This window comes from Cottoperca gobio, chromosome 16 (assembly GCF_900634415.1).
Source record: "Cottoperca gobio chromosome 16, fCotGob3.1, whole genome shotgun sequence".
NCBI lineage: Eukaryota > Metazoa > Chordata > Actinopteri > Perciformes > Bovichtidae > Cottoperca > Cottoperca gobio.
The window spans coordinates 26,403,556-26,547,734 of NC_041370.1; the positions used below are offsets into that span (position 1 = coordinate 26,403,556).

Sequence of the window (144,179 nt, forward strand, 5' to 3'; positions counted from 1 at the left end):
CAACCTTCATGAGCCAATGAGTGTCCACTTAATAAGAAAGTGCCCACCCTCTTCTTTTGTTACAGGAGCAGCTCAGCCTCCCGGTGGCATCGTATAGACAATGAACGCCTCGTTTGATTGGGTATTGATGGCTGTAGATAAGGCATGGAAGCTCTGATTGGCTCAAACGAGGTGTCAATCGAACGCTGAGAGCCCGCTCTACATTTGGGAAGCAGGCGCTCGGCGCTGCATGCAGTTTTTACCGAGTATAAACAAAATATCTCACACATCGATCAGCTGATTTCAAAGATTGCAACAGCTGTTTATGGACTTTTATGGACGTGACGATGTTGGCGATCAATATATTTTTAATGGGAAACAATCATTTGGACCTTTGGAAATGACACAGGAGTGTATTTTTTGGATTATTACTGATTACAGGATTATTATAGGTTTCATAGGTGAGTTGGCTCAAAGTTATGATTTTGATTTTTGAGTTTAATTGATATTTTGGAGGCGCTGATTGTACCTGCTGTTGTGATTGTGATCTCAAAATCTAAATAGACGAGACTCTAAACTTTCTAATGAGGTATGGCATGGGTACCACATCCAGCATGGTGGACCGTACACAATACACGGCAAAGTAAAACTCCCCAGCTAGACACACAGTATATAATATAGACCAGGGGTGCCCACACATTTTTGGCTTATGAGCTACTGTTATGGACACGGCCTTGTTCATCTGATGACAGCTGACAGGTGATCGTCAGTGAGAGATGATCTGTATCTGTATCTGTTAAACTTCATCACTGAGAATGTTTGTTCACATATGTAGGTAGATCCTAAAAGAACCAACATCTTCTGGCCATGCCTCCTCATGTGTGGAAAGTTATCCTCTTTCCAAAGTATCCAGCAGTGATACTGACTTAAAGTGCTCTGCCAGTAAGGTATCAGACTGTAGGACAATGAGTTCAAGCTGAACATCACTGGGGGCATTATCCACACTGCAAGTGAAGGGAGAAGAAATCATGTACATTTTACTCTCAACTGTTTTGAAGTCTTCAAAGCGCCTTAAAAACTCACCATGTAGTTGCGTAACATGGATGAGTACTTGCAGAGGTGACCAGCTGATGGTGTGGCTTCTCTTAGTGTTGGCACATGGGTGAGAATGTTGCCCTCCAATTGGCTTGAAAGGAACTTGCAACTTACAACTTCCTCATGAAAGCCTTCACCACTGCACATTTCATGTGCAAAGAGGCCCTTGCCTTGCAATTTGGTATTTAGTCCATTCATCAGTGCAGTCACATCAACAACAAATGCACGATTGGTCATCCAGTCTGCATCTGAGAGCTCTGGGATGTCCTTGCATTTCACAGCTGTGTGGTAGCCTATGTCACCATGTTCAGTCTCATGTTCCTCCAAAAGTGCAACAAACTGCCTGTGATTCGATGCTCTTGCTCTGATGAAGTTAACTGTTTTAGATACAACATCAGTAACTTGGTAAATCTTTAGCACATTCTTACATAACACCTCATGATGTATAGTACAATACAAAAATACTAATTTCTATTTCAGTCACTTTATCTTGTATCCGCTTCAAAAGTCCAATATTCTTTCCTGTCAGATTTGGACAACCTGCCAATTTGTGCCAATTTGTCCCATTACAGTCCCAGCTTGTCCATGCATGCTTTTACCTCCATGAACAAATCACTCCCCGTCGTCGTCCCTTTCATTGACCGCATTGTTGCCAGCTCCTCCGTAGTCTTTCGTTATGCCACGCACAAAGACAAGTAACTAGGCTGTATCATGGACATCACAGCTCTCGTCTAGATCTAAGGAGAAAAAGTCAATATTGTCTGCTTTGTTTTGCAGCTGAAGCTCCAGATTTTCCACGATGTCTTCGATCCTTCTCGTTATGGTTTGCCTGCAGAGCGGCACATTCTCAAATGCTTCTTTTTTCTCTGGGCATATTAGTGCCCACCAAATCCACCAAACTCTCTTTGATTTTGACTGCTCCATCCCTGGAAGCTTGGTTAAAAAGTCCTTGTTGAGTTTGCAGTTTAGCTAGCAAAGCTCTGCATCAGTCAAGTTCTTGTATTTCTCTGCGTGTTTAGTCTTTTAATGGCGACTCAAATTATAATCCTTAAAGGGCCTACGAAATTATAATTTGTCAGTGTTATTGTGCTTGGTATATGGTAGAGGTTGCATATCTATTGTGAAATGTGCCATATATATATTTTTGATATTGATGTATTCGTAATAAATCACGATCATAACAGCATAAAAATGACTTCCGCTAACAACAATTGATCGCTGCGCCGAGAACATCCACTTCGGCAATGTTCGGGCGATGACGTGACAAGTATAACACAGCCGCCAGTGTTTGTCTGCGTTGAAGCGTCCAGCAAAGACTGCTGTCAATTATTACGAGAAAGAATGGACAACAATCGATCGTCAAGGATAATTGGCAAGCGATGTGTTGTATGGGGATGTGGGGCCATCTCCAAATCTAGCTTTCTGTGGCCAAAAGATGATAAAATGTCGCGTTTATGGACAAGACAAGTGCGTCGATGAAACGGATTATTTGTAGACAGCACAGACAGATCGTGTTTCGAACAAACTATGCTCGCCAAGGAAATTAGATTCAAAAAGAATTTAAAACTGAACGCAGATGCTGTGCTTACAATACTGCCGAGACCCCAGCCAGCACAAGCCAGCACGCCGATTCAAACACCTCCGCCGATGCAGAGTCCTCCACCAAAGAGACGACGAAATGCATTCGCCAAAAGGGAGAGAGCGACGGTAAGCCGTGCTACTGTTGAATTTATTTATTGTTACAAGCATAAAGCCATAATCGGTCTAGGCCTACTGTATGTAACGAGTTTACACCAGGCCCTAGCCAATATCTGTGTGTTATTGTTTGTAGTATTAATAGCTTTAGCTAATTACACTTCATTAGCTTAATTAAGTATAGATTCAATGTTTATAACAGGCTTCCCCATATTATTTTGTAGTTTGAGCGTGAGTCTATTTAACTTTTAACGATCACCCTATTTAACTTTTAACTATCACCCTATTATTACATAGGTATTGAAACATTGTTGAATGAAGCCACTGACAGAACTGAGGATACCTGTATGATCAGTCACAATCTATTGGACATCCAGACTGGGGAGGAAGCTGTGTGTACACCAGTAAGTATAAAGACTGTACGTCATCTGTACATGACGTGTTAAAAATACAATCACCACATGCATGTACATAATTCATATATTTGTTTAATTTGATATCATTGCTCTCTCCATCAATTCAACCACATCTTTTATTATGAATGTTATTAGATATTTTCTTTGCGCAGACATGTATAAACATGCAATACAATTTCAAGCTGGTTTGAAAGATTTATTAGTAAAGTTGTGTTTTGTACATTTCAGACATGTCAGAAAGAAATTGCTGTGCAGACGGATCCCCTCCATGGATACACCACTAGTCCATGCAGGCGCGACCACGTGTCAGGTCAGCTGGACTGCAAGTTCCAATCCAGGTTGGTTGTTCCAAAAGTCAGCATCATAATATATATATATATATATATATATATATACACATACATACAATATATTATATATAATGCTTGATTATAAAACATCTTTTTTGCAGAGTATGTTACTGAACTCTTGACCGAGACTCAATGATCTGTGCCAAGACAATGTTGATGAGGAACATTTCGAAGTCCCAGATCCACTCAGCAGTCGGTGGAAGAACCAAACAAGAGGGATGCTGTTGTGCTGTATAGAAGCAGATTCAATCACTGAACTGACATTGTGTTTTGTTATTGACTCTAATAAAGTGCTGGATATTTGAACGACGTATAGTTGTCAGATGGAAACGTAGCACAGATCTTTTGAATGGCACATGATGGCATTCTGTGGTTCTTACCAAGTATTCCCCTACAAAATCTCACCAGCTGGCGGTATGCCACATAGCGATACATTCTGTAAAATACAAGATAATACATGTCAATGGTAATCACTTCAACCTTATTTGCTTATTTATCTATTTATTCTGTGACTGTGCCAGAGTGACCATTCAACTTCCCAAAAATACATCAAAGTTTCTGAGCTCTACACATTTGTGCACACAAGTAACTTACTCATTACGTGGCTGATCACCTGCTTGTTGTCTGTCCCTCTTCGAATACCTTTGGTAGGCTGTCTGCAACACCCAAACATCCAGACACTTTGATTTGAATCCTGGGTGATCTGTTATGCAGGTTATGTTTGCACCATGTCCCTCATATTCATTGAATTCCTCCATGACATCCTTTTCTTGGCAGCAGCTCTTCAATTTCTTCCATAATTGTACAGTTTTCAGACGTGCACCTAATTGTACAAAAGAAGAGTGGTAAGGACATGTACACAATATGCAATATCCAGAAAAAAGGCCAATATTAACGTCATCTTAATTACATACTATGTATATGCCTGTGTTTCACTACAGGCTTGTAAGCAGCTCATAAGCCTGTTATGGTCGTACGGAGGTCGGATCTATCTAGTAGCAACTTTTTACCCGTTTCACGTAATTCTCGTAAAGTTACGACATCGTAACTTCCATGAAAATATGGTAAGTTTTCCGCTACTATAGACAGCCGTAACACTGCCTACTGGCAGACTATAGTTTATAAAACAGCGCTGTCCTCCGTTCTGTTTGTTACCTAATAGCAAATGCTTTATATACAGCTCGTAATATATGACGTTTGACATCAGACACAATGATAGAACCTCAACCGCAGAAACTTCGAGAAATAATCAAGTTATCAAGTTAACAAGCTTTACAGACGTCGATGTGTCTAGATAATAAATAATTGAATATTTAGTGATCGAGCAATTTGCGGACAACTAGTCGGGTTCATAACAATTCAAGGAAACCAAGCTATTGACTCGATATAGGATAGCTTGTGATCTATTTACGATAGTAAATAGAGGATAATGTTATGATTTATTATGATGTGTTTACTATTTATTGGGAAGTTCTATGAATTATAGTCAAATGTGTATACCAGTCTGTGTTCTGTTGCCGCACAGGATCTCCGCCAAATCCAGGATCACCGTCACCAACATCCACATGTTCGCTCCCGTCTGTGTCTCCATCTTGAATACTGTGTCTCGAGCTGCTCTATTTTGACCACGTTAAACTCGCCCGCATGATCTAAATCCACGACACCAGCATCCTCTTCAATAAACTCCTCTTCTTGAAGGTGCAACGAGTGACGACTCACTGTCACTCGATTCTGTCGAAATATCCGAGCCAGAGTCCGATATCGCCACGTCTGCCGTGCTGTGTGTATTCAATTGGTGAACTGTGTTCTACTTGTGACGTCAGAACACGGCGTCAAGTGTTTCCGGTAGCGGCAATGTAAACATCGGTGGTCGACATACTAAATCGTGATTTATTAAATACTGCGATCATTGTGTCATTAATAACACATCATTTTACACCACAAATAGCATTTACTATCATCAGTAGAAATTCATGTTTATCACTTCGTAGGGCCTTTAAACACGGCGACCTGTACTCAACAAACGAAACACGCGGCTTTACCTTTGACTTCAGTAAATAGATACTTAGAAGTCCATGTTTTGTTAAAAACTCTACAATCCTTCTGTCTGTCTTGACATTTTTTAGGGCTAACGGCTAACTCACGTCTCTCGTTAGCGTCTGTTCGACAAAACATTAGTGAAGGCGCAAACGCTGTAGGCATGCCCACACGCACGTACGTACGTAATTTTAAAAATAGCAGTTGCCTTCAAAATAAATACAACGGGTAGTTGTATTGCATGCAAGATGTACACTTATTTACATTTGATGCCTAATTTACCAGCGGCCTCACGTAGGCCAGTCAGGGACAGCCAAAGGGCCAAAAGTGGCACGGGGGCCGTACAATTAGAATAATTGTTATGGAAGCTGCGGCCAACATATAGGAAGAGTTTGGATGAATAATGTTTGTAGTGGAAACTAATGTCCGCCTTTTGAACCCTTTCATTGTTTACACAAGTAATTTTGTTTTACAAACTTCTGTGGTGGAGCTGCTTTGTCTCAAATTCTCACTTTACTTATTCTTGCCAATGGTGCCGTTTCATTTTGCGATGGCAAGATGGCAGCAGTGTCCTTTTCTCTGTTCACAAGAACGTCGACCATTGTGCAATAATGAGCTGAAGATGTTCAGCTGTACTGACAAACATGTACTGTGTTCACAAGGGTTTTTCTTTGTGGGAAAGAAGGACAAGACCCTGCGTCCGTGCATCGACTACAGAGGACTCAATAACATCACCATCAAGAACCGGTACCCTCTCCCGTTAGTTTCCTCTGCTTTCGAACTGTTACAAGGTGCTACTATGTTCTCCAAGCTCGACCTTCGCAACGCTTACCATTTGGTGAGAATTAGGGAGGGGGACGAGTGGAAGACGGCCTTCAATACTCCTAGTGGACATTATGAATATCTAGTCATGCAATTTGGTCTCACCAATGCTCCTGCAGTCTTCCAGGGATTAGTTAATGATGTTCTTCGGGATCTGCTCAACATATGTGTCTTTGTGTACCTGGATGACATTCTGATTTTCTCCAAATCTAAGCAGGAGCATGTGACTCATAGTGTATGCCTAGTTCTCCAGAGGCTTTTGGAGAACCGTCTGTTTGTGAAGGCTGAGAAGTGTGAATTCCACACCTCAGAAGTATCATTCCTGGGATTCATGGTCAACGCAGGTAACATCCAGATGGACCCGACCAAGACCAAGGCTGTCACTTGTCTCCTTCCACACGAAAGGAGCTTCAACGTTTCCTGGGTTTTGCCAACTTCTACCGGAGGTTCCTCCGTAATTACAGCTCGGTGTCAGCTCCCCTCACCGCCCTCACCTCCCAGAAAGTGCTCTTCCGATGGTCCCCTGTGGCAGAAGAGGCCTTCTGTAAATTGAAGTTACGTTTCACTTCAGCTCCCATTCTCATATTCCCAGATCCCACTTGCCAGTTTATCGTGGAGGTGGATGCTTCGGACACCGGTGTGGGGGCAGTTCTTTCTCAGCAATCGGCTTAGGATCAGAAGGTTCATCCTTGTGCCTTCTTCTCCCGGAAGCTGTCTCCGGCAGAGAGGAATTATGATATTGGGAATAAGGAGTTGTTGGCAGTAAAACTGGCACGGGAGGAGTGGAGACACTGGTTGGAGGGAACAGAGCAGCCATTTGTGGTCTGGACAGACCACAAAAACCTGGTGGGTCTCGTCAAGCAAGGTGGGCTCTCTTATTTAAACGTTTTGACTTTTCACTTTCCTACAGACCGGGTTCAAAGAATGTGAAACCCGACGCCCTTTCCCGTCAATTCCAGTCGGAGAGTTTTCGGTGCAGTAACTTGGGACGTGGAGGACAAGGTAAAGCGCTCCCATGCTGAACATCCTGCTCCCAGTGCTTGTCTAGATGACAATTTGTTTGTTCCTGCCAGTCTCCGTGCTCAGGTCCTCCAGTGGGGTCTTTCGTCTCGCCTGGCTTGTCACCCTGGGGTGAGACGCACCCTAGCGCTGCTTCGTCAACGCTTCTGGTGGTCTTCCATGGAGGTGGACACCAGAGGATTTGTTGCGGCCTGTCCGGTCTGCTCTCAAAACAAGACCTCTCACCAGGCCCCCTCCGATTTTCTTCATCCCTTGCCAGTTCCAGCTAGTCCATGATCCCACATCTCGTTGGATTTCGTCACTGGCCTACTACTCTCTGACGGTAACACAGTCCTACTCACTATCGTTGATCAATTTTCCAAGTCTGCTCAATTCATTCCACTTACCAAATTGCCTACTGCCAAAGAAACAGCAGAGATTATGCTCCAACAGGTGTTCCGACTTCATGGTCTGCCCTGTGATGTGGTCTCTGACCGTGGTCCACATTTCACCTCTCGCTTTTGGTCTGAGTTTTGCAGGATGCTGGGGACCACTGTCAGTCTGTCATCTGGTTTTCACTCCCAATCCAATGGTCAGGCAGAAAGAATGAACCAAGAGATGGAGACAGCTCTACGCTGCCTCGTTTCCCGCAACCCCTCCTCCTGGTCTAAGCAACTCTTGTGGATCGAGTATGCCCATAACACCCTTCTCAGCTATGCCACTGGTCTCTCACCCTTCCAGTGCTCTCGGGGTTACCACCACTCTTCCCAGAGCAGGAACGTGAGGCCAGCGTTTTTTGGGTTAATTTCTGTCGGTTCCAGCGAACCTTACAATAAGTATGAGTTGCATTGGGGTCATTCTGCATTATTACTTTCTCTACATCAAACTGTCTGCCTCCCTCTCATGTGGTAAGCCAAGATAAATAAAAAGCACCAAACAATACAGGAGACAACATATTTGATAAGAGATCTTTATTTTAAACAAATACAGAGCCCCCCCTCCCCACCTGAGACTGAGTTTACAGTCAAGTGTTGCATAGGTTTGGTGACTATACGGTCAGATGGAGGACAAGCTGTTTGGCTGTCGAAGCTTCATGTAGTACTTCCCACTAGAGACATCTCCAATGAACATAAACTAAAACAAATGATGTTTGGATGGACGTGTCTTGCTCCAGTGTGATCTTGATTTAATGGATATTTTTAAATCACTTTAGAAATACGACTTTTTCTACGACTGAGTGAGAATAAAGAAAACTATTTTAGGGCTGAGATGCTGATGATCAAAATACAAGCTACTTCACAAACTTAGATCTACAAAAGATTGACTTTAAAGTACACTAATAATCCATTTTGATCTGGTACTCCCATAAGAGCCATACTAATATAATCTAGTGGACAACTATTTCACACCACGCTGGAGCAGTAAGCCTGATGACCTCACTACAAACAAATGCACAAAGTGCACTGCAGTGCTTATCAGTTACAAATGGCAGACACTCAGCAGGCATTCCCATACATATCAGCCATTACTTGTGCCCTATTTGGTCAGATGCAGCTGTTTCAGGAACAGAGTATGGAAAAGTTGGAAGTTAAAGAAAGCTGATATATTATGAGGTGATGGAGTATTGGTTTGACCCACCTTGTCAGAGGTAGAGCAGCTCATTGGTAGGAGGAGCCAGATAATTGCAGGGGGTCAACCCAAACTAACAAACCATCAAACTTGAAAAGTAAAGATGGAGCTCTAGTCAAAATATACATTTAAATATAAAGTGAAATAAATTCCTTTAATCACACAGAATTCAAAGTCAACAAGCTATTTAAATAGGCAAACTAAACAGCTAAAGTTACAGCAAAAGCTAACATTGTTTCATTTAGCACTAAAACGGCAAGGCTCATTACACGAGCTAGCGTGTCTTATATCTTGAAATTGTTTGAGTCAGCTTTCACAAATCCAATGAATAAAATAAAATAAAAAAACAAATGTCATGTGAAATGTTTTTTTGTGCTGTTATCAGCACAAACTAAATTCAGGTCAGCTCTGTTGTATTTAGGTAGAGGGCAAAGATCTGAAAACCTGGACAAATAAAACCCATTCTACCTGAATGGAGAGTTACCACTCAAGGGAAGAGAGAGATGTTTTTTGTACAGTACTATGGGTGAACTGACTCATTTAAAGCAAAATCATTTTTCCAATTTTAGGATCAAACTGCAGTATAATAAAAATTCCATTGAGATATTCATCTGGAATCAGCGGGCACAGATTAATTTCCTTTCCAGCCATTGTCTACAGTCACATAATGGTTGATTGGAAGGATTTATTAGATGTTATGATGATAAAAGTGTATCTCAATATGACCTAAGTATGTACAATACTTTGAGGATGCTTTACCCAATGAATATGACATCAGATAAAACAACATTTCTCCCCTAAAATGTTCCCTGTCATATTAAGTTTGAATGAGTTTCATTACAGAGAGGATCAGTGCTCTGCAGCTTCAACATCAAATGAAACTAGCCTGACTACATTTGACCCTGTTCCCTCTGGATTCTATGAAATAGGGTTGTTTTTCAAAGTGGCTAAATAAGTTATTTATCCCTTCTTACAAGCATACACTTAAACATAAAAAAACACACACACATTGCACACACTTTTACACTGTTTACACTATATTGTACAGTGAATTGTGCAAAACAGTTGTCACCAACACGATTGTTAAGGACAATGTGCAAACAAAAAGTGAGCAGGGCAGGAGCTGTTTACAGGGATTTGTTTAGATCTATTGTCTTAAAAAATGTCCCATTGTGTCCATATTGCCTGAACACTGTAATCTCAAGATTGGCTGACCTCACTGCCAAACCAACTTGTTTCTGATTGGACAGGACTGGAAGTTTATCCATGTTCCTCAGGTTGTTTTTGGTACCACTTGTTCCGTTCGCTATTTCTCTGTCTGTCTGTCTGTCTTCCTCTCTGTTTGTTCGTCTCTCCTTACGTCTCTGTCGGTCAGATCACCCTGCTCAGTGAGCTTTCCACAGAGGGTTCTGGTACACCCAGCCTTCACCCTAGACACACACACACACACACACACACACACACACACACACACACACACCATACAAATACAGAGGACATGAGTACATACAGATAGAGGGGGAGAGGAGGAGAGAGGTGTAAGTCCCGCGGCAGTCTAAGCCTATAGCACCATAACTAGGGGCTGGTCCAAGGCAAGCCTGAGCCAGCCCTAACTATAAGCTTTATTAAAGAGGAAACTCTTAAGCCTACTCTTAAATGTGGAGAGGGAGTCTGCCTCCCGTACACAAACTCAGAGCGCATTCTTGTAGGGTAATAGGGTATTATGAGTTTTTTATAAATAAATTCATGATACATATTTATTATTATTATTAATAATAATATAATATTAGTATTCTCCTTAGGACAGAACCTAATTATTATTATTATTAATAATAATATAATAGTATTCTTCTTTGGACAGAACTCTAAAGAAACAAGAACGTTAGAATCATTAATTAACCACTAACTAATAGTTAACTAACCAGTAACTAACCATTAACTAACAGTTAACTAATCATTAACTAATAGTTAACTAATAGTTAATTAATAATCAACTTATAGTTAACTAACCATTAATGAATATTTAACTAACCGTTAACTAACCATTAACTAACTGTTAACTAACTGTTAACTAACCATTAACTAACTAACTAACTAACTAACTAACTAACTAACTAACTAACTAACTAACTAACTAACTAACTAACTAACCACTAACTAACTGTTAACAAATCATTAACTAACCATTAACTAACCATTAACTAACCATTAACTAACCATTAACTAACCGTTAACTAATCATGTACTAATCGTTAACTAATAGTTAATTAATAATGAACTAATAGTTAATTAATAATGAAGTAATAGTTAATTAATAATGAACTAATAGTTAACTAACCATTAACTAATAATTAACTAACCGTTAACTAATCATTAACTAACCGTTAACTAATCATTAACTAACCGTTAACTAATCATCAACGTATCATTAACTATTCATTAACTAATTGTTAATTAATTATTAATTAATCAATAACTAATCGTTAATTAACCATTAACTAACCATTAACCAACTGTTAACCAGCCGTTAACTAACCACTAACTAACTAACTAACTAACTAACCGTTAACTAATAATGAACTAACCGTTAATTAATCATTAACCAATCGTTAACTAACTTTTAACTAACCGTTAACTAATCATTAACTTGTTTAAATTCTTCCTTCATCAAAGCACAGAGAAGCTAGAATTACATTACACAACATTACACAACTTTATTCTTTACTCAGCTAGAGATTACTCCACTATAAATTTACATAGCAAATTGAGAACCTTTAAGTTAATAGAGATGGCTGTACTCAATACTGAGTTGTCAGAGTTCCTAAAAAGGAAAAATATGACATAAACGTGCAAACTTGTGATGACAAAGAAGCTGTTACTGGTCACTTAAAGTGACTGTGGATGGCACCGTTGTCTGCTCCTCCTCACCTCTTTAATAAAATATTTGGCTTTCCAGGGGGTTTGGGTTGCGGCTCTCTGTTTGGCCTCGCGACGCTGCCTCTCTTCCAGGCAGCGTTTGTGTTCTGTGGCTGCGTCCATATTTCCTGCCTTCAGCGACACTGTAACATGTTGCCAAAGACGCCTAGGAACAGGAATCAAAGAGCAAGAACAATAATCATTATTATGCCTGGGAAATAGGGAAAATATAGCTTGCTACACAATGACATCATGTCATCATTTCATGTAAACAATGTTTTATACATTCCCTATATTATATGTGTTCAGGATAGTGCTGTGATAATTATGCCAATGAATTAGATACAGTGAGGTATACAGATTTGAAACCTTATACTACAAATAAAAACAATCAGCATGTCAGAAGAGTAATTTACCGTTTGTTCATGTAATTATTGGATTAAATAATATTTTAAATCTTTTTTGAAAGTGGCTCTGGTATTTGTTTTAATAGTGTGATGTGGTAAAGAGTTTCATCCTGTAATAGCTCTGTAAATTAAAGTAGATTTGGAGAGATCTGTTCTCGGCTGAGGTGGTAAGAGATATCTTGCTAATCTTGCAGTAAAATACTGTTGTTTATTGTCATTTAAGACATTCCTGAAGAAAACCAGAAGACTAGATTGTAACTGTTCTCTACAGGAAACCAGATTACACATTACAGATTATTTATGGTCCCCAAAAGCATACAATTTGTTTAAGAAATATTCCGCACTAAACTCAGCCACAGTTCTGAGCTCAATGCTTAGTACATCAGTTAGCTCTAGATACCGTATGTCAATGCTGTACTATAGATAGTTGAATTCTCTGCATACATAACCACTCTTGCATTATCTAATACTGATGGTAGATCATTTTTGAATATAAAATATAGGAAAGGTCGCAAGCAACTATCCTGTGGAACCCAACATTGTAACTCTTTGGTATCAGAAAAACTAGGATGGACGATAATTATCGTTAGCTCATTGTTGTAGGTAGGCAATGTCCCCTCGTCTCACAGCTTTCATAGTTGGCTAAAACTCTTTCATTCTTTGGCAGAAATCCCCTTAATATATATTCTCGTCCCCATCAGTTTAATGGCTTTTTGGAGAACCATGAGCTTGTCTTTGTACCTCAGGAACATGGCTACAATCAGCCTGGGTCTGTCGCCGCTGCTTCCATTGCCAACTACTTTCTCAGTTCTGTGCGCACGTTCCAATTCAATCTCCTCTTGGTTTAGCTGAGAGCAGCTTCAGAATTTTGCTGTCAGTTTTAGCCCATGTTTTGATGTGACTTTCCTGGATTCCGTCAACGATAAGATTGGTTCTCCTGGTTTCCCTGCAGGTATTCTGTTTTGCCTTCTTTCGTTTGCATGCTCTGGTGGATAAATCCTTTTCTCCTTAAAGGAAAAAATCCTTCCTCATTAAAAGAAAGATAATGCATTTGGAACAGACATCCAAAGAGTTCCTACTACATCGTTACATGAATCCCTCAAAGCTCAAAGATTTAACTGAGATTACCCTGATGACATCACTATGACTCCATCAGAGTTATTTCTTTCAGACTTGACAGAGCTCCTACAGGGTTACACAATGTTGTAGGCTACACATGTTTTAATAGGTTGGAAATGTAAAAACTTCTACATAGTTAACTTTTCTTAATCAATGCAATTAGAAAATATAGTTGATCATATGGAGTCACAAATAGATAATATAATATATCCAAATGTCCAAATTCTATGCATTCATTTAGCATGGGCCACTGGTACCATTTTGGGGGAATAATTGTTGTAGAGGATTTGGACAAGGTGTACATCACTAGAGTTAGAAAATATGTAACAGCATTGCACCAGTGGTAGCTTTCTGTGTGTTATCATTTATGATTATAACCCCATTCCAATGCACACTTTTCAAAAACCAAATAAAGCTTTCTACTTTACACTAGTTGTTCTCTCTTATTATTGAACCTTTCTCTTTGAAAACTGGTGGGAATATAGCTCAGAATATATGTTTTTCAGAAAGCTGTTAAAATGAGCCTCTCTCCAAATGCCATCTATTAGTGGCAGTAACAACACAGTGACTATACATAACATTAGATGTATTTCTGTTCTGTTTCATCTGTACATAATCTAAAGAGCGAATACTATGTTTATAAACATAGATTTTAAATGTATTATGAAATTGAATTAACTAAATGTGTATGTATGAGGCATGGGATAACTTTTATGTCACCATTCATACATACATTAATATCACCTTTGCAGCCGGTGCTTTCTTCACCAGCAATGTTAATGTTTTTTTTCTGTTTCAGGTACTGTGGTGGTGGGATAGTTCTGCACAATAGAGTAGAGAGAAGAGTAGATTTAAATCTGGAGCTCCGAATCACTTCTCGTCAGAATGGAGAGTCATAAGCACAAATAATCTATTAAGAAACAGTGTATCATAGACCAAACATTAAAAGAAGATGACCATTTAGTTAGTCCTCAAGACTATGAATCCTGTAAAACATTAATTGAAGCAGCCAAAGTGAGAAACTATGCCCCTATTGTAGATGTTGCTATAGAACTTGGAGAAAGACAAGTCCCAAAATCTACTAACACCAAAAAAGCCGAAGCCTTTATCCATGGAGAGAGACTTAGAGACTCTGAAAAGAAAAGCCAAGGAAAGCATGCTGATGAAGACGGTGAGAATACCTGTACATCAAAAAGGCCAGGTAGGAGGACTTCATCAGAAGCAAGGGTGTATGATCACATCTGTATATTTTGTAAGAATGTGAAGTTTCTAAAGGGCTCAAAAACATGTGATAAGATTACACAAGCTGCACAACTGAGACCTCACCACACTACGAGAATTTGCAACCCAAAATTAATAGAGATGAAAGGATACTAGGAGTGACAAGCAGAGACATAGTTGCTGCAGAAGCTCACTATCATGGGTATTGGTGTCAGGGCTATACGAGAATCAAGCAAAAACGATCCTGAGTACAAAGACAATGATGAAGAAACAGATGGTAATGAACTGTATAAAAGATTAAAAGGGAAGCAGACAAAGACTTTTTGCCCAGCATATCAGAACTGTTACCCAACAAAATGATTGTACAAGTAATTTATTGGTACCAAAATTTGTTCATGCTATCTGGTGGAGGAAGCACAGCCGTAGTGTATCATCAAGAGATGTTGTCTTGTAAAATCCAACTTTACAGAGGGAACTTACATTGTGGAGGGCCAACTCAACTAATTTCAACAAAATCATAGATCAAATTTCATCACATATCAGATAAATAATTAGAAAGATGTTGACTGTGACTCCCGAGGCATTCCATCCATCTGATGTAAAAGATAAATCCATTCCAGATCAACTAAAATAGCTTCTCGTTGGACTGCTCACTGGAAATCCTGACACCAATCCCATGATAGTGTAGCAACACCATGCCAAGTGTGTTTTGTCATGGTGTTAGAAATCGAGTGATAACACACAGAAAGCTACGACTGGTGCAATGCTATTACATGTTTCCTAACTCTAGGCATTAGACCAAGATGGTACCGAGCAACCCTACTGGCTCACAGACTATGTTGGGCTGGGCGAGGGCGGAGTCGCTCTGGAGCACGACCAGGCGGACGACCAGGAGGACGACCAGGAGGACGACCAGGAGGCCGAGGTCACTGTTTTCATTCAAGTCAAATAATTATGATATGGCTATATTACAAAAGATCTCAGCAAGATTATGTTGTACATTTTCATTGTTAATTTGATTATGTAACTTGATAAGTGCTTTTTGTATGCTAACCTGAAATAATCACCATTCATGTTTTGTGTTGTTTTGTATTATTATAATCATTCTATATTAACTTTCAGATATTCTATATTGCTTGTTGTGTGTGCTGAGGTTGTCAGACCTCCTGGCTCCACAGACCTCAACATCTGGTACTGGTCAGTTGTCCAAATAAGACTCTGCGTTGCTCAACCGCTGTACAAACACACTGATATTTTATCTGGCACATAGCCTTGGGGGGGTTTCAAATCACAAGCCATTTTATGAAGGTTCATGCATGTATGCATACACATATAGACAAACACACATCTGTTGGGCATCCTTTGTTCTTCGCAGATTCTTGTACTTTGTACATTGTGACTCTGTCCACACATGCATGAATAAATCAGACTAAATCAAGAATCTCTCTGACTTGATTGATTTCAACTTCCTCAGAACCGTGACTCAAGAAATCTTCCTTTCATCATGCAATTTATCTAAATGTAATTTAGAAAAATTGTAGATATTCAGAAAACCTTAAATCTGTAAACCTTTTGATTACAACTGTATTGACATCATTTGCACTTACCATAAAACATTTGGGCTAATGAAACAATTCTATATATACATATTATAAAACTGTCTAATCATAATCTGGATTATTGAATAATATATTTACAAATGGAATATAAAGAAATGCAGAGACCAATAATTATTTTCGAGCCCATTTAACTTAACCAAGAAATGTTTTTTTTTGTATTTATTGTTCCTTCCCCTGGATGTTTGAGCTTCACTGTGCAGGATGATGTACGTGTAGAGTCTGACACATTCCGTGCCCTGTGCTCACATTAAATCTCAGTTTAAAACGTGTACTGGTGTCTGACTCTCAAGTTTTTGGCATTACCCTTAGCGTGTGCTTTTTGATACTTTTTTTGATTATTTTGTTAGAAATGGGTGTTAATTTAACTTAGTTTATTGGTGATAGTTTAATTTAATTAGATTTTTGATAGGTTTAGGTGTGGTAGTTGCGGTGTTTGTTTTGCCGGTGTTTCACCAGTTGGCATCTGACGTCATGGTGAATGGCGATTTCACCAAGCTGGTGAGGAAGCATGGCATTAAAATATCCGCCGGCTTCCCGTGCAGTGTGGAGGATATTGGACTAGCTGTGGGGGAAAAGGTCAGACATGGCAGCGTGAGGTCACTCACACGGATGAACACCGCTGTTGTCATTTTCCTGGACCAGGTGAAGAAGGTGAACCACGTTGTGGAGACAGATATTACAGTGAACGAGATGTTTGTGCAGGTACTGCTACTCACTCAACCCGCAACCAAAGTTGTGGGTTGAGTGAGTAGCAGGTGGCCAACATCACATACTCCACCCTGACCCTCAACACAATCGGAGGCCCTCAGGGTTGTGTGCTCATCCCTCTCCTCTACTCCCTGTTTATGCAGGACTGAGTGGCCACACACAGCTCCAACACCCTCATCAAGTTTGCTGACAACCAACAACAACAAGATAGCTTAGAGAGGAGGTCAGAGCCCTGACATCTTGGTGCCAGGACAACAACCTCCATCTCAACGTCAGCAAAACAAAAGGAGCAGATTGTGTATTACAGGAAGCAATAGAGAGGGCAACACACCCCCATCACGGGACTACGGTGGAGAGAGTCAGCAGCTTCAGGTTCCTCAGGGTTCACCTCAGGACCCGACGTGGACTCATCACACCAGTAACATCACCAAGACAGCGAGACAGCAGCTCTTCTTCCTCTGCAGCTTACATAGACTCCAGGATACCGCATCGTGGCCTGATATGGCAGTTGCACCCCCTTTAACCTTAAGACTCTACAGAGGGTGTTAATAACTGTTCAGCACATCCCTAGGGCAGAGCTACCATCCATGGAGGACCTCTACACCCAGCGGTGTAGGAAGAAGGCACACAGGATTAATAAAGTATTAAGTATTAAGTACCCCAGCAACGTCCCGCAGACGGTACCGCTGTTGAACCCCTGAGCTCTGTGAAGTGTCACTACTTACATATGTTTAATGTACATACATCTGTTTATTACACATATCCACATATGTATATACTTAAGCAATAGCTCATGACAGGCCGTGATATATGCTCATTATATCACAGTTAAGGGCCGTGTTTCGGCCCGACGCGAATGCGGAGGGTCGACAAACATCCACACACAAAATCACATGTACTCATACTGAGATCTATGTCAAGTTGCTTATAATGGTCTGAAGTGGATCAGCTGATCTACTGGGAATGGTGCATTAATAAGATGCTTTTCGGTCAGTAAATTTCACTTGAATCCATTCCATAAAACTTCTTCTCTACCTCTCTCCTCCCATCCCTCTCTATCTGTATGCATTTATATAAATGTATGTTACTAACTCATCATCCGGGGTATCATCCCCGGAGTTTCTGTGTCTCATGTGGCAGGTTGCCACTGATAAAGTTTACGTCAGGATCAGGAATCGTGGCTGCGCCTGCTGCTATACATTGGGCTATACAAATAAATTTGATTTGATTTGATATCTGGTCTTTTACTTTTACTAATTTAAAACAGTTTCACTGTGGATTCACATGTTTCACATGTTGAGTCTTTTGCACTGCAATGTATTAGAGGAAATAATGTGGAAGCCCTAAAAACAGTGAAGTCCTAAATAACAGTCCAAAAATCCAAAAATTATGTTTTTAATTAAAGCGAGTGCGCTAATAACACTGACAACATCTTTTTTCAAATAGGGGATTTCTCATTTTATGTGAGCCTGTTAAGCTACTCGACTACAACGTTGACGCTGTAATAAACAGAAACACAAAGACTCACCGTGACTCATACTGGCCCTGCCTCTCTAGAGGCTGGATCTTCTTCTTGATGATTGGCTGCTTGGAGGTATCGATCACCTTGTTGTCCCCGTTGCTGTAGGTGAACTCTAGCATCCCGTTCCACTCCCCCTGGGCCTTACACACAATGTTTCCTGTTTGGTTGTGCTTTACCTCTGCTGTTACTCTGTAAGAAATTAACATGAGTTGATGATTGACAAACAAAGCCGAAGAAACGTGAAGGAACAGAGAAGGAAAGTACAGGGACTGCTAGCATCTTTTGAACGGAGTCAAGTGGCTTTTGGTCGCTTTTGCCCGGAACAAGAGAGAGCCTCGATAGCATCCCTGCTTTTAGTTATCTCCTTTCCTTTCCTCCGCTCTGTGTCTGACTGACTGTAGGTGTGTGCGCACGTGTGTGTGTGTGTGTGTGTGTGTGTGTGTGTGTGTGTGTGTGTGTGTGTGTGTGTGTGTGTGGCGAAGCAGAGTAGAGGAGAGAATGTGAATGGGCAAAGCAGCAACGCAGTAAACACGGAAACGTGCACATAAACTAGATAAATATAATTTATTAAAAGAGCACCTGTTCAATGTGAAAAGTAAGTTGTGAATATCAACAACAAAAATTCGATATATATAATAAGTGTCTCAGGATTGCCCTTACCACCTATGAGCCAGACTATGCTGAAATAGCTAAATCAAGGCAGTGTTATTTCTCTCACTGACTCAAACAGGCTCAACATGACAGAAGTCTGATATGTTTGTAGTTCTATAGTAGTACATCACCTGACTTAGGCATGTAATGTATTCTTAGTGTAAATGCAAAGACAGAACTGCTTTATGATGATTCAAACAAGCCTACTTACTGTTAAATTAAAGCGGCTTTGAGGTCTTGAAAAGCGCTATATAAATTAAATTTATTATTATTATTATTATTATTATTAGTAAATTGTAAAAATTATTAAGATATGTATGTTATTGTGAGTATGATAGCTACTGTTTTACTATGTACTATTTACATTTAGTATTTCATTCTATGGATATGGACTTGTTTTAAAAGCACCTTATGTATGTTTGGAAGTGCTGAGGATATTATAAACAGAGCTACTTACTGCTAATGTGATGAATACTGTTTTATTATATTCCTATTTTTTTCTACATTAGTGGACATGGACCTGTTGGGAAACAAACTCATGTCTCCTTAGTTTTAAAGTGTCAAGCCTTGTAACCATAGCTTTCCTACTTTTGTGTTTGGACTGGTTGCTTTCTGCAATGAATTATGGTGACACAATTAAAGTGAAAAAAAGGGATGCACGTGACTAGTTCATTTCATGTATTAGTAAGTATTAACACTACTGTAAGTAAGAGTTATTTGTAGTGATTCATTGACAAAGTATTTTGTGGCCCACAAACCCCCAGTGAGTTTCCTATTTGGCCCACTTGCTAATGAAGTTGAATAGCCCTGATGTACAACATCCTATTATTAATTAATTATCAATTGTTTGTTGAACTGGAATTTGTATAGGTTTTCCTATACTTCCCAAAATATGTCCCCCTACTTGTGTCTATGTATTAGGGCCGCCACTGCTAACCAGTTTAGGGAGCAGAGGAGCAGTGTAGTGAGGGAGATCTGGGGTAGGTTAACGACCAGTCGGGCTGCTGCATTCTGGATGAGCTGTAGAGGTCGGATGGCACATGTAGGTAGTGTCGCCTTCTGAGTCAGTAGGGGACTTATCCTCCTGGTAAAGTGTGTATCTGCAGGAGCAGGCTGTTGCAGCGATGCTGGCACTGAAGGACAGTTGGTCGTCCAGTGTCACACCCAGATTCCTTGCAATCCGAGTCCGAGGAAACAACTTAGGTGCCAATGTTGATAGTAAGGTCTTGGATGGGAGAGCCCTTACCCGGAAGGAAAAGCAGTTTGGGCTTGTCGAGATTGAGTTTCAAGTGGTGTGCGGACATTCGCTGTTAGATGTCAGCCAGACAAGCAGAGATTTGTCCTTCCACTTGGCTTTCAGACCAGGGAAAAGACAGAATCAGTTGGGTGTCATCTGTATAGCTGTTGTAGGAAAAGCCATGAGCGTGAATGATAGAGCCAAGTGATTTGGTGTACAGAGAGAAGAGGAAGGGACCCAGGACGGAGCCCTGAGGTACCCTGGTGGTGAGTTGACATGATAAGGGAAAATGTCCAAGGGTCACAGACTGGGGTACCGCAAGGATCGGTGCTTGGTTCCCTTCTCAATATAAACCGATTATCACATCCCATTGCTTTCTTTTAACATTGCTATACTGATGATACCCAACTCAGTTACAGTACAGCCACCCCACCCTAAACTCCTACATGTCAAGTATCAGGTTTTACTTACAAGATTCATATTTAAGTGTGTTTGATCATCTGTCAACTCAATAAAAACTGTGTCCTGGTAATAGATCAGTAAACAAATCCTAGCGTCTCTCCTAATTGGCTACTGACAGCGCTGTCAGCTAATGTTTTCATCACACTGGACGTAAGTAAAATAAAAGGTGCCAGTGGTGTACCAATTTGAGAACACGTGTGCAAAATGAAGACACTCAATGCAAATACAATAACATTGCAATACAAAAACAATAATATTGCATGACTAATTACATCTGACGTTATGCAGATATAATCAGACACATACAGTATTTGCATAGACACACAGTGTTTCCTACCGACACTTTGGTGCAAGTCTTTTTTTTTTGCCTGCACCTGTAATGTTTTGGCTCCAAACTAATGTGTTTGTGGTAAGGGAGAGGAGAGAGTTTGATTTCCGTGCTCATTTTGGCACAAAATTGCGTTTTTCAGTCCTGTTTCAGGAAAATAGAGCCAACAGACACGGAGATATTGGCTCTATCTGCCTACCTGTGTACTTTTCCTCCATAGAAGGGTTTGGTGTGGAAAGTGACAGTGGCAGAGTACCCACTCTTGGTACAGTTAATAGTGACCTTTCCCCCAAGTTCCACCCATGGCACAGTCAGGATGGAGCGGGCGTATGCACAGGGCAGAGTAAACACATACTCCTCATCATGCTCCAACAAATACAGCACACCTGGGAGAAAACAGGACAGATTTAACAGCATGAAGAACCACCTGTGGATGTTTACTGTAAAACTAATGTGCTGATTAATAGATTTTTTTTAAATATTGAGTGGGTAGCTAGACAGACAAAGCTGTAGAGAACAATGTGCATTGAAAAGCATATGGACATGCAGACACCATGTGAATCTGCAAAGTATAGCTGTTAAATAATTTTATTTAAGTACAATATTCCTCTGAAATGTAGTGAAGTAGAAGTATAAAGTTAAAATACTGAAATTAAGTACATAGACTCAGATCTAAGCTTTAAATCCCACATAAACAAGGTGACAAAAACAAAATTCTTCCACCTTAGAATATAGCTAAAATCCGACAATTTATAAATCAAAAGGATGCTGAAAAACTAATCCATGCTTTTATCTCAAGCCGACTCGATTACTGTAATGCACTCTTTACCGGCCTCCCAAAAAAAACAACGGAGAGACTTCAGCTCATCCAAAACACTGCAGCGAGGCTGCTGACTAGAACAAAGAGGAGAGAGCACATCAGTCCAGTGTTAGCCGCTCTACACTGGCTTCCAGTAACTTTTAGAATTGACTTTAAGGTCCTCCTTCTTGTATACAAAGCCCTAAACGGAACCGCACCAAGTTACACTGCCAACTATCTAGTACACTATGTGCCCCCAAGAACATTACGATCATCCACTACTGGTTTATTAAATGTTCCCAGAAACATCCAAAAGAAAATTGATGATGCAGCCTTTTGCAATTATGCACCAAAGCTATGGAACACTTCACCTGCAGACATTAGGGAGGCAAGCTCGCTCAATATCTTCAAAAGTAAGCTAAAAACGTATATTTTTACTTTAGCCTTTTAATAGTGTTACTTTAGCCTTTTAATGGTGATATTTTATATATTTTTATCTTAGCCTTTTAATGGTGAATTATTACTGGTTTAACATTGAATGTGTAAAGGTAACTAGGATACATTTTCAGACTATGCATTTTTGAAAAACTTGAGATCAAATAGACTGTTTTACCATGGGAAAAAGAGGAAGTTTCTCTGATAAAAGTGTTTACATGTTCTTTACACAATTAGTGGAAAAGTGAAAGATTAAAGAATATATTGGAGAAAAACTGGCTTTAACCGATAGGTTTCATAAAACTTAACAAACAGGGGTTTATTTATGAAGCGGGCTTTAACCAAGATTTTGCCAAAAGAATCTGGACTCACGGAGACGTCTGTTTTTTATACGTTGAACGGTCAATAAAGAGATTGACGCTGTAAACATAAACACAAGGGTCAATACAGAGTTTGAACCGATAGGTTTCATAAAACTTAACAAATAGGGGTTTGTTTATGAAGCGGGCTTTAACCAAGATTTTGCCAAAAGAATCTGGACTCACGGAGACGTCTGTGTTTTATACATTAAAAGGTCAATAAAGAGGTTGACGCTGTAAACGTAAATACAAGGGTCAATAAAGAGTTTGACAAAGACTACCAGGGATGGGTAGCAAAGGGACTACACCAGTTGAAGGGCCACAGGAGCCCATTGTTGATCTCATGCTTTCAAAATATGGCCCTGATAGTTTAAAACATTTACAAGAATGGTGTGCCAATGTTATTTTATTCTATTTTAATACTGCTATTTTCTGCTATTTTATACTTCAGACTCATTTACATCAACACTGTGATTATTGTACTGTAAATGCTCTTATTCTGTCTAATCTTGTACTAATTGTTATGTTTTTGCTGTGAAGCACTTTCGGCTGCAATTCTTGTAAGAAAGGTGCTATACAAATAAAGCTTATTATTATTATTATTATTATTATTATTATTATTATTATTATTATTATTATTATTATTATTATTATTTTTATTATTATTATTACAAGTAACTCAAAACTGTGCTGAAGAACAGAAAGTAGTTTAAGTAAGTAACATAACATGTTGAGTAAGTCTATTTAGTTACTTTCAACCATGAAGTACAGACCATTTTTGTGACCTTGAAATTCCCCATCGGTGTGGTATTTTGGTGCTCAGCTCATTGTACATTTGGAGAGTCACGCTACCAGATATGGCTCTGGGGATGGCAAAGTCCACCACTTTGGTCCAAATGAAAAAAACTCAACAACCACTAAATGAATGGGCATGCAATTTCATACAGACATTCATTGTCCTCAGAGGAAATCCTGCTGACTATGGTAAACCCCGTTGTAAATTGGATTCATCCTCCTGTCTCTACTTTCGACCATGTATTGGGAGACGGTCTGAAACTATGTTGTCAATCTGCCTCCTGAACTCCCTTCCAGCCCTCCCTCCCTGCTGCTTATATAACAGACAGCTGTCCTGTGCCCAGTCTGCTGCCATGGGCCCAGGTCGAACAAAACACATCTGTTTGCCCAAAACACACACATATGGACATACACTGACATGTACACACACTGCTCTGTTCCTCATCTAAAAGACCTACAAGAACAAAACCCACACTCTATTGTTTGAATTGTCAACAATTTCATTATACAGCTCACCTCTACTCACGCACGCACTCACAAACACACAGGCACAGGTTTCATTCAGTTTAGTTAAATGTACTGTTGTCATAAGGTATTTGTTGAAATAATTCACATCATTGCATAAGCTAAAACTTTTCCATAATATATTATGTTGTATCACATTCTATTATCATTTAAATTGTTATTCTAAAACTGAATGATGCAGAGACAGTATTGGTGGGAACCACTGGTTCTGAGGGAATTAATAATGTAAGGTCACTCTGAACTTTGGGTGTCAAATACATCTTCAGTATGTCCTTTTCTATACCTTGATGATGTCCTACTCACAATGCTGCCTGGTGTTGGTTGTGTGAAATTGAATCAAGGTAACGACAAAATATAAAATTTACACATGCATAATGGCACTCTGTTTTGGTATAACATTTTGCTAATCAGAGGCTGCAGATGTAACACACACCAGTGCTGCTGTTTTAGAGGGCTGTATGGATTTATTTAGCTGACGGAAAAGGCTGTCAGTCTACAAACAGCTGTGAATGTCGGATTGTGGCAACAATCACCCATTTAATCTACAGTCTGCTCTGACATGTTGTTATTGTTTCTAAAACCACATGAACTTATTTTAATAATGATCCAAATATCATGATATTGCTGAGGATTTCTGTGAAACATTCCAATGGTCTGAAAATGTCATCAGACTTCAAAAGCTAAAGACCCACATTTTACCAAAACATCATTATCTCACCTTGTGAGGTGTGATTTTTATTAGACTCCATGGTTGGCCTCACACTACACTTTTGTGCCATGTGCACACAAATGGAAACTGTTCAAGGTCAGGAACATATCAACATATTCCTTGTGCAGCTATTTGCAATGAAATTCAAGCAGATACACATTTTTAGCACATGCTACATGTTCTCTTACCTTCCCCGACCATGGAGACTCCAACAGACATGCCCATGAACTTGCTCTTGGTCCAGACATGAGTGTTGACACACATCCTCTTCTCCTTGCACTCGCAGTAGAAGCCTGATATGGGTGGGTGGTGGGACACCTGCTCTGCCACAAAACGAACACGATAGCAGTCTGAGTTTCTTCTGCTGCTACCATCCGTCCCCCTCTGTGGGGACTCGAGTATGGTAGAAGTTGTTGTGGGTGGTGAGTTGGGACCAGTACAGTTGTTAGTCCTGAGAGGTCGAATGCGGTCCCGAGGCACATACCAGGAACAGTGGAAGTTCTCACCCAGGATAGGGTTGTAGGGCTTCTTGGCCACAGCACCCTTCCGGCCCTCATGGAAGGCAGTCAGGTAATACTCCACAAAGCGAACCATGCGCTCCTCTGGCGTGCAGCCGGAGGTGATGGAGAGGAACATGTCGGGATGAGCCATGAAATTGGCGTACATTTCTAGCAGAGAGCGCTTCTCCAGGATGAATGTTGGGAGCACCACCTGACAGCGATGACAACAAAAGGAGATATGGCTGTGTAATCTACTTTTTTTTATTATTGTGCAGAATGAACAATTCTTCCACTTTTTAGCTTGATTCCTAACCAATCACATACCCCACAAAAAACATTCATATGAAACTGTTTTGCCTTAGCTAAACATTATGAAAAAAATAACGAAAACTTACGAAATACCCATCAATCCATAATTTTTCTATACCTGAGGCCTGTACTACGAAGAGAGTTCAACACAGCCAGGATACCCCTGGTTGTGTGAAACAGACTTGGGAGTAAATAAAATAAGTACATTTGAAATAATGAAATGAAATAAAAACATTGTTCAAAGCGGTAAGCAGACATGCTTTCTTATATTGAAAATCACCCACAGCAAAGGCCAACACTGCATACACTGCATACACTACATGCACTGCATACAGTACATACACTGTATACACTACATACACTACATACACTATATACACTACATACAGTACATACACTGTATACAGTACATACACTGTATACACTACATACACTGTATACACTACATACAGTACATACACTGTATACACAACATACACTATATACACTACATACACAGCATACAGTACATACACTGTATACACTACATACACTGTATATACTACATCAGGGGTAGCCAACGTGGTGCCCGCAGGCACTTGGTCACCCGCGATTCACTTGGCTGCCCGCAGGGACTACGTGAGTCGCCCACAGGGCATGTTCTAAAAATAGCACTAGTCACCATGAAGCTCCATCTAAAATTTGTATTTAATTGTTTTGCTGTTTAAAAAAAATCAATAACACTTCAATTATTCTGTATTTTAAAATGCCAATATTGAATATAGAATTTAAAAAACAATTTTTTTTTATGTATATATGAACTCTGACCCTGTAAGCTCAATCTCCATTTCCCTTTTCGCTGAGACAACCTACAAGTTACGATGGGGCGCTAGGTACGTTTTTTTACGCTAAACATGGCAGAAAAGCAAATGAAAACTAACTATTAACTATTAACTAACTAACACAATGATTGGGAGGAAGAATAATTTTTTACAACAGTGAAAGAAAAGTCTATATGTCTCATTTGCGGGTCCATGGCAAAGCGGTACATTGTGGAGAGACACTTTGGTACGTGTCACAAAAGCTACCATGGTAACTACCCACCTGGCAGCACTGCGGGCAGAACAAGCCGTGAGTTAAAGGCAGCTTTGGGCAGCAGCAGTCTCTTTTCACGATGCCGGTGAACAAGTCACAGAATGCAACGGAAGCTTCATTTAGAGCTTCACAATTTAAATGAAGTACAAGAAAGCCTTTTCGGACGGAGAGGTCTTGAAAGGTGCAATGATGGTTATTGAAAACACTGTTCTAAGACTAGAAGAAAGGTTCCGATGTGATCTCCACTCTCTCCGATGTTACAAAGTTAGTGGTTTGTACAAACAGGATATGATTTGAAGATGTGACAGTTAATGATTTCCTTAATTCTTTTACAGAAGTGATACTTTGTACTAAAATATAACTGGTGTGATTTTGAGCAAAATGCTACAAATGTGCTCATTCATACAAAACTGTCAATAAAGATATTTACAAAAATATCAGAGATGTGATAACTCTAACTTTCAAATGTTGAAATAGATTGAGAACATAAATAAATAATGTTGCATGTTAAAATATATCTGTGATTCCTACCATGGTAAATCATTGTTAATAATCATTGTGATGAATAATTAACATTAACAAGTGATCTCTTCACATATATGAATATTTATTATTATTACTATTAATGATAATATTATCATTAAAGGTGAACTGTGCAACTATGTTATTCAGGAAGTTTGTATCAAACAAGTAACCCTTTGTATTATTCAGCACCCTTGAAGTAGCTCTCAGTATCAAAAAGGTTGGTGACCCCTGCACTACATGCACTGCATACACTTTGACGTGTGGCACGGAAACACACAAGAAGCTAACATATAACATACAAAGTGAATATATATGATGTATATTATAACTACACAGATAAGTGAATATATATGATATATATGATATATATTATAACTACACAGATAAGTGAATATGAATATGATGGGACTGTGCTTTACGGTAAGCGAGTCAATTCCGGTTGTTAATGTTTCTGTGTTGCTGGTAGCATACTTTGGTAGCTCTAGCTTGACTCAGTTAATGTTGTTATATTCTTGATCACATCGGCTAATTACCTGTCATCTATCTAAACCTATACTTCCTAAGCACTTACAACTCTCTCCTTATCCTCTTTCTCTTAGTGACTCTTGCTAAATCCTCAATTCTTTACGCTCCTTTCGGCTCTGCTAACGTTAGCTGCTGTAGCTCGGCAGCTAGCGATGGCATCTTCCGCTTCCTGTTATGCTCTCTCCTGCTCAGTGTGTTTCATGTTTAGCTATTGCTCTGCCTCCTTTAGTGATAATGGTACGTGTATTAAATGTAGTTTATACGCAGGGTTGGAAGCGAGTTTTAGAGGGATAGATGAGCGGTTCCGCACCATGGTTAGTCAGTGGTTAGCAACTGTAGCTGTTAGCAAGCCCCCTATAGCCGGTGCGGGCCGACCAGTGGTATCTCCTGTTAGCTGTCCCCCGGCGGGGCCCGAGCAGCCGGGAGAGTGGGTGACTGTCCGAAAGAAGTGTTATCAGAAGCCCACGGTTCACCACCAACCGCTTGCTGTTTCTTACAGGTTCTCCACACTCAGTGACACACCAGCTGAGAAGCCAACTCTGGTTATCGGTAACTCAATTTTTGAGATACGTTCATTTCGAGACACCAGCGATGACAGTCACGTGCATTCCGGGGGCCAAAGCAGGCGACATAGAAGCACATTTGAAACTGCTGGCTAAGGCTAAACGTAAATACAGTAAGATTGTTATTTACGTCAGCGGTAATGACACGCGATTGCGTCAATCGGAGTGTACTAAAGTTAATGTGGAGTCGGCGGACTTTCTGGGTAAGACCTGGCCTGATTAGGAGTGACGGCATCCATCCTACTTTGAATGGAGCGGATCTCATATCCAATAATATTACAAAGTTTATTAGTGGACCTAATCCATGACAACCCGGAGTTGAGACCAGGAAACAGAGTTGCAGTCTTACACACTTCTCTGTGCTGTGTTTCTGGTCAGTCACCCACTCCAATCCCCATAGTCACTGTGTCTGCCCCACGACCACTGAAATTAATCAAATCTATGGTTAACAGAAGAGGAGTTGTACATGAAAACCTAATTAAAATAAACACCACTCCTGTAAAAGTGCAACTAAATCAAAAAATTTAATGTGGGCTCTTAAACATCAGATCTTTATCAACGAAAGCTGGTTTGGTAAATTATTTAATATCAGATAATAAGATTGATTTATTTTGTCTCACTGAAACCTGGCTGAGACGTGAAGAATATGTCAGTCTAAATGAATCCACTTCACCTGGTCATATTGATACTCACATTCCTCGAGGCACTGGCCGAGGAGGTGGAGTTGCGGCCATATTTGACTCAAACCTCTTGATCAATCCTAAACCTAAACTAAACTATAACTCTTTTGAAAGCCTTGTTCTTACACTCTCAAACCCAACATGGAAAACAATAAAGCCAGTTTTATTTGTTACTGTGTACCGCCCTCCTGGTCCGTATTCTGAAGTTCTATCTAAATTCTCAGAATTTGTATCAAGTTTAGTCCTTAAAACAGATAAAGTAATTATTGTAGGTGACTTTAATATTCATGTGGATGTTGATAGTGACAGCCTTAATAATGCATTTATCTCAATATTAGATTCAATTGGGTTCAGTCAGAATGTACATGAACCAACTCACTGTTTAAAGGTTAAGAAGTAACACCAAGCCGGTGGTTAAATATATCAGAACCTGACCTGAGGGGGCTCTCTCACAACTGCACAAGACTGCTTTGAACACACAGCGTGGGACTAATTTGAACAGACAGACAGACTTGGAGGAACTCACAGAGGCTGTCTTATCGTACATCAAGTTCTACACAGACACAGTAACTGTGGAAAAACGCATTCGGGTCCACCCAAACCAAAAACCATGGATGACAAGAGCAGTGCGGTCTCTCCTGAGTTCCCGTGACACAGCCTTCAGGTCGAGGGATGCAGCCCAGTACAGCATGGCAAGGGCGAACCTGAGGAGAGGCATCAAGGCTGCAAAGGAGGGCTACAAGGGGAAAGTGGAGGAGAATCTCGCTCATAACAACATACGGTACGTTTGGCAGGGCCTTCACCAGCTAACCAACAATAAGGGCAAAACATCTGTCACTACTAGAGCTGACGCCCTTCTTGCAGAGGAACTAAACCACTTCTTTGCCCGCTTTGAGGCTAGCAGACCCTCCCACTTTTCTACTCTGCCCCTGTCCCTGCATACCACCAGCTCCATACTACCTCTCACCTTTTAAGAACATCAGGTGAAGCAGACACTGAGGTCTGTGAATCTTGGTAAAGCCGCAGGACCCGATGGAGTACTCGGCAAAGTACTCAAAGCTTGTGCTGACCAGCTTTCAGGGGCCCTGACCAGGATATTCAACCTGTCCATGTCACAAGCTAGCATTCCATCCTGTCTGAAGACGGCTACCATCATTCCTGTCCCCAAAAAGACACCAGTCAGTGAGCTCAACGACTACAGGCCCATAGCCCTAACATCGGCGGTGATGAAATGTTTCGAAAGACAGATAGCCGACTACATCAAAGCCAGTCTCCCATCCTCCCTCGACCCTCATCAGTTTGCTTACAGAGCTAACAGATCCACGGATGATGCCATCGCTACGGTCCTTCACACAGCTGTGAGCCACATAGAAGTCCCAGGGAACTACATCGGGATGCTGTTTGTCGATTTTAGCTCAGCTTTTAACACCATCATACCTTACTTACTAGTGGAAAAATTGTCAAGCCTAGGTTTCCCCCCCATCACCTCAATGGAGAGAGAGTGGAGAGGGTCCGCACCTTTAAGTTCCTGGGGGTTCAAATTTCGGAGAGCCTCAGCTGAACAGCACACACCACTGCAGCAGTTAAGAAGGCCCAGCAGCGACTACACTTCCTGAGGGTGCTACGGAGGAACAGACTGAACAAGAAGCTGCTAGTGTCCTTCTGCCGGGCGACCATCGAGAGCGTGCTGTCATACTCCATCTCTGTGTGGTATGCTGGATGTTTAGCTGCGGACAAGAAAGCCCTGCAGAGAGTGATTAGGATGGCAGAGAAAACCGTTGGCTGCCCCCTGCCCTCTCTGGAACATATCTCCACCTCCCGCTGCCTCAGCAGAGCAAACAAAATACTAAAGGACAGCTCTCACCCAGCTCACAGACTGCTCTCTCTCCTGCCTTCTGGGAGAAGATATAGGAGCTTCAAATCACGGACAAACTGACTAAAAAACAGTTTCTATCCCTGGGCCGTCAGGCTGCTTAACCACCACACCTAATGCAATAACCATAACCATCTTCACACATATACTCACTCTGATTGCACTTTTAAAAAGTATAAACTATTTTTATATCAATATTTGTAATCAACATTTTTAACTATTTATTCCCCCGTATGATTGCTTATGTTGTCTGTCCTACTGCCGTGTTTTTAATGTTATGTATGTCTTTGTATTTTTTGCACACTGAGACAGAGTGGACTGAGACTGAGAATCTCGTTGTACTTTTTGTATAATGACAATAAAAGGCTTTAACTTTAACTTTAAACCACACTCTGGACGTTGTTCTGGGATATGGTGTTGAAATTGAAAGTTTATCAGTGTGTCCACATAATCCTCTTTTATCAGACCATTTTTTAATAACTTTTGAAGTCCTGTTACTGGACAGTAGGCAAAATATCCTACGCTCGATGTCTACCTGAAAGTGCTGTGACTACATTTAAGGAAGTGATTCCATCAGCACTTAATTCAATACCAGGACTCAATATCAATATAACGGAGGACTCCAATGCTAACTTTAGTCCCTCCCAAATTAATCATCTTGTTGATAGCGCTGCAGCCTCACTGCGAATAACACTCGACTCTGTCGCTCCTCTAAAGAAGAAGATCATAAAACAGAAAAAGAAAGCTCCATTGCTTCATTTACAAATCCGCAAAATAAAACAAAAGTCGAGAAATCTTGAAAGTAAATGGCGTTCAACTAAATTGGAAGAATCTTGTTTAGTCTGGTTAGATCATCTTAAAATGTATAAGAAGGCTCTCCGTAATGCCAGAGCAGCTTATTAATCTTACTTAATAGAAGAAAATAAGAACAACCCCAGGTTTCTTTTCAGCACTGTAGCCAGGCTGACAGAGAGCCACAGCTCTACAGAGCCTTCTATTCCTATATCTCTCAGTAGTGACGACTTCATGAGCTTCTTTAACGATAAAATTATAATTATTAGAGACAAAATTAATCTCCTCCTGCCCTCAATTGGTAATGACTTAACTTCAACCTCCGGAATTTCAAAAGCATTAGTAACTCCTGAAATATATCTAGACTGTTTTACTCCAATCAACCTTAACCAACTAACTTCAACAATCTCATCGTCTAAGCCATCAACCTGTCTTTCAGACCCGATTCCAACTAAACTGTTTAAAGAAGTTTTACCCTTAATTAACACCTCATTCTTAAATATGATCAACCTGTCTCTATTATCTGGCTACGTACCACAATCCTTTAAAGTAGCTGTAATAAAACCACTTCTTAAAAAGCCTAGTCTTGATCCAGAGGTTTTAGCAACTATATACCGATATCTAACCTTCCCTTTCTCGCTAAGATCCTTGAGAAGCAGTCGCAAAACAGTGGTGTGATTTCTTTACATAATAATAGTTTATTTGAGGTTTTTCAATCTGGATTTAGAGTTCATCATAGCACAAAGACGGCACTGGTGAAAGTTACCAATGACCTTCTATTGGCATCAGACAAATGACTTGTCTCTGTTCTTGTCTTCGTTAGACCTCAGTGCTGCTTTCGACAATGTTGATCATGACATTCTACTACAGAGACTGGAACATTGTGTCGGCATAAAAGGAACCGCACTAAGCTGGTTCAAGTCCTATTTATCTGAGCGATCTCAATTTGTATGTGTTAACGATAAATCCTCCATGACAGCCAAAGTCAGTCTTGGAGTTTAGCAGGGTTCTGTACTTGGACCGATTCTATTCACCTTATATATGCTTCCTTTGGGCAATATTATAAGGAACCACTCTATAAACTTTCATTGTTATGCGGATGATACCCAATTATATTCATCAATTAAACCAGACGAAACCAATCAATTGGCTAAACTTCAAGCATGCCTTAAAGATATAAAAACTTGGATGTCTAGCAACTTTTTGATGTTAAACACAGACAAAACTGAAGTTAGTATACTTGGCCCTAAACGCCTCCGAAACGCATTTTCTAATGACATAGAAGCTCTGGATGACATTAATTTGGCCTCCAGCACCACTGTAAGGAATCTTGGCGTCATCTTTGATCAGGATCTGTCTTTTAACTCCCACATAAAACAAATCTCAAGGACTTCCTTCTTTCATCTACGTAACATTGCAAAAATCAGAGCTCCGTGCTCCGTGCTTTCTGAGCTCCGTGCGACGGGGGGGACGGGCGCCAGGGACGGGTGCTGTCAGAGCTCCGTGCTCCGTGCTCCGTGCTGTCGGACCAAAAGTCAGGGGCATCTAGGAGCGCGATTAATCTGCGTTAATATTTTTAACGTGTTAATTTTTCTGTGATTAATTAATCGAAATTAACGCGTTAATTCGACAGCCCTAATTATAACTACACAAATAAGTTAATATATATGATTGTGTACATTGTCTTGTGTTACTTTGCTCCGGGTACTTTTATGTATGTTGTGGGTGTTTATTAGATATTAACCTAAACCTCTTTACCGCTTTGAATTATGTTCTTATATTTATTTTATATTTGCTCCAAGTCTGTTTCACACCACCGGGGTTGCAGCTGAACAATAAGACTATATAAACTTAGATTTTTATTTTATTACAATGGTATGTGAATGGGTGATTTGAAAGGGTATGAAAAAACAACTAAATAAGAAAATGACTTGATCGGCCAGATTGTATTATAATTTTTACATCATGTTGAGGGTCTGAGGGAGGGGGAGGGCTGACCGTTTGAGACTGAATTATACCTTCTTATCCTTTAGAGTAGGGGTGGGGAACCTTTTTCCTATCAAGGGCCATTATATTTTTTACAACATCCTTCGAGGGCCATACTAATTATTGAACTCATAACCTCTGCAAAAATTTGAAGACACAGCCCATTCATTTCACCTTTCTTTTATGCTGTGCAAAAAAGCAACCTTTTTATCCATGCATTTTACTTTCTGTTTTATCAGAAATCAGAAATCCTTTATTAGTCCCACAACGGGGACATTTATCTTGTTACAGCAAAAGAACATATGAAGTAAAAAGGCAGTACACAATAATTAAATAGAATAAAAAATAATATAAGTAAGTCTTTTCATTTCGTGCAGTTTGTCATGTTTCGTGCTGCAATGACGCTCGAGATTATTTTATCACCGCAAGCGCATCCGCACAAACTAGACACACTGGCCTTTTACTTCCACAAATAAATCATTGTTGGTCCATTTGTTCGACATTCCACATCCACCTTTCTCTTGTTTACACTCGTCATGCTGCGTTTGCTGATGTCAATGACCGTCTCGTTTAATATTTAAGTTTTTTTGACATGACATGACCACGTGATGACACGTTCCGCTCGTGTTGTGTTCAAGGACCCTGACCTTGGCCAGGAAAAACAATCAGTCGTAACAAATCATTCATAACCTTGTGTACAGTTAAATGCAATAGGCCTAATTGTTTCAAAATCCCACGGCATGCACACCATTTGGGTACCACTGCTTTAGAGGTCCACTAACCAACCACTAAATGAAATTATGTTATTTATGTTCCCAAAACACCAGAGCTTTGGACATTAACAGCATGACACCTTTGTTGTGTAACCAAGTCCTTAAACTCACAAAAGTGTGTGATATCCAGGCAGGGGCACTGATTGTGCATTGGTAAGTCTGCCTATGAGTTCTTCACTGTGTTGATTGTTGAAAATGCTGAGTCACAGCAATATGTTGAAGGAGGAGCATCATCAGCATGGACCTTTTACAGAAGCTGACAGGGTCACAGTGAGGTTTTCTTGAGCTCAATCAGGCATTTCTAACAAGAAATGGGTTTTCAATGCAAAGTCAAATGTATTTTCCCAGGCCAAAGACCTCAAAGCAGGTTTGGAAATTTTCATCAGTTTCTCAAGCACCGCAGGCACTGTACGGTTTTAGTCATGAAGCTTGACATTAAAGTCATTGAGATGGGACATTATATCTGTCAGAAATACAATAGCTTCCATTTTCTCTTCATTTTGCAGGAAGTCAACAAATATTTTGGCTTTTGTATTAAAGCAACCCTCCAGACATTGTTGTGGAGCAGCTTATCATCAAAAGTTGCACCAACCTCTGCCCGAAATTAGATTAGATTAGATTCAACTTTATTGTCATTGTGCTGAGTACAGGTACACGCCAATGAAATGCTGTTAGTATCTAACCAGAAGTGCAAAAATGTGCTATATTATATACAGCAAGTGCATTGAGTGGTGCTATAAACTACTATAAATATGTAACAGAGTGCAAATGCAGGTTGTAAATACAAACAGTAGTGATATGACCAGCATATACATTTGGTTATATGTACAGTAACACAATTGAACAGTACAATAGGTTCAGTCAATGCAGATATGAATAGTGCAAATAACATGTCCGTAAGTATGATAACAGTGCAGGTGAGTGCAATGAGTGATGGAAAAGAGTTAAGCAGAGTCACTGCCTCAGGGAAGAAGCTCTTCCTGAGTGTGGTGGTGCGAGAGCGGAGGCTTCTGTAACGCCTGCCGGATGTGCAGTTGCACAATTGTCATGACTTCTGAGTGCATTTCACCCAGACCCATACACAGACTTTTTGGTCGATTATGCAGTGATACAGTATATCAGGCCAAGTGGATAGTGCTCCATCAGTAGCAATGGAAAAAACCAAGTTCAGGTCTATTCTTCTTTCAGAAAGCATTTTCATGTTGGATTCATACAGATCCTCCCCTCTTGTTTGGCCATGAAGGGATGTTATCTTTACAAAACTCCTGTTTTTCTTCATTATAAAATCTAATGAATACAATCAATTGTGCAGTGTCTGTGTCTGTGATTCATCCAAGTCAAGTGAGATCAATTTTATACTTTTACTTTGCTTCTAGCATGGCCTCCATCACATTACTCAAACACTCTTTTATTAATTCAGTGTCTGTAATGGGTTTCTTGTGCTTGCCTAGGAAAATGTCATGTAAGTCAATGGGAAAATGTCTTTTTGGGCCCCATGGCATCATATAAGGTCTTTCTCTAGGCTAGAGTCAAAGGTTCAGGCCACCTTTAAAACATATACTTAGTTTGGAGTCTTCTTTGACAGCATCTGGTGTATTGGCTGACAAATGTGAAAAAGATGCATACACTCACACACACACACACACACACACACACACACACACACACACACACACACACACACACACACACACACACAAGCCTGATAAATCAATACAATTGCATCATGGTAGCTCAGACAGAAAGCTGCTCCAATAGTAGTGTTGCCTGACAATCATCATTATGTACATCTCCTCCATTCATCATACATCATGAGGGGACTGACACTTGAACGCCTATGTAGGTCCACTCAGAGCTTCAACGGTAACAAAGCTATAAGATATGGCTTCATGTCATGTCATTTGCAGGGGACTCTCTATCGGCCTTCAGATTACATAAAGCTGTTGTTACACAACTTGACTGTCCATATAATGACACTTCACAGTCAGATTTGGTGTTTTGACAGAGCCACACCAAAGGACAAAGTCAAAACGTCGATCCCATCACACTGCAGCAGCACTAGTCAATATGGACATGGCAAGAGCAAATGGTTGATGGATGAAGGAATATATAGGCAGATGTTTGCCTATGTCTAAATGAGTGGATATATAATGTGTTTCTATCAACAGAGTTGGATCACAAAGATACCCCCAGCGCTTTCATAATCTGCCTCCACCCCCCCCCCCTTTACATGAGGTTGTGGTGAATCTGCAGGGTCTCAGGTATTCAAGGTCAGCATCCCCTTCTGTTGCACAAAGTAAGCACATTATCCCTGTGACCCAGAGCACTGGTCCATAAGTAATCAGATTGAGCTCACTGGTCTGAAAGAGTCACCACAATCACTTGAGCAGAATACATCTGACTGCTAACTAAAACCACAACCAGAGTGGAGAGGTGGAGGAAAACAAATAGGAAGGCAAGTGTTAAATAAAGACAGAGAGAGAAGGAAGAACATCAAAACAAAACTATACAGACCTTGTGTATTATTTACACTGGCCTAAATAAAGACACTAATTTTTCCATGGTGGGTACAATCAATAACGCTGCAGCATGCTGGGCTGGGATAATTAATCCTGATGTGCTGTGAATATTCCACATACTCCTTCGTTATATGGAGAGCTTCCAGACAGAACACACAGACAAACAGTCCCTATAATATTAAATGGATAATAAGAGAAGAATATCATAAACTTACTGTTGAGTAGCTACAACAGAATATATATCATTGTGTAATTTATACAATTTATGTATAGATAGATCCATCCATCCATCCATCCATCCATCCATCGTCCACCGCTTATCCGGGATCGGGTCGCGGGGGCAGCAGCTCCAGTAAGGAACCCCAATCTTCCCTTCTCTGGGCCACATCCTCCAGCTCTGACTGGGGGATCCTGAGGCGTTCCCAGGCCAGTGAGGAGATATAATCTCTCCACCGAGTCCTGGGTCTTCCCCGGGGTCTCCTCCCAGCTGGACGTGCCTGGAACACCTCCCTAGGGAGGCGCCCAGGTGGCATCCTTACTAGATGCCCGAACCACCTCAACTGGCTCCTTTCAACGTAAAGGAGCAGCGGCTCTACTCCGAGTCTCTCACGGATGGCTGAGCTTCTCACCCTATCTCTAAGGGAGACGCCAGCCACCCGTCTGAGAAAACCCATTTCGGCCGCTTGTACCCGTGATCTCGTTCTTTCGGTCATGACCCAGCCTTCATGACCATAGGTGAGGGTAGGAACGAAGATCGACCGGTATATTGAGAGCTTTGCCTTCTGGCTCAGCTCTCTTTTCGTCACAACGGTGCGGTAAAGTGACTGCTGCCCCCGCTGCTCCGATTCTCCGGCCAATCTCTCGCTCCATTGTCCCCTCACTCGCGAACAAGACCCCGAGGTACTTGAACTCCTTCACTTGGGGTAATGGCTCATTCCCTACCCGGAGTAGGCAATCCACCGGTTTCCTGCTGAGAGCCATGGCCTCAGATTTGGAGGTGCTGATCCTCATCCCAACCGCTGCACACTCGGCTACGAACCGATCCAGTGACTGTTGAAGGTCACAGACCGATGATGCCATAAGGACCACATCATCTGCAAAGAGCAGCGATGAGATCCTCAGGCCACCGAACTGCAACCCCTCTCCTCCACGACTACGCCTCGATATCCTATCCATGAAAATCACGAACAGGATTGGTGATAAAGCGCAGCCCTGTCGGAGGCCAACATTCACGGGAAACGAGTTCGACTTACTGCCGAGTATCCGGACACAACTCTCGCTTTGGGCGTACAGGGATTGGATGGCCCTCAAAAGTGACCCCCTCACCCCATACTCCCGCAGCACCTCCCACAGTATCACCCGGGGGACCCGGTCATACGCCTTCTCCAGATCCACAAAACACATGTAGACCGGATGGGCGTACTCCCAGGCCCCCTCCAGGATCCTTGCAAGAGTAAAGAGTTGATCTGTTGTTCCACGACCAGGACGGAATCCGCATTGTTCCTCTTCAATCAGAGGTTCGACTACCGGCCGAACCCTCCTTTCCAGTACCTTGGAGTAGACTTTACCAGGGAGGCTGAGAAGTGTGATACCCCTGTAGTTGGCACACACTCTCTGGTCCCCCTTTTTAAATAGGGGAACCACCACCCCGGTCTGCCAACCCCTAGGCACTGTCCCAGACTTTCACGCAATGTTGACGAGGCGTGTCAACCAAGACAGCCCCTCAACACCCAAAGCCTTCAGCATTTCTGAACGGATCTCATCAACCCCTGCGGCTTTGCCACTGTGGAGTTGTTTGACTACCTCAGTGACTTCCATCAGGGAAATTGACTATGATCCCCCATCAGCTTCCAGCTCTGCCTCAACCATAGAGAGCATGTTAGTCGGATTCAGGAGTTCCTCAAAGTGCTCCTTCCAGCGGCCGATAACCTTCTCAGTTGAAGTCAGCAGGGCCCCACCCTTGCTGTACACCGCTTGGATGGTTCCCCGCTTCCCCCTCCTGAGGTTCCGGACAGTTTTCCAGAAGCACCTTGGTGCCGACCGAAAGTCCTTCTCCATAGCTTCTCCGAACTTCTCCCACACCTGCTGCTTTGCCTCTGACACGGCAGAAGCTGCCGCCCTTTGAGTCCTTCGATACCCTGCAACTGTTTCCGGAGTCCTCCCGGTTAACATAATCTGGAAGGACTCCTTCTTCAGTCGGACGGCTTCCCTGACCACCGGGGTCCACCACGGTGTTCGAGGGTTACCGCCCCTTGAGGCACCTAAGACCTTGAGACCACAGCTCATCACCGCAGCTTCAGCAATAGAGGTTTTTAACATCGCCCACTCAGGTTCAATGCCCCCAACCTCCACAGGGATGGCTGAAAAGCTCCGCCGGAGGTGTGAGTTAAAGATCCCCAGGACAGGGACTTCCTCCAGACGTTCCCAGTTCACCCGCACTACCCGTTTGGGTTTACCAGGTCTGTCCAGAGTCTTCCCCCACCCCTTGATCCAACTCACCACCAGATGGTGATCAGTCGACAGCTCCGCCCCTCTCTTCACCCGAGTGTCCAAAACATGCGGCCTCAGATCAGATGATACGATTACGAAATCGATCATTGACCTTTGGCCTAGGGTGCTCTGGTACCACGTGCACTTATGAGCATCCTTATGTTCGAACATGGTGTTTGTTATGGCCATTCCATGACTAGCACAGAAGTCCAACAACAAACGACCATTCGGGTTTAGATCAGGGAGGCCCTTCCTCCCAATCACGCCTCTCCATAGATAGATATGTATGTCAAATTCATTTAGGTCACTGAAAATCCTACAGGCAGATTATACAAATACTATACAATAGTATATATATATAATAGCTCTAGATATTTTTATGTTTCAGTACTTATTAATAGTGTTTGCCACCCACTGAGTAATATAATCTCCTGCTGCCTTCATGAAATAAATGATGCTTCAGAGTAAAAGAAAAATGTTCACAAATACTGACTAGTATCATTTGTGAATTATATTTGGGGCATTATCACTTCTCTAAACCTTTTTACTTTAAAATGTTACTTTATTGTGCCAAATTAATTTGTTTCCTGTGCAAGTTCCCTCTTCGATGGAAGAGCGGGGTACAGGAGCAGAGCAGCACCCATCTTGCTCACAGACACTAAATCAGAGTTGATTCCTGCTGTCAAAAGCTTGGGCAGGGACTTTCTAGTTAAACGTTGGTCTTTTCAACTACTATTTGAAACCTAAATGATGAGGCAGAACCCGTCTTACCCGTCTGAGTCTTACCCGTGTGAGGTCCATGCCAAGTTTTAACTGGGACAGAAGGTGAAGCATGATGCTTCGCTGGTCATCCAGAACTCCCAGGTCCTCCTCCTCGTGGTCCTCTGTGTCTGTGGTCTCATTGCTGGGGTCTAGAGTTTCTGGGCTGCTGGTCTGCCCCTGCTGCTGTCCCTGCTGGTGGAGACACAAATAACCATTTGCCAGTAAAAAAAAAATCTATTCTCTCATTTTGCCAGTGTGCAGTGTAACCTGTTTACACAGGAAATAACAACTTGATTTTATTTAGTAGCCCTACAAGAAACAAGTAATGCTGACATTATTGTTGAGTTGAACATGTTGGCCTGCATATTTTACTGTGCAGCAGCAGAATGAATATCTCCTGGTTGACCCTTTGTGTTTCTTTCAATCTAAAATTCATTCCTCCTTCTCTAACCCCAAATAAATCTTCACCCGACTCTTCTCCAACCTTTTTGATTCCCCCAGTCCCCCACCTCCTTCTACCAAGCCACTTTGTCAATGTACATAATGTAATGTGATGTAATGAGCGTCTTTGAGTTTCTAGAAAAGCGCTATACAAATCTAATGTATTATTATTATTATTATTATTAATAATAATGAAGATCTGTGTTGGACCCCTGTCAATTTACCACAGGAGGTCCTCAGGGCTCCGTCCTGGGACCCCTCCACTTTTTTTCTGTTCACCAAATCACTTGGCTCAATCATTCACTCTCCCATCCAAGGCGTTACGATCAACATCGGCATCTCAGTTGTTTCCCCGACTCGGACCGCAAGGAACAATCAACTGTCATCCAATGCCAACATCGCTGCAACAGCCCACTCCTGCAAACACACTCTTTACAACATCAGAAGGATACGCCCCTTACTGATCCAGACTGCAACGCAGGTTCTAGTCCAGGCTCTTGTCATTTCATGCTCAGTCAAACGGTACTTGCCGCCTCACGAGTGGCAGCGTGTTACTTTATAGTGTTTTTTCGTACTTATTTACTGCTCTGCAACTTGTCTGGGAATCATGGACACCAAAACCGCTATTCTTGCACTGGTTTTCTTCCTACTTTTCCTTTTAACAACTGTGACCGAGGACCACACGTGTAGCCAGTGCATTGTTTACACCAAGGATCAGCTGTTAGCATCCCATAACATGGCGTAGCTAACCGGCGAGAGATATGATGTTCCCTGCGAGCTGAGGAGAAGAAGAAAAGGACGTTATGCCGGGACTGATAGGAAAAGATGCTATAGACCTGTCCTTCCATCCATCGTAATGGGAAATGTACGTTCTCTTCCCAATAAGATGGACAAGCTAGCAGCGCTGACCCGGTACCAGAGGGAATACCGGGAGTGTAGCATCATGGTATTCACAGAGACTTGGCTAATCGAGCTAATACCGGACAACAAAAGGTGTCCAGCAGGACCAGGGCAGCAGGCGCAGCCACGATTCATAACTTCAGTTTTGTCTGTGTTTAACATCAAAAAGTTGCTAGACATCCAAGTTTTTATGTCCTTAAGGCATGCTTGAAGTTTAGCCAATTGATTGGTTTCGTCTGGTTTAATTGATAGATATCATTGAGTATCATCCGCATAACAATGAAAGTTTATAGAGAGGTTCCTTATAATATTGCCCAAAGGAAGCATATATAAGGTGAATAGAATCGGTCCAAGTACAGAACCCTGCTAAACTCCAAGACTGACTTTGGCTGTCATGGAGGATTTATCGTTAACACATACAAATTGAGGTTAGATATCGATCTATAGTTGGCTAAAACCTCTGGATCAAGACTAGGCTTTTTAAGAAGTGGTTTTATTACAGCTACTTTAATTAAAGGATTGTGGTACGTAGCCAGATAATAGAGACAGGTTGATCATATTTAATAACAAGGTGTTAATTAAGGGTAAAACTTCTTTAAACAGTTTAGTTGGAATCAGGTCTAAAAGACAGGTTGATGGCTTAGACCACGGGTGTCAAACTCAAATACACAGTGGGCCAAAATAAAAAAATCGATACAAGTCTAGGGCCGGAATGGTTCAATTTTTATTGCAAAACCTATTGAAATTAACTTATTGCACATATTGAACCTGGAACGAACAAAACTTAAGTTATTGCCTATAAAAACAACATTAAATATTAAATAAATGAAAAATCAGTTGCATACATTTCTTATGGATCTATCTGCAGCTTTTCCAGAGTAATTTCTAATGAAAACATTTTTCCACAGGCGAACAACAGCCAAAAAATAATTTCCTTCAAAGGAAAACCAAACATGCCCTGTGGTAGCAATAAAAAAGTGTAAAAAGGAAACATTAAAGCTCAGTTTGCTGCTCTGTGATGCACACTAGTCTAAGCCAGATACCTGGCATCTCATCTTGGATGCAAGTTCATCAATGTTTGGGGTCAGGCTCTGAGCTGAGGAAATCCTCAGGATTGAGTGAAGGTGTTCATCAGTAAGACGAGTCCTGTGTGATGTTTTGTTTATCTTCATCAAAGAGAACAGTTGTTCACACAGGTATGTGCTGCCAAACATAGAGAGCATTTGGGCAGAGTCATATGTTGCCTTGAGTGAGTCACTACATTGGAGTTCAGCTCCATTTGTATGTTGGTTGGTGCGCTTTCCACGTCAGCTGCAAATGGGTTACTGAGCAGTTCAAACCTTTTTTGGGCTTCAAAGTCGGCAAATCGCTGTGTGAAGTCGTCACCAAGTATGCTGAGTTTTTCAGCAAACTGTGCACTTGGGAACACGGCGGTAGAGACCTGCTCTTTCATAGTTTTGCAGCATGGAAAATGGCTCAACTTTTCTTGCAGCATTTGCGTTTCCAACAGGCGCAGCTTGGTTTTAAAAGCCCTCACTGCAGCGTACATGTCTGTGATCAGATGGCCCCGCCCCTGAAGCTGCAGGTTGAGCGCATTGAGATGGCTCACACAGAAATGCCACTTCACACAGAAACTTTTGATCCCGGAGCTCTGTTGTGTCTTTCCCTTTACTTTCCATGAACTGACAGATTTCATCACGCAACTCGAAACATCTTTTCAATACTTTTCCTTGGCTTAGCCATCGCACCATATTAGGGCAAGTCACTATATTCTGAACCCAACTCCAGAAAAGACTTGAACTGGTCGTGTTATGGTGCCCATTACATGTTCCATTTTCAAGGCTTTGCCACACAACGCTTCTTGGTGTATGGTGCAGTGATAAGTTGTCAGCTCACCTGCGCCGTTTTCCTCCCAAATCCTGCCCACCAATCCATTCTTTTGACCGCACATCGTGGGTGCTCCATCTGTTGTCAGTCCCACAAGTTTATCCCAAGGCAGCCTCATATCATTTACACATCTGGATACCTCTTCAAATAGATCTTTTCCCGTAGTTGTGCCATGCATTGATCTTAATCCCAAAAGTTCCTCTGTTACGCATAGATTTGAGTCCACTCCACGGATGAAAATGGACAGCTGGGCAGTATCAGAAGTGTCGTTGCTCTCATCCACAGCAAGTGAATATGCGATGAAATCTTTTCCTTTTCCTACCAGCTGTTGTTGTAGATTGGTGGCAAGCTCACGTACACGATCAGCAACAGTGTTTCTGTTCAGGCTCACATTTGAAAACACTTGCTTTTTATCTGGGCACACGACGTCGCAAACTTTCATCATGCAGTTTTTAACAAATTCTCCCTCAGTAAAGGGCCGGCCTGATTTAGTTACCTCTGCTGCCACAATATAACTAGCCTTTACAACAGCCTCACTTTGTGATTTGGCTTTTGTGAACATAGCCTGCTGTGACACCAGACTTATTTTCAACTCTTCTACCTTCTGGAGCCTCTGTTTCATGTCCTGATGCTTTTACCTGTCGTGGTGTTTCGTTTCATAGTGTCGTCTTATATTATATTCTTTGATTACAGCCACACCGTCTCCGCACACAAGACAGACGGGTTTGCCCTTTACATCCGCGAACATATACTCTGCCTCCCACCTGCCTTGAAAACCCCTGTTTTCAAAGTCCACCTTTCATTTAGCCATTTTTTGGGTAGAGGGATAGCTGAAAGTTGACGGCTGCTGATGAAAGAGTGGGAGTGGCAAGGGCTTGCGCTTTCGGACCCTCGATTAACGCGCCAACGTAGTGGCAGTGTATTGTGGGATTTGTAGTATTAGTGGTGCGTGCAATATACCGGCGGGCCAGTTCTAATATTAATTAGATATTATCCTGCGGGCCAAAGATAATTGGGCAAAGATCCGGCCCGCGTGCCTTGAGTTTGACATATGTGGCTTAGACGATGAGATTGTTGTTAGTTGGTTATGGTTAGTTGGTTATGGTTGATTGGAGTAAAACAGTCTAAATATATTTCAGGAGTTACAGATGTTTTTGAAATTCCGGAGGTTGAAGTTAAGTCATTACCAATTGAGGGCAGGAGGAGATTAATTTTGTCTCTATTAATTATAATTTTATCGTTAAAGAAGCTCATGAAGTCGTCACTACTGAGAGATATAGGAATAGAAGGCTCTGTAGAGCTGTGGCTCTCTGTCAGCCTGGCTACAGTGCTGAAAAGAAACCTGGGGTTGTTCTTATTTTCTTCTATTAAAGAAGAGTAATAAGCTGCTCTGGCATTACGGAGAGCCTTCTTATACGTTTTAAGATGATCTAACCAGACTAAACGAGATTCTTCCTAATTTAGTGGAACTCCATTTACTTTCAAGATTTCTCGACTTTTGTTTTATTTTGCGTATTTGTAAATGAAGCCATGGAGCTTTCTTTTTCTGTTTTATGATCTTCTTCTTTAGAGGAGCGACAGAGTCGAATGTTATTCGCAGTGAGGCTGCAGCGAGAATTTGGGAGGGACTAAAGTTAGCATTGGAGTCCTCCGTTATATTGATATTGAGTCCTGGTATTGAATTAAGTGCTGATGGAATCACTTCCTTAAATTTAGTCACAGCACTTTCAGATAGACATCGAGCGTAGGATATTTTGCCTACTGTCCAGTAACAGGACTTCAAAAGTTATTAAAAAATGGTCTGATAAAAGAGGATTATGTGGACACACTGATAAACTTTCAATTTCAACACCATATCCCAGAACAAGGTCTAGAGTGTGGTTTAAACAGTGAGTTGGTTCATGTACATTCTGACTGAACCCAATTGAATCTAATATTGAGATAAATGTATTATTAAGGCTGTCACCATCAACATCCACATGAATATTAAAGTCACCTACAATAATTACTTTATCTGTTTTAAGGACTAAACTTGATAAACATTCTCAGAATTCAGATAGAAATTCAGAATACGGACCAGGAGGGCGGTACACAGTAACAAATAAAATTGGCTTTATTGTTTTCCATGTTGGGTTTGAGAGCGTAAGAACAAGGCTTTCAAAAGAGTTATAGTTTACTCGCTTTTATAACTTCTGCAATTATCACTGTCATGTGCAATATTTACTTTAACAACTTTTTATCAACGACTTTATACTTATACTACTGTTACTCTATTTTATTCTATTTAATTATTGTATACTTGCCACTTTACTTTCTTGTTCTTTTGCTGTAACAAGGTAAAATAAATTTCCTGTTACGGGATTAATAAAGAATTTCTGATTCTGATTCTGATTCTTGGCATTTAATGGCTACCGGTGGTGGCCCGAATCTGCTTCAAGACTCTGGTGCTGCCCTACCGTGCTGTGAATGGATCAGCCCCTTCCTACATCTAGGCCATGGTCAAACCATACTCCCCAGCTCGTTCACTTCGCTTTGCATCAGCCAATCGGCTCGCTGCTCCCTCACTGTGAGTAGGACCCAGATTCCCCTCAAACAAAACCCGCCTGTTTGCTATCATGGCTCCAAAATGTTAGAATAAGTTCACCATTGATATCAGGTCAGCAGAAAACCCACCTGTTTCGACAGCACCTTGGCCAATAATAAAAAATAATATTATTTTTGTACGTAGCACTTACATTGGTTTGGCTTATTTGAAGCTAATGTACTTGCAAGATTCTTGATGTTCGGGGTTGTATCCTCAGGATTGTTTGGACTTATTGTAAGTTGCTTTGGACAAAAGCATCAGCTAAATGTAATGTAATGTAATATAATACTAACTTTAAAACAGACCTGTAATACAGGGACACAGACACATGTAGGCGGACATAATGCACACATCAGCATGTTCCATAATCTATTTAGATATTATGGGAAGTATAGGAAAACCTAAACAAAGTCCAGCTCAACAAACACTCTCATCTTGTATATTTAAGGTGTACACTGTTTGGTCAAAGGTATTTGGACACCCTTTACAAACCTTTTGGTCCGTGGTTGTTTGATGTGTTAGCTCGGCCCCTTAGTTCCAATGAAGGGAAATATTAATGCTATAGCAAAAAAAAATATTTTAAACAATTATGTGCTTCCGGCTTTGATGCAACAGTTTTGGTTGAACCTTTTCCTATTTCAACACGACAATACCCTCATGCACAAAGCCAGTTCCATAAAAGGTTTGGTGTGGAGGAAAGGGACTGGCTTTCATAGAGCCCTGACCTGAACGGGATCATATTACTCCTGTATTAGCTGCTCTGCACTGGCTCCCGGTAAAATACAGAATAGAATTAAAAATCCTTCTCCTGACTTACAAAGCAATTAATGGTCAGGCTTCAGCATATCTTAAATATCTCATAGTACCTTATAAACCAACTAGAGCATTATGCTCCCAGACTGCAGGGTTACTTGTGGTTCCTAGAGTCTCTAAGAGTACAATGGGAGCCAGAGCCTTCATCTATCAAGCTCCTCTCCAGTGGAACCAGCTTCCAGTTTGTGTTCGGGAGGCAGACACACTCTCCACATTTAAGAGCAGGCTAAAGACGTTCCTTTTTGATAAAGCTTATAGTTAGAGCTTGCTCAGGTTTGCCCTGGATCAGCCCCTAGTTATGCTGCTATAGGCTTAGACTGCCGGGGGACACCTCCCTGCTCTCCTCCTTCTCTTCCTCTCTCCTCCCCTCACTCTCTTCTTCTCCCTCTCTATCTGTATGCATTTATGTAAATGTATGTTACTAACTCATCATCAGGGGCATCATCCCCGGAGTTTCTGTCTCTCATGTGGCAGGTTGCCACTGATAAAGTTTACGTCAGGATCAGGAATCCTGGCTGCGCCTGCTGCCCTGGTCCTGCTGGACACCGGGAAGCCTTTTTGACATTTTCCTGGATTCATCCATACTTTCTCTTTTTTCAACACAACATCATTTCTGTCAAATGTTGTATTTGTACTATGTTGTTCATCCTGTACATACGACATCTATTGCATGTCTGTCCGTCCTGGGATAGGGATCCCTCCTCAGTTGCTCTCCATGAGGTTTCTTCCATTTTTCCCCCTTTAATTATGGGGTTTCTTTTAGGAAGTTTTTCCTTGTGCGATGCGAGGGTCTAAGGACAGAGGGTGTCGTAACCTGTACAGTCTGTAAAGCACACTGAGACAAATGTATAATTTGTGATATTGGGCTATACAAATTTGATTTGATTTGACCTCAACCCCATCCAACATCTTTGGGATGAATTATAAGGCCAACTGCAAGGGGCTGAATGGGAGCAAATTCCTGCAGCCAGGTAACTAAATCTAGTGGAGGAGGTCGTTATGGCAGTAGTGACTGTATATAGTTTATGTTCTATGTGAGTAAGTTTGTGAGGTACAATCCAGTTCCATCAAGTGCTTGAGATGTAAAAATAAATAATGATCATATTGTACCAGCTTCCTAATGATTCTTTACTGCTGGCATTCCCTCTGGTGCACAAAACAGCAACTATAATTCACAGCATCATTCCCATTTTAACTCTAAACTACACAAACACAGCAATCCAACATGATACCTAAATAATGTACCTTCTTTGTTTGGGTCAAGGATTTGCTGGGGAATTAAGCTCAGGAATACACTCAAAGAGGGGCACATTTGGAAAAACAGGTAAAGGTGTGTTTCTCTCAAATGTAAAATCTTGCTTTTAGGCAATAATATACTGTACATTATTAATATTTAGATTGTTCGTTCAGAATAACAATGACAAATGCACAACTTTAAGCATTGTGTTTTACTATTAGCAACAAATAACTGTGATTTGTAACTGAAAAAAGCCTGAAGCAAGAAGCAAATGTGTTTTTTATCTCAGATCTTACAAACCCTTCGTTTTGATTTCAGTTTAATATCTCATGGTGCAAATGACATGACATATATAGAAATGACAAAATAACCATTTTGTGTGAACTCAGTGAGAAGTTACAGCTCAGGGTTAGTTTCTTATTTCTACAGCTATCAATGAAATTGTCCTATTGTCGTATTGTTTGGATTAACCTGTGGAAATTGTAATTGTAGTTTGCTTAAATTAAACATGTCCTGACAGCTCTGCTAGAACACAAGACTACTAAAGCTGGATGCTGTTGAAAAAGAAAGACAGAAGGAAAACATGTGGAGTACAATTCGTTGGTCCTGCTCCAAACAGGAGCATGGTATGGACAGAGCTCCACAGAGCGTGGAGTGCAGAGCCAAGGCGAAGAAGAAAGAGAGCAAAAGTACAGCGGTGAATGTACAAAGGCAAATGCGCTACAACGTCCCAAAACATTTTCTTTAGGAGAAACTGCAGCTTTAGAAACAATGCAAAGTCAAAAACACAGACGTACCAAAACAAAAACAGAAACATGCTGCAAATAAAAAAACATTCTGCAGAAACCCAAAACAACATACATTAACAGCAAATACGCTGCAAATAGGAGAAAGGATGCAAAGTCAAAAACACACAAACCCCGTTAACAAATGCAGGGGGGTCAGCTTAGACAAGTAGGATCAATTATTGGGCACATTTTCTCTTTCACTCACGATACGCATGATATGCGTTGTTTTACTTTTGCATTTGTTTTCAAGGTTTGTGTGTCTTTGTTTGTTTACTTTGCATCGTTTCTGTATTTGCAGCATTTTTCTGTTGCATTTGTTTTGGCTTTCTGCAGCACATTTTGTCATTTGCAGCACGTTTCCGTTGTATTTGTTTAGGATTTCTGTATGTGTTTTTGACTTTGCATTGTGTCGGAAGCTGCAGCACGTTTCTCCTAGTGAAAATGTTTGGGCCGTTGAAGTGTGTTTGCCTCTGCCAGCTACCGTACCTGATAACGTCATGCGTTGCAGGCTACAGTAACCAATAGCTACTGTACGTTGAGTCCAAGGGCAGAGTTCAGGGTCACCCTAGGCCAAAGGTCAATGATCGATTTTCTGATCGTATCATCTGATCTGAGGCCGCATGTTTTGGACACTCGGGTGAAGAGAGGGGTGGAGTTGTCAACTGATCACCATCTGGTGGTGAGTTGGATCAAGGGGTGGGGGAAGACTCTGGACAGACCTGGTAAGCCCAAACGGGTAGTGCGGGTGAACTGGGAACGTCTGGAGGAAGACCCTGTCCGGGAGATCTTCAACTCACACCTCCGGCGGAGCTTTTCAGACATCCATGTGGAGGTTGGGGGCATTGAACCTGAGTGGGCGATGTTCAAAACCTCTATTGCTGAAGATGTGGTGAGGAGCTGTGGTAGAGGGCGGCAGGGCAAGTGTGGGAGAAGTTCAGAGAAGCTATGGAGAAGGACTTTCGGTCGGCACCAAGGTGCTTCTGGAAAACTGTCCGGAACCTCAGGAGGGGGAAGCGGGGAACCATCCAAGCGGTGTACAGCAAGGGTGGGGCCCTGCTGACTTTGACTGAGAAGTTTATCGAGTGGTGGAAGGAGCACTTTGAGGAACTCCTGAATCCCACTAACACGCCCTCTATGGTAGAGGCAGAGCTGGAAGCTGATGGGGGATCATCGTCAATTTCCCTGTTGGAAGTCACTGAGGTAGTCAAACAACTCCACAGTGGCAAAGTCGCAGGGGTTGATGAGATCCGTCCAGAAATACTGAAGGCTTTGGGTGTTGAGGGGCTGTCTTGGTTGACACGCCTCGTCAACATTGCGTGGAAGTCTGGGACAGTGCCTAGGGGGTGGCAGACCGGGGTTGTGGTTCCCCTATTCAAAAAGGGGGACCAGAGAGTGTGTGCCAACTACAGGGGTATCACACTTCTCAGCCTCCCCGGTAAAGTCTACTCCAAGGTTCTTGAAAGGAGGGTTCGTCCGATAGTCAAACCTCTGAGGAACAATGCGGATTCCGTCCTGGTCGTGGAACAATGGACCAACTCTTCACTCTTGCAAGGATCCTGGAGGGGGCCTGGGAGTACGCCCAACCGGTCTACATGTGTTTTGTGGATCTGGAGAAGGTGTATGACCGGGTCCCCCGGGTGATACTGTGGGAGGTGCTGGAGGAGTATGGGGTGAGGGGGTCACTTCTGAGGGCCATCCAATCCCTGTACGCCCAAAGCGAGAGTTGTGTCCGGATACTCGGCAGTAAATCGGACTCGTTCCCAGTGAATGTTGGCCTCCGCCGCTTTATCACCAATCCTGTTTGTGATTTTCATGGACAGGATATTGAGGCGTAGTCGTGGAGGAGAGGGGTTGCAGTTCGGGGCCTGAGGATCTCATCATTGCTCTTTGCAGATGATGTGGTCCTTATGGCGTCATCAGTCTATGACCTTAAGCAGTCACTGGTTCGGTTCGCAGCTGAGTGTGAAGCGGTGAGGATCAGCACCTCAAACTCTGAGGCCATGGCTCTCAGCAGGAAACCGGTGGATTGCCTACTCCAGGTAGGGAATAAACCCTTACCCCAAGTGAAGGAGTTCAAGTACCTTGGAGTCTTGTTCGCGAGTGAGGGGATGATGGAGCGAGAGATTGGCCGGAGAATTGGAGCAGTGGGGGGCGGTACTGCAGTCGCTTTACCGCACCGTTGGTCATGAAGGCTGGGTCATGACCGAAAGAACGAGATCACAGGTACAAGCGGCCAAAATGGGTTTTCTCAGACGGGTGGCTGGCGTCTTCTCAGACGGGTGGCTGGCGTCAGACAGGTGGCTGGCGTCTCAGACGGGTGGCTGGCGCCAGTTGAGGTGGTTCGGGCATCTAGTAAGGATGCCACCTGGCAGCCTCCCTAGGGAGGTGTTCCAGGCACGTCCAGCTGGGAAGAGACCCCTGGGAAGACCCAGGACTCAGAGATATTATATCTCCTCACTGGCCTGGGAACGCCTCGGGATCCCCCAGGAGCTGGCGGATGTGGCTCGGAGAAGGGAAGTTTGGGGTTTCTTAGACCATGGTTTGGGATAAAATGACCGCTCTGTTAAGGTTAGGTGAGCTTTATCATTATGGTTACAATAATAACCATATGGTTGTCATGCTTAAAACAAAAACAACAGGAAGTGGGAAATTATCAGTGGTCTGTTTTGTTGGCTCAGCTATCCACCCAAACCTCACCCGACTTATTGCTTTGTTCCACTCATAACAAATATGGGTGCTCAGACTTTGTCATGTGAACATAAACAGATGGGGTTTTAGGACATTTGCTGAAAGACACCGGAGGGTAGAGAGTTCAATACCAGGGCTGATTCCCATTGTGCCCGTTAGCAAGGTACTTCACCCTGAGCTTCTGTCCCTGGAGTTAATTCACTGTAAGTCACTGTAAGAGCATCTTCTAAATGACAAATGTAGAAGAAATGACTAATACTATCAATCTCCAGTTTCCAGACTTCTTCTTCCAGTCTTTGTTCTAAGCAAGGCTCAACATGTCCTGCACCTACAGTATCACTGCACTGGACTCACAGAGAGGTAGTTACAGACTCTCCCTTTGAGCCTGAGAATATAAAACAGGAATATATTTCTATTAAAAAAAATGTTTTTGTTAAGAATCTGGTTTATTCTGAGGTTATGTAAGAGTGTGCAGTATAAAACATGGGCATTGTGTTGACCACTGTGTGCCAAACACACAGCCCTCTCCCTCCCTCACACACACAAACACAGACACACACGCACATGCACACATACACACACGCACAGTAGAGATCTCACACTCACGTTGTTGGGCCGACATACAGCCTCTGCTGACTTGTTGGGAGTCCTGCTGGATTTCATGTCCACCATCCAGAGAGATGAGGGGAGAGACTGGGTGATGTCCCAACACCGATACTACCACAGCAAGTGACAGAGAGAGCCAAGGGGAGGGTGACAGAGCCAGAGTGAGGAGAGGCTGAGAGACATTACCGATGAAGAGAAGTGAGGAGAGTTGAGAAGAGGAGGAGAAAGGAAGAAAAGGAAGATGGATAGAAAGAGAGTACAGCTCTGCCTGCTGCACTTCTGATAGGTAGATTAACTGTGATGCTGACAATCCTCTCCATCCCCTTCGGCCTCCCTCTTTACAGAAGCCCCACCCCCTGCGCACACACTGTGTTACATCAGAACCCGTCCTCCTCCTCTCACTTACTCTGTTCCCTCCCTCAGCGCTCCTTCCCTGCCTGTTTTTGTCCCATCCCCCTCCTCCTTGTATACCTCCATCCACCCCTGGCTACACGATACTGTGTTATAGTCTGTGTAATTACCACTATGGAAGCCACTGTGGGCTGAGCCGTGCAGCTGCTGTCTGTGTCCTTATGGTAAACTCTGCAACCTGTGCACATGACATGTTGCTTTTAAATGTTGCTCTGTTGTGCAGTTCTTGGGGAAAAAAAGAAAGAAGAAAAAAACTCTTATTAAAATGTTGCACAGAATAAAGTTGTGTAAAATATTCTAGACTATATATTTAAGTAACTTTTTATTTATTTATTCCATCTAGAATTAATGAATGTGTCGGATACATGTTTACTAACCGATTATTTATTTTGCTATTTTCAGGTTTTATGTATGGGTTGTGCTCAGTCATTATGCTACACTGTAGTGTTTCTGCATTCTCAATCAACAAACACTTTTAGTTATTTTTAACTTTTGAAATCTGAAGATGAATAAATTCAATAAGGTATGTAAAACTAGATTCAGATTTCATAAAATGCTGATGAAGACCCAACATTAGTCACAAGAATATCAAGGCACACATAAACACTTTTCCTTTAATTGTTTTTAATTGTTATTTGATCTTTCAAATAAATAAAATAAAATAAACATTTTACATTTGAAAAATAATTAATTATCTCTGTAAATGTACTAAACTAATTGTTACTTTAAAAAGTGAAAATGGCAATAATTTGGTGTTTAAAGCTTGTAGCACAAAGTTTGGACTGAGTGGTGGAAGTAACAAATGTACCCAAATTCTGTACTTGTGCATTTAACCCTCTTCTCTCCCGTTTGTTTTTGTTTTTTTTTTACGTCTGTTTCGTTTGTAGTTTCAGACCAACACAATGCAACACATTACTCGTGTTATCAATATAACAGTTGTAATTCGCTTGCCATGGAGTACGAGCTGGATCTCACCCCCCCGGATTGCAATCTGTTTGATGACCGATCCGTGGGTATATGTTAACGTCTATCCCCCTTCTCTTGATCCTGCTCATGATTGGTGTCACAATCTGGTTGTACTCTGGTTTCCTGTTTTATTTTGAAATGTTCACTCCCCCTTGTGTCATGTCTAGTTGTACTTCCTGTCTGTGTGTTTTCTCTCCCTTTATGATTGTTAATTTGTTCCTCCTGTGTCCATTTACCCTGCCGTGTCTTTTCCTTTCTCCCCCAGCTGTGTCTTGTTCCCTCTTTGGTGTCTTTGTATATATCCTGATCCTGATCCACGACACAGCTGATGTCCGGAGGACGATGAAGAAAGTTAACCTCCGGAAGGCGGCGGGCCCGGACAGTATTCCAGGACGGCTGCTCAGGGACTGTGCCGACCAGCTGGCCCATGTCCTCACGGACATCTTCAACACCTTGCTGTACCAGGCTATTGTTCCATCATGTTTCAAGTCAGCAGCTATTGTTCCAGTGCCTAAAAAATCCCCAATCACTTGTCTGAATGATTACCGGCTGGTAGCACTCACCCCCATCATGATGAAGTGCTTTGAGAGGCTGGTCAAGGAGCATATCATCTCCATACTTCATCCCAATCTCGACCAGTTCCAGTTTGCTTACCGCCCAAACCGCTCCACAGAGGACGCCATCTCCTCTGCACTCCACCTGAGCCTGGCCCACCTGGAGGAGAAGAACACCCATGTGCGAATGCTGTTCCTGGATTTCAGCTCGGCATTCAACACAATCATCCCCCAGCATCTGGTAAGCAAACAGCACTGTCACACACCACTCCTCCTCAACGGCACAGCAGTGAAGACTACAGACGGCACAAAATTCTTGGGGGTGCAACTCACAAATAGTCTGACCTGGTCCCTTCACACCTCCTCACTGGTGAAAAAGGCACAGCAGCGCCTGCACTTTCTGCGCAGGTTGAAAAGAGCACAGCTCCCCCCTCCCATCCTCACCACCTTCTACAGAGGCACCATAGAGAGCATACTGACCAGTTGCATCTCTACCTGGTCTGGAAACTGCAACATCTCAGACTGGAAGTCTCTGCAGTGAGGACAGCGGAGAGGATCATCGGGACGTCTCTTCCTTCCATCAGAGACACTGCAAATAAACGCTGCCTCACCAGAGCCCAGAACATTATAAAAGACCCCACTCATCCCCACCACAGCCTGTTTTCCCTGCTGCCCTCTGGCAAGAGGTTCCGCAGCATAAGGAGCAGAACTACCAGATTCTGCAACAGTTTCTTTCCCCAAACTGTCAGACTGTTGAACCAAAAATAACTTTTTCTCCTGAGCAATGTGATGTGAACTCCACTCTAAGAACTGTTAAATGTATATATCTTATAGAGTGTATATATGTTAGTTCGAAATGACAATAAAGTTTTTTGATTGATTGATTGATATATCCCTGTCTGCCCCAGTGTGCCTTGTTGGATCGTCATTCATGTTATGTGGTTGTTACCTGCCGTGCTTCGTCGTGTCTGCCCCTGGTTGGTTTGTGTTTTCAGTTTTATTTGTTACTTTGTATTTATGCATTTATGTTTTCTGCATTTGGGTCCTCCCTGTCCTGAACCGTGACAAATGGTCTTTATTCCCTGCGGGCTGATCAGCTGCAGACCAAACACTTGACTATATCCCACAGGTTTTCTTTATTTTTCCTTTATTGCCACTGACAAGAAATTTGAAGATAGAAAGTAGATGTGTCAAGGCATTGAAACACAGGCAGAAGGCTACATGATTTCATATTTCCACCTTTAAAGACACACTGGCCGATGTAGACATGTGAGCAGTGAGGTGATTAGGATGATAGAGGGAACCAAAGAAAGATGTGAGACTTAAGTCAACTCCATTCTAACGTCTTGATAATACCCTCCCTTGCATCAGATGGATTCAGGTTGAACTATTAATTCCATGTTTACTGTCATGGCAACCAACAGTTTATAAGATTAACTTACTTATTCTGCAGATCACCACCTTGCTATGACGGAAAAAATCATTAAAACCTATTTTTTATGATATAAATATACTTGTGTGTGTGTGAAGCTGCTTCATTGCATTCTTATTTATATCCAATTTTCTGACATCATATATATAGCCTGTATATAAAAATCAGGAGAATTTTGAATATGTGTGTTAATCTGGTAATGTAATGCATGTTTTTCCACCTACACACTGTATTAGTTGGTAACAACCAGTGGTTTATGTGTTTATGAAGCTTTGATGTGTTATTAAAGTTGTTAATGAAGAGATGTGAATAACCGTGTGCTAGTATGTGACATGTTGGTGGGGGCCAGCAGAATGAGGCAGGAAGCTTTTAAGAACTCTTTCCTTCTGAATAATTAATGAGTGGGTGCTCCTCAGAGAAGAGTACTGAGCGCACTTATATATATAAATATATATATAAATATATATATATATATATATATTTATATGTATATATATATACATATAAATATATAGCGCCAAGTCACTTTTCACATTGAACAGATGCTCTTTTATTAAATAAACTAAACGCTTATGTTATTTATCTAATTTATGTGCACGTTTCCGTGTTTACTGCGTTGCTTTGCGCATTCACATTCTCTCCGTTTCGCGAACACCTCCAGTCAGAGACGGAGCGGAGGAGAGGAGAGAACTACAAAGTGCAGAAAAGTCAAACATCCAACATTTAATTATAAATGGAGCGACGTCGACCCCAACGTTCAGAAACTCAGACGAAAATATTCGCGTTTTTTAAACGCACACAGCCTGAATCAGCAGCACTGATGCAGATGTTAGCTCTGCTGCTACTGCTATTAAGTGCAGCTTGACTTCCAGAGCATTAGTGATTTAAATTAATTCAGATCAGTTTTATTCATGGAGTATCCTTGGAATAACATTAATGCTTTCGAGCAGTGAGGGGGGTGGTGCTTTTTTTTTTCAAGCAGCACTTTATCGCTCAGCAAAATAAAAATAAAAGTCTATAAACACACAATGTTAACTTTATCCAAACGCACTCTTCCTTTCAGCTCTTCCAGTTTGGCATGGTTCCTGCTGTCGCACTGGCCTTTTACTTCCACAGAGAAATAATTGAGAACCCCTGATATATAGCATATATCTGACGATAAAAAATTCCAGAAGTGAAACCTTGGCCCATGTGTTTCTGCTCTTTACAGAAAAATAGAGACCCATGTGTCCTGTTTTGCACTGCGCCTGGATTAGGCTTTATTTGTGTTGTAGTTGTTTCTGTTGTAGGTCCTGCGATTCAACATTAGATACCCTTTTTTTAACTAATTTTTTAATCTGAGTTCACCGTGAATATAAAAGATGGTTAAGATTAAATTGAGTTAAGTTGTTGGTAAGAGGTAAGGTCATTTGAAATACAGTTTGATAATGAATCCCACAGGATTTTCCTTTGAGGTTACTGTAAATAGAGTGAGTGATCTATTTAGAGATATTTTTAACAGAATGTCCATCTGACATCTGGCACCAATACATGGACGGCAATGCAACCACACTGCACTTCTCCAGCTTTGACATTAACATCAACCCGCACATCGAGTTTATGTGTGAACAGGAAGAAGATGGTAAGCTGTTTCCTTCCTGTGTTCATGTGCAGACTGAGGGGCATAAAGAGCCCAAAGTACAGGAAACATACTCACACAGACCAATGTCTAAATTAAAACTCTAACTAACTACTAACTCTAACTTTAAGACCTGAGGCCTGTACTACCAAGCAGGATCTGAGGTTAGTAAGGTTCACCTGCTGGTTTCTGTCCTGACGGTGGTTCACTTCTTACCGGGTAGATGCACACCTAACCTGCTGAGAAGCAGGTTATGTTCCAGATAAGAGATGATATATAAATATAAATATATATTATAAATATATAATATATATTATATATAAGAGTTTCTGAACGTTGGGGTCGACATCACTCCATTTATAATAATGTATTTATAATAATTGTATTTTTTACATTTCTGCACTTTGTAGTGCACTCTCCTCTACTTTTATATATATATATATATATATATATATATATATATATATATACATAATATTTTTTTGCAACAGTTTAAACTGACAAATGTTTAAACTGACAAATGCAGGAAGAAGACCTGCAAACAATCTCCGACTGGGAATGTGTAAATGAACAGCTTGTTAATATCACGGCCCCATACAGGGCATGTATCTGACTACATGTGTGTATTCTGTAAATTAATGTTTTTAGATGTATTCTTATGGCGTGTATGACAATATTTTAGTCAGTTTCTTGTGTGTTTCCATGCCACACAGTTCCGTATGGCAGAAACGTATGCCGGCATATATGAAAATGTGCTCAACTTTACGTCCAACTTTTCCACAGCGGTGTTGTAGCTGACGTATAGATAACGAATACATAACAAATTATTATACGTATGTCTAATAGCGTATCATTTACTTATGTAAAACTTATCAGAGCGTCTGGCCAACGGAGCTGGAAAAGTGCCATTTGGTTCACGTCATGCTGATGCTGGAGAACGGCTAGAATGTACTCTTGTTGCAGCCTCTCAGCATCCTCCATGCTGGTGTTGGGTTGATGATGGGTTGATGTGTTCATCAAGACATGCTGTGAAGAAATGAGAATGAGCTACTCACAGGGACCCTATATACTATATTCAAACCCCAATAAGCTCCCAAAACGCTAGCTGAACGCTAGCTGTACTGTAGAAATATGTTTAATAAGTTACTCCGTCATCAGGGATAAGTTTAACATAGGTTACGAATAGGTTATCCACTCATTATAAATAAGTGGGCTGTAGGGTTCACCGTCAGCCGACGTAGCCTATATCTAACGTACCTCTAACGTATTCACGTACTGTATTCACGTAGGTATTTACGTAGGTAAGTATTCACGTACGTATTCCATATTCACGTATGTCTAACGTAACTTATGTGTAACGTCTGCATAATTTATGAAGCACACGTTGGGTACGTCCGATCATTTTGAACACACTCAAAACATTTTCACGGCCTCAGCGTTCAACAACGTACCCCAGCGTAACACACCGTGCTCTTAACGAATACTACTTATGCCTTACCTTATATCAACGTACACCAGCGTATTGCCGATATTTTGTATACACCATATTTTTGTATACGTTATGCATTCGTTGGGTATCCGTCTGATACATTTTGTATAAGTAAGTGATACGCTATCAATAGGTTAGACACGCTATCAATAGGTTAGACATGCGTATCTGTATACGTTCACTTTCCGATCCGAACCGATGAAAAGTTGGACGTATTTGGACTCTGACAAATTTTCATATACGCCAGCATACATTTCTGCCATACGGATATGCATGACAGGGCCTTTACAGCTTGCAATGTATGCAGTGTAGCTTTGAATTGTGTTTTTATATAAAAAATTCTCCCCAGTCCGTTTTTGTCACGTCTGTGCCTGAACTCGCACCTGCCACGCCCCCCTCTGTCTCCACTCACTCACCTGCACTGCATCCACAATCACCGGAATACTGATTGCCTGCACCTGTGTTCACAGCATAAAGTCTCCTCACTCCCTTCACTCCGCATCTGGCCTCGTACAAAGTGGACTAAACCCCATGGACTTCCTCCCCAGATTCTGCAACGCGATTTTCCTGCCTTCTGCCTTTTTGCCCGTCTGTCTGCCTGATCCCGGTATCATACCGTTTTCTGTTTGCTCCGTTGGTTCTCGTTTGTTCCGAGTTCGACTCGTGTACCTTGTTTTGACGCTCCCTGTTTTGTACTTTTTAGTTCACTGTGCTTTTACGCCAGTCTCCTTATTTTCCAGTGCTTAGAGCCTGAGTATTCCTGAGTTCCTGATCCTTGTGTTCACCCCTCCCCTGTCTGTATGGTGTTTCCATCTGCTCGCTGGCTGAGCCTAATAAACTATTGTCAATTCCATCTCTGAGTCCTGACGTCCGTGACAGTTTTACACCGCTGGGATAGCATCTGAAAGAATAAGACTGAAGTATTATGATACACGTAAGAGTATTTTATATTATATTAGATTACATTCAACACAACACCTTCCTTTTATGGAATACAAACATGTAACTATGGTGAGATCTATCATGCTTTAAATAGGGCAAGTGATATTCAGTCTACTAATTTACACATTCACACAGTCGGAGATTGTTTTCTGCATGTGGCAGTTTAAACTGTTACTTTAATCTGGATTATGTCTTTAACTTCTTCGTATTTGTCTAATATTATAAATATTTGTAAAATATGACTTTATGCTGACAGCACACGTGTCCCTGTTTATGATTGGTCATATGCTGCAAAGCCCTTTGATGTGAACGCGCTCACAGTCAGACTGAGAGACTCTTGATTCACTTATTGAGGTGATAACCACCATCGTAGGAGCAGGATGTTGGTTGTTAGGGTTAGTGAAGCCAGATAACACAAATATATCCTGGCTGTGTTGAACTGTCTTCATGGTACAGGCCTCTGGCTGAAAACACCATCAAGTATCTCAGTGGGACTCCCTTATGAGCCAAAATCCAATCTCAGAACCCATCTTCTCTTGGTTGGGCGTCGATGAGCTTGTGGGTGAAATATTTCTGGGGTTCCAGTGTAGCCAGTGGATATCTGCACCCAGACTTCCTTTTCCATGTGCTGCTCATTGTTAACAGTCTGATTTGCAATTTGAGACGCAAGTATGGAGTTGAGAGACGATATCTATGACCAGATTGTTTCACAAGTAACAAGTATACAATACAAACATTCATTCCAAGATGATGAAAAGCTAAATCACCGTCAGACGATAGGAATATGTGTTCCGCCTGTTTACCTGCATTCAATCAAAGACTTCTGAAATATGATTGACATGCCATCAGTGAAGCAGTGAGGACCCTAGAACAGAAACAGACAACACCAGCTGTTTATGAACACCAGAGCAAAGCTTCTCACAGCATCCACTGGGAAGAGGTCAGAGGTCATCGAGCAGGAGTCAGTGGACGGCCAGAGAAATTTCAAGAGACCATCTTTGAATAGAGACTGGAGTTACCGTCTTTCTCCATATACAACCACATGACAGATATTCCATACTTAGGTCACATGATGACACTTGGGCTGAGTCTAGCTCCGAGAAAATTATAGTCACCTTTTAGGACCTTTTAATAATTTTCCAGGGTGAAGAATGAACTTTTATCATCACATAGTGTGTGATCACCCGGTACTTGCGATGACGTCACAAGTAGAATACAGCCGCCGCAAGTAGAATACAACCGCCGCCAGAGTTCGTCTGCGTTGAAGCGTTCAGCAAAGACTACTGTCAATTATTACGAGAAAGAACGGACAACAATCAATCGTCAAGGATAATTGTGAAGCGATGTGTTGTATGGGGATGTGGGGCCGTCTCCAAATCTAGCTTTCTGTGGCCAAAAGATGTTAAAATTTGCGTTTATGGACAAGAGAAGTGCGTTGATGAAACCGACGATTTGTGGGCAGCACTTTGAGAGATCGTGTTTCGAACAAACTATGCTCACCAAGGAAATGAGATTCAAAAATAATTTAAAACTGAACGCAGATGCTGTGCCTACAATACTGCCGATACCCCAGCCAGCACAAGCCAGCATGCCGATTCAAACACGTCTGCCGGTGCAGAGTCCTTCACCAAAGAGACGATGAAATGCATTCGCCAAAAGGGTGAGAGCAGAGGTAAGCCAAGCTACATGTTTACTGTATTTATTGTTTCAAGCATAAAGCCATAATCGGTCTAGGCCTACTGTATGTAACAAGTTTACATACAAATGTAAACTGTAATGTAAATGTTTCCTAAATTTCCTTCGGGATGAATAAAGTATCTATCTGTCTACACCAGGCCCTGGCCAATATCTGTGTGTTATTGTTTGTAGTATTAATAACTTTAGCTAATTACACTTCATTAGCTTAATTAAGTATAGATTCAATGTTTATAACAGGCTTCCCAATTTTATTCTGTAGTTTGAGTAAAAGCGTGAGTCTATTTAACTTTTAACTATCACCCTATTATTACATAGGTATTGAAACATTGGTGAATGAAGCCACTGACAGAACTGAGGATACCTGTATGATTAGTGACCATCTATTGGACATCCAGACTGGGGAGTATACAGACTGTACGTCATCTGTACATTACAGTTGTAGTACCAGTAGACCTGCACATGACATGTTAAAAGTACAATCACCACATGCATGTACATAATTCATATATTTATTTCATTTGATATCATTGCTCTCTCAATCAATTCAACCACATCTTTTATTATGAATGTTATTATATTTTTTTTTTACACAGACATGTATAAACATGCAATACAATTTCAAGCTGGTTTGAAAGATTTATTAGTAAAGTTGTGTTTTGTAAATTTCAAACATGTCAGAAAGAAATTGCTGTGCAGACGGATCCCCCTCCACGGACACACCACAAGTCCATGCAGGCGCGACCACGTGTCAGGTCAGCTGGACTGCAAGTTCCAATCCAAGTTGGTTGTTCCAAAGGTCAGCATCATAATATATATATATATATATATATATGTATATACACACATACATACATAGATACATACATACATATTATATATAATGCTTGATTATAAAAACATATTTTTTTCAGAGTATGTTACTGAACTCTTGACCGAATGCTTTGTGCCAAGACAATGTTGATGAGGAACCTTTCGAAGTCCCAGATCCACTCAGCAGTCGGTGGAAGAACCAAACAAGAGGGATGCTGTTGTGCTGTATAGAAGCAGATTCAATCACTGAACTGACATTGTGTTTTGTTATTGACTCTAATAAAGTGCTGATACTTGAACGACGTGTAGTTGTCAGATGGAAACGTAGCACAGATCTTTTGAATGGCACATGATGGCATTCTGTGGTTTTTACCAAGTATTCCCCAGCAGAATCTCACCGGCGGTATGCCACATAGCGATACATTCTGTAACATACAAGATAATACATGTCAATGGTAATCACTTCAACCTTATTTGCTTATTTATCTATGTATTCTGTAACTTTGCCAGAGTGACCATTCGACTTCCCAAAAATACATCAAAGTTTCTGAGCTCTACACATTTGTGCACACAAGTAACTTATTCATTATGTGACTGATCACCTGCTTGTTATCTGTCCCTCTTCGAATACCTTTGGTTGGCTGTCTGCAACACCCAAACATCCAGACACTTTGATTTGAATCCTGGGTGATCTGTTATGCAGGTTATGTTTGTACCATGTCCCTCATATTCATTGAATTCCTCCATGACATCCTTTTCTTGGCAGCAACTCTTCAATTTCTTCCATAATTGTACAGTTTTCACATGTACACCTACATGTACAAAAGAAGAGTGGTAAGGACATGTACACAATATGCAATATCCAGAATATTCATACTATTTATATGCCTGTGTTTGACGACAGGCTCATAAGCAGCTCATAAGCCTGTTATGGTCGTACAGAGGTTGGATCTATCTAGTAGCAACATGTTACCCGTTTCACGTAAGTCTCGTAAAGTTACGACATCGTAACTTCCATGAACATCGGGTAAGTGTTCCGGCTACTATAGGCTAGAGTGACGTTTATATATATATATATATATATATATAGACCGTCTCACCTCAGTATACAGACTATACTTTATAAAACAACGCTGTCCTCCGGTCTGTTTGTTAGCTAATAGCTAATGCTTTATATACAGCCTCGTAATAAATGACGTTTGACATCAGACGTAACGATAGAACCTCAACCGCAGAAACTTTGAGAAAGAATCAAGTTATCAAGCTTTACAGATGTCGATGTGTCCAAGTAGAGAAATAATTGAATATTTAGGGATCGAGCAATTTGCGGACAACTAGTCGGGTTCATAACAATTAAAGAAAATCAAGCTATCGACTCGATAGCTATCGATAGCTTGCGATCTATTTACGATCGAGGATAATGTTACGTTTTATTATGATGTATTTACTATATATTGAGAAGTTCTATGAACTATAGTCAAATGTATATACCTATCTGTGTTCTGTTGTCTCACAGGATCTCCGCCAAATCCAGGATCACCGTCACCATCATCCGCATGACCGCTCCCGTCTGTGTCTCCATCTTGAATACTCTGTCTCGAGCTGCTCTGTTTTTTACCACATGAAACTCGCCCCCATGATCTAAATCCACGACACCGGCATCCTCTTCAATAAACTCCTCTTCTTGAAGGTGCAACGAGTATATTGACGACTCACTGTCACTCGATTCTTTCGAAATATCCGAGCCAGAGTCCGACATCGCCACGTCTGCCGTGCAGCCGTGCTGTCTGCTGCTTCTGCTGTGCTGTCTGTGTATACTGGTGGACTGTTTTCTACTTGTGACGTCAGAACACGGCGTCGGGTGTTTCCGGTAGCGGCAATGTAAACATCGGTGGTCGACATACTAAATCATGATTTATTAAATACTGCAATCATTGTGTCATAAATAACACATCATTTTACACCACAAATAGCATTTACTATCATCAGTAGAAATTCATGTTTAACATTTCATAGGCCCTTTAACAATAACAATGAATTACAATATCATATATTTTAATATATTTCTAGTGATCATGCTAGGACTAGCCTTGCTAGTGGTAATGCCATAAATATTTTGTACCAGTACAGTACAGTTATTTTTATCAGTGGTCTTGCTGTATCTTAGCTAGTTACAGTTCTCATCAGTCTGTCTTCTTGCCACAAGGTTAAAAATTACAAGAAATAACACTCAATAAAACTTCTGGAAATCAGTACTAAAATATCTTATCTAACATTGTAAAAGTTCAGTTTCCGTTAGAGATACAGACCTTACACTGATTTCATAGAAATACATAGACAATATTAGTTGTAAAGCTTACAATCATGACATAGACTCCATGCTCCCTGAAGAGAACATGATGGCATTACTGTCCTCACAGTATCTAATGTACATATCAATATGATTTAAATATTCTATTTCTCCATTTTTGTAGTAAACCTGATAGTGGTACATCATCAGCACACTTACAGATTGGCAGATTGAATTCTGGTATTGATTATTGTAATTGTGTATAGAAAATAGCACAGGGGATAACAGTTGTGCCTGTACCTTAAACAGCTTGGATGTATCTGATACCATTACTGTCAGAAACACTCTGTAGGGTCACTTAGTCACGACTTCAACTGCAGTAAAAGACATATGAATATAAGCCGCAAAGACTCTGATCACATAACATCTTTTCACAACATAGTTCCTCAAACTGAAGCTGATAAGTAAAAGCTTGACGTGGTTTCAAAGCTGCTGTGTGATACGTTTACAGGATCAGATATGCGTACATGTCTGACTTGTAATTCGACCACTGAAGTGAGACACCTGGGAGCAAGGATGTAGATTTGGTTTTAACATTAAGGGGGGAATTTCTGCATGAATATGGTGGAAATGTTTTCATTTATGCAAAGGAAAACACAAAATTCAGGTGGCAGGTGACAAATCAAAATCTAAAAATATGATTGGATGCAGTAAGGCTCTTACACATTCTCTGTAGCTTTAAAATATTTATTTTACTTTTCTCATGTTATCCCTGCTGAGTCAGAACACATACAGGACTGTCTCAGAAAATTAGAATATTGTGATAAAGTTCTTTATTTTCTGTAATGCAATTAAAAAAACAAAAATGTCATGCATTCTGGATTCATTACAAATCAACTGAAATATTGCAAGCCTTTTATTATTTTAATATTGCTGATTATGGCTTACAGCTTAAGAAAACTCAAAAATCCTATCTCAAAAAATTAGAATAGTTCCTCAGACCAAGTAAAAAAAAAGATTTATAACAGCGAAACAAAATCAAACATTTGAAAATGTCCATTAATGCACTCAGTACTTGGTTGGGAATCCTTTTGCACGGATTACTGCATCAATGCGGCGTGGCATGGAGGCAATCAGCCTGTGGCATTGCTGAGGTGTTATGGATGCCCAGGATGCTTCAATAGCGGCCTTTAGCTCATTAGCATTGTTGGGTCTGGTGTCTTTCAGCTTCTTCTTCACAATACCCCACATATTCTCTATGGGGTTCAGGTCAGGGGAATTGGCAGGCCAATCGAGGACAGTAATGCCATGGTCAGTACACCAGTTACTGGTGGTTTTGGCACTGTGGGCAGGTGCCAGATCATGCTGGAAAATGAATTCCTCATCTCCATAGAGCTTTTCAGCAGACGGAAGCATGTAGTGCTCTAAAATCTCTTGGTACACAGCTGCATTTACTCTGGGCTTGATGAAACACAGTGGACCAACACCAGCAGCTGACATGGCTCCCCAAACCATCGCTGACTGTGGGAACTTCACACTGGATTTCAAGCAACTTGGATTTTGCTCCTCTCCAGCCTTTCTCCAGACTCTGGCGCCTTGACTTCCAAATGAAATACAAAACTTGCTTTTGTCTGAAAAGAGGACTTTGGACCACTCTGCAACTGTCCAGTGCTTCTTTTCCATAGCCCAAGTCAGACGCTTCTTCCGTTGTCTTGAGTTCAGAAGTGGCTTGACCATGGGAATACGGCTATTGTAGCCCATTTCCCGGACACGTCTGTGAACAGTGGCTTTTGATACCTGGACTCCAGCTTCAGTCCACTGTCTTTGAAGCTCCCCCAAATTCTGGAAGCGACTCTTCTTCACAATGCTGTTAAGGCTGCGGTCATCTCTCTTGGTTGTGCAGCGTTTCCTGCCACATTTCCCCCTTCCAACAGACTTTTTGTGGATGTGCTTTGAAACTGCACTCTGTGAACAGCTTGCTCTTTGAGAAATTTCTTTTTGTGTCTTACCCTCCTGATGGAGGGTGTCAATGATGGTCCTCAGGACAGCAGTCAGATCAGCAGTCTTCCCCATACTTGTGATTTAGTTTACTGAACCAAGCTGAGTGTTTTTCAAGGCTCAGGAAACCCTTGCAGGTGTTTCGAGTTAATTAGACGATTCAAGTGATTCGTTGAACACCCTACTAGTATACTTTTTCATGATATTCTAATATTTAGAGATAGGATATTTGAGTTTTCTTAAGCTGTATGCCATAATCAGCAATATTAAAATAATAAAAGGCTTGCAATATTTCAGTTGATTTGTAATGAATCCAGAATGTATGACATTTTTGTTTTTTTAATTGCATTACAGAAAATAAAGAACTTTATCACAATATTCTAATTTTCTGAGACAGTCCTGTATAGGCATGATTTACTCTTCTCTCTTCTTTTATGTCTTCTTCTTCTGTTTGGGGAAGTAAACTCTTTAAATGTGCATGTTAATTCCTTTTAGTTCATTTACAATTCCCTGTACTCTAAAAGTACTTAATAGCTCTTTAAGAGAAAATTATTATTCCATTCATTACATTGAGCAATATGATTTTAATCCTGTGCTTTTGAAAGTAGATATATTCTCTGTCTATAATACAGTGTAAAATTGCCCAACGCTTTCCTTGCATGAAGTTCATGTTATCACCACTTTACAGGGTTCCCAGATTGAATGTGTCTCAGTTCAGATATTTTGGTATTATCATTAACAATTATCTTTCTTTTAAACCTCACATTTTAGAACTTTTGAAAAAATTAAGAATAAAATTAGGTTTTTACTTTAGAAACAAGTCCTGTTTTTCTTTCGAGGCCAGAAAGAGATTAGTCTCTGCAACGTTTCTGTCAGTGCTGGACTATGGAGATGTTGTTTATATGAATGCATCGTCTCAGTGCCTCAGCTCTCCGGATACCGTCTACCACGGGGCATTGAGATTTATAACAAACCTCAATACCCTGACGCACCACTGCACCCTATATGCTCGTGTTGGATGGTCTTCCTGGACCAACCGTAGACTGAAACACTGGCACATCCTTATTTATAAAGCTATTCTTGGTGCTCTTCCTCCATACTTAAGGATCTACATTAGTCGGAAATGTAGTGGACCATATCGGCTTTGCTCCGAGGACTTGTTTCTTTTAACTGTCCCAAAAGTCCGTACTGAACTGGGGAAAAGGGCTTTTAGTTACGCTGCTCCGGCTGCTTAGAACTAGTTGCAAAATGAGTTGAAACTCAGAGAGCTGGTCTCTCTGAACAGACTTAAAGCAACTCTTAAAGACATTGAAGCAGACTGCTGTGTCTGTAAATGTTTTAATTAATGTTGTGATTGTGATTGTGACTGTTTTTTGTCTGTAACTATGCTGCTGCCTATCTTGGCCAGGACTCTCTTGAAAAAGAGATTTTTAATCTCAATGAGACATATCCTGGTTAAATAAAGGTTATAAATAAATAAAATGTTAGTGTGATGGTGAATGCTCCCCTAGTGCAAGTTAGTGGAGTATCAGGTGTAGTGTTAGTGAACGCACCCCCAGACCTGACTCCTCACCCAACCAATTCCCTAATTAGGGCCAGACAAGGCACCTGTTAGCCTTTGTTCACTCTTTTGGCCCCTGTCCTCTGTCTCTGTCATGACTGAAAGTGTGAAACCAACTGGGATCCTTGTTTTGTTTAACCTTGTTTGACTTTTTATTTCTTTAATTTAGTGGAGCTAAGTAACAGTCTACTGGTGGTCTAGTGACCTTGAGTGAGGTCCCTTCACTGTTTGCTGAGGTTAAAGGCACTGGGGTGCACACATTTTCCACCTGCCTGCCGTGTGTGTTTAGTTTGCTGTGACTCAGTATATGGTCACACCCCTATGAACACCTAGCATAGACTGCCACCCTATTTACCAGCCTCAGTCCACTTCCAGATGAAATAGCAGGTAAACAGAAATTTGACATCATAGAAACCGGCACCATTGTGCAGAGACATGAAGACAACATGGATACCCAAAATACAACAATTTTTCCATTTTTTAAAAACATATCGAGCATCATGAGTTCCGGAATCACGGATGAAGAGAGACAGACCAATGGAGAAAGAAGACCAGAAAGAGGCAGAGAGCTATAACAGACATAGATAAAAGTAGATAAAGGGAGAAAGAACAGAAAGACAAAAAACTGATTTCCTGACTGAAGGGAACTGGAGGATCACAGAGAGAAAATGACAGGACCCTCAGACAAGAGGTGTTTGGATATAATAAATGGTTGATAATATAATGAAAAATCAACGTAAATTGTATGTGCTGATTGTCTAATCCAACACAATCGGTTGCAACTCTGAGTTGGTCTGTTTGAGGGCAGCTATAATCAGTGCAGAACCATGAGGATAATATTGTCTGAGTTGTTGCTCAAATTGGATGGGAGGACAGAAATTCCAGAGAGCTATTGCTGGCTTGTCTTCATAAACATGGCAAGCACTCCCTACCTGGGCAACAGTAACAATCAAAACTCTGCTAACCAACCAAAGATTCCGAGTTCACCTTGAACAGAATAAAAGTGCATTGAAAACCCAGACAAACTGGCTCCCACAAGGATCAGTTCTTGCCCCAATCCGGTTTAACTCCAATACAACATCTGACCCAACCCTAATACAGCAAATTCATCTATGGCAATGACCTCTGCCTGGCAATCCAAGCATCTTATTTTGATTCACTGGATAATAATTTATGGTTATAATTTTAATTGACCAAGACAAGGTAACATTTGTTGCATTTGAAGTTTAAACATATTAATATACAAGATGTCAGCACCAGTACGATGGCTGGAAAATAAAATTCCTTATTTTCCAAGTGAACCTCTCTGCCAGAGTAATGTTGTCTTTTGGGAGTATGTTGCATACCGTATTCTAAAGCGTTACTGAGGCCTGTCCCTCTCTGATGTCTGTCTCTGTCCATTTTCAGGAAATGTGGTACCTACAAAAAATTCAGTTTTGCCTCATGTGTTGTCAATATTTGAGAAATTATATTTTGATGTTGAAATTTGCCTCTATAAACTACATCTGACAACTTACTATAAAAGTTGCACTAAAATCTGAGGATTCAAAGGATTCAAACTGAATTGGAACACTCATCTGTTGCAGCAATTTTAGCTGTTATCAGTTATTGTGACAGATGACAGAAAAGATTAAATAAAATATAAAATAACATTTATGTTTGAAAAGTTCTGATGGTTTGGTGCAATATTTTGTATATGAGGATTTAAAGAGTGAGCATCTTGAAAAATGTGCTTGAGAGTAATACAAAACATTAGAACAGCAATATAATTTTACTTGGGTTACCAAGGCATCACTGGGTCAAGCAACAAGAAAATTATACAGTGCTGTGGGAAAAAGAACTGTGGATTTGAGAATTGCACAGTGAGTTGAGAATTATGTTGTCATGATGTGATGTAAAATTAGCATAATGAACAAGGAGATGTATGATAAAGTAATATGGTTTGGATTACCTCAGAAGGGTCCTTGTGTGTTTGAGTAGAAGAAAGCCAGGGAGAGGAGGAGAGAGGTGTTTGTGGGCCATGTTCCCCCTGTTTCTCAGAAAGAGATCTGGACACTCCAGTGGAACTATCTAGAGGAGAAAGGAAAAATCAAGGCATCACCATCAAAACAATTAACCCAAAAATGTTCCAAATCTTCTCCAAATAACTCCTCTTGGCAACAATGCAGCAGCAGATCAGCAAATTTAAGACTATTATTTCTGCATTAGAAAGCATTACATTTGTCTATATCATACCCAAATCCAGAGTTGCCTAACCATTCATACTGTACTACTGTACAACTGTACTCACACATTTGGTGATTATGCTGTTCTTTGAGTCTTACAGTAGCGAGGCAAACATGTAAACTTTGGTATGGGGTCATTAAAAGTGTTTATTATCCGGTGGACTGGATGTGCTAATTTGATGATTTGTCCTAAGGGGAGGGCTAGTTAAAAGCATTTGACATAGGACTGTGGCCTCTTGACAGATCCTAGAGAAATTGAAGAAAAATGCCAAAAGGTGAATCAGCCGGTTGGGATGACAGCCTATGTTAGACACTATTTTGTCTTGCTGCACCTGCACAGAGTGTATGTTTAAATTATGTAATAAAAGCAATAGCAATTTGATCAAGAAAAAGAGAATTGATCTGATCCCCTGGAATGTACCTATCAACATTCCATTATATTCCATAAATGCCAGGGCTTTTAACTGGTCCACATCTAATCAAGGGCCCCTGCTATTATGCCTGGTTTTAATAAGTCTTGTTATCTTGTTAACCCAACATGGTTACTGTGTACCGCCCTCCTGGTCCGTATTCTGAATTTTTATCTGAATTCTCAGAATTTCTATCAAGTTTAGTCCTTAAAACAGATAAAGTAATTATTGTAGGTGACTTTAATATTCATGTGGATGTTGATAGTGACAGCCTTAATAATGCATTTATCTCAATATTAGATTCAATTGGGTTCAGTCAGAACTCACTGTTTAAACCACACTCTGGAACTTGTTCTGGGATATGGTGTTGAAATTGAAAGTTTATCAGTGTGTCCACATAATCCTTTTTTATCAGACCATTTTTTAATAACTTTTGAAGTCCTGTTACTGGACTACAAGCCAGTAGGCAAAATATCCTACGCTCAATGTCTATCTGAAAGTGCTGTGACTAAATTTAAGGAAGTGATTCCATCAGCACTTAATTCAATACCAGGACTCAATATCAATATAACGGAGGACTCCAATGCTAACTTTAGTCCCTCCCAAATTAATCATCTTGTTGATAGTGCTGCAGCCTCACTGTGAATAACACTCGACGCTGTCGCTCCTCTACAGAAGAAGATCATAAAACAGAAAAAGAAATCTCCATGGCTTAATTTGCAAATCCGCAAACTAAAACAAAAGTCGAGAAATCTTGAAAGTAAATGGCATTCCACTAAATTGGAAGAATCTCGTTTAGTCTGGTTAGATCATCTTAAAACGTATAAGAAGACTCTCCGTAATGCCAGAGCAGCGTATTACTCTTCTTTAATAGAAGAAAATAAGAACAACCCCATGTTTCTTTTCAGCACTGTAGCCAGGCTGACAGAGAGCCACAGCTCTACAGAGCCTTCTATTCCTATATCTCTCAGTAGTGACGACTTCATGAGCTTCTTTAACGATAAAATTATAATTATTAGAGACAAAATTAATCTCCTCCTGCCCTCAATTGGTAATGACTTAACTTCAACCTGCGGAATTTCAAAAACATCTGTAACTCCTGAAATATATCTAGACTGTTTTACTCCAATCAACCTTAACCAACTAACTTCAACAATCTCATCGTCTAAGCCATCAACCTGTCTTTTAGACCCGATTCCAACTAAACTGTTTAAAGAAGTTTTACCCTTAATTAACACCTGTCTCTATTCTCTGGCTATGTACCACAATCCTTTAATTAAATTAAATACTTTAATTAAAGTAGCTGTAATAAAACCACTTCTTAAAAAGACTAGTCTTGATCCAGAGGTTTTAGCAGACTATATACCGATATCTAACCTTCCTTTTCTCGCTAAGATCCTTGAGAAAGCAGTCGCAAAACTGTTGTGTGATTTTTTACATAATAATAGTTTATTTGAGGTTTTTCAATCTGGATTTAGAGTTCATCATAGCACAGAGACGGCACTGGTGAAAGTTACCAATGACCTTCTATTGGCATCAGACAAAGGACTTCTCTCTGTTCTTGTCTTGTTAGACCTCAGTGCTGCTTTCGACACTGTTGATCATGACATTCTACTACAGACTGGAACATTGTGTTGGCATGAAAGGAACCACACTAAGCTGGTTCAAGTCCTATTTATCTGAGCGGTCTCAATTTGTATGTGTTAACGACAAATCCTCCATGACAGCCAAAGTCAGTCTTGGAGTTCCGCAGGGTTCTGTACTTGGACCGATTCTATTCACCTTATATATGCTTCCTTTGGGCAATATTATAAGGAACCACTCTATAAACTTTCATTGTTATGCGGATGATACCCAATTATATCTATAAATTAAACCAGACGAAACCAATCAATTGGCTAAACTTCAAGCATACCTTAAGGACATAAAAACTTGGATGTCTAGCAACGTTTTGATGTTAAACACAGACAAAACTGAAGTTATTATACTTCGCCCTAAACGCCTCCGAAACGCATTTTCTAATGACATAAAAGCTCTGGATTACATTAATTTGGCCTCCAGCACCACCGTAAGGAATCTTGGCGTCATCTTTGATCAGGATCTGTCTTTTAACTCCCACATAAAACAAATCGCAAGGACTGCCTTCTTTCATCTACGTAACATTGCAAAAATAAGACACATCCTGTCTCAAAATGATGCAGAAAAACTAGTCCATGCATTTGTTACTTCAAGGCTGGATTACTGCAACTCATTGTTATCAGGTTGTCCCAAAACGTTGCTTAAGACTCTTCAGTTGATCCAAAATGCAGCGGCACGTGTATTGACAAGAACTAGGAAACGGGATCATATTACTCCTGTATTAGCTGCTCTGCACTGGCTCCCGGTAAAATACATAATAAAATTCAAAATCCTTCTCCTGACTTACAAAGCAATAAATGGTCAGGCTCCAGCATATCTTAAAGATCTCATAGTACCTTATAAACCAACTAGAGCATTGCACTCCCAGACTACAGGGTTACTTGTAGTTCCAAGAATCTCTAAGGGTACAATGGGAGCCAGAGCCTTCAGCTATCAAGCTCCTCTCCAGTGGAACCAGCTTCCAGTTTGTGTTCGGGAGGCAGACACCCTCTCCACACTTAAGAGCAGGCTAAAGACTTTCATTTTTGATAAAGCTTATAGTTAGGGCTGGCTCAGGTTTGCCTTGGATCAGCCCCTAGTTATGCTGCTATAGGCTTAGACTGCCGGGGGACACCTCCCTGCTCTCCTTCTCTTCCTCTCTCCTCCCCTCCCTCTCTATCTGTATGCATTTATGTAAATGTATGTTACTAACTCATCATCCAGGGTATATGATACCCCAGAGTTTCTGTGTCTCTCATGTGGCAGGTTGCCACTGATAAAGTATACGTCAGGATCAGGAATCGTGGTTGTGCCTGCTGCCGTGGTCCTGCTGGACACCAGGAAGCCTTTTTGACATTTTTCTCCATACTTTCTCTTTTTCAACACAACATAATTTCTGTCAAATGTTGTATTTGTACTATGTTGTTTATCCTGTACACACAACATGTATTGCACGTCTGTCCGTCCTGGGAGAGGGATCCCTCCTCAGTTGCTTTCCCTGAGGTTTCTTCCATTTTCCCCCTTTAATTATGGGGTTTCTTTTAGGAAGTTTTTCCTTGTGCGATGCGAGGGTCTAAGGACAGAGGGTGTCGTAACCTGTACAGTCTGTAAAGCACACTGGGACAAATGTATAATTTGTGATATTGGGCTATATAAATAAATTAAATTTGATTTGATTTATCTTGATTTTGTCTGCACTGCAATTCGATGTACACAAATAGACTATGCTGGTGGATTTGTTAACCAATGGTGTTTCTCAAGTGAAGATACTGTTGAGGTGCCTCTGATGTGCGATGCAAGTCACAAATAGAGACAGGCAAAGGCATCCATCTGTCACTTTTTTAAGTTGTCCTGCTAATTAGGCTAACATTACTATCTTGTTTGAATTACTCTATTGCTGCTTTCTTGGCCAGGGCTCCCTTGAAAAAGAGATTTGTTGATGGACGTTATACTCTAAGAAGACTATGAGTGTCACAACCTCGGACACCGGGAAAGAAGACTCAAATGCATGACACCAGAGACAGAGGTAAAGTGTGAAATAAAATACAGGTGGAAACAATCAGGGGCTGCTGGAAATCACACAAAGGCAGAAAATAAAGGGATCTGGAATGAGAGACAAGAGGTAAGTACAAAATAAAACACGAAGTGCAATGCCGTGGAGATGCTTGAGAGCACCAGTGCCAGCTCAGCCACTGCCATCATGTGAACCATGTCTTGCATGTCGTAGTGATCCTTTATGAGTCCTCTAAAGTGAAGCTGCTTATGAAAGAAATACTCTAGCTTTATGATGGGCAGCAAAGGCATTGACACACGAAGCTGACACATCCAGAAGTGGTTCCTAATGGTCTGCATTCACATTTGAATGAGCATGTTTTTCTTGATTCAGATAATTTATCCAGAAAGAAGTCAAATGTTACCAGATGGAGATGGGGGTCAAAGAAGCAAAAACGTTTTTATCCTTTCCTCCACTGATCTCTCAAATTTGATTCAACTCACCTGCATTTTCCCGGCCTTGACTCTGGCTCTGGGTGTGGTTGTGGACACTTCCTCGTCTGCCACTGGAGCTGCTGTCTTTGGGACTCTGGCTCTCATTAAAGCTGTGAGTCGGGCTTTGACTGCTCGACCTGAGGCCACCAGGCTCCACCTGGTTCCCATTGGAGCTACAGTGCTGATTCCACGACTTGACTCTATCTGTGGGAGCTGCCTGATTCAAACCAGATGAACTGCGGGCGAGGCTGGGACAAGGGATGTGGTTCCGGTTTTGGTTCTGGTTGAGAGCCTGGACAACATTGTGCTGCAACATACTGAGGCACTCCCCGATGCAGCTCAAAGTGGCTTCTGAAGTGGCCTTCAAAAGGAGTAGTTCCTTAATAAATGGGAAGAGGAAAGAGAAAGGAAGGTAAGAAGGGGCAGCAGCTTCCAGTAACATGTACATTTTAGCTTATTTATTAATTCATTCATCTTTTATTTGTGTGTCATGCAAAACATTTGACTCATTCCACATGGGATTACAAGACACCACTAATTTACATACATCTTCCGGTCTTGCATATACAAAGCAAACAAAGAAAAAGAAAAAAAACAGAATAAAGAAGCGTTGTGTGCCCAGGTGTTGTTCATCAACAATCTGGCTGCTCCATTGAACTGGCAGTCTTGACGGATGTAATGCTGCTGAGGGATCATATCTTCTTCACTGCACTAGTATCTTCAAGTGGTTGGTGGACAGAACAGACTGGGATTAACATACTCATGGTGGAACCATCACTGCCAGCTGATAAACAAGCAGCTGGTGACTCCTCCAGGCGCCGGAGGGAGAGGAAGCAGAAGCGAGGATGCCGTGCAGGCCTGCTTACTAGGCTAGGGAAGCGGCCGCACCGACCACCACTACCAAGCCTCTTTCTCGCTAATGCCAGGTCCATCGTCCACAAAATCGACGAACTGGAGGTACTATTAGCTGCTAACACAAACGTCCGCGACTGCTGTGTGAGAAGTAAGAAGTAAGAAGTGGTCTGTGTGTTTACATCCACAACGACTGGTGCATGGACAGTAGGGTCACTCATACACATTGCTCTCCTGACCTGGAAGTAATGTCTATTATGTGCAGACCCTTTTACCTGCCTAGAGAGCTGACAGCGGTAATAATCAACACTGTTTATATCCCACCTGATGCTAACACTAGCATTGCACTTGACCACCTCCAGAGACTTCATCCATGCATGTCTCAAAAATGTGCTTCCTAAATTTGTACAATATGTCCTCACCAGAGGAAAGAACACACCGGACCGGATGTATTCTAACCTGAAGCATGCTTACAGAGCGGTACCATTTAGGACTATCTGACCACCTCTCACTGCTTCTCCTCCCAGCTTACACCCCACTAAGATGTAACACCAAGCCGGTGGTTAAATATATCAGAACCTGGCCCGAGGGGGTTCTCTCACAACTGCAAGACTGCTTCGAACACACAGCGTGGGACATATTTGAACAGACAGACTTGGAGGAACACACAGAGGCTGTCTTATCGTACATCAAGTTCTGCACAGACACTGTAACTATGGAAAAACGCATTCGGGTCTACCCAAACCAAAAACCATGGATGACAAGAGTGGTGCAGTCTCTCCTGAGTTCCCGTGACACAGCCTTCAGGTCGGGGGATGCAGCCCAGTACAGCATGGCAAGGGCGAACCTGAGGAGAGGCATCAAGGCTGCAAAGGAGGACTACAAGGGGAAAGTGGAGGAGAATCTCGCTCATAACAACATACGGTGCGTTTGGCAGGGCCTTCACCAGCTAACCAACTACAAGGGCAAAACATCTGTTACTGCTAGAGCTGACGCCCACTTTGCAGAGGAACTAAACCACTTTTTTGCCCGCTTTGAGGCTAGCAGACCCCCCCCACTTTTCTACTCTGCCCCTGTCCCTGCATACCACGAGCTCCATACCACCTCCCACCCTCACAGAACATCAGGTGACGCAGACGCTAAGGTCTGTGAATCCTGGTAAAGCCACAGGACCTGATGGAGTACTCGGCAAAGTACTCAAAGCTTGTGCTGACCAGTTTTCAGGGGCCCTGACCAGGATATTCAACCTGTCCCTGTCACAAGCTAGCATTCCATCCTGTCTGAAGACGGCTACCATCATTCCTGTCCCCAAAAAGACACCAGTCAGTGAGCTCAACGACTACAGGCCCATAGCCCTAACATCGGCGGTGATGAAATGTTTCGAAAGACTGATAGCCGACTACATCAAAGCCAGTCTCCCATCCTCCCTCGACCCTCATCAGTTTGCTTACAGAGTTAACAGATCCACGGATGATGCCATCGCTACGGTCCTTCACACAGCTGTGAGACACCTAGAAGTCCCAGGGAACTACATCATATGCGCCTGGATAAACAATTTCCTAACAAACTGTCCTCAGACAGTGAAAATAGGCCCTTATTGCTCCTCCACCCGCACCCTCAGTATTGGCTCCCCTCAGGGCTGCGTGCTGAGCCCTCTACTCTACACACTCTACACACACAACTGCTCTCACATTCACCCCTCCAACTTTATTATAAAGTTTGCAGATGACACCACTGTGATCGGCCAAATATATAAGGGAGACGACGAGTCGGCATTCAGAGACGAGATCCTGAAGCTGTCTGCATTGTGTTCAGCTAACAACCTATATCTGAACACAAGCAAAACAAAATAAATCATCATAGACTTCAGAAAACACCGTCCAGAACCCGCCCCCCTTCACCTCAATAGAGAGAGAGAGTGGAGAGGGTCCCCACCTTTAAGTTCCTGGGGGTTCAAATCTCTAAGAGCCTCAGCTGGACAGCACACACCACTGCAGCAGTTAAGAAGGCCCAGTAGCGACAACACTTCCTGAGGGTGCTACGGAGAAACAGACTCCATCTCTGTGTGGTATGCTGGATGTTCAGCTGCGGACAAGAAAGCCCTGCAGAGAGTGATTAGGATGGCTGCCCCCTGCTCTCTCTGGAACACATCTCCACCTCCCGCTGCCTCAGCAGAGCAAACAAAATACTAAAGGACAGCTCTCACCCAGCTCACAGACTGCTCTCTCTCCTGCCTTCTGGGAGAAGATATCTTCACACATATACTCACTCTGATTGCACTTTTAAAAAGTATAAACTATTTTTGTATCAATATTTTTAATCAATATTTTTAAGTATTTATTCCCCCGTATGATTGCTTATGTTGTCTATCCCACTGCTGTATTTTTAATGTTATGAATGTCTTTGTATTTTTTTGCACACTGGGACAGAGTGGCACTCTGAATCTCATTGTACTTTTTGTATAATGACAATAAAAGGCTTTAACTTTAACTTTAACTATTCAACCCAAAAATTCAGATATTTACAAAGAATTTGTGAGAAGCCAAATGATTGTGCCAGAAATAATCTCCCAGGGCATTCATGCAGCACAGAATTAGTGCACTCTTGCACACTTCTTTCCTTGAAAATGTAGGAATTGCTCGTTTTGTCTTAAATAGGGGTCAAGAAACATGAGTGGTCAGCCACTTAAAGGCAAACGTTTAAATTACAACCCAAACATGTCATGATCTTGATTTTCTGTTTCCTCTTTTATTTTGAAATGTTCACTACCTCTTGTCTCAAGTCTTGTTTTACTTCCTGTCCTTCTGTGTTTTCCTCCCCCTGTAATTGTTGATTTGATCCTCCTGTGTCCATTCACCCTGCCCTTGTATCTTTGCCTTTCTCCCCCAGCTGTGTCTCGTTCCCTCGTTTAGTGTCTGTGTGTATATATCCCTGTCTGTCCCAGTGTTCCTGGTCAGTTCGCCATCTATGTTACACCCGTGCTTCCCCGTGCTTCCCCGTGCTTCCTTGTGCTTCCCCGTGCTCCCTCGTGTCATCGGTTTGTGTTTGTAGTTTTACTTTTTTGCCTTGTTTGATATTTTTTGTAGGTTTTTTGAATAAAGCTCTGCTTTAACCCAGGGGTCCCCAACCAGCGAGCTGCGGACCTGTACCAGGGCGTGGATCATTTGGTACCGGGCCGCACAGAAAGAATAAAACGTTTTTCTTTTGGTAATATTTATTTACATCAGTCTGCAGGGTATTTTATTTTGAAAAATGATCACTTCCATCCGCACCTCTTTCCGGCACTTGTCTCAGTCGCAGTTTTTTTCATGCACCTATAAGCCCACAAGCTAAATGAGTAAAAAAACAAACATCGCTGGAGAGTTTCTTTGAAATGGGGAAATACCCAATGATGAGACAGCAGAAGACTACAACACTACCAACAAAAAGAAAGCTGCGTTTAAAAGAAAATACCAGGGGGACACGAGGGACGCCAAGGATGTAAGACATGTTTTCCTGCTGCTCTTAAGAATGTGACTTAATTTAGTCAATCATGGCACGATTCTGGTCATTTATTGTTGGAAAACATAGAACATATACCTGAAAGAAAATACGAAGAGTTCTACTTAATGTACGGATTCATGGCATCAGGTGATTCACACAAGCCCGCTCTGTACAACATGTGGCAACCGGCTCTCCAATGAAGCCCTGAAACCTTCAAAACTGATTCGCCACATGGAGACCAAGCACCCTGCATTAAAAGACAATTCTTTGGGGGGTTTTTTAAGTAAAAAACACGAACACAAAGGACAATCATTGAAGGCCACCACTTCTTCAAATGTGTCTGCACTGAGAGCATCATTCTTAGTGCTAAAGCTAAGAAGCCCTTTACTATTGGTGAAGAGTTGATGCTGGCTGTTGCTAATGACATTTGCCGTGAACCTTTAGGGGAGGCCGCAGTTAAAAAGGTAGCACAGGTTCCCCAGTCAGCACCATAACGAGGTAAATTGATGAAACGGCAGAAGACATTGAGACACTACTGTTAGAGGATTAATGAGATGCAATCCAGGTTGACGAGTCCACCGATGTTGACAACAAGGCAATAATGCTTATTATAATATATATATTATAATGTAATAATATAAATGAAGTGCATAATATAAAATGAATAATTATATTTACATTATATATGTAATAATTCAATTGTATGTTTTGCACTTTATTGTGTGTTTTGTTATGCCTGCCCCCCCGGTCCGTAGAATAATTTTCTTGCATGAAACCGGTCCATGGTGCAAAAAGGTTGGGGACCGCTGGTTTAACCGACTCTGATTGATGTCTGACCTGTTGAGTAGCCGTTATTCTACGAAGTACAATGTCATCATAACCGAGCAAAATTTGAATATACTGCTGTTTCTTCAATGTCAATATCCTCACAAACCATGAGTAAGACAAAAGACAAAACAAGCAAAAAAGTGAGAGGTGATAACTACAAGAACAACAAAACGCATCTCTACACTGAAGTGAGCATTGACTGGTGCTAATTCCATGATGCAAACACATGAGAGCAATGTAGTTACACAGAGCAGACATGGCATAAAATAATAATCTGTTGATAAAAATGCCCTGAAAAGTAAGTAGCTGTAAGCCCTTATATGCTGTTCTGTCCTAGAATTCAAAACAGACAGAACACAGAATGTACAGCAGCACAGTTGTGATTGCATCTTTACAGGTTTGACCACAAGTGGCAGCCGAGAGAATGAGAATGATTTGTTCGATAGAAATTATTCATGCGATATAATTGTCATTGGTTACTTATCTTATTACCTCATCCAGAGAAGAGAGGGGTCCACCTCGGGGGTGTAGAGACTCAATAGAATTGACCAGGCTCTTCTGCTGCCCTTCAGCCTGGATCATCACCTATACACACACACACGCACACACACACACACACACACACACACAAACAAATGCTTTATAATCAAAGAAGCTGCAGTGTCAAGGTAACTGCTCACTATGTGACGGGGAAGTAGTGATTAGTCACTTTGACATTTTTCTCTTACTGCTGCAAAAAGTTTTATTATGTCAAACTTTTGCCACTTGCCAAAAAGAAACAGAGTGGATGCCGTGGTTGACATTACAAGATTCTGGTGAGAGTTTCAGTAAACAGAATCAGTGACAGCCTCTGCAGAGTTTGTAAGAGACGTCAAGCCCGTCAAGCCCTGGTTGTAAAGAGATAGAGATTAAAGTACACAGGCAGGGAGAATTTGAGTAGAGAGATAAAGGTAGTTGAAGTGTTAAAAGTGGGACGAGAGGAACATCAAAGTGACACTGTGATTGAAGAAAGGCAAAAAGGAAAGAGTAAACAGAGTCTGTAAACGAGAGATGATGAGCCTGACCCCAGGAGATAATTACTTCTGACACTGCTACTGCAGAGCACAGCCACTGGGACAACACAACTTGTTTAATAATATATAATAATTAATAATGTTTACTGAACTGTGATGAATGTCTGTCACAGACATAATCATACTTGTGAGTCCAACAGTGACGACTGCTATTTCCTCTATCTTTGTCCTTTCCCCAGAAACTATTAATACCTCTGATCTCCAGTGTTTGGATCATTCAGACATATTTGACATACAGTGCTGTGCATAAATGGAATCACTGCAATCAGAGCAGCAGCACTTACTGCAAGTTCAACTCTGCATTAAGTTCAATGAAATAAAATAAAACAATAACCTTGACTTTGTTGACCTTAAATAATATGAGCTTGTTTTAATGCTAATTTTTCAATTTGTAGTGGGTGACAATTTATATTTGATGCACCCGTGTGGCTGAGAGGAGCCGTGTGGCGAAACATTGGTTCTGATTAGGTCAGTTTATAAGGTCAGTCTGTCCGTTTATCCAACACTTTGGTCCAGGGCAAGATATCTGGACAACAATGTATGGATTCTGTAGTAATAATTTTGGGGAGACCTTCGTCTTTAATCTTCCAAGACCATGAGGTTCAAATGTCAATGTCTTGTCAATCTTTTCCGTCCATGACACAATCTCAAAAACTAATGGCCATCCATGATTCTCAGAGGATGAATACCAATGGTTTCAATGTAATGTGTGAAAATAACAATAAGTCCTCATACCTAAATAAAAAGGGGTCACACTACTTGACAACAGTCATTATTCACATGAGCTTATCAGGAAAAGTAAATGTAGGTTGTAGTGTTTGTAGTGCTGCTGTTACTGCAAGCGGAGAAATACAGTAGCATATACAGAACATGGCCAAGGTGCAGCCATATAAAGAGATCTAATTATGTCTTTCCACACATTGTCTATCACTCACTCAGACACTATAACACATGCATACAGCACTCAGATTGGCTTCACTCACACGCATCCTCAGGGGAAAGTGAGTCACCAATGCTCGCTGATGAAAATTCACACAATGCTGAAACAGCTCAAATCATGTATGCAAACACACATTATGTATACTCAAACTCTTGCTTTCATTATTAGCAGCTGAAAATGTGGGTCCATCAGTCAGCTTTCTCTGCTATATTCATAAAATGTACGAGAGAGAAAAGCTGTGCAGATAGAGAGGGACCTCATCAGTTTACTGTGTGTAGAATAAAATACCATTCCTTATCTTATATGAGGCTACAGTACAGAGGAAGATAATATTGTGTAGTGTAGAACTAACGTTACTGTGTGTGGTCACTGACTTAATGATCCTTCTGTAATTGTAATTGTCACATATACATATATACATGGATTTATTTAAAAAGAAAACACAATGTACCGGGAGACAGGGACGTGCTCAGGCATTTAGAGGGGCTGTGACTCAAACCTGAATTTTTATTGTATAGCAAGAATTTAACAAGTGTTACCAAAAGAATGCCACAGAACAAATATACAATTCTTCAATAACAAGGAGGAATGTATTAATAAGGAAAAAACTTATTAATAAGGATACTGTAACATATGCAGAGAATGAGGACCCATTTGCAAAAACAGACAGGAGACCTGGCAGTATATCTTTACTTTGGGCAGTGACAGGTAGTCAAGCAGGGCAACTACTCAGCTCTCAGTCGGGAGGCAGATAGGGACCTCTTGTGGATCTTGAAGATAGAGAGAGAGAGATTAGTATCAGCCAGTGTGACTGATACTGATGTCTAGAGATTTGACCCCTCTGAATTGACAAATAAAGAGCCACACAAATTATGAAATAGGAGGAGATGGAACATTCGCTATGTATTTTTAGTCTTGGTGAGACACTTTGTGCCTTTTTTTTGGCTCTGCCTTTGCTTAGCCATCTGACCTACCATACTGTATCCCCCACAGGTATAATATCTCACTCTTCAACATCACCTAAATTCCACCCTGCAGACACAGCCGGAGGGTTGAAGTGTTGCTGCAGGAACAAGGCAGGATTTATTGCTTTATAATTCACTAAAGTGAAGATTTTGACATGATACATAATTACACCAGCAGAAAAAGGAGATGCATCAGTACCTCTTCGAGATGGTTTGTAGTAGAAAAACTACAGCATAGGATGTTTGTTGAAACACTTAAAACCACTAATGCTGATGTTTTTCTCTCTCTCTCTTCAGTAAGCTGGGGGAAACAAACAAAGACACACTCACATCTTCAGTGAATGACTCATCAGAGACGCAGCAGATAGTTTTTATTCGGGTTCACGGGGCAGAGAGTCAGAGGTCACGCAGACAAACCAATTCCTTAACTCAACCTCATATGTAGGCCACTGAGAAAACTTTTGTCATTGATGCAGGAGGTGTATTATTAGTCCTTCAATCCTCCCCCTCAGCTGGTGACCTACCATCCTGATGAGCTTTCTACCTTGAGGAAGGCTGTGTGTTGAACAAGCTCTACTAAATGTGTGTGTAGGAACTGCTTGTATTAACAAAGAAGTTGATGTTCATCAAACATGAGTGCATACACAGCTATACGCAATGAACAAACAATTCTCCATCCCTTGTCAAGTGTACATACAGGCTCATTTACAGAGAGAAACCTCTGCAGTATACCATCTTGAGTGCTCCAGTGGAAGCCTTTTGCAGCAGCTTGTGCATTTTAAAACTTTTTTACTGATTATCCTGGTGTGTTTTTCTCTCCCTTTTGGAGAGTCACAGGGACAAGCCCAGGGGTATTATTTACCTCCACTGCCAGCTGATCACGCTCTCCAGACCAACCCTACTACCCAGAGCAAAGACCCAAATTCCAGAGGTACTGAGGTGGAGACATAGAGATGTAATTCTAATGCCAAAGGCAGAGCCATGAGGAGAAAATAGAATTATTTTCTTCCATCAGTCATCATGGGGAATTTAAGGTCTCAATCAAAACAAGGGGGGTTTGGAGGTGAAGCTGTCCCCTTTGCTTCAGGACAGGGGTTATCAACTGTCTTTGCCAACATGGTACTCGTTTCCACTGCTTTGCCGATGACATTCAACTTTAACTCTCCTCCAACACCCACCGCAACTGCTTTTTTCCACCTCAGGAACATCTGCCTTGTCCTTTACCGGTGCCGAAACATTTATCCATGCCCCCATCACTTCCAGTTGTATGTTCGTATGGAATCTTTTTAATTTTAAACTGTAAACTGAGTATTTAGAAAAGCACTCCATAAATTAATGGATTTATTATTAATGTTATTATTATTAGTAGTATTAATATTATTATTATTATTATTATTATTATTATTATTGAGGCTCTGTGCACGTTCCCATAAAGGGAGTGTTTGACCTCTTTTGTCTCTTCTATGGCACAAAATGTATCGATCGTGTGCTTCATACTTTAGTCAGGAGGAACAGGTTGTTATAATGGAGAGCTATGAAGAATATAAAGCTATATTAATTATAGCAAAAAGCATTGTTGCTTCAAATAAGGCAAAAAAAAGGAGTGCTGGCATGTACATTTCTTAAGTTAATATATTTATCTTATCACTCGATTCACTCTCAATGCCAACCAATTAGTTTTTATGTGAAAACTGCACATTCAGTTCTTACACTTTAAAGAGCGATGCAATGGTGAAGCTATTTCCAAAAGTGTAAACTAGTGAATTGCAGAACTGAACACATTTGGGGTGCAGCAAAAGTTACTGAGGCATCTAGCAAGGTTAAAAGAGACACTGAAAACTCTGACTTAAGGCTCAATATACCTTGCTAACCCACTACTCTCATGTCGTGGTAAATGTCTCAGGTTCAGCTGCAGGTTTGCTGCGCTTCAGATGAACCTGTGCTCGTTTTGACAAAGCAGGTCTTAATCAGCTCTGAACCCCTGTAGTTCCAGTTTTTACACCGCAGCTAAGCATTTAGATCAGTGGTTCTCAACCTTTTTTGGGCCAGCACCCCCCTATCCATTATCCCCCCCCCCCCCATTAAATAAAATGTACGCTTCCTTTTTGTCTCCCCTGAATTCTAATGTTGATTATTATGCTGTTTGTATGATTGTAATTATTATTCTTAGTATTTATAATTTATATTAGATATTGATTATATTAATTTAGTATTTCAATTCTCATAATATTTTTCTTATTATTAGGCGGCTATATTATGTTATTATAAAAACTCAAATTCTCTGAGATTGAAGTTACATATAATAAAATTTCAAAATAATAATAAATATTATATTATTAAACAAATGTGTTGTTGTTTTTACCTTCAATTGCCCTGATACACCATGTACCCAGGGAGCAAACAAAGAAATTTTATTAAGGAGTGTTAAACAAATGCAACGGTAAGAAGAGACGGGTCAGACATTCAAACTGTAACCGGTGTTAAACACAGCAGCCTCAGAAATGTGAAACAATTTGCACTCTCGATAAACGAGCACAAAGGAACAAGTCTGAGGCGCTGCCCCCCCCCCCCCCCCCCCCAGTCCTGCCACCGGGCCGCTACAGTCCGCCGTTCCTCCTGCCTCAGCCCCTGACCCCTTTCTGGATACTCGCCTGGCCCTGGGAGGCCCTCTAAGTGTCCATAGGGCTTCAAGGCCTCTGAGGAGGAGATTTGGCCAGGCAAGCCGCCGTCATGTCGGCTATCAGTCCTCAGTTCCTGCTGCCGGACCTCTGCAAACCTCTGTTCCTGCTGCCGGACCTCCACAGGCCCCGTTTCTGCTGCTGGACTTCCGCAGACCTCTGTTGCTGCTACCGGACCTCCGCAGACCCCCGTTTCTGCTGCTGGACCTCCGCAGACCCCCGTTTCTGCTGCCGGACCTCCGCAGACCCCCGTTCCTGCTGCCAGACCTCCGCAGACTCCCGCTGCCGGACCACCGCAGACTCCCACTCCCACTGCTGGACCTCCGCAGACTCCCGCTGCCGGACCTCCACAGACTCCCGCTCTCGCTGCCGGACCTCTGCAGACATCCGCTCCAGCTGCTGCAGGACCGCTGCAGGCCCCAGCTGTCCCTCGAGACCCCAGCCCCTGTGCTCTCTCTGTCCCTCGAGACACCAGCCCCTGTGCTCTCTCTGTCTCTCGAGACCCCAGCCCCTATGCTCCTTTTGTCCCTCGGGACCCCGGCCCCTTCGCTCCCCTCTCCTCCCGAGACCCCTTCGATCCCCACTCCTCCCTGTGTGTGTGTGTGTGTGTGTGTGTGTGTGTGTGTGTGTGTGTGTGTGTGTGTGTGTTAGTTAAACTGATGTTGCTGTTTGGAGCTTTCATCAGTGATATGCAGACAGGGGGATATTAGGTAATTTGGCATAGTTCGAAAGCAAACAAACAGCATCAAAGCACATGGCTTGTGCATGTTTCTGTAGCTTGTCCATTTAAAATAGACAAACTGATCTAATATTTTAATGTCACAGCACATGAGTAAGTATTACCTTTAATGTACTTGGAGGTGCACAACAGTGGCAGGGAGAACAAACCATGCTGTTTCAGAACATAGGAGTAAAGCATCACTGAAATGTTGAATAAGATGAACCTCACGCTAATGTGCAGCTTCACTGGAATATATAGTTGATGAAAATATAGTCCAAAAAACAAACTTGTCTGTCTGGCCAAATGTACACGCTCTGTAATCCAATACAGAGGTAAAGAGGATTGATATGAAAAGTCTCAAAATCAATATAAACTTTAAACAGTCAGGTGGTCACCTTCACTTTGCATATCACAGTTTGTGTATTTGTGTGTGTCTGTTTGCGTACCTTGGCACTGCCGTCAGAGTGGCGTCGGGAACACAGCTGTAGCTGGGTCATCCATAACTCTTCCTCTTGGGCGTCCAGTGCTGACAGGAACAGAATACAGAGGAACAGAATCAATCTGAGTGTTTACTGCTGTCTGTCTCTGAGCCAGGAAATAACCTACACATTGAAGGTTATGCAAGTTTTTTTCAGTTTTATTTACTGTTAAAGGGGAGGGCCGCTGTTATTTAATTTCTTCTTCTTTGGTCCGCTCTGTCTCTGATTGTAGGTGTGTGTGTGTGTGTGTGTGTGTGTGTGTGTGTGTGTGTGTGTGTGTGTGTGTGTGTCGGGAGCGAAATACCGCCCTTTGCTAAACACAGCAAAGGAGGGAATGTGAATGGGCAAAGCAATACAAAAAAAAAAAACTATTTTGCGACCCCTCCTGCAGTACCTCGGTAGACCTCCTGTTGAAGACCTATGCTCTAGATCAGGGGTCACCAACCTATTTGATACTGAGAGCTACTTCAACGGTACTGGATAATACGAAGGGCTACTTGTTTGACACAAACTTCCTGAATAACATAGTTGCACGGTTCACCTTTAATGATAATATTATCATTAATAATAATCATAATAAATATTCATATATGTGAAGAGACTGTCTGATCACGTTAATGTTAATTATTCCTCACAATGATTATTAACAATGATTTACCATGGTAGAAAACACAGATATATTTAAACATGCAACATTATTTATTTATGTTCTCAATCTATTTCAACATTTGATAGTCAGTTATCACATCTCTGATATGAGCAGGTGTAGCCAATGCGGGCGGGCACTTGGTCGCTCGCAGGGACTACGTGAGTCGCCCGCAGGGTATGTTCTACAAATGGCACTAGTCACCATGGAGCTCCGTCTAAAATTTGTATTTAATTGTTTTGCTGTTTTTTTTATTTATCAATAACACTTGAATTATTCTTTATTTTAAAATGACAATATTGAATATAAAATTAAAAAAACATGAACATACATTTCAGAGTTCAATTCAACACGCAAGCCAAATCTCCATTTACCTTTTCGCAAGATAGCGGGATCAGCTATGATGGGGCGCTACATGCGTTTTTTACGGTAAACATGGCAGAAAAGCGAAAGAAAACTAACTATTTTCACAATGATTGATAAATTATTTTTTACAACAGTGAAAGAAAAGTGTGTGTCTCATTTGTGGGGCGACGGCAAAGCGGCACATTGTGGAGAGACACTTCGGTACGTGTCACAGAAGCTACCATGATAACTACCCTCCTGGCAGCACTGCGGGCAGAACAAGCAGTGAGTTAAAGGCAGCTTTGGGCAAGTCTTTGGGCAGTCTCTTTTCACGAGGCCCGTGGTCACGAGTTAGTGGTCAGTACAAACAGGATATGATTTGAAGATGTGACCGTTTTTTACAGAAATTATACTTTGTACAAAAATATAACAGGTGTGATTTTGAACAAAATGCTACAAATTCATTAATTCATACAAAACTGTCAATAAAGATATTTACAAAAATATCAGAGATGTGTTCAAATGTTGAAATAGATTGAGAACATAAATAAAAAATGTTGCATGTTTAAAAATATGTGTTTCCTACCATGGTAAATCATTGTTAATAATTATTGTCAGGAATAATTAACATTAACATGTGATCAGACAGTCTCTTCACATATATGAATATTTATTATGATTATTATTATGAATGATAATATTATCATTAAAGGTAAACCGTGCAACTATGTTATTCAGGAAGTTTGTATCAAACAAATAGCCCTTCTAATTATTCAGTACCCTTGAAGTAGCTCTCAGTATCAAAAAGGTTGGTGACCCCTGCTCTACAGTCTGTAAAGCCCACTGAGACAAATGTGTCATTTGTGATATTGGGCTATAGCAGGGGTGGGGAACCTTTTTCCTATCAAGGGCCATTATTTTTTTTACAACATCCTTCGAGGGCCATACTAATTATTGAACTTATAACTTCTGTAAAAAAAATTTTTAAGACTCAGCCCATTCATTTCACTTTTCTTTTATGCTAAATGCAAAAAAGCTACTTTTTTATCCATGTATCTTTCTGTTTTATCTGAAATCAGCAATCCTTTATTAGTCCCACAATGGGGAAATGTATCTTGTCCCAGCAAAAGAACATATGAAGTAAAAAGGCAGTAAACAATAATTAAATATAATAAAAAATAATATAAGTACCAAGTGGTTGATGGAAAATAAATTGAATATTGCACATGGCAGTGATAATTGCACAAATTATAAAAAGTTCACTGATGTCAACGACAGTCTCGTTTAAAATTGAAGTTTTTTGACATGACGTGACCACGTGATGACACGTTCCACTCGTGTTGTGTTCAAGGACCCTGACCTTGGCCAGGAAAAACAATCAGTCGCCCGTTTAAAATATTCCCGTCTAGTTTTTTTGGCTAGTTGATTTTTTTTTTTGCATGCGTTTTACGAATTACCTCGGATCAAATGGTCTCGCAGGCCGTATACGGCCCAGAGGCCGGAGAAATGGGCTATAGAAATACATTTGAGTTGATTTGAGTATGGGTCCAGTTTCATGATCCCAGTGTGTGCAATGCTTAAATAACTTTAATAAAGGAATCACACACCTCTCCACTATTTACTTCGGTTACTATGGGGCGAAGGAATCGGTCTTAATCTGTGTTCATGTTCCTTTCTCTCATTGGAGCGACAGTAGCGAAACCCACGTGATACCGATACAGAAAATTGACTCCCAGTGCTTTCTTTACCGCCTCTGCCTCAAGCTCCCTCGTGCTTTGCTAGCATATGACTCTTTTGCTGCTTTGCATTACACTTTGCTTTCCCTTCTATCAGGGAGCATAATCATAATAATCATAATAATCATAATAATCATAATAATAAATTGTATTTATAAAGCGCCTTTCAAAGCTAAAAGCAATCTCAAGGCGCTAAATATCAAAAATATCAAAAATATCAAAGAGTTATGAGTTATTGAGATGTTGGGGGTCTGGTTCCCTTGACAACAAATGACTAGGAGTGACAACACCATCAGAGAAAGTGATTTTCAGATGTGAATGCTTTAAAAGAGAAATTTGTCACTTTTTATGTGGATGTTCAATCATTATTTATAATAAATGTAGTCACTTGAAGAAATAAATTGCGTGCTATATTGGCCGAAAGCTGAATACTCCTTCTGTAAAATCAGTTGTACTTCCTGCATCCAGTAGTTTAATTTGTTCCTCTCTGAAATAACTCACAAAAAGCTCCCAAAGCACTAAAATATGCAACTCAACTTTATAGTTACTGTGTACTGCTACTTCAGAGGAAAACATTGTAGGCTACTGCTATTATTACCTGACAGAGAAATGTTAATGGTTATGTTGTAGATTCAGATTTGACTCACAAACTACAATAAATAAAATATGATGCATTATTATTCATTAAACTATCAGGATTATATTAGAATTGAAAGCTCCACCTTGAACAGTTGTTGAGTAAACTGTGCTGATAAGGCCTCTCTTTCACTCTTCACTTTTGCTTTTACTGTGCGGTATTAATAGTTTTACTATTAAAGGTTCAATGTGTAAGATATGCCAGAATTTAAACCTAACACATTTAAACAATGAACTAACATTATCAACAGAATGTGAAGAGGTAATATCACTGTCCCATCCGTATCCCTAGTGTTTTCCCTGTCCATGTTTTCCCTGTGTGTGTGTGTGTGTGTGTGTGTGTGTGTGTGTGTGTGTGTGTGTGTGTGTGTGGTGTGTGTGTGTGTGTGTGTGTGTGTGTGTGTGTGTGTGTGTGTGTGTGTGTGTGTACTCATCAACTCCAATCTGCTCACCTGTCTACAATCATCTCATCCCAGCACAGTTTATCAACCCTGGTCTTCCAGCCACTCATCACCAGATTGTTGTTTCTACTACCCCAATAGCTTAGATCTCGGCCACTCAGTATATTATGACTGAGTTTACCTTGTGTACTTTGGTAAAGTGTTTTTCTTGCTCTTCCCAGGATCACTACTCACCTTGTCGCGCGACCCTTCTGTTTGCCTGTCTGTTGACCCGCCTGCCTGTCTGCCTGCTCTGCCATTTCCTCTCACCGTCTTGTCTAGTGTGCAGAGTAACAGAGTTGAACTTATGTCAAAGACGTGTGTGTGTTATGTTTCAGAGATATCTACTGAAGTTAGCATGCATACTGACTTGCCGCGACCTGACCCCGTCCAGTCTTGTATTACCACTTGTTCCTCTAGAGGTGATAGTGAGTCACTAGAATCAGAATCAGAAATCCTTTATTAGTTATCTGACCACTCCAGTTTGTTCTTCAGGTGAACACCCAGGTACTTTTAAGATTTTACAATCTCAATGTCTGTTCCCAGGATGTTCACTGGTGTTGGGGGAGAATGATGACACCTCCTGAGGTCCACCACCAGCTCCCTAGTCTTCCCTGTGTTGAGATGGAGGTGGTTTGTCTGGCACCAGAGGGCAAAGTCCTGCGTCAGTTCTCTGTGCTCCTTGTTATCCCCATCAGAGATGAGGCCGACAATAGCAGAGACATCAGAGAACTTCTGCAGGTGACACTTTGATATGTTATGAGTGAAGTCTGCAGTGTAGAGGGTGAAGAGAAACGGCGTCCGAACCGTTTCCTGTGGGGCCCCCGTGCTGCGACAATCGTGTCCGAGTGACACTCTCGGTTCCTTACGTACTGTGGACAGTTGGTGAGGTAGTCCAGAATCCAGCTGGTGAGGTGATGATCCAGCCCATAGCGCTCCAACTTGTCCCCCAGCAGCCTGGGTTGAATGGTGTTGAAGGCACTGGAGAAATCAAAGAACATGATTCTCACAGTTCCCCCAGCTTTCTCCAAGGTTGAGGGACGGGACAGGGTAGAGATGACAGGGTCGTATCCCGGTGGTAAGAACAATAGGTGTTGCAGCAGGGGGGAATGAGCCGGGTGAGGCTAATTAAGTATTTCTGCTCCATCACCACACTCCCCCTCGCACCCTCCGTTCCTCCAACATCCTGTCCCAGCCACAAAGGACCAAGCTCCGGACCTGGGGTGACAGAGCCTTCTCCATCGCTGCCCCCTACCTCTGGAACTCACTCCCCAAACACATCCGTAACTGGATTGTTCTCTCCATGTTCAAATCTCAAATTAATGTAATTTTGAATCTTATATGTACCTGTAAAGCGTCTTTGAGTACCTTTTTAAAAGCGCTTGATAAATAAAATGTATTGTTATTATTATTATTAGTGGGGTTTTTTTTTTTAATGATTGATGATTTTAGATTGTATGGACCCAGTAGGAGAGGTGAAATACTGCCCCCTATTTCTTTGGAGCAGCTAGCTCGGAATGACACATTGAACCTTTAATGGTTAATAGTTGTACTTCAGAAAATAAGTTTTGAGTATTTTTTAACTGCCAATACTAACATGTCCGATTAGATATAGGGTGACAAGTAAAGCCAGACTTAAGGTGAAGGTGTCCGGTAGAAATGTTAATTATTAACCAGCATCCATGTAACGTTAGTTATCCGGCATCCAGCACCAAAAGTGAGCTGCAGTTAATGATGAGTCTGTGCAGATGTAAGATGATTCTCATAGATATCAAATAGGATTTAATAAAAATTAATGATTACCATGCAACAGTGGCATACTGTGACAAAATTCACTATGTCTCGTATTGCTCAAGACAGAGAGACATCATTCTCTTACCTCTGAGTTTGTAGGAATCCCCAGTAGTGGATTGAATAGTAAACATGTAGGGAAACTCATCCCCGGAGACCACCATTGCTCCAAGGAGAGATAGAGACCCTCTGGGAGGTCGCTGGCTTTTACTGAGTTCATTCAGATAGTATTGGAGATATCCAGCCTCTGGGTCCAGTACAAAATATCTGCAGGAGGGAGCAGTGAGAGAGACATAAGGAGACATTTAGAAAAATAAACTGGAAAGAGGTTCTGACAGAGAGCGCCTAAAGAGAGGAGGGGCTGGTTTGGGTGTGAGGGTTGCAATCTCAGCCAGTAAATCTACAAGAATCTGACTAATTTAAATCTGACAATTAGACAAATGTCACTAATTAATTACCCTGTATCATTCTCTCCTCCGTGGCCTCTGTGTGCTCTCGGGCAGAGACAGACATCAGAAAGACTGCATATGCAACCATAAATTACACTACGACCCTTTTCTAATAAAGTACCAATAAAATAATCAGCATATAAAATCAGAATCAGACTGTAGTTTATTGCCAAATAGGTTTTTACATGCAAGGAATTGGCTTTGGTGTATTGGCGCATAGACAAGAAACAAAAATAAAAATATTATTTATATTTAAAACAAATATGTAAAATGTAACTGTTTCTAAAGAAAGAATCTGGGCAAGAATGTGCAAAAATATATTCTAGATGGATAGATAGATAGATACACAGACACAGGACCTGAGGTCTCTAGAGTCAGGGGGAACCCTGGAACTGGGAAAGTTATTCTGTCCAACGTCCCTCCGTTTATAACCGATGAGTTTCTCAGTAGAGAGCTCTCCAAACACGGGAAAGAGTAAAGAAGATTCTGTCTGGGTGTAAGTCTCAGTTACTGAAACATGTAGTGTCTCACCGCAGACAGCTTTATATGATACTTAATAACCAAGATGTGGAGCTCAACCTCCGCTTTGTGACTTTTGCAACTTCATCAGCTATGAAATGACGAGAGCCTGTTGAGCCCACCGGCTGCTGTGACGGTTGTAGTGGAGCGGTGGGTCTCACCGACGGGGGCCGGCGCTGCTGGTCAGAGGAGTCTGGCCTCACTGACAAAGAGGTTTTCAGACAAAAACAACTCTTGTGTTAAAAGTTTTTAGAAAAACGAACATTGATGATGTGTGTTTTTGCTTTTAACACCTCATTTGTTATGGATACTTTTAGAGTGGGTGTTTTAAATGTGAATGGAGCCAGAGGTTTTTTTTAAAAAAGCACAGATATATGACACTACAAGAATAAAACATGTCAATGTACTTTGTTTTTTTAGAAGAAACGCACAGCAACAGTTTTAATGAGACAGACTGGAGGAGAGAGTGGGAAGGGGAAGTCATTTTAAGCCACAACACTTCTCTTAGTGGAGGAGTGGGCTTCTTCTTCTCCAAGTCCTTTACTCCAGTCTCACTTGAGATCGAGCATTTTATCGTGGTGCGGTTGCTTTTAGTTAAGCAAGGTTTTACCTTTTCTACAGCTGTTTTTAGAAATATGTACGCTCCAACAATCGACGCAGAGAGGAAGCTGTTTTTACAAAACGTTAATGATGTTTTAAATGGCTGTGGCTCAGAGGATTTTTTATTCTTGGGGAGGGGATTTTAACTGTACAGAAAATGCATCTTTAGATCTAAACCACGCAGAGCGGCATCCAGCATCCGAGCATGCTCTGAGGCAGCTGGTCCACTCCCATGGTCTGGTGGATGTATGGAGGAGGATGCAAGCAGATGCCACACATGATCCCACCTCAGAAAAAATAGGATTTCCTCAGCAAGGCTAGACCGTATGTATTTTTTTAAATGTAATTTTAATATTTTAAATATTATAAATATATTAAATGTGCAGCATCATTCTGGCTGGTTTTACAGATAATTCCTTGCTTTTATGTTTTTATTAGAAACATTAAGCCAAAAAGCGCATATTGGCATTTTATTATTATTAATAATAATAATAATAATAATAATAATAATAATAATAATAATAAGCTTTAATTGTATAGCACCTTTCATACAAGAATTGCAGCCCAAAGTGCTTCACAGCAAAAACATAAAAATTAGTACAAAATTAGACAGAGAATTTACAGTACAATAATCACAGTGTTGATGTAAATGAGTGTGAAGTAGCATTATAAATAGTATGAAATAGCAGAATTAAAATAGTATTAAATAGCATTGGAAATCATGCCTAGTTTCCCTATCTGTGCCGTACTTAACAACCCTCCTGCCAGGAAACCACATTCATCACACCATTCTTGTAAATGTTTTAAACTATCAGAGACATATTTTGAAAGCATGAGATCATCAATGGGCCCCTGTGGCCTTTCAACTGGTTTACTCCCTTTTCTACCCATTCTTACACATTCAATGTTAAACCAGTTATAGCAAAAATGGACAGTACAGAATGAAATCATTTAAATTAGTTTATAGTGTGGGTGAATTTACCCGAAAATACCTACAAACGACATACTTAAAGTAAATTGAAAGCTGCTCTTCAACCATTTGCACCAGCTGCATGATTTTGGTCTCATTCAAAAGATAACTCTCTTGTTGTTCTTGCAAAACAGTGAAGAATCACTCAGAGTAATAGAGGTCTGGATATACTGAATTTGAAGAAAATACACTGCGCCAGAATTTCTTTGTTGAAAAAGATGCCTGAAGATGGGTATAGCTGGTAGTCCCGAGCTGAAATACACAATAGAAACATAGAACCAAGTGTTATCAAGTTCACCACCAAATTTCAGATAAAAAGGGATAAAAACTTAATTTATTAGATAGGTTTTTCTAAGAGTAACACCAGGCGTACACAAAATATTTATTAATAAATATTATTTTTATTTATTTATAAATAACTATTATATACCCATATTCCCTGTTAGTAGTAATCACACAGAGTACGTGAAGTATAAACACATTTTTTTCTAATATTTTTATGTTTTTTTTGTATTTTCTTCTGAACAATAAATAATAAATATAATTTTGAAAATAAATGTTATTTTGTATAAACAAACCAAGGGAAGTGACGCATCTAATGAACGATGCGTTCATTCTGGGATCCTGGGTCAGTCTGTCAATAAAAGAAGAGGGTGGGCACTTCCTATGTCAAGTTGACACTCATTGGAGCATGAAGTTTGTAGATAAGCCAAAGAAGCTCCGATTGGCTCAAACGTGTGCCAATGTCAATCTAACGCTAAGCTTCCGCCTAACATTCAGGAAGTAACTGGACAGCGCTGAATGCACGAGATATTACGTTATGACTGTTTATGATCACAAAATGTAAAAATCGATCAGCTGATTTCACAGATTGCAACACCTGTTCATGGGCTTTTATCGATGTGACGATGTTTACGGAGGATATCTTTTTACCGGAAACGAACATGTGGACATCTGCCAATGCCTTAGCAGCGTCTTTTTCAAAATATTGCTGAAAAGAGGATATTTATGAGGCTTTATAGGTTGCTAGTTTGAGGAACTGATTGTACCTGTTGTTGTAATTTTCATCTCAATATCTAAATAGACGAGATTCTAAGCTTTCCAACAATATAATTTTTTTAATTTTTTTAGAATTAGTAAATGAACATGTACATTGCGCAATAAAACTCCTGCTGGGCCTGCCGCCAGCGCAAACTCTAAGAGGTAAAGTGGCATAGAGTAGCAGCATTACATTTTTTATAAAAATATCACCATTAAAAGGCTAAAGCAGGGGTGTCAAACATGCGACCCGGGGGCCAAAACCGGCCCACCAGAGGGTCCAATCCGCGGGATGACTTTGCAAAGTGTAAAAATTTGTTGTTTTGATCATAAAGTAAAATACTGTTCCAGATACCTGTGACACAATGTTGTGTGTCTTTGTAGATACACTGTGATCTGTAAGTTGTAACGCACATGTGTAAATTATAAACTAATACTATTGTTGAAATTGCACCTTTTTTTCTTAAGAAATTTCAGGTTGTTCATAATGTTTTGTAAAAAGATCAAATTTGAAAATTTTCAGAATGTACTTTTACTCTTTTGCACTAAAACGAAGGGAAGAATTTGGAGTTGTTATTTACACAGTGGCGGGCCGTGCATTTCACACCTAGGCCTTCAGTGATGTCCTACACAGTCCTACCTGAATTATTCCACCTCTTAATACCATCATTATGACGGCATGGCTCTAGAAACTATACATTTACATAGAAACGCAGAATAACCGGGCGTTGCATCACCCTAACAACAGAGTTCTATTAATATTTACGAAACATTTAGTTGTAAATAGCAGGCATTCCCAGCAGTACAATGTGCAGTGCCTCTCGGAGGCTGTGAGCCGGGGGTACCGCTCGTAGTTAGTGATTTGAAAGTGGCGGACAAACCCTTTTCCCAGCTGTGATAGGCTCGCTAGCGTCGGGGTTGGCCGTTCATGGGGGTACATAGTTGATTAGAGAGTTGGCACTGTAACTTGGTCTGGTTCCGTTTAGGGCAGGGGTCGGGAACCTATGGCTCGCGAGCCATATATGGCTCTTTCGATAATGCGATATGGCTCGCAGACAATTTTGAGCTGACATTTTTTAACATGATTAACAAGTAATAAATAATTGTACTGTGTCATTTTAAAGTAAAACATTTAGCAGCAGATTTGTTTTTAGTTCTCTTTCCTCCGCTCTGTCTCTGACTGTAGGTTAAGGTGTGTTCACATGTGTGTGTGTGTGTGTGTAGGGGGCGGAGCCCCGCCCTTCGCGAAACCGAGCAGAGGAGAAACTGCGCAAAGCAAGCAGTAGACCGGGGGGGTCAAACTCATTCACAGAGAGGGCCAACATTAAAAACTGGGACTACGTCGAGAGCCAAACACGGTCCACATTTATTGAACAGGGTACACATAAAGTGCAAAAAGATATGGAACATATTTAAGTCAACTGCAGACGGATTACTGAGCAGTTCAATTAAAATATCTGAGCAGCAAAGTCGGCAAATGCTCTCAGTTGATCAGCAGAATGCTGTCGGGAACACAGCGGTGGAGATGTTTGTCAGTGTTTGGAAACACGTAGTGACCAAAGTTTCCTTCTGCATCTGAGTCTCCCACAGGCAGCTTGGCATCATACATGTCCGTGATCACACGGCCCTGAAGCTGCAGGTTTAACAGTGAGATGCTTCGTTAAGTCGCACAAACAGGCCAGCTCACATCGTCCCAGAGATCTGTGGTGTGTTTCCCTTTGCTTTCCAAAAACTTTCATTTCATTCACATATTTAGATTCTTCCTCAAATGAATTTTCCCGTGGTTGTGCCATGCATTGATTTAATTACCAAAACCGGCGGGCCAGTTATGACAGACATATGATATTTTCTCGCGGGCCGGATATAATTGCCTTGAGTTTGACACCCGTGCAGTAAACACTGAAACGTGCACATAAATGAGATAAATAACATAAGCGTTTAGTTTATTTAATAAAAGAGCACCTGTTCAATGAAACACTGATACTTCTATTAGTACTCGGAGACGTGTTATATTAAAAAATGCACGCATAAAATTGCATTCAAATTTATATGGCTCTCAAGGAAATACATAAAAAAAATATTTGGCTTTTATGGCTCTCCAAGCCAAAAAGGTTCCCGACCCCTGGTTTAGGGCTTTCTATACAAGAAGGAGGACCTTAAAGTAAATTCTAAACTTTACCGGAAGCCAGTGTAGAGTAGCTAACACTGGACTGATGTGGTCTCTCCTCTTGGTTCTAGTCAGTAGCCTAGCTGTAGCGTTTTGGATGAGCTGAAGTCTCTCGGTTGTTGTTTTTTGGGAGGCCAGTAAAGAGTGCATTACAATAATCGAGTCGGCTTGAGATTTTCAACCATGCAATTTAAGGAACACTCTGAGCATGGCTCAAATGATCTCATGATGTTAGAGAATGTTTCCTCTGCTGTGTCATCTAGTATTCTTTTTTGACTACTGTCTCTCTTTTGGTCTTTGTTAAGATTAGGTTAGCATCAAAAAGCACACAGTGATGGTCAGATATTGGTAATTCGATTACTGAGACCTTATCGATGTCCAGCCTTGTCGTTATCACTAAGTCTAGTGTGTTACCATGCTGATGAGTGGGTTCACTGATATTTTGTTTTAGATCGTAGCTGTCTAGTAACTTTTCAAGTTCAATAGTCTTGGGGTCATTCTTTTTTACGTGAATATTTAGGTCTCCATTTAGGATTATTCATTCACATCTAGTGATGCTGAGTGAAATCAGCTCTGAGAATTCCTGTAGAAATAGTGCTAAATATTTTGGTAGCCTGTACAATGTGATGATGAGCAAAGATAGTTCTGCTTTGAGCTCAATAGCAAGATATTCAAATTATGTAAATTCACCCAAGTCATTACATACAAGCGATGCTGATAAGATAGTGGCAATCCCTCCACCTTTCTTATTTTGCCTGACTGCCTGATTTATAGTTATATTTATAGTTTGGAGGACACGTCTCAGTCAGTGTTGCCACACCAGTAATGTTGTTTAACCACGTCAACTAGAAACATACAGTGCAATTTCTTTTGAACTATCAGATCATTAATCAAAAAAGATTTGTTAGCCAGTGATCTGACATTCAGAAGAGCCACTTTCAGCTGCAGGGAGTCTGTGATAGGAGGTAAAGCCGGTCCTTGTTGTGTACTGATAGATCTAAGATAACCAGATGCAGTGCGTGCTGAGCACTGATTATTTAGTCTGGTAGTAGTCAAGACAGGAACGGCATGACATATTAGCGGAACAGTTTGGTGACCAGTTCGGGGGGTCAATTTTTACTTTTGATTAAAACATTTAGACGGGTCCTTATTTATTTCTGGAGTGTTTTTAGACAGAGAAAGGGTGATTTTAGTAGTATTAGGCAGTGGTGGGACCATGGTAAGACTGACATAAAAATGCTTTGTCAACAGCACACCCTCAATGTCACACAAGCTATCACCAGATCTATGAAAGACCAGGAGGGTGACATAGTGAAACCAGAAAAAATCAGTAAGGCCATAGGAGATCGAGGATATATTGAAATCCTCAAAAGAAAATGGCTTTGGCCGACCTGCCAGATTTGAAGTACCGGGTGCATTGTTCTGGTCCCGGTTTCAAAACCTTCTGTCCGTTAAATGTTTATTGTTGTTTGTACTTTCTGTTTTATTTTGTGTTAAAGTTTGAGTTCAGTCACCACTATTTTCTCTCCTCTCGTTTCAGTGTCCCCACTTCCTACCCCATGTGGTTCGCATTAGTTTGTAAGTGCTTCCACCTGTGTATCGTTACCTCGCCCACTTCCTGTTGTATATAGTCGCCAGTTCGTCTTCATACCTCCGTGTCATAGCGTTCCAGTGGTTTCCCTTGTGATTCCTAACATCGACTTCCCGGTTTCCCCAATCCTGCTTCTGTGACCTGCTTCTACCTTCGCCAACTTATTGCCTAATTTGTATGCCACACTGACTGCTTTCCCGTGTAACATACCTGTTTTTGCTACCAGTAAAGACATTTTACCCATGCCCAGTTCTGTCTGAGTTGTTGCATTTGAGTCCTATTCCCTGTGTTCAGATCGTATCATTACAACTGAGATGGATACTCCCTCTAGCTTCTTCTTCTGCCTGGAGAAAAAGAACAGACAGAAAATACACTTACTTCTCTCAGACACAGGGCAGGAAACCAAGCCAGATTAGATGACGAGCTGTGAGTTTTTATTCCTCACTGTAGTGAGTATGAGGTTCTGTGGTCTTTGAGGAGACCAACTCACAGCTATGCGGGAGCTGCAGGCTGTTCTGCAGGGCATGCAGGGACGGCGAGCTCCCGGCATGGACGGCCGTGTTTGGTCCCAGCTCACTGGGCATTAATACCGGTCGGATTTCTCTAGATCAGGAAAATGCTTTTGACCGGGTTGAGCACAACTTCCTTTGGAAAGTTATGGAGAAGTTTGGTTTCAGCTCTGGATTCATAGTTAAGATCAAGGTGTTGTACAGTGAAGTTGAGAGTGTGCTGAAGTTCATGGTGGTCCGTGTGCTCCTTTTAGAGTTTGTGGTTGTAGAGGGGTCCAGCAGGGCTGTGCTCTGTCAGGGATGCTCTATGCACTCTCCCTTGACCCTCTCCTCAGAAAAATACGCTCCAACCTACAGGGTCTGCTTTTACCTGGTTTTAGTGGCAGCATTGTTTTATCAGTTTATGCAGATGATATAATTGTTATTGGAAGCCAGAGGGAAGCAGATATTTTAACCTAAATTGTAAAAGATTTTAGCACAGCATCGGCAGCGAGGGTGAAATGGAAGAAAAGTGAAGCCCTCGCTGTCGGTGAGTGGTGTGGCTGTCTCCCAGTTTTTCCACGTAACCTCACTTGGATAAGGGAAGGGATAACATATCTAGGTGTTTTTTTTAGGAAAAGAGAATATAGTCCAGAAGAACTGGGAGAATGTCACTGAAAAGATTGAGGGAGGGATTTCCAAATGGAAATGGCTGCTCCCTCAAATGTCTTTTAATGGTAGGGTTTTGGTTTTAAACAACCTGGTGGTATCCCAACTGTGACACCGTCTGACCTGTGTAGACCCTCCCTCAGGCCTTTTAGCCAAAATACAGAAAAAAATGGTAGATTTCTTTTGGGATGGTCTACACTGCGTGCCACAAGGGGTGCTGTTTTTATTCAGAGAAGAGGGGGAAAAAGGCCTAGTCCACCTGGCCAGCCGAACAGTCGCTTTTAGACTCCAGTTTTTACAGAAGTATCTTACTGGTCCGGCTGATTTGGTGTGGATTGACGTGGCCAGCTGTATCCTCAGACGTGTGAGTAACCTGGGGCTGGATACTGCTTTGTTTTTAACTGATTAAAATGTTTTAAGGGTAAGTGAGCTGTCTCTGTTTTTATCAGGGTGCTTTTAATTCTTGGGCCCTTTTTAACCATAAAAGGTGTCCGAAGTCTGACTCTCTGCACTGGTTGTTAAATGAGCCTCTAATTCACAGAGCCAGACTGGACATCAGCATCAGCGACACACCCAGCCGGCCTGATGGTGGCGCTGTGTAAGTCCAAGACCCTTTGCCTAAAGCAGCTGGTGGATCATACCTGTCAACCCTCCCGTTTTTCCCGGGATTATCCCGTATTTTTCCTTCTATCCTGACGTCCTCCCGTTTAAATATTTCCCTTAATCATCCCGTATTTTTAACCTGTCAAAAATAAAAACAGGCCTAATTTAATTTAAAAAGTGTACAGTGGCCTTCAGTAAAGCAGGTGGCAGTATGATGTTTAACTTTAACTGAAAAACGTTATCCGCCAGTAAACACACAGAAGAAGAAAACAGGAACAATAACACAGAAGAAGAAAACAAAAACATATGGATGAGAGTCACAGTGAACGGGAGATAGATGGAGACGCAGTTGTACCTGCCAAACAAGTTAAAACTTTAACTAGACAAATGGGAGGAGACCTTCCCTTATTTATTAAAAGCAGAGTCGGGCAAACTCAAACAAATTTTTGTAAAGTGTGCCATTCAGATTTTAGCTTTGCACACACCGATGTTCGCCAGCATGAAACATCGTCCAAGCACAAGCACGCCCAAGAGGCACAAAACATACACTGTTAATGACTTCATGTCTGACAATAACTGATTCAGAGGCAAACCAAGTGACCAAAGCTGAGGGAAAGATGTCAATGCGGCAAAAATAATGTAGCCTTCAGCCTTGAGGCAGGCAAAGTCAGCAACTTATGTTTACAACAAGTCCCTTGCAGATGCTAGGGACTCCCACACTGAATAAAATGTATATATGCAATTAAAATACATACATCTTATAAACATGTCTGTACAAGTAATACATACTTTAAATAAACATGTAATTCCTGAACCCGTCCCTTATGTGTTTACCTTTACATTATATGGGTTGGGGCTGGCTGGCTCAGAGCTGTTAAGGTATGGGCGGAGGCCGGCAGAAAATGTCCGTTATTTTGAAATTCCAATGTTGACAGGTATGTGGTGGATGCAGTGGGGCCAGCCATTGTGCTCTCTGCTGGATATGACCTCTATCCGGGTGGCCTAGAGGATCCTGGAGCTCTGGAGACTCATCAACGATTACAGCCATGGAAAGGATTCTTCGGACCCAGCAGATCCTTTTCTAGCTGAGCCCAGGGCTGGGAGAACTGACCGGCCCCCTGCTCAAGGTCACTAACCCTGATAAACTGTTTCACAAGGCAGATAAAACCACCTTTTATCGGAACTGTGTGAAAAGCATCCACAAAAATGGACTCTGTGACTGGCATGTCCACTGTGTGGAGAACCAGCATGGGTGGAGGAAGCGGACCTGGCCCACAGTGGAGGATTTTATACAAACCTCCCCTCAAAAAGCAGAGTGATTTCACCCTTGAGTCTTTAATATGGTTTTGAAGCAGTATCTCTAAGCACCGATGAGAACCACTGATGGAGGGAGCAACAGGATGGAACAGAACGGGATGGATGAAGAGAGAGAAAGGTTGCTACAGGGATAGAGAAAAAAAGCACAAAGGTTTACAAGAAGACAAGGAAACCCTGCAATGAGAAAAAAAGAGACCGCTATGAATAATTTAAATTGTTTTTCACACAGCCATCTGTTTCTCCCGATCCAATGCTATTCATGTGACTGTGTGGCATGCAGTGGAACATCAAGTGGATCCAACTAAGACCTGCTTTCTTTTCCAAATGTAAATGATTAGCAAAACAACTGTCTTCTGTCTTCTGTCACCATGTTAACATGTTGACACTTGCATGGAGAATGTCCCTCTTAAAATCCTCAAAATAAAACAAAATATAGTATGTTGTTGTCATGTTGTCCTTATGTATTTATTTATTTTTAACCTTTATTTAACCAGGATAGGTCTCATTGAGATTAAAAATCTCTTTTTCAAGAGTGTCCTGGCCAAGATATAGTTACAGACAAAAAACAATTAAAGAAACAATCACAACACAATCACAACATTAATTAAAACATTTACAGACACAGCGGTCTGCTTCAATGTCTTTAAGAGTTGCTTTAAGTTTAAGTTTAAGTTGTTCAGAGAGACCAGCACTCTGAGTTTCAGCTCATTCTGCAGCTGGTTCCAGGCAGCCAGAGCAGCGTAACTAAAAGCCCTTCTCCCAAGTTCTGTACGGACTTTTGGGACAGTTAAAAGAAACAAGTCCTCGGAGCGAAGCCGATATGGTCCACTACATTTCCGACTAATGTAGATCCTTAGGTATTGTGGAAGAGCACCCAGAATAGCTTTATAAATAAGGATGTGCCAGTGTTTCAGTCTACGGGTGGTCAGGGAAGACCATCCAACACGAGCATATAAGGTGCAGTGGTGCGTCAGGGTTTTGAGGTTTGTTATGAATCTCAGTGCCCCGTGGTAGACGGTATCCAGAGAGCTGAGGCACTGAGACGATGCATTCATATAAACAACATCTCCATAGTCCAGCACAGACAGAAACGTTGTAGAGACTAATCTCTTTCTGGCCTCGAAAGAAAAACAGGACTTGTTTCTAAAGTAAAAACCTAATTTTATTCTTAATTTTTTCAAAAGTTCTAAAATGTGAGGTTTAAAAGAAGGAGAATCGTCAATGATAATGCCAAGATATTTGAACTGAGATACAGATTCAATCTCAGAACCCTGTGTAACGGTACGATCAAGACAGAAGGGAGGTGGGACTCGATTGCACAACACAGAGGCAGATAAATGTTGAATGGAAATGGTCTTTACTGAAAACTTTGCAGTTGCTATGGTACACGCATAGACAGTTGAACATACAAAGTATCAAGGGCTAATCTAGGAGCAGAGTCGGGTCACGGCGTAACAGCACAGCAGACAATGATCAGGCAAGGGCAGAATCGAGTCACGTAAACAAGGTCGAGGAAGCCGGGGAATCAAACGCTTGGGAAACAGGAAACAGGAAGACGGGACTAATGCTGGAACTCTTGACATCGAAGTACGAAGACGAACTGGCAACGAGAGACAAACAAAACAGACTCTATATACACACCAAGAAGTGAGAGGGAACGAGACACAGATGAGGACACTAACAAACAGATTGGGAACACCTGGGGGTAGGAAGTAGAAACAACAGAGAACAGGTAATTAACTAAATAAAACAGGAAGTACAAACACAACACAAAACATCTAACGAACAGGACGAGACATAAAAATGGAAATTTGCATTTAAAACATTGTGATTAAGATTAACAATTGTCCTACAACCGATCCCTGTGGCACACCCTTGGATACATTAAAAGAACTAGAAGGTATACCTTCTGCCTGCACACACTGTGATCTGCCTGATAAATAGTTTTCAAACCAACAGACAGCTTGATCTGAGAGACCTTGTGACGGCCCCTGCTTAACCTGTCTTGTGTCAGTCAACATGTTGTATGTCTTTAAGGTGTCAGTCTGATCTGGAGCACCTGGGCGCTGCGCACCTCAGAACCATAAAAGGCCAGCATCAAATCAAATCAAATAAAATGTATTTGTATAGCCCAATATCCCAAATACAACATTTGACAGAAATTATGTTGTGTTGAGAAAAGAGAAACCATGATGTTCCGCGATGCTGCTCTCTCTCCCTGACTGAGCCAGGAAACCAAAAGTTTTTGGCGTTGTCTTTTGTTTGCATACCTTGCTGCGCAAGTTATGTCCTTGGTTTACAAATAAATCCCTTATATATTTTGCCCTTTGGTGTCCTTATCGTTTGTTTGTCCTGCCCTAGAGCCGGGGTTGTGACAAATTGGGGGCTCGTTCCGTGTTGTTACGTGGTTGACTGTGAGTATGTGACCCGGCTGATTTTCTTTTGTTGTTTTTCTGTTGCCTGTAGCGGTAAACATTTGTTGTTCGGTAACGTTTAGGAAGAGTACACTCTTGGTTTGGTTGAACAGGATAATTTGGATGGTCTGTTGGGATTGTCAGTATGATTTTGTTTGATGTATAACTGCTGTAGGTTATTCTTATTTGGACTGTGGAGAGTTGTGGTCTTAGAGCCAGCTATTGTTTATGCTAGTAGCAGATTAACAGGTGTATGTTTCCCAATCCGTAGTTTTGATAAAGTGGTGCAGATTCTTCCCTGGTAGGCTGTAACGGCATTCCCTTTGGGTTTGTCGGAGGGATTGTTTTAGTGTTGTGGCGAACGTGGTTGAAGCTGTGCTTTACAAAGGAGCAGTTGCTTAAACTTTCTGAGCATTATTCAGTGGTTGTGGGGGACACATGTCTTAAAGAAGATATTAAAGTGCTTTGAAGTTAAAACTGATTGAGATGGGAGTTTTGACGGAGGATCAGGAAGAGCCTGTTCCAGTTTCCACAACTATGTCTGCCCAGACGCAGGGATTGACTTTTGAACAACATGCATGAAAGATATATGCAAGAGTTGGAAATTAATAAGCAAATTGAGATAGCAAGGATTCACCAGCAAACGGAACATGCAAAGATAGATCTGGAGATTCGTCGGTTGTCTGATGTAAAAGGTGGCAAGTGGTCCACTGAGGATCAGAGCGAGATGCATAAAGTTGGTGTGCGTCCTTTTGATATCAATAATTTGCATTTGTTGCCGCACTTTAATGAGAGGGACCCAGATGTGTTTTTTGCATTGTTTGAGCGAGCTGCTAAGGCTAGGGACTGGCCTGATGCGGACTGTGCTCTAATGCTCCAGTGCGTCCTTACAGGAAAAGCACAAGAAGCATATTCGGCGTTGAGTTTAGAGGATAGCTCTAGCTATGTAAAAATAAAAACTGCCGTGTTTAAGGCATATGAGCTTGTGCCAGAGGCTTATCGCCAGCATTTCAGGTCTTGGGAAAGAAGAAGTGGTCAGACGTATGTGGAATTTGCGAGAGGTCTGACAACTCACTTTAAACGTTGGTTAACAGCCCTTGAAATCGTTAATTTTAATGATTTGTGTGAGTTGGTGATTTTGGAGCAGTTTAAAAACTTGCTTCCTGGCCGAGTGGCCACCTACATTACTGAGAAGAAGGATGCCACTGCTGCTGAGGCTGCTGTGTCAGCAGATGAATATGTGCTGCTCCATAAAGGTTCTTTTCGAGAGCGCACGGTGCGTGATGATGTTGGCTGGAGAGGGAGTAAGTCTGACGCTGCATCATTTGATCCCACACTTTCGGAGGTCTGGTTCATTTAAATCTGAAACCAAAACTCGAGGAACTTTTGATAAGAGTAAATCATGCAACTATTGTCACGAGACAGGACACTGGAAGGCAGAATGTCCTTTATTACTGTCGAGGAATAAGACTCCATCCATCCATCCATCGTCTACCGCTTATCCGGGATCGGGTCGCGGGGGCAGCAGCTCCAGTAAGGAACCCCAATCTTCCCTTCTCCGGGCCACATCCTCCAGCTCCGACTGGGTGATCCTGAGGCGTTCCCAGGCCAGTGAGGAGATATAATCTCTCCACCGAGTCCTGGGTCTTCCCCGGGGTCTCCTCCCAGCTGGACGTGCCTGGAACACCTCCCTAGGGAGGCGCCCAGGTGGCATCCTTACTAGATGCCCGAACCACCTCAACTGGCTCCTTTCAACGTAAAGGAGCAGCGGCTCTACTCCGAGTCTCTCACGGATGGCTGAGCTTCTCACCCTATCTCTAAGGGAGACGCCAGCCACCCGTCTGAGAAAACCCATTTTGGCCGCTTGTACCCGTGATCTCGTTCTTTCGGTCATGACCCAGCCTTCATGACCATAGGTGAGGGTAGGAACGAAGATCAACCGGTAGATTGAGAGCTTTGCCTTCTGGCTCAGCTCTCTTTTCGTCACAACGGTGCGGTAAAGTGACTGTAATACCGCCCCCGCTGCTCCGATTCTCCGGCCAATCTCTCGCTCCATTGTCCCCTCACTCGCGAACAAGACCCCGAGGTACTTGAACTCCTTCACTTGGGGTAATGGCTCATTCCCTACCCGGAGTAGGCAATCCACCGGTTTCCTGCTGAGAGCCATGGCCTCAGATTTGGAGGTGCTGATCCTCATCCCAACCGCTTCACACTCGGCTGCGAACCAATCCAGTGACTGTTGAAGGTCACAGACCGATGATGCCATAAGGACCACATCATCTGCAAAGAGCAGCGATGAGATCCTCAGGTCACCGAACTGCAACCCCTCTCCTCCACGACTACGCCTCGATATCCTATCCATGAAAATCACGAACAGGATTGGTGATAAAGCGCAGCCCTGGCGGAGGCCAACATTCACAGGAAACGAGTCCGACTTACTGCCGAGTATCCGGACACAACTCTCGAATAAGAGTATGAGACCTAATGTTAAGCCTGCTGCGTTCGTTGCGCCTGTGAGGACGACTGATGTCCTTACCACTTGTTCTTGTGAGCCTGACGTTTTGGCTGCGTATGCTCCTTTTATTTGAAGTGGTGTTGTGTCGCTAGTAGGAAGTGAGGTTAAAATACCGATAAAGATCTTGAGGGATACAGGGGCCTATGACTCATACATAGTGGACTCTGTATTGCCTTTATCAGCAGAAACTGAAAGAGGTGTCTTTTTAAAAACTCTGTCGTGGGATAGGGTTAACAATTTTGCCTATTCCTTTACATAAAATTATCCTTGACTGTGAGCTTCTGCAGGGTGAGGTTGCTGTGGGGGTTCGGCCGGCGTTGCCCATTGAAGGAGTTCACTTTATTTCTGGCAACGGGTTGGCTGGTAGCCGTGTGTGGGCTGACACTCCTCCCTCACTCCTTCCCAGAGGTCTTTTCAGCCTGTGTGGTTACGCGCGCAATGGCGAAGTCAGAGTTGTCTGTGTCTCTGACGGCTTTCCCTCTGTTAGTTTCACGTAGTGAGCTTTTGCATGAGCAACGGAGTGATCCCTCCCTAAAAGAGTTGTTTGATCGTGTATTGTCTGCCTCTGAAATAAATAATACGGCCAGTGGTTATTTCTTGCAGAATGAGTTGTTGTTCAGGAAATGGATTTCCCTGGGTGGTGACATTGTTGGAGAGGCTGTTTTCCAGTTGGTGATGCCGGCTAAATTCCGCTCTCTGGTGCTCAAAGTGGCCCATGATGATAGTGGACACTTTGGCTAAGAAAAACATATCTGAACGTCCTTAAACATTTTTTTTAGCCGCTGGTGAAAAGAGACGTCTCTACGTACATTAAAGCATGCCATGTATGCCAGCTTACGGGGAAGCCGAATCAGGGCATTACGCCTGCGCCACTTCAACCTATCTCTGCTATAAATGAACCGTTTGAACATCTCATTGTGGACTGTGTAGGGCTGTTACCGTGCTCTAAATCGGGTTGTAAGTATCTCTTGACAGTTATGTGCCAAAGTACCAGGTATCCCGCTGCGTACCCGTTGAGGTCAATTACTACGAAGGCTGTGGTAAAAGCGTTGACACAATTTATATCTGTATTTGGTATCCTATAAATTGTTCAAAGTGATAAGGGGTCTAATTTTTCTTCACACATGTTTGCACAAGTCTTGAAGGTTTTGCGCATAACTCATAATCAGTCATCTGCCTACCATGCGCAGAGCCAAGGCGCTTTGGAAAGATTTCATCAGACTCTTAAGTCTCTCCTGCGTGCGTATTGCACCGAGCTGGATAGAGACTGGGAGCAGGGTCTTCCGTGGCTGATGCTGGCTGCAAGGGAAGCTGTGCAGGAGAGTACAGGTTTCAGCCCTAACGACTTGGTGTTTGGACATGTGGTGCGGGGGCCCTTGTCAGTGCTAAAAGATAACTGGGTGGATGCAGAGCCACCTAAGAATTTGATTGACTTTGTGAATGGTTTTAGACATCGGTTGGTTGTGGCTGGTGGAATGGCAAGGGAGAAGAACTATCTCAGAGTAGGATGAAGCACATATACGATCGTCGCGCATAACGCCGTGTGTTTAGTCCAGGAGACCAGGTCCTTGCTCTTATGCCTTTGGTGGGGTCACCATTTCAGGCTAAGTATATTGGTCCTTATACCGTTGCTGAGAAAGTGTCAGAGTTTAATTATATCATCGAAACACCAGGGCGGAGAAAGTTAACACAACTCTGTCACATTAATTTACTAAAACCATACTATCAGCGTGTGTCTGATGCTGATCACATGAATAAAGATGGGGTGCGCCCGGCTCTGGTTGTCAGCTCTATGTCCGTTGCGTGTGAGGATGATGGGGTGCCAGAGCCGGATGACAGTTACTCTCCCACATGTCAGAATCCAAACGGAGTGAATTGTGTGCACTTTTGCATAAATATCCCTGTTTATTTGGTGACATTCCCTCTCGTACCACATGGATAGAACACGACATTGATGTCGGAGACGCGCAGCCGATTAGACAGTGGTTCTATCGTATGTCACCTGAGAAGCGTAGCCAACTAGATGCTGAAATTGCATACATGTTACAAAACAATATAGCTGTGCCGTCAGCATCTCCTTGTATTTTGGTACCAAAGCCGGTCAAAACACCCAGGTTCTGTACCGATATGAGGAAGGTTAATTCTGTCATAAAATCAGACTCTTTTCCTTTGCCGCGTATGGACGACTGTATAGATCAGGTCGGGTCTGCCAAATTTGTGAGCAAGTTTGATTTGGCTCAAAGGCTACTGTCAGGTACCTTTGTCCAAGCGCGCGCAGGAAATATCAGCGTTTATAACTCCTTCGGGGTTATATTCGTATGCCGTGATGCTGTTTGGTTTAAGAAACGCACCAGCAACATTCCAACGCCTGATGAACCGTATTGTGTCCGGTTTGGACGGTTGTTCAGTTTATTTGGACGATCTGGTCATTTATAGTGACAGTGGCATATGGCACTCTCACTTATCCGTGCGTTATTTGATCGCTTGGCGGAAGCACAGCTTACCGTTAATTTGGCCAAATGCGAATTTGCAAGGGCAACAGTGACATACTTGGGATGTGTGGTGGGGCAAGGTCATGTGGCTCCAGTCCAGGCTAAAGTCATGGCTATTTCTAAATATCCTCAGCCTACAACAAAAAAAGAACTACAGCGTTTTTTGGGCTTAGTGGGGTATTATAGGAGTTTCTGTAGGAATTTTTCGGCTGTGGTTTTTTCGTTGACTGAATTGCTGAAGGCCAAGGCATCATTTATTTGGTCATCTGAGTGCCAACAAGCCTTTGGAAATGTTAAATCACTCTTGTGCTCTTCCCCTGTGCTAGCAGCTCATAAAACATTTATGCTGCAGGTAGATGCCAGTCAAGTGGGTGCAGGTGCCGTCTTGCTCCAGGAGGATGACCAAGGAGTGGTGAGACCGGTCAGCTTCTTTAAAAAGAAGTTCACAAGTTATCAGTTCAACTATTCCGTCATAGAGAAGGAAGCATTGGTACTGATTTGGGCTCTAGAGCATTTTGATGTGTATGTAGGATCAGGGGGAACGTTGCTGGTGGTTTACACTGATCATAACCCTCTCATTTTCTTGCAGTCTCTTAGATTTGTTCAAATCAGAGACTTATGAGATGGTCTGTGTTTTTGCAGTCCTACGACCTTGACATTAGACACATTAAGGGAAAGGACAATGTCGTAGCAGACGCGTTGTCACGTGCTCCTCTGTTCTCCTGTTTCTGAGCGCTTGACTAATTTCTACTGCCTTTTTAAACCTGTTGTTACTGTTTCGTATTCTCTTAATCTGCTTCTCATGTACCGGGGTTGCTGAGGATAGGGAGGGTAAAGTGACAGGCCAAGGGGCGCGAATTAAGAGTTGTGTGTGTGTATATGTTATGTTTTTTGTTTTTTTCACTTGAGTGTCATGTCTCGTCGAATTTGTTGAGTTGTTCATGTTGTCTTGTCACTTCCTGTTTTATTTTGTACCTACCTCTTGTTTCTCAACCCAGATCCCTTTACTTCCTGTCCTGGTGTGATGTCCCTTCATCGCCAGCGTCTGCCTCGCCCCTGATTGTTTTCACCTGTTCCCACTCACCTCTTGTATAAATTGTCCTGTCTCCCCTTGTCGTGTGTCAGTTTGTCTTGTCATATCCTTGTGAGATCATGTGCAACTACCAGTGTTCCATGAAGTGTGCTTTTCAGAGAAATTTGTATATCCTCCTTGTGAGCGTTTTGAGTTGTTATTTTGTTGTTTTTTGGAAGTAAAGTTTTGGTTTATTCTACACTTTACCCTTGTGTCTGGAGTCGTGCAATTGAGTCTTCCTTCCCTGTGTCTGAGGCGTAACATTGAGTCACTTGGATTTTTGTACTTGGGGATGGTGATACCGTGCTGATGGCCCAATGGGACATCAACTTTATGGGGGGGGTGTGATGGCCCCTGCTTAACCTGTCTTGTGTCAGTCACCATGTTGTATGTCTTTAAGGTGTCAGTGGAGCTGATGACAGTGTCCGTCTGATCTGGAGCACCTGGGCGCAGCGCACCTCAGGACCATAAAAGGCCAGCATCCGCGATGTTGCTCTCTCTCTCTCTCTGACTGAGCCAGGAAACCACAGGTTTTTGGCGTTGTCTTTTGTTTGCATACCTTGCTGCGCAAGTTATGTCCTTGGTTTACAAATAAATCCCTTATATATTTTACCCTTTGGTGTCCTTATCGTTTGTTTGTCCTGCCCTAGAGCCGGGGTTGTGACACCTATACTGTAGAGTCTTTGTGACAATAAGGCATGATCTACTGCAGGGGTCGGGAACCTTTTTGGCTGGGAGAGCCATAAAAGCCAAATATTTTTTTATGTATTTCCTTGAGAGCCATATATTTAATAGATTTGAATGCAACTTTATGCGTGCATTTTTTAAGAATAACACGTCTCCGAATACTAATAGCGGTATCAGTGTTGCATTGAACACGTGCTCTTTTATTAAATAAACTAAACGCTTACGTTATTTATCTCATTTATGTGCACGTTTCAGTGTTTACTGCACGGGTGTCAAAGTCAAGGCAATTATATCCGGCCCGCGAGAAAATATCATATCTGTCATAACTGGCCCGCCGGTTTTGGTAAATCAATGCATGGCACAACCACGGGAAAAGACATTCGAGGAAGTAACTAAATATGTGAATGAAATGAAAGTTTTTGGAAGCAAAGGGAAACACACCACAGATCTCTGGGACGATGTGAGCTGGACTGTTTGTGCGACATAACGAAGCATCTCACTGTTAAACCTGCAGCTTCAGGGCCGTGTGATCACGGACATGTGTGATGCAGTGAGAGCTTTCTAAGCCGAGCTGCCTGTGGGAGACTCTGATGCAGCAAGGAAACTTTGGTCACTACGTGTTTCCAAACACTGACAAACCATCTCTACCGCTGTGTTCCCGACAGCATTCTGCTGATCAACTGAGCGCATTTGCCGACTTTGCAGCTCAGAAATTTAAATTGAACTGCTCAGCAATCTGTTTGCAGTTGACTTAAATATGTTCCATATCTTTTTGCACTTTATCCAATATGTGTATCCTGTTCAATAAATGTGGACCGTGTTTGGCCCTCGACGTAGTCCCAGTTTTTAATGTTGGCCCTCTGTGATTGAGTTTGACCCCCCCGGTCTACTGCTTGCTTTGTGCAGTTTCTCCTCTGCTCGGTTTCGCGACGGGCGGGGCTCCGCCCCCTACGCACACACGTGTGAACACACCTTCACCTGCAGCCAGAGACAGAGCGGAGGAAAGGAGAGGGGAGAACTAAAAACAAATCCGCCGCTAAATGTTTTACTTTAAAATGACACAATATAATTATTTATTACCTGTTAATCATGTTAAATGTCAGCTCAAAATTGTCTGCGAGCCATATTGCGTTATCAAAAGAGCCATAGGTTCCCGACCCCTGATCTACTGTATCAAAAGCCTTGGATAAGTCAATAAAAAGTGCTGCACAATCTTCTCTATTGTCAGATAAAATGTAGTCGTTAAAAAGTACTTTAGTTGTTGGCTTACCAATGATTCCAGCACTTTATTTAAGACAGACAATTTGGAGATGGGTCTGTAATTGTTCTGCTCTGCAGAATGTCACAATAATTTTCTGATCCGACCACTTATAGCAGGTTTTGAGAGGTGACAACACTATGGTTACGGTTTGGTTGGGTTTAGAGAGAGATCATAATATGACGGTTACTCGACACAGAACAGGTAGGAACCCACAACCACAACTCAGAGACACACAAGTAAAAGTCTAAATCCAAAAGGTTTATTCCAACAACAACGACGCAAATAAAGAAAGGCAAACTAAACAAGGCAGAGAGTAGCAGAATCAAAGTCAAAATAAATAATATAATGGCATGGCTGTGGCCCCTGCAGATCTCTTAGTGTTTCTTGTGTTTCCCTCTCCCCTGTGTTTTCAGCACCTCCTTGTTTGCCTGCCTGCTTGCTCCCCTGTCTGCTGCCCCCATGCAACCTTGGCCTAGGCTAACAAAGTGGCTACCAGCAGCAGTCCTACATTCCTCCTACTGAACTGCAGCAGTCCCCTTTATCCCTAATTCCACTGGCTGCCTTTCCAGACCTGAAGTCCCCGGGCTATGTTCCTCTTCAGTCTCTTCTATGTGGGTGGTCCTGTCTAGCCAGGGTACAGTGTGCTCCCGCCCACCTCGCTGGTCTCCAGAGGTGTACAGCCCACATCTTCATCCTCCTGAGAGGTCTTTGTCCTCCAGAGAAGCCCCATCACAATCTTTGTCCTCTAGAGTGGTCCCTCCATCGTCTTCTGTCTCCAGTGAGGTCCACCACCTTCTTCGTCCTTCTGAGGGATGCAGTTTCCGTCGCCGACAAAACATCAAAAACAGAGACGTTTGAAAATGCTGCAGATGTCATTTTACTTTGGAAACTTTTCATACACTGATGGTAGTGTATCTACATAGGGCTGCCATACAAGGTGCCAAACTCATCATGTAATATTAATCTCGTTCACACACACTCACACACCGATCGAGAGTGGACTGTGAGGCCCAACCGCAAATCTTCCGATTATTGGACAATCAATCAATGTGATCATCTCAAATACATATTTCTCTGAACAATGTATTGTAATATTAGAAATATGATCAATTAAAAAATTAACTCTGTAAATAACGTCTAACTACAATTGTCCTACTACCCATTCAAGTTAAGCTTGCTACACTAATATTTGATATGACAAAGACAGCAACATTTGCTACTAGCCGTGCTAGTGTTAACTTCCAAAACCTGGTTAAGAATATGATTAAACAGTTGCGTTGCACATTAGTATGCAGTAGTCGATTTGATTACACCCAAAGTGACCATGCAAATTTAATTGAGCAGACTGAATATTAGCTTTCTGCACAGGTTCCCTGTAAAATCCAGAATAGAATTTTAAATCATTCTCCTCATCTACAAGGCTATTAATGGTCAGGCACCATCGTTAAAGAGCTCATACTACCCTATTATGCCATTAGAGCAATGCACTCCCAGAATACAGGGTTACTTGTAGTTCCTAGAGTCTCTAAAAGTACAATGGGAGCCAGAGCCTTCAGCTATCAAGCTCCTCTCCAGTGAAACCAGCTTCCAGTTTGTGTTCGGGAGGCAGACACCCGCTCCACATTTAAGAGCAGGCTGAAGACTTTCCTCTTTGAAAAAGCTTATAGTTAGGACCATCACTACAATGTTAACAATTCTGGATAACACCTGGTGGTTTAGTAAGCTGATGGCACTATGATGACTGATATTCCTTTGTCCTGTTGAGTAGCTACATCATAACTCTCAAAGGAGGAAATATAAAAAGACCTGAAGTACCCGGGCTATGTAGTGTGAGAGTAGTGAGCAACTATGTCCATGACTGCGGTCAAATAGTTAAAAAAAATTACGTCTTATGTATTTTCCTCACCACTTTTCCTTGACTTCGATGGAAAACATCATGAGGTCGATAATGATAGCAGGAATCCCTTAACCCTACTACCAACCATTATGTTGTATAGTAAGGGATGTAGGACACATTTGGCAGTGGGCAGTGATTCCTATTTCATAGTGGAGTGCAGTCATGGATGAACAGATGACTAGAACCCACTGCTTCAGACCGAGCTTGGTGGCTAGGTTGGCAATGAAATCAACTGCAAATGCCTTTGAGGAGAGACGAGAAGGAAGCAAAGTTCAAAACCAGATACACCTGTCAACTTGGTAGCAGTGGCCTCGCCATGAGAAAATAGCGGTGACTTCCACATAGACTAAATAATTGTCCTCCTCGTTATATTTCTCCAATGCGAGTGAAAGACGAACATGGCAGGAATTGCCTTTAGTCTATTGACACCATACTAGCCAATAAAAGCAGGTAGAGAGGTCATTTGAATTTTGGATTTGGATTGGAAGTTCTTATCTATGTCTTCTGCAGCAAACACAAACTGTATATATTGTATAGAAGAGGCTTGATGAGGTCCGTGCGACGGGGGAAAATTTATTTTAGTTCACACCTCTCCATTTCTCCACTCTGTCTCTGACTGTAGGTGTGTGTGTCGGGAGCGTGACGCGGACAATTCAGCGTTGGATTGAACAGTCGGACTCTGCTCAACGCCAAATCCTTCAAGAGGAATAACACACACAAGGCTCCTGGACCAGGCGGCATCCCTTGCTGTGCTAAACAGTCCACAGAGGCTATTTTAGTTGGCACACCACACCAGGTCCAGTCTTCCCCCATAACCCACATCACTTTTTCTGGTCAAAACATACCCCTATCACCATCAGTCACCAACCTAGGTGTAAGATTTGCCCCTCATCTGACCTTTGACACCCACATCAAACATCTGTGCAAGACCTCCTTCTACCACCTCAGGAACATTGCAAAACTCCGCACCACACTCTCCCTGTCAGATGCTGAACAACTCGTCCACGCCTTTGTCTCCTCAAGGTTAGGTTACTGCGACACTCTCCTCATCGGGATTCCAAGCGGGAGCCTTCAAAAGCTCCAATATATCCAAAACAGCGCCACTAGGATACTGATGAGGGTGCAAAAATATAACCACATCACACCCATTCTCCACTCGCTCCACTGGCTTCCTGTCTCATTCAGGATTGAGTACAAAATCTCCCGACTCACCTATCAGTGCATACATGGAAATGCTCCTCCGTACCTCAAGGAACTCCTCCCCCAACAAACCTCCACACGCAACCTCCAATCCTCTAAAAAAAACTTTGCTCCACCCCCCCAGGACCAAGCTCCGCACCATGGGTGATCAGGCCTTCTGCTCAGCCGCTCCTCACCTGTGGAATTCCCTCCTAGAACACCTCCACAGGCCACTGACTCCTTCAAGAAGAGCCTATAAACCTTTCTCTTCAAAAAAGCATTCCCGTAACCTCTTATGTCTGTTGTTATTGTTGTTGTTGTTTTTGCTGTTGTCCTGCATTTTAGCTCATTGAGATTGCTTTTAGCTTTGAAAGGCGCTTTACAAAGACAATTTATTATTATTACCATCCTTCCTGTCCCCACAGGATGGATGGATGGGAGGCACCACGTAGCTTCTTCGGGCTGTGCCCAACCAGGCTTCGTGGCAAACCCGGCCACCAGGCGCGCGCTATCGGGCCCTCCCTCTGGGCCTGGCTCCAGACGGGTCAGGGTCTCTCCTTCTCTTTCCCTCTGTTACATGAAGTCGTTTTGAACCATACTTAGTCTGGCCCCTCGCCTGAGATTAATTTGACTTGGGAGACTCTACCAGGTGCACAAGGCTCCAGACAACACAGCTCTCAGGTTGATTGGGACACACAAACCTCTCCACCACGGTAAGGTGATGGTTCCCGGAGAGGATTTCTGTCTATTGTTCATTTATTATTGAAACTTTGACATCTGAATTTGGCTTTGATCCACGCCATTTCCCAATAGTGAATGTACAATAAATCAATCAATCCACTGCGGCCAATCATAAACAACCTCCAGCAGCAATAAACAAACACAAGCAAGCAACACGTCCCCAATGGACAGGCAGTAGTATCTAATTCACACTGTGTTCAAACAACTTACACAGTAAGAATTGACACCAAGTTTCATATCACTTCTGTTGCTGTGTCGATTGCTGTAGGGCTTTTGTCCCTAGCAGTAATGATTAAATGAGCTGCCCTCGAATACAGTGGTGGTCCTGCCGTTTTAATGTTTCCTTTAAGATCCAAAGCATCCCAAAGCGATCAAAGGAATCCACAATACACATCTAATTTCAACATCAACATTTTGTTTTGAGACGTTTCTGTTCTAGCAGCTGTAGGCAGTCCAAAAAAGCCAAGAGGGACTAAATATGAGAGAAAACACGGCAAGAATAATTCTGTTCCACTGTTTTAACATTTATTCTTCTACAAAAAATGTAAAAAATACCACTGATACCAGTTACCCAATAATGAAATGGTGTATGAGAGTGCGGTCATCAGAAAATATCATTCCCAGGATCACTGTCTTTGCAAAAAGGGTGAACAGGTGAAAGCAATCATGTATAACCACCACCTCTATTAGCTGCTCTGCACTGGCTCACGGCAAAATACAGAATAGAATTCAAAATCCTTCTCCTGACTTACAAAGCAATTAATGGTCAGGCTCCAGCATATCTTAAAGATCTCATAGTACCTTATAAACCAACTAGAGCATTGCGCTCCCATACTGCAGGGTTACTTGTAGTTCCTAGAGTCTCTAAGAGTACGTCCTGGGAGAGGGATCCCTCCTCAGTTGCTCTTCCTGAGGTTTCTTCCATTTTTCCCCCTTTAATTATGGGGTTTCTTTTAGGAGGTTTTGCCTTGTGCGATGCGAGGGTCTAAGGACAGAGGGTGTGGTAACCTGTACAGTCTGTAAAGAACACTGAGACAAATGTATAATTTGTGATATTGGGCTATATAAATAAATTTGATTTGATTTGATCCCAGCCAGCGCACTCGACGGCTGTCTGCTTTGCATCTGCCGTCCCCGAGCGTCGTTGGTGCTGTCCCCTGGCCTTTGGAGGACAAAGTTTTCCTGCCCCTAGTGCTTGTTCCGATAACAGTGTGTGCCAACCAACCTTCAGTCTACCATACTTTACCCAAATTACCATCTGCTAAACAAACTGCTGAACTCATGTAACATCATGTTTTCTGTTTGCAGGGCCCCTCCAGGGACTATGTCTCGGACGGGGTGCCCCAGTTCCCCTATTGTTTTTGGTGTGAGTTTTGCCGTCTTCTTGGTGCCTCGTCAGCCTTTCATCTGGCTTCCACCCTCAGTCTAACTGCCAAACTGAGAGGATTTATCAGGAAATCGAGATGGCCATGCGTTGTCTCTTCTCTGGGTTCAAACAACTGTTGTGGGTTGAATACGCCCACAACACCTTTGCCTGATAACAGGATTGAAGTATATTTTCTTCAGGTGGGACAAGGTTTGTTTCCAGAATCTCCACATGAGACTATTCTTTACATAATCAACACAACACTTCAATAATTTACTCTATAGTGAGAATAAGAAAACACTGTAGTAGTGTAATTTACTCAACTTCAAAGGAAAAGCATTGAATTGTGGGAAAGGTAGTGCACATATACATGCAGTGTACATTTTTGCACAAACAATTAATCAAATTAATTGTCAGACATGTGATATTGCTGGCTTCATCTAATTGTTAAAGGGATCATTTGTTGTCAATCAGACCTGTGATTTTCATATTTATATTCTTTACAACTTCATTCATCAATGTCTTGTCTGTTTGACAAGTTTGTTGTTCTAGCCGACATCTTGTCGGTTCCTGAGTTGCAGTGATCTCCTGTATTAGTCCCAAGTTCGCAAACTGCAGTGGATTTCAGTTTCTGAGCTACAGAGGTCCCAAGTTCCCATTTTGTAGCATTCTCCTGTTTCCCTGACCCACCTGCCTGTATTCCGGCTGACACAGCCTGCTCAACAGCCAGAACCCCATTTGTCAGCAGTTGCCCAACTAGACCTCCTAGAACTGTCGCCAGCCTCCTTCTCTGCTGTCACGTTGCTTGGATCCTGCTCAGCACTCCTGTCGCCAGTACCCTGCTCATCTCTCCACAGGTCTGACCTGCAGTCAGGTCATCACTTACCAGCTCTTTTTCCTCACCGCAGGTCCTCGGGCCAGACTCAACCTCTAGAGCAGGGGTCGGGAACCTTTTTGGCTGGGAGAGCCATAAAAGCCAAATATTTGTTTATGCATTTCCTTGAGAGCCATATATTTAATCAATTTGAACAAAACTTTATGCGTGCATTTTTTAAAGAATAACACGTCTCTGAGTACTAATAGCGGTATCAGTGTTGCATTGAACACGTGCTCTTTTATTAAATAAACTAAACGCTTACGTTATTTATCTCATATTTCAGTGTTTACTGCACGGGTGTCAAACTCAAGGCAATTATGACCTCTTATGTCTGTTGTTGTTGGTGTTGTTTTTGTTGTTGTCCTGCATTTTAGCGCCTTGAGATTGCTTTTAGCTTTGAAAGGCGCTTTACAATTTATTATTATTATTATTAATTATTATTATTATTATTATTACTATTATTATTATTATTATTATTATTATTATTATATCCGGCCCGCGAGAAAATATCATATGTCTGTCATACCTGGCCCGCCGGTTTTGGTAATTGCATCAATGCATGGCACAACCACGGGAAAAGACATTTGAGGAAGTATCTAAATGTGTGAATGAAATGAAAGTTTTTGGAACGCAAAGGGAAACACACCACAGATCTCTGGGACGATGTGAGCTGGCCTGTTTGTGCGACATAACGAAGCATCTCACTGTTAAACCTGCAGCTTCAGGGCCGTGTGATCACAGACATGTATCATGACGAGCTGCCTGTGAGAGACTCTGATGCAGAAGGAAACTTTGGTCACTACGTGTTTCCAAACACTGACAAACATCTCCACCGCTGTGTTCCCGACAGCATTCTGCTGATGCACTGAGAGTATTTGCCGACTTTGCTGCTCAGATATTTTAATTGAACTGCTCAGCAATCCGTCTGCAGTTGACTTAAATATGTTCCATATCTTTTTGCACTTTATGTGTACCCTGTTCAATAAATGTGGACCGTGTTTGGCCCTCGACGTAGTCCCAGTTTTTAATGTTGGCCCTCTCTGTGAATGAGTTTGACCCCCCCCCCCTCTACTGCTTGCTTTGCGCAGTTTCTCCTCAGCTGTCTCGCAAAGGGCAGGGCTCCGCCCCCTACACACACACACACACACACACACACACTTGTGTAAGTGTGTGCACTGAGCAGTCAGAGACAGGGCGGAGGACAGGAGAGGGGAGAACTAAAAACAAATCCTCTGCTAAATGTTTTACTTTAAAATGACACAGTATAATTGTTTATTACTTGTTAATCATGTTAAAACATGTCAGCTCAGAATTGTCTGCGAGCCATATCGCGTCATCAAAAGAGCCATATATGGCTCGCGAGCCATAGGTTCCCGACCCCTGCTCTAGAGAGATCCCACATTCACTATCTGCCTCCTTCTCAACCTGCAGAGAGATCCAACATTCGCCATTGACCTTCTGCTCAACCTCTAGATCAGGGGTGTCAAACATGCTGCCCGGAGGCCAAAACCAGCCTGCCAGAGGGTCCAATCCGGCCCGCGGCATGACTTTGCAAGGTGTAAAAATGTGTTGTTTTGATCATAAAGTAAAATACTGTTCCAGATACCTGTGACGAAATGCTTTGTGCCTTTGTAGATACACTGTGATCTGTACTTGTAACACACATGTGTAAATGATAAACTGAGGCATAATATTGTTGAAATTGCAACTTTTTTTTGTAAGAAATTTTGTTGTTTGTTGTTGGTTGTTCATAATGTTTTGTAAAAAGATAAAATGTGAACATTTTCAGAATGTACTTTTTTGCACTAAAACGAAGGGGAAAATTTGGAGTTGTCGTTATTTATAGGTTATTATGCTGTGATTTTACTGGTCCGGCCCACTTGAGATCAAATTGTGCTGTATGTGGCCCCTGAAATAAAATTTGTTTGACACCCCTTCTCTAGATGGATCCTGCCTTCGCCACTGCCCACCAAAGTGTTCCTAACTTTGCCACTAGACCTGCCATTTTCCATCTGCACACCAAATGTCACAATCTTTACAATCTTCAATCAACTGTGCTTCCCTCTTCACTCACGCATCTATTCCCTGTTCCGTCATCGCCCAAGCCAGTAAATCTGCCTGCCTGCCTGCCTGAAAAAATGAAAGCACAGATCATGGCTTAATAGAATGGAGATATTCATACCATATGTATACACAACGTGCTGATGCACACACACAAACACACACTAAAAACTCCAGTTTCTCTGGTGTGTGTGTGTGTGTGTGTGTGTGTGTGTGTGTGTGTGTGTGTTTGTAAGTAAGTATACCTCACATTGTCAAAATGGGATCATGGAGCTCATTACATGTTTGGATGCTTTACCTATCGATCCTCTCGGACAGTGAGAGAGTGAGTAGTTAAAGGGGGGGGGGGGCTGGTATTGAGATGCAGGAGAGGAGTGCAGGTCTTTCCTGATCCTGGATGACTCATTAAGTGTTTCTGGGACTCCCACCCCCACATCTCCTCTCACTGAGCCATCACCATAGAACAGGGGTCGGGAACCTATGGCTCTTTTGATGACGCGATATGGCTCGCAGACAATTCTGAGCTGACATGTTTTAACATGATTAACAAGTAATAAACAATTATACTGTGTCATTTTAAAGTAAAACATTTAGCAGAGGATTTGTTTTTAGTTCTCCCCTCTCCTGTCCTCCGCCCTGTCTCTGACTGCTCAGTGCACACACTTACACAAGTGTGTGTGTGTGTGTGTGTGTGTGTGTGTGTGTGTGTAGGGGGCGGAGCCCTGCCCTTTGCGAGACAGCTGAGGAGAAACTGCGCAAAGCAAGCAGTAGAGGGGGGGGGGGGTCAAACTCAGTTCACAGAGAGGGCCAACATTAAAAACTGGGACTACGTCGAGGGCCAAACACGTCCACATTTATTGAACAGGGTACACATAAAGTGCAAAAAGATATGGAACATATTTAAGTCAACTGCAGACGGATTGCTGAGCAGTTCAATTAAAATATCTGAGCAGCAAAGTCGGCAAATACTCTCAGTGCATCAGCAGAATGCTGTCGGGAACACAGCGGTGGAGATGTTTGTCAGTGTTTGGAAACACGTGACCAAAGTTTCCTTCTGCATCAGAGTCTCTCACAGGCAGCTCGTCATGATACATGTCCGTGATCACACGGCCCTGAAGCTGCAGGTTTAACAGTGAGATGCTTCGTTATGTCGCACAAACAGGCCAGCTCACATCGTCCCAGAGATCTGTGGTGTGTTTCCCTTTTCTTTCCAAAAACTTTCATTTCATTCACATATTTAGATACTTCCTCAAATGTCTTTTCCCGTGGTTGTGCCATGCATTGATGCAATTACCAAAACCGGCGGGCCAGGTATGACAGACATATGATATTTTCTCGCGGGCCGGATATAATAATAATAATAATAATAATAATAATAATAATAATAATAATAATAATAATAATAATAATAATAATAATAATAATAATAATAATAATAAATTGTATTTGTAAAGCGCCTTTCAAAGCTAAAAGCAATCTCAAGGCGCTAAAATGCAGGACAACAACAAAAACAACACCAACAACAACAGACATAAGAGGTCATAATTGCCTTGAGTTTGACACCCGTGCAGTAAACACTGAAATATGAGATAAATAACGTAAGCGTTTAGTTTATTTAATAAAAGAGCACCTGTTCAATGCAACACTGATACCGCTATTAGTACTCAGAGACGTGTTATTCTTTAAAAAATGCACGCATAAAGTTTTGTTCAAATTGATTAAATATATGGCTCTCAAGGAAATACATAAACAAATATTTGGCTTTTATGGCTCTCCCAGCCAAAAAGGTTCCCGACCCCTGCCATAGAATGTGATTCCAACTGAATGAATGTAAGGATGTACATACAGAGTAGCGAGTGGAAAGATGACCTGATGGTATATAGACCTGTTCCACAGGAGGATGTTGCCCCAAGTTTGCCATGATGACTTTGATCAAATAAATTATATATAAATAACATATTGCTGTTGAATTAAGGCGTATGTGTTTTGTTTTATATGATGACTGTAACCACACAGAGAGATTGCTTGAAGTGATTGATTGAAGTGTGGAAATTAACTTTAACTTTAACTTTTTTAATTAAATTGCATTAAAAAAATGTAAGGCCATGAAACAGTTTTTAGACTTTTATTTAGGAAAATTATATTTTCAAAAATATAACAGATCAGTTAGGTTCAAGAAATAAATAAATTGGGGAAGGACCAGTCTGGGATCTTCAAGACATGATAATCTCAAATTATAATATAACGGATGTCATGGTCATAAACTAGATTGTACTGCTCAGACCCAAAAGGTTCAAGTTGATGTATAAAAGCACTTCGTCACTGTATCAGTGCGGTGACCTACCTGCTCTGCCAGCCCTGGAACGGGTTTGTGTATTTCTTCAGGACACCCTCCAGGTGCCGCTTGTTACGGGCTGTTTTATGGTGCGAGGGGCCCGACCCTGCGCCGCTGTCCCTGGTCCCGGAGCCTACTCGCTGCTCCATTGCAGCCGGGCTTTGAGGCTGGCCGACCCGCTTCTCCTGCCTTCTGCAGAGGCTCCGAGCAGGGCTCTCCTGACGCGCTGGCCGGTTCATACTGCTGCTTTTCAGCGGAAAACAAGAGGCGTAAAGAGCCAAATGAGAGAGATTTATAGATTTAATACAGGTTTCTGTCAAAGGGATGCAGTGATGAGAAGGTGAGATACAAGAAACAAGTGTAGCTTTACTCCAGCCTGCTGACACTGTTGACACACGGGAGGGATATTCCGACACTGCGGAGCTCTCGCTCTCTCTCTCTCTCTCTCTCGGAAATCCCGGGTTGGTCACTCCCCCCAGCCCGGGATACTCCCCCTTCAGCCGGCCACAGGGAATCAATAATGCAGTAAAACCTCAGCTGAGAACATCCAAACTGCGGGGTGTATTTATGTTATTCCACTAATATCAATGTATCAAATATAATATCAAGGCATTGCACAGGAACAGGAAATACAAAGTAAATATACATATCAACACAAGAAGAGATGCATATAAAATCTATAAAAAACTAAGAATATATTTGAATACACTATGAATATACCAAACTACTACAACAAAAATATAAACATAGGATAACATACTATATGCATGAGATGTGTTGGGTGAGGTGTTGTGAGAGTTATTGCTCCGGGCAGGAATGATTTCCTGTATCAGCCTGTTAGAGAAAGAGCTCTGCTGTCTGTCCAGTAGCTGTGGAGAGGCTGCTCAGGATCATCCATCATGTATAACAGTTTGTTCAGTGTCCTCCTCTCCACCACAACTTCAAAGATGTCTGGTTTGCAGCAAACTACGGAGCCAGCTTTCTTAATCAGTGTATTAAATCATGCCGTCCATCCCACGTCATATAAATAATGCATTTATAGGGACTTAACATATGGAAAGTGAAAGCAAGCTGACCTCCTGACCTCTGCTTTGGCTGCAGGGGCTCTGCCATCGCCAGGATTATTGGAAATAATGCCATGTCCCTGCGGTTTGCCACCACAGTGAAGATGTGGGTGTTTGAAGAGAACATTAATGGCAGGAAGCTCACTGACATCATCAACACACAGCATGAAAACATCAAGTACCTGCCTGGTTACAAACTGCGTTTGCATGTGCTCTGCAGAGCTCTGAAGCAGTGAAGGTTATACTGTGTTGGTGGCTTGAAATGGAAGCCGGTCGTAACTACATTAAATATAGTTATTGTTCGATGTGACTAATACTTTACTCCCATCCAAGACCTTACCATCAACATGAGCACCTCTGTTGTTTCTCAGGCTCTTGTCATCTCAGATTACTGCAACTCCCTCCTTGCTGGACTGCCTTTTATTTTGTTAATTACCAGTTCTCTGTTTCTACTTCCTTCCCTTGTGTTTTTGCCTTTCTCTCCCAGCTGTGTCTCGTTCCCTAATTTAGTGTCTGTGTATATATCCCTGTCTGTTTCAGTGTTCTTTGTGGGTTCTTTGTTCATGTTACGTGTCCTGCTCAGCCTGTTCGTGTCCTGCTTGTGTCGCTTTTTTTGTTATAATATCGTCTGCTGAACTGCTTTTGGGTCCTCTCCTACACCTCACCGTGACAGTACGAACCTACCATAGAAATGGACGCAGCGGTTTTGAAGGACGAGGATTTTTTTGATCTGCAGGTTGATTTAGGGGGTCTTTTGAGGGAACGGAAGGAAGCTGTGGTTGAGGAGTCTTCTGCCTGAGGTACTAAGGAATTTCCTCAACTTTGCTCCGTTCCTGCAAAGACATTAAGAAAGCAGGGGCAGGCGGATGAAAGTACGAGTGAAGAGGAGTGTGTCTCAGACAGCAGTGACATCCCTGGGTTTAATTTAAGTAGCAGCCGAGAAAACAAAATGTATACGGCTGAAAAGTTTTAAATACCTCAGCCAGACTCCATATGAGTCAAAGAGAGGAGTCTGGCCTCACTGACCAGGTTTTTAGAAACTTGTGCTAAAAGTAAAAAAACAAACATTGATGATGTGTATCTTAATTAATTAGTTTTTATTTTAACATCTCAATTGCTATGGATACTTTTAGAGTGGGTGTTTTAAATATGAATGGAGCCAGAGTTTAAAAAAAATAGAACCATATGAAATGGCTAAAATGAAACACATTGATGTATTTTGTATTTGAGACCACAACAACAGTTTTTTAATGGCATAGACTGGAGGAGAGAGTGGGAAGGGGAAGATATACATATGTCTAATTAATCTTCTAGTCACATTTGTCTTTTTTCTTCAAAATCCAGTGCTTCAACAAAACCAAGCTCTTATGATAGGTCTATTAAGACGCAGATTATTATTAATAGTATTGTTATTATTATGTTATGCATTAAACAAATACAGGACTGGAAAAATAATGCATTGAATCCCATCAATGAAAAGAGATTCAAAAATAATAATTTCAATGAACATGCACGCGCCATAAGTAAAGGACGTCGAGTAAACGAGAATTTTCCGTTTTATAACTGAGGATTCCTCTGTCCTCACATCATCTTCATATCTCTCGTTCGCGTTTTACGAGGCCGGAGCTAAAACGCGAGGATGAAACACAAGTGAGGGAAACGAAGAGGCGAATTAAGGTATGGGGATTAATAACCCCAGCATGTGGACAGCTAAACCGCTAGGTGCCACCCGCCATTAAACAAAAACAAGAAGAAGAAGAAGAAGACTACCGAGCTGTAATGTTCCTCCAGCCCAGCTGGGTGCGGAGCGGTGCGGTTGTTTGTCAGAAGAAGAAGAAGAAGAAGAAAATGGAAACAAACACATGAGCTAAACTAGGTTCTACGGTGAGGGCATATTACTGTCTTGCTATTTGTTGTCAGTGGCCAACTAAACAACCACCCTTACTTGTAATTTATATTGAGCTCTTCATAGCTAGACAATAACAGATGTTTGTTATAACTTTATATGCTAGCTAGTGTTGCTAACAGGAGCTATGTTTTGTTGCTGTCATTGAGTAACATTGGCAAACTACGTTTAAGCTTTAACCTTAATTTACCCACTAATTTACATCAACTATTTTAGTCTGATTAGTAAACTAACTGTGATTATATCGCCGTAGATGTTTAGCTGCCAACGCAGAAGCTAAATACAACGTAGCCTAACTTGGATATTTAGTTTTGAATGTGTATTTATAAATTGCTATCATTGAATACTTTAACAGATAGATAAACGTTCACATTAATTTCCCTTTCTGCTGCACAGCTAGTCATTTTCTCATGATTGCCTAAGATTCTTAATAAAGTTGCTTTGAAAGAAGGGATAGATATTGCTGAAAGCTGCACCGGGTGTCACTAGATGCACTCTGATGTGAGGACTGCTGATGCGGCTGCAGAGCAGAGGTCATGAGGATATAATGCTCATCAGCAATGTCTGTCAACTCCCTCCTGAGATGCACCATCAGGTAACTAACACTGTGACATGTTGTACGACAGGACTTTGTGCATGGTATGAGTTGTAGCTGTGTCAGCTTCAATGTAAGCTCAACAGTTGAGGCTAATAAACATGTGGTCATCTCAAGGTGATGATGCAGCTTGATGAAAGGATTCATCAATGTCCGTACCAAATATTTTCGTAGAGTTTTGGGCAGGCATACTAACTGTGCCCCTTTCAATGACATTGTCACCGTATACTTTATGACCTCTACTATATTCAATTGAAAGCTTGAAAATACAAGGTACTGTGTACACAATACATACACTAGTTACTACAAAGTGTATTAAAACCCCAAATCATCATTAAATTAAGGAGATAAATGTTTATTGTTGTATTGTTCAGTATAAGTCATTTATCAAATAAAAATGCCAAATATTTGTGTAAAGTGTCTCCCGCATGAGGATTTTACTTTTATAAAGTGAAACCATTCATGTTTGAAACTGTTGTTCAGGCAAAAAACACAATTGGATGATCACACACAGCCAAACAATTTGTAATGAGCATTTTCAGGTTTTATAGAGTAAACAATTGGTTGAAAAACAAGCGAAAGATCAACAATTAAAATAATCAGTGTGTAACAATACAACCCCTGACTATAGTTTATACCATTGATACAATAGAAGTATACTAAACTAGTCACCTTCCATATGTGTTTCTGTACAGGCTGGAGAGGAAACATGTGGCCAAACATTTACTCCAGCTGAGAGCTCTGTCAGGGGCTGATGCTGTCAACGCTCTCAGACCCTTTTATTTTGCAGTCCATCCTGACTTCTTTGGTCAACATCCCAGGGAACGGGTAGGTCTCTTATACATCATATAGTGTTTAAATAAATATGCTGTCTGAAGTCATTGAACTGAGACTATGATGTGCTTCTTCTAAGGCAGGGGTGTCAAACTCATTTTATTTCAGGGGCCACATACAGCACAATTTGATCTCAAGTGGGCCAGACTAGTAAAATAATAGCCTAATAACCTATAAATAATGACAACTCCAAATTTTCCCCTTCGTTTTAGTGCAAAAAAGTACAAGTACATTATGAAAATGTTCAAATTTGATCTTTTTACAAAACATAATGAACAACCTGAAATTTCTTAAGAAAAGAAGGTGCAATTTCAACAATATTATGCTTCAGTTTATCATTTACACATGTGCATTACAACTTATAGATCACACTGTATCTACAAAGGCACAAAAAGAATTGTCACGGGTATCTGGAACAGTATTTTACTTTATGATCAAAACAACTAATTTTTACACTTTGCAAAGTCTTCCCGCGGGCCGAATTGGACCCTCTGGCGGGCCGGTTTTGGCCCCCCGGGCCGCATGGTTGACACCCCTGTTCTAATGTGTTGAGGTGGTCAGTAGTGCTGCACCATCAGACAGTTGTAGCGTCTTCCTGGAGGACTAATCATCATCATGCAAAGAGGCGGCTTCACAACACTGTTTAACATTCAATGGTGTGATTTACAGGAAGTGAATGAGAATTCATTAAAGAGGCTTAATGGCTATCTGGACCACCTGCAGAAGCCCGGGTCACTCTCTGTTCAGCCAATGAAGCTCATCTTTTATGTCAGAGATCCAAAGGACAGCAGTGATGTGCAGCCAGACCTCCTCGCCTCAGGTACACTTTCCATTAATATTGCTCATAATATTTGTGAGTTCTGTCTTTACAAATGTAAAACCTGCCGCCTTGTTCTCAGGGTTCCGCTCAGTGAATTTCACCCTGCACACAAACGATGTCCTGAGCACAGTGATGAACGTGTTGAAGTCCTGCAGCCTGCCCATGGAGCACATGAAGGGACTCCAAACAAGTGTAGAGACATCTAAGACTCCACCTGGGGGGGTACTGCCTTTCTACAGACCTATCAGATGGGATAAGAGCTACTACACTTTCACTAGATTCAGAGACCCTGAGCAGGAGCTGCAGCAGGCCAGGCGGGTGGAGCCGACACTCATGTTAGTAACAACGGACGTACATACAGTACATAACAGAGCTGGGTATCAAACTTCAGTACGTTTTTGAATCAGACCGAAAAAAACAGTTCAGCACAAACTGCTCTTTAATACATTCTGTTTGTCTATAGTCAATGAGCGTTAGAGGTGTCGGTACAGCATGTGTTTTTGAACTTTGGACAGAGCAGGCTAGCTGTTTCCCCCTGACCAGCCCTAATGCTAAGCTAGGCTAACTACCTCCTGACTCCACTCTGTACTGAACACACAGACATGAATTATTATTATTAATCTTCTCATTTCACTCTCGGAAAGATAGTGAATAAGAATGTTTCTCACAATGTAGAAATATTCCTTTCAAGATCATGTCAAGCTATTCCAGAGAAGATGATTTATTAATAATGAGAAGAAAAGTAACCAAAAGACAGAGTAGACCATAAGTGAATATGTGACATTACTATTCTTTTAGCAAACTATTTACATGAACAATGATCATTTTGATGAATATAAATCCAGTACTTTCTCTTTTAGCTCTGTTTTGGTCTCTGCAGCTCACCCTACTATGTTCACTTGCTAGTTTCTAAAGGACAATTCATGGTTTCCACGAGGGTCCCCTGTGTGGCGTCTGTGTGCAGCCCAAAATGTGTGAGCGTGTTGACTGTACACGTAACAAGTGCACTGGAAAAGCAATCAGCCAGTTATTTTTGTTTGGATATAGAAAAATAATCACTAATATTGTGATGATATTAAAGTTTGTTAAAAGGCATAGGCTAAATAGATTGCACTTCTCGTTGTGGCTGCACTTGAAGTTAATTTCTGACATTGTTTCAACAGTAATATTACCAAAGATTATGCATCTGGAATGAATGAATAAGTGTGGCTGCACAAGCTCTGTCACCTTTGCAGTGAAAGTCCTTTTCTCACTGCCTTGTGGTCACTTGTAATAGGCTTACAGCTATTTTGATGAATATTCTTCCAAATTCAATAACAAAAGATTTTTATGACGATCATCTATAACAAAAAAATCATTATTTTATTAGCATTGGTCAAGCTACCCTTTTCACCGGGAGAGAAAAAATCCTGGGCCATCCATCGATTGTAGTATGTATAGAAGCCCGAGACTGAAGTATGATCACATCTTAGTTAGTTAGTTAGCTGAGCAGGGAGTGTGCAGCTGCTGCTGCTGGAAACTCTGTGACTGAGTAAGAGCAGTAAGTTGAGGGCCGTTAAACCAAAACAATGAGCTGAAAGATTCTTTTAAAGCTCATAGAGCTGAGAGGAACTGCATAGTTGGGGATCATTCTAAGTGTTTTTTGTCACCATGAAACATATTGTTATAGTAGTTTTACAGAATTGTCAGAGTGGTTTCATATTGCCTTTTCTTTGTTAGCTTGTGGCTGAGAAACAACAAGTCCGAGGCGAAAAAGAAGCACAGTGCTAGTCTTCCTCGGAGAGAAGAGCTGAACAGACTGAAGGAGGAACTTTGTCTCAAATTTGATCTGGCTGATATCAGGTACACTCAACTGTACTGTTTGCCTTCACACTTAGTATGCTGCTAACAATACAGTAGTCTACTGAACAATCAAAAATAATCAACCGCTTCCCAGGTCCAACATCCTGGCTCCTTGCCTCTCAGTGGAGAGAGTAATTGCTGATGTCATTCTAGTTAATATTAGAGAATAAGCAGTCAGCAGTGACACCTGAAGCTTGCTCCTCTGCACTGTGAGTCACTGCAGAGCATGATTTAAATTAGTCATGCACGATACCTCTCTGGGAACCATCACCTTATCGTGGTGGAGAGGTTTGTGTGTCCCTATGAACCTGAGAGCGGTGTTGTCTGGAGCCTAGTGCTTCTGGTAGGGCAAATTGGTCTTAGACGAGGTTGGCGACGTTCAAAACCTCTATCGCTGAAGCTGCGGTGATGAGACTCCGGAAACAGTTGCAGGGTACCGAAGGACTCAAAGGACGGCAGCTTCTGCCGTGGCAAAGGCAAAGCAGCGGGTGTGGGAGAAGTTCGGAGAAGCTATGGAGAAGGACTTTCGGTCGGCACCAAGGTGCTTCTGGAAATCCATCCGGCACCTCAGGAGGGGGAAGCGAGGAACCATCCAAGCTGTGTACAGCAAGGGTGGGACCCTGCTGACTTTGACTAAGAAGGTTATCGGGCGGTGGAAGGAGCACTTTGAGGAACTCCTGAATCTGACTAACACGCCCTCTATGGTAGAGGCAGAGCTGGAAGCTGATGGGGGATCATCGTCAATTTCCCTGATGGAAGTCACTGAGGTAGTCAAACAACTCCACAGTGGCAATGCCGCAGGGGTTGATGAGATCCGTCCAGAAATGCTGAAGGCTTTGGGTGTTGAGGGGCTGTCTTGGTTGACACGCCTCGTCAACATTGCGTGGAAGTCTGGGACAGTGCCTAGGGGGTGGCAGACCGGGGTGGTGGTTCCCCTATTCAAAAAGGGGGACCAGAGAGTGTGTGCCAACTACAGGGGTATCAAACTTCTCAGCCTCTCTGGTGAAGTCTAATCCTAATAAGTCTACTCCAAGGTACTGGAAAGGAGGGTTTGGCCGATAATCAAACCTCTGATTGAAGAGGAACAATGCGGATTCCATCCTGGTCGTGGAACAACAGACCAACTCTTCACTCTCGCAAGGATCCTGGAGGGGGCCTGGGAGTTCCCTGGGTGATACTGTGGGATGTGCTGCGGGAGTATGGGGTGAGGGGGGGGGGGTCACTTCTGAGGGCCATCCAATCCCTGTACGCCCAAAGCGAGAGTTGTGTCCGGATACTCGGCAGTAAGTCAGACTCGTTCCCAGTGAATGTTGGCCTCCGCCAGGGCTGCACTTTATCACCAATCCTGTTTGTAATTTTCATGGATAGGATATCGAGGCGTAGTCGTGGAGAGGGGTTGCAGTTCGGTGGCCTGAGGATTTCATCGCTGCTCTTTGCAGATGATGTGGTCCTTATGGCATCATCGGTCTGTGACCTTCAACAGTCACTGGATCGGTTCGCAGCCGAGTGTGAAGCGGTTGGGATGAGGATCAGCACCTCAAAATCTGTGGCCATGGCTCTCAGAAGGAAACCGGTGGATTGCCTACTCCAGGTAAGGAATGAGCCCTTACCCCAAGTGAAGGAGTTCAAGTACCTCGGGGTCTTGTTCGCGAGTGAGGGGACAATGGAGCGAGAGATTGGCCGGAGAATCAGAGCAGCGGGGGCAGTACCGCACCGTTGTGACGAAAAGAGAGCTGAGCCAGAAGGCAAAGCGGTCGATCTTCGTTCCTACCCTCACCTATGGTCATGACCGAAAGAACAAAATCACGGTTACAAGAGGCCGAAATGGGTTTTCTCAGACGGGTGGCTGGCATCTCCCTTAGAGATAGGGTGAGAAGCTTAGCCATCCGTGAGAGACTCGGAGTAGAGACGCTGCTCCTTTTACGTTGAAAGCAGCCAGGTGAGGTGGTTCGGGCATCTAGTAAGGATGCCACTTGGGCTCCTCCCTAGGGAGGTGTTCCAGGCACGTCCAGCTGGGAGGAGACCCCGGGGAAGACCCAGGACTCGGTGGAGAAATGATATCTCCTCACTGGCCAGGGAACGCCTTGGGAGCCCCCAGTCGGAGCTGGCGGATGTGGCCCGGAGAAGGGAAGTTTGGGGTTCCTTACTGTAGCTGCAACCCCCACGACCCAACCCCGGATAAGCGGTAGACGATGGATGGATGCACGACGCTGTCAGTATGAGATCATGACAGTGCGTCTAATTTTGATGTGGCCCAAGAGCCAATCACAAAAATGCCTGCTATGCAATGAACCAATCACCTTCGAGGGGGGAAAAACCTATCGTAGAGTAATCGCTATCTGACCATCTGAGTTCGATCGTAAAATTGCAGGGAAAAAATGCACAGCTAAGCGAAAATATGAAGACCAACATAGTTTTTGAGTGGGAGAGTTCATATTCATATAAAAATGCTGCCTGACCTAGTGCAAAGTGTGTTTGTGTTTGTTAACAAACTGAAACTGTTCAAAACACATCTTCAAAAGGGAGAATTAGCGCATTTTCCCTCTCTGCTAAAAGCAAGCGGATAAGCCGAAATGCAACATTGAAACTGCACGAAAACTTTGCAACCCGGTTCCATGATCTACAGCTGAAAAGGTCACAGATTACGTTCCTCGTCGACCCTTTTAATGCTGAGACGGACTGTTTGAAAGCCCCGCTAGTCCATACCTGTCAACATTGGAATTTCAAAATAAGGGAATTTCTTTTGTCCGCTACACTGCGACTGAAATCATCGCAGGAGCTGAAGACTACATTATTTTTTAGCGCAAAGCATCGACATCTTTCCCTCAGCTTTGGTCACTTGGTTTGCCTCCGAAACAGTTCTTGTCGCAAATGAAGTCATTGACAGTGTATGTTTTTGTGCCTCTTGGCGTGCTTGTGCTTGGAAGCGATTTTTCTTGCTGGTGAACATCGCTTATTCCGCAGTGTGCGATGCTAATATCTGAATGGCACACTTTACAAAGAGCACGAGTTTGCCCGACTCTGCTTTTTATTAAATAAGGGAAGGTCTCCTCTCATTGGTACTTGCATAAAGTTTTAACTTGTTTGGCAGGTACAACTGCGTCTCCATCTATCTCCCGTTCACTGTGACTCTCATCCATATGTTTTCGTTTTCTTCTTCTGTGTTATTGATCCTGTTTTCTTCTGTGCGTTTACTGGCGGATAACGTTTTTCAGCTAAAGTTAAACATAATACTGCCACCTGCTTTACTGGAGGCCACTTTACACTTTTTTTAATTAGGCCTATTTTTTTTCTGAAAGGTTAAAAATACGGGATAATTACAGGAAAATATTTAAACGGGAGAAAATCGGGATAGAAGTAAAAATACGGGATAATCCCGGGAAAAGAGGGAGGATTGACAGGTATGCGCTGGACACGGACGAGGCGGTGGCCCAGTTGGAGATGATTGAACTTTCTGAGGAAGACCGACTGAAACCTGTTCTGAGTGAAGGGACCCTTGAGTTCTGGAAAACTGTGCCAATGGAAAAAATATCCCAATGTCAAACGGGCTCCACTCAAGCTACTATCAATGTTTGGGTCAACGTACGTCTGTGAGTTGGTGTTATCTACCCTGAAACACGTGATATCAAAATATCCATCTGCTCTGACTGACACACGTGAAATAATTGCTTCGAGTGACCACAATGGAATACAAGCCAGATTTGAGGAGGATTGTTCAAGGCAAGGAATGTTAGAAGTCCCACTAATTTAAAGAAGCAACATGCATGGGGAGATAAAAAAACCTTTTCACATTTTTTTTACTGAGAGTTTGTGTGTGAGAGTGCACACAATGTTCATTGTTGATAATAACTGGCCTCTGAATACTGGTAGGAGAGGTTTAATTCAATTTCTGTCAATATTAGTGTGTGACATTTACAATAAATCTGTCTGAGCAGAGTGTGTGTGTGTGTGTCTTTGGGAGGGAGGGTCTTTGAGTGTGTGTGTGTGTGTGTGTGTGTGTGTAAAGTTTAATTTTGTCTGTGTGAGAGAGAAGGGAGGAAGAGAGTGAGGGAGCACAGAGAGAGGGTGAGAACAAAAGCGAGAAGGGGGGGGGGGGTGCGCATCTGTGACTGTGTGTATGATGTGGCTCTTTGCAGTAACAGTACATTTTTTGGCTCTTTTTTTGTTTGTGCGTAAAATACAGGTTATAAACTACTTTTTAATGCCAAAATGTGAGCTTATTGGTTATCTTGTCGGTATCAGCTGAATAAAATCCATATTGTGCATCCCTCATTTAAATGACAGAATAGTAAAGGTTATTATGCGGACTGGGCTCTTTAGTTGAAGAGTGTGCATGAACTACTAAGAAGCTGTGTGTTAACATGACGATGACGTGAGTTGTGTGGTGCAGGTGGCAGCGCAGCTGGGGAGTGGACCACAGGTGCTGTCAGCTTCAGAGTCTGAGCCGGCTATCTCAGCAGAACCCCGAGGCCCTGATCAACCTGCAAGGTAAAGACAGGCCTGTTTGCTCACAGCATGATTTAAAGTGTAGCTACAGCTGAGGAGCTACAGCAGCAGTGGTCTGTTAAAATGTGTTTTATGGGCTCCAGATTAGATGAACTTTCACTTCATTCACTTCTTTCAGGGCTGTATTACTTTCTGTGTCATCTCCTGGGATGCCTCCTTGTTCCCTTCACTTGTGGCCTTTTCTAGTGTCTTAGTACTGGACTAGTACAGACTTTAAAGTTACAAGAAACTTGTTTTTAGTATTGTGTTAGTACCTATCTACATGAGGGAATACATGTGACATACTGTACAAAGCATTTAATGTTGCAACATAAAAATCACCATAGCTGAAGTGCAGTCGTCAGGGTTGTATGGCTGTTACAATTAGGTACAAACAGATTTAAAAAGATCACGGAAATAAAGCCACATGCCAAGGGTTGCTGTGGGAACATGGCACATGGTGTACAGGTAACAGAAATCTCACAGCCATAAACTGTATGTTACAGTGTACACAGACGCGCTCCTATAATAATCAATCCTACTGTGAACAAGTTACAAGGAACGTGTAATGTGTAGGTAACAAACATCATATTAGTAAGAAATAACTCGGTTGTTTCCGTTTCCAGCTTTGTGTTACATTCAGCTCTGCTCTCCCATTACTTGGTAGCTAGCAATAACGCTATGGGAGGTTTATGCTAAAAATAAATCCACTAAATGCTTTTTATAGATGTGAATCCCACATGATAAACTGTTTTTCTGTTTTGATGAACTCTTTTCACTTATTTAGCTCTACTGCACAACACCAGCAAAACAGACTAATGTAGAATTGGTGAACCCCCCCTTTAATGTGCTGCTCCACCTTCCCTCCAGGACACACTGTTGTATTTGCTGACCAGTCGGGGATGAACGCCTCTGGACACATAATGCTGGGAACCATGGATGTTCATCATCAGTGGACCAAAGTAATGCAGCTGCAGTGCTTCTGCTGCCACATGCTCTCTGTGCTGATGCTTGTGTTGTGACACTCCTCTGCATGTGTGTTTCCAGTTGTTTGAGCAGCTGCCCAGCTATCGCAGCCTGCTGCAGCAGACAGAGTGGCTAAAGGAGAGGATCAGCTTCCTCCTGGGGGGGACTCAGGTGGTCCACATGGAGAGGCTGGGTCCCGTCCAGCCAATCGCCGAGCACTACAACACCCTGAGCACCTTCCACAAGAGCCTGATTTCCCGGCGCCTCTGGCTGCACCCCCGGAGCCTGCAGGGCCTCAGCATGTTGTTGAGAAGTATGCTGTCACATGACTATAGCACAACTCAAACACTGCTGTCTACTTTCACAAAGTAATGCATCATATGTTGTTTGTATCAATCACAGTGATCGCTCTAAACCCAGTCTTCATGAGATGGGGCACTTCATTATCCCCACCACCTGTGACCCCCCGAAGCTGCAGGTGTTCCTGCAGAGCCACGCCCCCGAGGCCAGGCAGCGCACCCAACGCAAAAAACAGTGAGTCAACCCGCACTTTATTGTAAAATAATACTAGTCATTACATGACAAGAGTCAACTCCCATTGTGTTTGTTGAGTCACTGCACTCTTTTAGCCGCGTCACTGTACACAAGCATGAAACTTGAACTGAGTCGTAGAAGGCAGCGTGAGGCAGAGCAGCACGAGCACGCTCTCAGAGCTGACTATGAAGGGTGCTGAAGTACTTCAAGTACTACACCGTCCTCTCCCGCCTGCTGAGTGTTCAGCAGCCCGGCAGCAGGGACACTGCGTTGTGCGACCAGGACGCACACTTTTACTTTCTCTGAGCCTTTTCACATCACAGAGGATGAACAAAGACATTAAAATGTGGCTCTGAGGAGTTTAGTGTGGTGCACTGACCTGACACTGAGCAGAGGGGGAATAAAAAAGGGTCTGTGTGACGTGAACTTTGTCACCTGCCCATGTCCGCGAAAATCTGGCCAAAGTTTGTAGCTATGTTTCTTAAACGCTCTAGAAATGTGCTGACTGCACATCTGGACGCTTGGTGAACCGTGTGTTTGTAGTTTGTTCCCCATCCTTCGTCCTATTCTTCCTGCTTTCTTACTGTGCGGACGCTTCTCTGCTAGTGCTTGCCTCTGCTTACCTCTGCTTACATCTTTCTTACATCTTTCTTACATCTTTCTTACATCTTTCTGCTAATATTAAACAAAATATCAGTGAACCCACTCATCAGCATGGTAACACACTAGACGTAGTGATAACGACAAGGCTGGACATCGATAAGGTCTCAGTAATCGAATTACCAATATCTGACCATCACTGTGTGTTTTTTGATGCTAACCTAATCTTAACAAAGACCAAAAGAGAGACAATAGTCAAAAAAAGTATACTAGGTGACACAGCAGAGGAAACATTCTCTAATATCATGAGATCATTTGAGCCATGCTCAGACTGCTCCTTAAATCTCATGGTTGAAAATCTAAACAACACCTTGCCATCTAACCTGGATATTGTTGCTCCATTAAAGGTCAAAAAGAAATCCACTGACAGAATCTCCCCATGGTTAATCAATAGCAATGTTACTCAGACTAAGAGGACTTGTAGAGCAGCTGAATGAAGATGGAGGAAAACTAAGCTCACAGTTAACTTTGACATCTACAAAGAATCCATGACTGCCTATGGTAAAGCAATGCAGCTGGCAAGAAAGGAATACTTTTCTAAGATTATCACAGAGAATGTTGGAAATTCTAGAATACTATTCTCGACTATTAACCAACTACTGAACACTGCCTCCACCCCTCCGCAGTCTTCTACATCAAAGTGTGAAGAACTCTCATTGTTCCTCAATAATAAAATAACTTCAATCAGAGCCAGCATCACTTATGATGCAGACACAGAACATCTGCAAACATTGTGATGTAACCATGGGAACATTCACCTGCATCACATTAACTGAGCTTCATAAAACTGTGATGGAATGTAACTCCTCCACCTCTTGTGTTGACCCGATACCTACAGCATTCTTTAAGCGGATATTCGACAGCATTTCAAGTCACGTCCTAAATATTATAAACACGTCTCTTCTAACGGGCATCTTCCCAGACGTCTTCAAAACAGCCGTTGTAAAACCCTTGCTAAAGAAACCTAACCTAGACAGTAATACGCTGACCAACTACAGGCCAATATCTAACCTTCCATTCATCAGCTAGAAAAAAATAGTCTTGGTCTAAATAAACTCCTTTCTTAAAGAAAACAACATCCTGGAGGAATTTATAAATAAACATAAATAAACAATTTATAAATCAAAAGGATGCTGAAAAACTAATCCATGCTTTTATCTCAAGCCGACTCGATTACTGTAATGCACTCATCCAAAACGCTGCAGCGAGGCTGCTGACTAGAACCAAGAGGAGAGCTCACATCAGTCCAGTGTTAGCCACTCTACACTGGCTTCCAGTAACTTTTAGAATTGACTTTAAGGTCCTCCTTCTTGTATACAAAGCCCTAAACGGAACCGCACCAAGTTACACTGCCAACTCTCTAATCAACTATGTGCCCCCAAGAACATTACGATCATCCACTACTGGTTTATTAAATGTTCCCAGAAACATCCAAAAGAAAATTGATGATGCAGCCTTTTGCAATTATGCACCAAAGCTATGGAACACTTTACCTGCAGACATTAGGGAGGCAAGCTCGCTCAATATCTTCAAAAGTAAGCTAAAGACATATCTTTTTACTTTAGCCTTTTAATAGTGATATTTTATATATTTGTATCTTAGCCTTTTAATGGGGAATTATTACTGGTATAACATTGAATGTGTAAAGGTAACTAGGATACATTTTCCAGAGTGTGTATTTTTGAAAAACTTGACATCAAATAGATTGTTTTACCATGGGAAAAAGAGGAAGTTTCTCTGATAAATGTGTTTACATGTTCTTTACACAATTAGTGGAAAAGTGAAAGATTAAAGAATATATTGGAGAAAAACTGGCTTTAACCGATAGGTTTCATAAAACTTAACAAACAGGGGTTTGTTTATGAAGCGGGCTTTAACCAAGATTTTTGCCAAAAGAATCTGGACTCACGGAGACGTCTGTGTTTTATACGTTAAAAGGTCAATAAAGAGGCTGATGCTGTAAATACAAAGACTACCAGGAATGGGTAGCAAAGAGAGTAAACAAGTTGAAGGGCCACAGGGGCCCATTGTTGATCTATTGCTTTCAAAATATGGCCCTGATGGTTTAAAACATTTACAAGAATGGTGTGATGAATGTGGTTTTCCGACAGGAGGGTCGTTAAGTACGGCACAGATAGGGAAACTAGGCACAATACTCCAATGTTATTTTATACTATTTTATTTCTGCTATTTTATCTACTATTTTAGACAATTTTTATTCTGGCTATTTTATTTCTACTATTTTTATACTATTTTATTTCTGCTATTTTATAATGGTACTTCAGACTCATTTACATAAACACTGTGATTATTGTACTGTAAATGCTCTTATTCTGTCTAATCTTGTACTAATTGTTATGTTTTTGCTGTGAAGCACTTTGGGCTGCAATTCTTGTAAGAAAGGTGCTATATAAATAAAGCTTATTATTATTATTATTATTATTATTATTATTATTATTATTATTATTATTATTACTATTATTATATTATATTATTCTCGTTAAGCAGTTGCATTTACTTTTTCTCACATTTTCTTCAGTTCAGCCAAATAGAAAACAAACCAAGGAAACTCTTCTTCTTGCTCTCACCAGACTGTAGTTTGCATAGAATCAATTATTTTTGAAGTATGAGCAAAGCTTGATCGTAACTTAGAGAGCAGAGTGCTCAGTGCTGCGCTGACGGCAGGAAGATACATAAAGCAGAGCACAGCTGTAATATAGCCTCCAGTCACTAGTGGCAGCACTGAGCACTCTGCTACAGCGAGGCTTTGATTTCACATGGCTCAATACTTCTCGTCAAAATAAGAAGTTCTTTACATCTTCCAGTTGGCTTTTTTCCATTTCCCCTAAAATGTAGGACAGACAGACAGACAGACACACAGATACACACACACACACACAAAACAGTACTAGTTGTGGCTGGTCACTATTGTCTGCTGCTCATCACATATCGTTATGTTTGTTCCTCAGACCGGTGCATCAGCTTTGTTATTGACTCAAAGCTCTTTGTGTGTGCAGGCTTCAGGCAGAGGAGGAGGCTGTGATGAAGCTGTGTCTCCACAATCTGTCTCTGAGGACTCTTTCCAAGGAGCCCAGTGTGACCTCCAGCCAGATGATCATATGCTGCAAAAGGCTGGTGGAGCAGCGCTCCCCCCTCTTGCAAGGCCTCCACATCTGTGTCTCTCACTTCTACTCCGTCATGCAGGACGGGGACCTGTGTGTCCCCTGGGACTGGAAGAGCTGAGCTGGAGGGACACTGTTGTGTTGGACACAAGTATTCTAGCAGTTATAGACGAGTTTAACAGGATCCTTTGTTAGATGTTTATTCTCAAGGGAAACCTCTGTGTTCAATCAGAAGCACTTTATCCTCCTGCTGGGAAAGCCAAATAGAAGAATTTGATTGACAGCGGATGTCAGTGGTTCCCAACCGGAGTATGAAAACCTCCCCATGATAGGAAGAAGAAGAAAAACATTTTCAAATATTTGCTTTTCTTCTTTCTACTGGAGGATTGAACCTCTTCAGGAAACAAAGCTGAAAAGTCTGAGAACCACAAAGTGTTGTCTGATCTGTGATCAAGGATGTGGGAGCATTGATGACCACTGGCAGAGGAGCAATATGACGGAAGTTCTTTTCAGACAAAGGTTGAGGCCTTGACTTATGCAGTTTGACAAAGTATTTTGTATTGTTGTGTGGAGTGCACTGAGACAGAATGATGGTCCTGTTAAAGGTGCAATCTGTGCACTAAACGTAAAGTGAAATAGTCCCCTATCAATAGAGAGGTTAGAGCTGACAGACTGACACGAGACAGGCCAGAGGGTTCAGAAAGCTTCCAATGAAGGTTTGTTCAAGTGGAGTTGTGTTCTGAAGGAGGGGGAGAGGCCTGCTGTCACACAGAGGGCCTCGATGTGATGAAGTGTAACTATGAGAGGAGCAACACACCTCCACACAGTCTGCAGTAGTAGCTGTGAGAAGAATGAAACGGAGAGTCGTCGTCAGACTTGCTACTGTTGTAGTATCAAATGCTGATTTTCATCTAGAAGTCAAACTGTAATGATGTGAATATAACTAATTTATGATGATAAAATAGAACTGTGGGAAGACCATGAGATGAACATGTTCTGCAGTGTTGTGTTACAGTGTTGTATGTACACTGTGTGATCCCCCCAGTCTCCCCTACAGATCCACTCTCATGTTAACCTCTGCAGTGGCTCAACCTCCACCTGAAGCCTTTATTTACACTTCAAGTCTATTTTTTTCAACAATACGCACATTAATGCCAGGTTCATGGTCAATAAAACACTACTACACTTTACAAATATTGGTTGTATCAGTATTTTATCACCTTAATTATTTAAACTCGTATCATATTTATCTGACCTTGTTCTTTGATTTTTATTATTTTTGATGGTATGTTTTTTCCTTCATATCAACATATGCATCAGTGTTGATAGAAAAACAGATATAATATCAAAGGAATGTCGCTTAAATGTCACGTGACGTGTGCGCTTCAGACGGAGTAAGATGTGGTGGAGTGTGGCTTCACTGGGTGGAGCTGGTGTCCAGTCTGAGTCCTTTGAAGCCCTGTTGTCACATCAGGTTGTTCTGTGAGCTATATGTGAACTATGTAAAGGTACCATAATGTGAAACATAGTTCTTCTCAAATACAAATGTGCTTTTTGGACTGGACTGTTTATTATGACATGTATTAATGTGGGCAGACTGGTTGATGGTTAATTAAATACGCTCTCTGACGGCTCCCTCCTGTCTGCAGCCACCCAAAGTGTTGAAACCCTCTCCTGCTCCACTGCCAGCACTCTGTCTTTATTAATATTAGTATTGTTAATATTAGTGGTAGTATTAACATTAGTGTATTTTTATTTACTTTTGCTGGTTTTCTGATTATTTTGCTTTGTTCAGGTTTTTGTCCATAACTGAAGAATTTCACATATGTTGTGGTGATGACATTTTGGACAGACTAATGTAGGATGTAAAGTGCAATTTAAGCGTAATTCCAAGTCCCTGAGCTCACCACCTCCCTCTCTATCTCTCCACCACCTTACTCCACCTATGTATGTACATGTTCCCGTACTTGTTCTATTACAATACTACACACCTCAAGTCCCAGTGTTCCTCCAGCTAACTGAAGTTTGCTTTGTGCAAAGCTGAAGGGTCCGTGCACTGAGGTCACCCAAAATATTCCTGAATTCAACTACAGACTCGCCTCTGAGTTCTGTTCTGAATGTGCACATATCTGAGTTTGTTGATAAATCCATCTCAGTATACATAAAGAAACCATCAGACCAATGGAACCAAAGAGGTGAATTATGACATTTTTACTAATCTGATTTAGGCAGGCTTCATCACATATTTAGATAGGTTAATAAAAATGTGCTGCTTATACACAATGTTGTGCCCTCCTGTCACTTTGTAGTCAAATTACTTCTCTTTACATCTCTTTGCATTTCTTTGTCCCTTGGTGTAAAAGACACTAAATCCTCCATCTCTTCCAGACTCGACTACTGCAAACCACTTTATTCTGGAATCAGCAGGCGAGACATCCAAAGATTGCAGCTGCTGCCAGGCTACAAGGGAAGCCAACACAGCACATCTTTTTGAAGCTGTGAATGTTCATGCTCTTGCCTCCATCTGTCATCTGTCGGCTTAATGGTTCCAGTCTGGACTCAGGATCCCTCAGCTGTGGATCTCCAGTTAACTCACTCATCTTATGGAAGGTTTTTGTTTTAACAGTGTACATTTATTTGGATTAGTTTTTACTGTAAAGCACTTCAACTTTGTTTTGAAAGGTGCTACATGAATATTCTTATTAGAGGCTCAGTACTTACTACCTGTACATAAGTTTGGTCAATCATGTCCTTATTACATTCACTAATTCAGTAGTAGTATGCCAACAGTGGACAAAACATACTGTAGTATCAGTGGCGTAGCTGAAGCCCACCCAAATGAAACATTTTTAATTAAAAAACCGTCTCATGCTCCTTGTGTGGAAAGGGGTTAACGATATACAGATATTTTTAAAATATAGTTAATTTTTATTTTCACAGTTGCAAGTACCATCAACAGTAAGGGCAAACATTCTTATATTTTCACCCCCATGGGCTCACAGAGATTAGCAAGTATAAGGTTAGTAAGAAACGATTATAAATTCACATCCAAATGAAAAAACCTGGGATTCCCGGCTCATGCTCCTTTTTGGAAAAATAAAGTTTTCAAAATGAAAATATTTCACTTAATTGTCATTGGTTATGGTATTTTTTATACTTTGATATATTTTTCATATTAGTGTTGAGAGTTGTGCTCCCTCCCCTTACCAAGACCACAAAGTTCTATTATATCTAGGTGCTAGATCTAAGAACTTTAGATTCTAGATTCTAGCATCTTAATGTTGCTCTCAAAGTGCACCAGATGCAACAATTCACTTTAAAATGTTAAAAACATTCTGCCCGTGGGAGCATGCCCCCGGACCCCCCTAGAGGATGTGAAGTCCACCCTACTCCTAAGACATGTCAACATGACTAAGGCCAGGTAACATGGACCTGGTTAACATGACTGATATGTTGACGACCAGCACAAAACACTGTGTGTGTAGTGGCTTTGCTCAGTGCAAAACTCCCAGACTTACTTCTCCATCATCATGCTATCTGAGTTCCTTTAATGGTAACTGTACTACCATGCAGGTGCACACTGCTTCAACTCACCTCTGGGCTAAGTCCACCCAAACTTGAAAACCTAGCTACGCCCCTGCTGTAGTATTCAAGAGTCACACACGTCGTACAGTAAATAAAATTTATTTTCATTGTTCAGACAACACACAGATTCCTCATTTAAATGGAAATAAACAGTCCACAGATAGAGCTGCAGCTGAATGTTGACTACT

General features: G+C 41.8%; 3 protein-coding genes and 1 long non-coding RNA gene across 9 annotated transcripts in view; 1 reads left to right on the forward strand and 3 right to left on the reverse strand.

Annotated features, from left to right (window-relative positions):
* Positions 1 to 8,359: 8,359 nt before the first annotated feature.
* LOC115021846 (oxysterol-binding protein-related protein 10-like) lies at positions 8,360 to 52,332 on the reverse strand. Its single transcript, XM_029452563.1, has 7 exons — positions 52,150 to 52,332; positions 40,230 to 40,397; positions 25,023 to 25,545; positions 21,412 to 21,598; positions 18,541 to 18,723; positions 11,951 to 12,104; positions 8,360 to 10,452 (listed from the first exon to the last, which is right to left on the reverse strand). Exons 1-7 carry the CDS (start codon positions 52,213 to 52,215, stop codon positions 10,408 to 10,410), a joined length of 1,326 nt encoding a protein of 441 aa, XP_029308423.1. The 5' UTR covers positions 52,216 to 52,332; the 3' UTR covers positions 8,360 to 10,407.
* Positions 52,333 to 80,316: 27,984 nt separating this feature from the next.
* Positions 80,317 to 92,406, reverse strand: LOC115021847 (uncharacterized). Its single transcript, XR_003833759.1, has 3 exons — positions 92,359 to 92,406; positions 86,644 to 86,723; positions 80,317 to 80,405 (listed from the first exon to the last, which is right to left on the reverse strand). It is a non-coding gene; the product is annotated as an uncharacterized LOC115021847 (long non-coding RNA).
* Positions 92,407 to 126,153: 33,747 nt separating this feature from the next.
* Positions 126,154 to 143,492, forward strand: tcaim (T cell activation inhibitor, mitochondrial). Of its 5 annotated transcripts, none has more exons than XM_029452186.1 (11): positions 126,154 to 126,526; positions 126,997 to 127,143; positions 127,839 to 127,971; positions 128,647 to 128,797; positions 128,877 to 129,132; positions 130,517 to 130,639; positions 135,030 to 135,127; positions 135,995 to 136,086; positions 136,172 to 136,403; positions 136,493 to 136,624; positions 142,795 to 143,492. In XM_029452186.1, exons 2-11 carry the CDS (start codon positions 127,109 to 127,111, stop codon positions 142,947 to 142,949), a joined length of 1,407 nt encoding a protein of 468 aa, XP_029308046.1. In that variant the 5' UTR covers positions 126,154 to 126,526; positions 126,997 to 127,108; the 3' UTR covers positions 142,950 to 143,492. The 5 variants fall into 5 exon arrangements, with proteins under 5 accessions (XP_029308046.1, XP_029308048.1, XP_029308047.1 ...); XM_029452188.1 differs by having other exon boundaries at positions 127,000 to 127,143; XM_029452189.1 differs by lacking the exon at positions 142,795 to 143,492 and adding an exon at positions 140,302 to 140,474 and having other exon boundaries at positions 126,159 to 126,526.
* Positions 143,493 to 144,074: 582 nt separating this feature from the next.
* The window catches only part of cnot10 (CCR4-NOT transcription complex, subunit 10), a 13,739-nt gene continuing 13,634 nt past the window's right edge, over positions 144,075 to 144,179 (reverse strand). For both annotated transcript variants that reach the window (XM_029452176.1, XM_029452175.1), the window contains exon 19: positions 144,075 to 144,179. This exon is cut by the window's right edge and continues 275 nt beyond it. The gene's annotated coding sequence lies outside the window, so the exon portion shown is untranslated.

Coding starts and splice junctions, on each gene's coding strand:
- LOC115021846 (XM_029452563.1), bottom strand. CDS start 52,215: ATGGTGGACATGAAATCCAGCAGGACTCCCAACAAGTCAGCAGAGGCT. Junction 40,398..52,149: donor CTGTATGTCGGCCCAACAAC/GTGAGTGTGAGA, acceptor TGTCTCCACCAG/CAGGGACAGCAGCAGGGGCA. Junction 10,453..11,950: donor CCAAATATTTTATTAAAGAG/GTGAGGAGGAGC, acceptor GTGTGTGTCTAG/GGTGAAGGCTGGGTGTACCA.
- tcaim (XM_029452190.1), top strand. CDS start 127,109: ATGTCTGTCAACTCCCTCCTGAGATGCACCATCAG. Junction 130,640..135,029: donor TTTGATCTGGCTGATATCAG/GTACACTCAACT, acceptor TGTGTGGTGCAG/GTGGCAGCGCAGCTGGGGAG. Junction 135,128..135,994: donor GGCCCTGATCAACCTGCAAG/GTAAAGACAGGC, acceptor CCTTCCCTCCAG/GACACACTGTTGTATTTGCT.